The sequence below is a fragment of the Oncorhynchus gorbuscha genome, linkage group LG04 (assembly GCF_021184085.1).
Source record: "Oncorhynchus gorbuscha isolate QuinsamMale2020 ecotype Even-year linkage group LG04, OgorEven_v1.0, whole genome shotgun sequence".
NCBI classification, from domain to species: Eukaryota; Metazoa; Chordata; class Actinopteri; order Salmoniformes; family Salmonidae; genus Oncorhynchus; species Oncorhynchus gorbuscha.
In genome coordinates, this window is record NC_060176.1 from 55883947 (window position 1) to 56002440 (window position 118494).

The window sequence follows — 118494 nt, forward strand, 5'->3', positions numbered from 1 at the left end:
TATCATCCAGAAGGCGAGGTCAGTACAGGTGTATCAAAGCTGGGACTGAGAGACTGAAAAACAGCTTCTATCTCAAGGCCATCAGACTGCTAAATAGCCATCACTAGCACATTAGAGGCTGTTGCCTATATACATAGACTTGAAATCACCTGCCACTTTAATAATGGAACACTAGACACTTACATTTTTTTAAACATACATGTATTTTGCATTATTCATCTCATATGTATATACTGTTTTCTATTCTACTGTATTTTAGTCAAAGCCGCTACGACATTGCTCATCCAAATATTTATAAATTCTTAATTCCGTTCCTATACTTTAGATGTGCGTGTATTGTGTGCATACTCTTGGTATATAATAAAGTGAACAGTAAGACAGTAAAAAGGTATGCAATTACAATGAGTAATGACTCACAATGGTTGCTTTGGCACTGTTGGAATATTTTAATGGAAGAATTCAGAGAGAGCGAATTTTCAGAGACCAGCAAGATTTACTGGCAAATGATGAGGAGTGCTTATGAGCCGGTTCCAATTACCAAGAGCTGTTCTTTTGGATCTGTGCTGTACTGGGCCCAGCTTTACAGAGAAGCACCTGCAGAAACCAAGCAGTGCTTGTCCCACTTCAACTCCTTGGCAACCTCGTTAATAGCGTCAATGCGTTTGCAGGACTGCATCTGTGAGGACACGGCCGCTGGAAGGTTGTGACGCACGAGGTGCAGTGGAGATCCCGGGGCTGGGCGCACTCAGCTCCTGCTCAGCTGCAGCACCACCCCCCCGGTGGAACACTCAGCTCCTGCTCAGCTGCAGCACCACCCCCCCGGTGGAACACTCAGCTCCTGCTCAGCTGCAGCACCACCCCCCCGGTGGAACACTCAGCTCCTGCTCAGCTGCAGCACCACCCCCCGGTGGAACACTCAGCTCCTGCTCAGCTGCATCACCACCCCCCAGTGGAACACTCAGCTCCTGCTCAGCTGCAGCACCACCCCCCCCCCGGTGGAACACTCAGCTCCTGCTCAGCTGCATCACCACACCCCAGTGGAACACTCAGCTCCTGCTCAGCTGCAGCACCACCCCCGGTGGAACACTCAGCTCCTGCTCAGCTGCAGCACCACCCCCCGGTGGAACACTCAGCTCCTGCTCAGCTGCATCACCACCCCCCAGTGGAACACTCAGCTCCTGCTCAGCTGCAGCACCACCCCCCGGTGGAACACTCAGCTCCTGCTCAGCTGCATCACCACCCCCCAGGTGGAACACTCAGCTCCTGCTCAGCTGCAGCACCACCCCCTCGGTGGAACACTCAGCTCCTGCTGAAAAGAAAATCTTGTTTCAACCTCCCCTACAAGAAATTCCATTTCACACTGGGTGAAATTTCTTTTTTTAGCCTTTCTGTAGGGATTTGCCGTCACTGTCTTCGTGCAGTCAGTATGGATGAATATTAATTAGGGGCGTTTTACTGACTATTTAGATGAATGCTGTGGTAGCCATGCAGGTTAAGTGTGCCTTGCATTATAAACAAGTCACTGACAAAGCACACCCACACCTGCTCCTCCATGCTTCACGGTAGATCTACACATGCAGATATCATCCATTTACCTACTCTGCATCTCACAAAAATACGGCTGTTGGAACCAAAATTCTAACAATGGGACTCATCAGACCAAAGGACAGATCTCCACCGATCTAATGTCCATTGCTCGTGTTTCTTGGGCCAAGTAAGTCTCCTCTTTTTTTAGTAGTGGTTTCTTTGCAGCAGTTTGACCATGAAGGTCTGATTCACACAGTCTCTTCTCAACAAATCAAATCAAATTATATTTGTCACATACACATGGTTAGCAGATGTTAATGCGAGTGTAGCGAAATGCTTGTGCTTCTAGTTCCGACAATGCAGTAATAACCAACAAGTAATCTAGCTAAAAATTCCAAAACTACTATCTTATAGACACAAGTGTAAGGGAATAAAGAATATGTACATAAAGATATATGAATGAGTGACAGTTGATGTTGAGATGTATCTGTTACTAGAACTCAGTGAAGCATTTATTTGGGCTGCCATTTCTGAGGCTGATAACTTTAATTAACTTATCCTCTGCAGCAGAAGTAATTCTAGGTCTTCCTTTCCTGTGGCGGTCCTCATGAGAGCCAGTTACATCATAGCGCTTGTTGGATTTTTAAAAAATGTTCGGGATTGACTGACACAGAACCCAAACCGGCTGTGTGCGTGCGATACCATGCATACATGTATTTTGTCCCCCCACACCAAATGCGTGAGACAAAATATACACAGGAAAGTATAATTAAACCGAATTTTCAAAGAGTTGGTTTCAGCCATTGGAGTCAGACACGTGAATGGTAGGCTACGCCATGTCAAGTTTGGGCTGACTTAAATAGTAGCTAAATAAATCAGCTTAAGTGTGAAATGACACTAAGCCAAAGTATATTTTCTTATTTTTTTATTGGATCTTGATGGCATGAATGCAGTTGTGATTACTCTCTGCACCTTTAGGCTATTCGATAAATCCCACACCAATTGCAAATCATCTAGCCTCCCGTGACTATCAACTCCCTTAGTACTGAGACACAGTACCCTTTGACACAAAGCATGCTGCTTCCCATCTATTCACATAGCTAGATACCTGCTTTACCATCCTCACCCAGGCCTACAACAATCCTTCATTGTTTAATTAGTCTTCGAATTCATTCATAAACCTCTGACCCCAGCCCATCCTGTAGGCATGTAGGCCCATTGTCTGTCGTTGTGGTCCCTATCATTGATCAGTTACATTTTATAATGCCATTTTTTTGTCTGCAGATGGCGCACTAAGACACACTTGCAAGGCCCTACGGCCATTCTGTAATATCTCAATTATCGCCCACCCTCGCTGTATCCCGACACGCCCATGCAATTATTTTGATAACAGCACGTGTCACTGTGAGCTCATTCCTCAGAGCGGGTGTCCACAGGTGATTTCACATTGGTTCTTTATCCAATAGTCCCCAGCAATAGAAGTGCAGTTCAGGTGTCCAGAGCATTTGATCTAATAATATAGCAGCACGAATCGCTCTTAGAGGCGTATAAGATTCCTGTGGGCGTTTTGGGAACAGAAAGAAGGAAACATTAACTTCATTCTGCTGTATTTTTGGAAGCGATTCGCGCGCAAGGGGTGGAGTGTTTCTGGTCCTGCGCTCTTTTCGGGTATTTTGGTGGTGTCGCCTATGAGTTTTTCACTTGAGATATTCTTCAGGAGAGTACCGTTGTTGGATCTGCAGGTGTTACGGACACAATTCGACTATTACTGATTGCTGATCAACTGCCTTGATTTAGGTAAGGTTTAGGTAATTGCTATAGGCTACTTCTGTGAGTCTCTCATTTAGCTGTCAGTTTACGCTAATAATAGGCAACATTCATTTCATGCAATTATTTGGTAATTCACAATATATACTCAAACAATTTTTAAAAATGTATTTGAATTTCTGCAATTTTTAAAGGCCTATACCTATGAACATTGGATACAAGGGTTCTTGGTGATGTTGTCAAATTGTCTGTACACCCTGGTTGATGTAATTATTCGCTTGATTGCTACTTTTAGTTGCCCTAGCCATCTGAACATGAACATTTTTGTTTTGTGTATCTTGGATTTATACCCAAACTCATAACAGCCTTGCCTCTGTTTTAGACCCTCATCAGTTTGTTTGACAGTTGGTTTGCCAGGAGGAATAGTTGCCACCAACAACATTATATTTAATTATGGCATGGACACACATTAGGTGGGTGAAACTGTGGATGCAGTATGATCATGATGGATGCAGTATGATCATGATGGATGCAGTGATGCAGTATGATCATGATGGATGCAGTATGATCATGATTGATGCAGTATGATCATGATGGATGCAGTATGATCATGATGGATGCAGTGATGCAGTATGATCATGATGGATGCTTGGTACAGTGGGATCATGATGGATGCTTGGTACAGTAGGATCATGATGGATGCTTGGTACAGTAGGATCATGATGGATGCTTGGTACAGTAGGATCATGATGGATGCTTGGTACAGTAGGATCATGATGGATGCTTGGTACAGTAGGATCATGATGGATGCTTGGTACAGTGGGATCATGATGGATGCTTGGTGCAGTGGGATCATGATGGATGCTTGGTACAGTAGGATCATGATGGATGCTTGGTACAGTAGGATCATGATGGATGCTTGGTACAGTGGGATCATGATGGATGCTTGGTACAGTGGGATCATGATGGATGCTTGGTACAGTGGGATCATGATGGATGCTTGGTACAGTGGGATCATGATGGATGCTTGGTACAGTAGGATCATGATGGATGCTTGGTACAGTAGGATCATGATGGATGCTTGGTACAGTATGTGTTCAATGTAGCATAATGTACTTCCATGTTGACTGATGATTACGAAGGGAAATTAACTTAAGATCCCACGCTTCACACAGTACATCACTGAAAGCCCTGCCTTCCACAGGTGAAACCCGAGGCACGGATACATTCATTAAATTCTTCCACTCTTCACCTCGAGCTGGGCAGAACAATTCACACATTTCTTCAAAAACAAACATTGGAATGCAAGATGTGCCAGGCTTTACTCCAACTTAAATGGATGCTTTGTCCTCCTGGACATTTTGTGGTAAAGTTTGGTAACTATTTTTGTGAAGTTCCCTACAAATGTGTTAGTTATTCGTTTGCCTGTTTAGCCACTCTAACTGATTGTAAGTAAGATGACTAGCACGAACAAAGGCTGTTAAGCTGGGGTTTGAGTTCACAACCTTGCCCACAGTCATGCGGTTTCACCATATCTTTGAATAATATTCATTTTTATTTATTCATATTTTTTTTATTTCACCTTTTATTTAACTAGGTAAGCTAGTTGAGAACAAGTTCTCATTTACAACTGCGACCTGGCCAAGATAAAGCAAAACAGTCTGACACAAACAACAACACAGAGTTAAACATGGAATAAACAAGCATACAGTCAATAACACATTAGAAAAAAAGTCTATATACAGTGTGTGCAAATGGCATGAGGAGGTAAGGCAATAAATAGGCCATAGTAGCGAAGTAATTACAATTAAGCAAATTAACACTAGAGTGATAGATGAGCAGATTGTGATGTGCAAATAGAAAAACTGGTGTGCAAAGAGCAGAAAAGTAAATAAAAACAATATGGGGATGAGGTAGGTAGATTGGGTGGTCTATTTACAGATGGGCTATGTACAGCTGCAGTAATCGGTTAGCTGCTCAGATAGCTGATGTTTAAAGTTAGTGAGGGAAATATAAGTCTCCAGCTTCAGCGATTTTTGCAATTAGTTCCAGTCATTGGCAGCAGAGAACTAGAATGAAGGGTGGCCAAAAGAGGTGTTTGCTTTGGGGATGACCAGCGAGATATACCTGCTGGAGCGTGTGCTATGGGTGGGTGTTGTTATCGTGACCAGTGAGCTGAGATAGGTTGGAGCTTTACCTAGCATAGACTTATAGATGACCTGAAACCAGTGGGTCTGGCGACGAATATGTAGCGGGGGCCAGACGACAAGAGTATACAGGTTGCAGTGGTGGGTGGTTTTAAGGGACTTTGGTGACTGCATCCAGTTTGCCGTGTAGAGTATTGTAAGCTATTTTGTCAATGACATCGTCGAGGATCGGTAGGATAGTCAGTTTTACGAAGGTATGTTCGTTGGTGTGAGTGAAGGAGGCTTTTTTGCGAAATAGGAAGCCGATTCTAGATTTAACTTTGGATTGGAGATGTTTAATACGAGTCTGGAAGGAGAGTTTATAGTCTAGCCAGACACCTCGGTATCTGTAGTTGTCCACATATTCTAGGTCAGAACTGTTCAGAGTAGTGATGCTAGTCGGGTAGGCGGGTGCGGGCAGCGAACGGTTGAAAAGCATGCATTTGGTATTACTAGCGTTTTAAGAGCAGTTGGAGGCCAGTTGTATGGCATTGAAGCTTGTTTGGAGATTAGTTAACACAGTGTCCAAAGAGTGGCCAGATGTATACAGAATGGTGTCGTCTGTGTAGAGGTGGATCAGAGAATAAACCGCAGCAAGAGCGACATCTTTGATATATACAGAGAAAAGAGTCGGCCCGAGAATTGAACCCTCTGGTACCCCATAGAGACTGCCAGAGGTCCAGACAACAGGCCCTTCGATTTGACACACTGAACTCTGTCTGAGAAGTAGCTGGTGAACCAGGCGAGGCAGTCACTTGAGAAACCAAGGCTGTTGAGTCTGCCGATAAGAATACAGTGATTGACAGAGTCAAAAGCCTTGGCCAGGCCGATGAAGACGGCGGCACAGACATGTCTTTTATCAATGGAGGATATGATATCGTTTATTACTTTGAGCATGGCTGAGGTGTTCCTGTGACCAGCTCGAAAACCGGATTGCACAGCGGAGAAGGTACGGTGGGATTCGAAATTGTCAGTGATCTGTTTATTAACTTGGCTTTCGAAGACTTTAGAAAGGCAGGGCAGAATGAATATAGGTCTATAACAGTTTGGGTCTAGAGTGTCACCCCCTTTGAAGAGGGGGATGACCGTGGCAGCTTTGCAATCTTTAGGGATCCCAGACGATACGAAAGAGGTTGAACAGACTGGTAATAGGGGTTGCAACAATGGTGACGGATAATTTTAGGAAGAGAGGGTCCAGATTGTCTAGCCCAGCTGATTTGTACGGGTCGAGGTTTTGCAGCTCTTTCAGAACATCTGCTATCTGGTTTTGGGTGAAGGAGAAGCTGGGGAGGCTTGGGCAAGTAGCTGCGGGGGTGCGGAGCTGTTGGCCGGGGTTGGGGTAGCCAGGAGTAAAGCATGGCCAGCCGTAGAGAAATGCTTATTGAAATTCTCGATTATTGTGGATTTATAGGTGGTGACAGTGTTACCTAGCCTCAGTGCAGTGGGCAGCTGGGAGGAGGTGCTCTTATTCTCCATGGACTTTACAGTGCCCCAAAACTTTTTGGAGTTAGAGCTACAGGATGCAAATTTCTTTTTGAAAAAGCTAGCTTTTGCTTTCCTGACTAACTGCGTGTATTGGTTCCTGACTTCCCTGAAAAGTTGCATAACGCGGGGACTATTTGATGCTAGTGCAGTCCGCCACAGGATGTTTTTGTGCTGGTCATGGGCACTCAGTTCTGAAGTGAACCAAGGGCTATATCTGTTCTTAGTTCTGCATTTTTTGAAAGGGGCATGCTTATTTAAGATGGTGAGGAAACTACTTTTAAAGAACAACCAGACATCCTGACTGAAGGGATGAGGCGGCCCATATCCTTCCAGGATACCCGGGCCAGGTCGATTAGAAAGGCCTGCTCGCAGAAGTGTTTTAGGGGCCATTTGACAGTGATGAGGGGTGGTCGTTTGACCGCGGATCCATAGCGGATGCAGGCAATTCGGCAGTGATCGCTGAGATCCTGATTGAAAACAGCAGAGGTGTATTTGGAGGGCAAGTTGGTCAGGATAATATCTATGAGGGTGCCCATGTTTTAGGGTTGTACCTGTACCTTCATGAGTGTTGTCTTGTATGTTTTTGGCTGGGTGCATGCTCAGGCAGCCCTGGATCGAACCATCTTGTGCGACCACTATCGCACTATCGCTATGTACAAGCTCTCTCAAGGGCGTGTGGGACTGAGTTTGACATTCCTCTCCTGGGTGCCTGTACCTTGGCGGAGTCTGAGTTGCAGGATACGGGGTTGGATCTGGGCTCGTGGTTTGATCCCAATGAGCTATCCTCCCAGCATGGCGATATAGAGCCATCTGATATCGCGTCTCCTTCGGTGTACTGGGCGTGGTGGCCCGGTCCCTGAACACAGTCACAATGCTGCAGGTTTACCACACTGAGTTGTTAGCTGACCTGGCCACGATTCTGTGGATCCCCACGCAGAGCTCCTGGATGAGATTCGTGCTACGGCTGATTTCGTCTCTTGCATGTCCTGTTGCATCGTCTCAGAGCTCGGGAGAAGCATGGGGGCTGACTTTGGTTCACTCTTGTAGGTTCCGGAGAGAGACAGGCTGTTGTACATGGATTAGCCGATTTCTCCTACTGGGGTTGTTTGGCTCGGCCCTGGAGTCTGTGCAGTCAGAGGCCCAGTATGGTTGGTACAGACAGTATTTCCTGGTTCCCAAAAGGGGCAGGACTTTGTGTCCCATTTTAGAACTTGTGCCCTAAACAAGCAGATCAAGGTTTAGAAATTCAGAATGCTAATGTACAGCCGGTTGTTACAATCAGTGCGCCCGGGTGATTGGTTCCCCTCCATCAACCTGATGTATGTGTACTTTCATGTGGCCATATATCCCTCTCACAGAAAGTTGTGGAGGTGGTTTTGGCACCTATGAAGTGTCTGGGGCTCAGGATAATGGACTACGTGGCTGAGTCGAGGGAGCAGGTGGTGTTACACACATCCATGCTGATTTCCCATGTTAAGTCTCTGTTTGACTCCATCTCAGTGGAGTGCGTTCTTGCTTCGCCCAATGCAACCAGTATCCCTGGGTGCCCAAACACGGGTGCAGCTCTGCTATCCAGGGTGGGGCCTGCTCTCGGGAGTGGAGGTTGCACCCCTAAGTGGTCTCCTAGATATGGGAAATGTTTGGCAAGGCCAACGTAAATCTTTACACATCGCGAGAAATGCACAATGTCGGCTGTTTTTCTTGATAAGGGGCCTGAGCGTTGGGAATGGATGCTCTCGTGCACCAGTGGCCTCAGACCCTTCTTTACACATTTCCTTCTGTGGAGCTGATTCAGTCCACGCTGCGGAGGGTACTTCGAAAGGGCTTGTCCTTGTCCTTGTGGCTCTCTGTCTCTCATCTTATAGTTGGGGACCCGTGGCAACTCCCGTTGCACGTTCATTTCCCACCGGAAGGTGTATATGGCAGCTATTTCAGTGGGAATTGATGGTGCCACTTCAGGGGCTCATCCCCTGGAGGTTTGTTTTTTAAAAGTTGTGTGCTGTCTCAGGCCAGTTTCTTATCAACCTTTTGTGCCCATTTGGGATCTGTCTTAGGTATTGAATATGCTGTTTGAGGACCCCTTTGAAGTAATGGAGTCTGTGAATCTGAAGATCCCCTCCTACAAGACCGCTCTGCTTATGACTTATGACATTAGAGATCTCCACGCGTTATCTGTTCACTCCTCCTGTATAAAGGTCGCCCTTGGCGACTCTAAGGTGACATTACGCCCTAATACGGTCTTCACCCCTAAGGTCATGACTATATCCTACAGGTCTCTAGCTTTTGAGACTTTCCCCTTTTTGTCTCCTCCTCCTTCTGAGGATCAGCGGAGGTTACATTCACTGTGTCCGGTACAAGCGTTACGCATTTACATTGAGCAGACCAGGGGTGTCTGTTTGTGTGATCAACTTTTTGACTGTTTTGCTAAGTCTGCTTGTGGTAGAGCACTTTTTTCAGCAGCGTCTCTCCCACTGGCATATGGCAGGAATGACCTAACGGTGTACATGCCCACTTCAGCAGGGTTCAGGCAGCGTCTTGGGCGTTGTTGAAAGGGTTGCCTGTAGGATAGATTTGTGCTGCTGCGATTTGGGCATCACCACACACTTTTTTGATGTTTTATCAGCTTGGATGTCACTGGCCCCTGTGTAGCCCACATTGTGCTAACGCCTGGGGCAGGACAGGGTTGTTAGGCAGCATGTCGATTGCGCAATATCCTGGTACCACAGGTGTTCCTGTCAGGTTCGAACTCTGGGTGGTGTGTCATTTCATTCTGTGTCAGCTGGTGTGGGCATGGGGCGTGATTTCATATCCCCATTGCTGTGTCGTGCCGAATTTACAGACTGAAAGGGAACGTACAGTTATGATAATAAATATGGCTCGCTGAATGAGCAAAACAAGTTACAACACCTGTTCAGCCCTGTGCCGCCAGCTCGGTGAAGACTGGTACTTTATTGAAGGAATTAATACGTGCCTCGGGTTTATCATCTGTGGAAGGCGGGGCGTCCGGTGAGGCAGGGTATTCATTGGCCTTGTCTGGCGTGATTCGAAGGTTCTTCAGTAGAAGGTTATAGTGCGCAAACCCCCCTGTAGCTGTGTTGTACCTTGTTTCCCTCCTTCAGAGAACAGTAGTTATAGTCATAACTGCATTTTTTTAGGGGTACAGGTTTTTTTTAAACTATAAAAGAGAAGAGCACAAAGATAACTCCAACCGCCCCCTAATCCTCTCTCCTCACCCGAAGAAAGAATGCCTTCCACCCCTTCACATCCTCTCTCCTCACCCGAAGAAAGAATGCCTTCCAACCCTTCACATCCTCTCTCCTCACCTGAAGAAAGAATGCCTTCCACCCCTTCACATCCTCTCTCCTCACCCGAAGAAAGAATGCCTTCCACCCCTTCACATCCTCTCTCCTCACACGAAGAAAGAATGCCTTCCACCCCTTCACATCCTCTCTCCTCACCCGAAGAAAGAATGCCTTCCACCCCTTCACATCCTCTCTCCTCACCCGAAGAAAGAATGCCTTCCACCCCTTCACATCTACCCCTTCACATCCCAAGCAGCAACCGAGGTTGCCCATCAGTCCCCACCCCCCTTTAAACCTTAAAATGTATCACAAAATTATAATCTTGAGAAATTACTTTGTCAAACCAACAAAATAACTAGGGCTTTACAATGATGGTGAAAACTGGGATAAATGAGGATGCACAGAGGCACATGTCAAAAAGCAGAATTTTGGCCTACCTGGTTAAATAAAGGTGAAATCAAATAAATTAAACAAATTTGTGGAACGACCCTGTGGCTCAAGTTCAAGCCAGCATCTCAGGAATGTTTCACCTCTAATTTGTCCAAACCAAGCCATTCAGACAACTGGGATTGAACCTGTAATGTGCAGACTATTTGGTATTTTGAATGGGTGGGAAAAAGCTTTCCCAGGACTCACGTGCTGCCCAAGCACCATTCAAATCCCGGCCCCTATACCCCCCCCCACCCCCTGACTGCCGTTTGTGCTGCAATGTACCAGTACCTCTCCATTGTTTTTGTTCTCTGCAACCTTCCATGTGCCTCTTGTTTTCAATTGTGTCTGTTTCCTGATGACTCTGCTGTTCTGGGTGTGCAGGGCCGTGGCACCACAAACAATCCACAGACTGAAACAGACCACTGTAATTTTGGACAAGTAGTAGCGTTTTCGAGAATGCAGGACAATGGCCAACGAATTTAGCTGCTCGCGACTTTGTGGAAACATTTTATTTGTTTGGCCATTCCTCTTGTTTTTTCAATATGCTAATCATGCCTCTATATTATTTGTATGGTTTGATTAAGGACGTTTTCTCCTGAGCCCTTACTCAGTTTGTTATATGCTCTTTTGCATAGGGCTTTTTCTCTGAATCACAAGGAGAATCATGAACTGGTATGCTGTTGTTCTGCCGGAAGTTACACTCCGATACAATCTGGTGGAGTTTGTATGATGAAAGCTTCGCTGTTGCTTGTTTTCTTGTTTCTGATAGCTTTGTGGTTTTCTCAGTGTCTGTCTTTGACGAGACGGATGCGTGTCACTGGATGACTGCCTCATGTCGAGTCCTTTTCACATCTAGTTTCAGTTCAATATACATTCATAGATTTTCTATCTGCCTCCTTTAATAGCACAGTTCCTGTTCTCTGTAAGATGTCTCCCAGTAAGAAAAATAACATTGAAAATACGTCTTTCAGAGGTATTTTCCAGGTGTTGACATCATGTCCATTTCAAGCGCTGAATGAAAGGTTGGAAGATGTTTTTGCCGGACGTCGAAGAGATGTCTTGAGTCCGGACTGTACCCCCCCCCCCCCCCCCCTCCCAAAGTAAATTAAGACGCTGTTAGTAAATGCTTAGTGGGCAGTAATGATGTTTCACAGTCATGGCTGCCATCCCATTTCTGACACCAATGTAGCAGATGACAAATCCGGGTCGTGGCGTGAAAGGCAAACACCCTACTGGACCAATTATAGATGTCTATATTTGGGCCAAATCAAGGCCGGACCGGACCAAATCTGATCCAATCAAAAGGCATCTTTTTGGGGGCCAAATTAACGCTAGCACGGACTGGACCAAATCTGGACCAATGGACGTCTATGTTTCCCAAGTTTGAACGGCACACAGTATATGATTGGTTCAGATTTTGTCCGGACCTGATCAAATATGAACCAATCATAGATGTCTATGTTTGTTAGTTTGTGGATGTTGACATGAAGGCCAGCCCAGCCCAAGTCAAATCTAAACCAATTATAGACGGACCAAAAATCAACGTCCGGGGATAATGCTTGATGGAAAATGCTTAGTAGGCTGCTCTGCTCAGTGTTTTGGGGACCATTGCCTGAGATGGCTTTAGAGTTTGAATGGGCTGCGGAGATACATCATTGCAAGACAATTTTGAAGACGTGCATGTGATGAACATGATAAAGCAGTGGTAAACGTTCCTGTGTCTCCCTCAGTGGATCTGAAGGTTTAATGGCCCGTGTAGGGGATGTGGTAAGGTGACCTGATTGCTGTGCGAAGTGGGGAGTCTGTCTGAATCTGCTTAGTGCTAACACCAACATGATCCTCAGACGATGCTGTTGAGAGAGAAGTGGAGCCAGTTATTTCTGAAGCCACACCACTGACATAACCATGGCTAATGTACCTAGTAGTAACAACCGTAACAATAGCTTCTATTGTTTTGACACTATTGCCACAGTTTTGATGACAAGATATAAAGAACATATTTTATCCAATAATTAAGTCCCTTTCATAACCGGTTCAATTAATGATTACATTGAAATCAATGAAATGCCAGAGCTAATTTATTAGAGATATATATATTAGCGTATACATTTTAACCTGTCACTTTTTCCTTTTAAGTGTGAGGAACCTGCAGCTCATTCTTCGAAGATAATAGTAGTCTCACAACCTAGGAACGTCTCAGTCACTCATCTTCCTTCAACAACACCCCATTCTTTTAATATCGCATCTGTTATTGTCATCACCTTAGTGATGGCAGTTTTACTTGATCAAATCACTGTGTGGCTAGTGTGAGAATGTTATTCCACATAATTTAACATGGGGAGAGGCTTTCCATGGCATTCCTCTGTCTATTCAGTGGGTGTGTGACCGGGCAGGCAGCAGGACAGGTGTCCTATCAACCACATTCCTCCTCACGAAAAGGAGTGTGCTTGGAAACATTATAGGGCATAGCCATCAGCCAAACAAGAGCACTCACAAAAGCTATTTGAAGTTCACAGAGCTAAATGGCCAGAAGCAAGAGATTTGTAAAGTGTGAATCATACACAGAGCATTCCACTGCAACCACAACAGTGGATGGTGTGTGTTTCCTAAAGTTCAGGCCTGGGTATAACCTGGTTCTGCAATAACCAGGTGAAAGGTGAAGAGTGTGAGCTGAGTATGGTACATAAGCAGACATGTTCATATCCAGGCCTGGCATCTTCTCTGTGCCAGCCAGCAAGACTTGTCTTCAAAGTGTATAATCGGAGTAGAGCAACCCTGCCATAATTGTGGTTTAGCGACACGCATGAAACCCAAGACTCACCCAAGGGTGTGTTAGAGTAATATTACTATGCTTACCTATGCTAAACTGTAGATGATTTCACAGACCTGTTTTAGCAGGTCTCACACACACATTCACAATTACGTAGTTTGAAGTGACGGTTAACAAAGGAGAATGCACAGCGAGATGAGGCTAATTGACTGTAATCTGCTTGTCTGTTGAACACTGCTGGCACCATGTGTGTTTGAGCATTGAGCAACAGTCTGGAACCCAGCACCTGGATACGAGAGCTGTTCTCCACTCTCCTCTGTGTTTCTCCCACCTTTACCCGAAGGGGCTGCTCTCTCAAAGACATGACAAGTGCCTGGGGGCTTTTTCATGTAGAGTATGACAGTTTGAACTCTCCATAGAGATCATTCTCCACTTGGAAACTGAATGCAGCCTTCAAGTCTGTCTGTGCAATTGATTTCAACAACCTTAATCAAAGTCATTATTGCTTTATTCACCTTTGATACTCTAGATTTCACAACTGAAACTCTGGATGATAAAGTGTTGTAAAGTAGACCATGGCATTATACGGTATACCATGATCAAATATTTATGGTATTAGGTAGACCGGTGTAGCACAGCGGAAGTTAGAGTATTTGACTGGACCGACCAGTTTCTAGTTCTTCTGAACTGTGGTTACCTGATGTGTGGAGACGTGAGCCAGATGGAATACCTACTTGATATAATTTCTCCTCATTGTGTGGGTGTGTTTTATTGTGCTGCCATTGCTGCTTGGTAGCCAAAGCAACGAGTTCTCACCAGAATATAATCCACCACTAGGCTCAGTTTAAAAAATGTTTTTTTTCTATGCATTTGACATTTGTACCTATACTATTAAACATTAATTATATTGTGTTTCATCGCTTATTTTTGTAAGCTCCATTTAACACCTGGTGTAAATGTATTATCATAGTGATCTGTTTGTTAACAACTGGAGAGTTTCAGGTCAATAGCGCTCTTCCAAAGGTTAGCAGCTATCACCCTGCCTGACAATAAATAGCAAGCAGCTTTACAGTGATAACAGTTGTTCCATAGATTAGCTCTGTGCCTTGTTGATAATGATTCCAGTTAAGCAGGAGACATGCTGATCCTGGCCCGTTGGACTAATTAAACAGCCCAGAGACCGAGAACGTTAGGGTGTCTGTCTGTCCCCAGGGATTACAGCAGGAACAACAACTGGCGCCTCGGCTGTTTCTCATGTCCACAGCAATTAAGGGCGGTTAATGATGGTGAGCCTGGTAACCACGCTAATTGCCTGAATGTGCTAATGACTGGGTGGGTTTGTGCTGATTGTTCCAGACCCTTGTGGAATGTACAGACAGACGGCTGTAGATGGCTGAAATGGGCCAGTGTAGAGAGGGAGAGATGTCCCAGATCCTGACTGGGTTCACTGTTTGCTCTGTTTCTGTATGGATAGCTTTGGAACCAGCCTTGGCGCCTAATGGTAGATGATCTCTTCAATTCTAACACTATGGTGTATGGAACTAGACGGATCATATTTACAGGAAGATTTAAGACCAGTGAGAGCATGTCCAGTCACAGTGCATTCTCCACCAATGATCAGTTCTTATTCCAGATTTGTTGCCTATGACGATAAGATTAAGCCTGCGGCCATGTGGTGCACCAAGGTTCAGTTATTGATCTGACCAAGTATGTTTTGTCTCAACTCTGACCTACATATACACAGTAATGCTGGAAAGTTACATAACAGAGGCCTGTGAAGACAGAATTGGGAAACATCAGCTTTTTGTTGTAGGATCTGTCAGCATTTTCTTCTTGGTCAAACATGTTTTGTCAGAAGTTCACAGATTTCAACAGAGACTCAAACCAGATAACGTCTTCATTTCTCAATACATATTTGCGAGACTGAGCATGCTTTCAATTCTATATTTACCTTGATGTTCTGCAATAAGGCTGCTGTCAGATATGTGAAATTGAATTAATTGAGCCTACACTAAATATACTTAATAATGACACTATTTCCCTTTCTGTTTCTCTGTTTTCTGCAACTGTGCTTTCCCTTATTTTATGGTGTGTTGTGAATAGTTGTATGGTCGTGGTAGCACTTAACCAGGTATTAATAAGAGCATTGCTGTGTAGTTGCGGTGCCTCTCTACTAAAGCAGCAGCAGCAGTGTGTGTGTGTGAGAGCGAGAAAGAGAAACTATGCTGCCCTGTGGTGGGGTCTGTGTGTCTGCCGGTCAGGCCGGAGTTCCACCTCCTCCTCGTCTCCTCACCACAGCATGAATTACCAAAGAGCAGGAGAGCTGTCAGTGTCTCAACACAAGCACATGTGCAAATGAAAAACACTACAGCCAACACTATGCATGAGAAGGGCAGAATTATGGGGGCCAACTGTATACTGTACCTAGCTGACGCATAGACCTTACTGTAAAACAGACACATCCTAGCAGCATCCTGTGCTATGATCCCAATACAAGGGAAGTCCATAGTTAAAAATTAGTTACACCATATATACAAAAGTATGTGGACACCACTTCAAATTAGTATATTTGGCTATTTCAGCCACACCCGCTGACTGGTGTATAAAATTGAGCACACCGCCATGCAATCTCCATAGACAAACATTTGCAGTAGAATGGCTTTAGTGAAGAGCTCGTTGACTCGTTCAACGTGGCACCAACAAGTCAGTTCATCAAATTTCTGCCCTTCTGGAGATGCCCCGGTCAACTGTAAGTGCTGTTATTGTGAAGTGGAAACGTCAAGGAGCAACAACGGCTCAGCCACGATGTGGTAGGCCACACAAGTTCACAGAACAGGACCGCCAAGTGCTGTAGTGCGTAGCGCTTACAAATTGTCTGTCCTCGGTTGCAACACTCAGTACGGCGTTCCAAACTACCTCTGGAAGCCACGTCAGCACAATAACTGTTCGTTGGGAGCTTCATGAAATGGGTTTCCATAGTCTAAGATCACCATGCGCAATGCCAAGTGTCAGAGTGGCGTAAAGCTCGCCGTCATTGATGAATCACGCTTCACCAGTCCGACAATCTGGGTTTGGCGGATGCCAGGAGAACGCTACCTGCCACAATGCATAGTGCCACCTGTAAAGAGGAATAATGTTCTGGGGCTGTTTTTCATGGTTTGGGCTAGGCCCCTTAGTTCCAGTGAAGGGAAATCTTAACGCTACAGCATACAATGACATTTTAGATTGTTTTGTGCTTCCAACTTTGTGGCAACAGTTAGGGGAAGAAACTTTCCTGTTTCAGCATGACAATGCCCCGTGCACAAAGCGAGGTCCATACAGAAATGGTTTGTTGAGATTGGTGTGGAAGAACTTGACTGCCCTGCACAGAGCTCTGACCTCAACCCCATTGAACACCTTTGAGATGGATTGGAACGCCGACTACGAGACAGGCCTAATCGCCCAACATCAGTGCCCGACTTCACTAATGCTCTTGTGGCTGAATGGAAGCAAGTCCCCGCAGCAATGTTCCAACATCTAATGGAAAGCCTTCCCAGAAGAGTGGAGGATGATATAGCAGCTAAGGGGGACCAACTCTATATTAAAGCCCATGATTTTTGGAATGAGATGTTTGACTAGAAGGTGTCCACATACTTTTGGTCATGTAGTGTATGTGGATCTACTAAACATAAATGTTTGAATATTATTTTACTGTGGTATAATACAACTTTTTTGGGGGAGTGTTTTTTTTTCTCATTTGGACTTCATGAAATTGAGGGTGTGCAAGAACTTCAATGTCGTGGCAGGTAGCCTAGTGGTTAGAACATTGGGCTAATAACCAAAATGTTGCTAGATCAAATCCTTGAGCTGACAAGGTAAAAATCTGTCATTCTGCCTCTGAACAAGGCAGTTAACCCACTGTTTCTAGGCCATCATTGTAAATAGGAATTTGTTCTTAACTGACTTGCCTAGTTAACTAAAGGTTAAAAAAATATTTTTTAATCTAGTCATGTGTCATTGGTTTTCAGATTCCTCCCATTTCTTTTATATCAAGAGGATCTAATCAAGTAGGAGATAAAAGGCAGACGTTGCAGGTGACCTCAGTTCTAACGTATTTATCTTATATAGTCACTGCAGCAAAAAAAAGCATGACTGATGACGGAATCTCTCTCTCCCTCTCGCTCTCCTTTACAGGGTTTGAGCAGGCAGTGGGTGGCGACCTCTGGTCACGTGATGGCGCTGACAGTAAACCTGATTGGTCCGTCTCCATGGGGCTTTAGAATATACGGAGGAAGAGACTTCAAGAAGGTGATAACCGTTTCCAAGGTAATCGCTAATGACCTTAATGCTCAGTCACACCATATCCTCTGTAAAGGTAAACATGCAATGCCTACTCAACTTCCTCAGTCTCTGCTGTACTTCTCTGCTCCTCTCATTGTTTCTCAATTGGCTGCCTTCTACCGGTTTCCTTAACAACTGTATCCAGTCAGATTGGAGTAAACGCTGCATCAGGAGGAAACCAGTTATTACAGATAGGTGTGTGTGTGTGTCTGTGTGTGTGTGTGTGTGTGTGTGTGTGTGTGCGTGTGTGCGCGCGTGTGTCTTAGTGCACATGTTGTTTTACTATTCTTGATTTTCTAAGCTTGTGAGGAAACAACAGGAAGATCGAGCTGTAGAAGGCAAGATATTAGCAGAGTTCTACTCCGTAAACAGACTCAGGATATCCAGGGCAGACTGCTCCCCGCCACAGCCACTCTGAAACCCAGGGAGAATGCCCCCGCCACAGCCACTCTGAAACCCAGGGAGACTGCCCCCGCCACAGCCACTCTGAAACCCAGGGAGAATGCTCCCGCCACAGCCACTCTGAAACCCAGGGAGACTGCTCCCGCCACAGCCACTCTGAAACCCAGGGAGACTGCTCCCTGCCACAGCCACTCTGAAACCCAGGGAGACTGCTCCCTGCCACAGCCACTCTGAAACCCAGGGAGACTGCTCCCTGCCACAGCCACTCTGAAACCCAGGGAGACTGCTCCCTGCCACAGCCACTCTGAAACCCAGGGAGACTGCTCCCTGCCACAGCCACTCTGAAACCCAGGGAGACTGCCCCTGCCACAGCCACTCTGAAACCCAGGGAGACTGCCCCTGCCACAGCCACTCTGAAACCCAGGGAGACTGCCCCTGCCACAGCCACTCTGAAACCCAGGGAGACTGCCCCTGCCACAGCCACTCTGAAACCCAGGGAGACTGCCCCTGCCACAGCCACTCTGAAACCCAGGGAGACTGCCCCTGCCACAGCCACTCTGAAACCCAGGGAGACTGCCCCCGCCACAGCCACTCTGAAACCCAGGGAGACTGCCCCCGCCACAGCCACTCTGAAACCCAGGAGACTGCCCCTGCCACAGCCACTCTGAAACCCAGGGAGACTGCCCCGCCACAGCCACTCTGAAACCCAGGGAGACTGCCCCGCCACAGCCACTCTGAAACCCAGGGAGACTGCCCCCGCCACAGCCACTCTGAAACCCAGGGAGACTGCCCCCGCCACAGCCACTCTGAAACCCAGGGAGACTGCCCCCGCCACAGCCACTCTGAAACCCAGGGAGACTGCCCCCGCCACAGCCACTCTGAAACCCAGGAGACTGCCCCCGCCACAGCCACTCTGAAACCCAGGAGACTGCCCCCGCCACAGCCACTCTGAAACCCAGGGAGACTGCCCCCGCCACAGCCACTCTGAAACCCAGGGAGACTGCTCCCTGCCACAGCCACTCTGAAACCCAGGGAGACTGCTCCCTGCCACAGCCACTCTGAAACCCAGGGAGACTGCCCCTGCCACAGCCACTCTGAAACCCAGGGAGACTGCCCCTGCCACAGCCACTCTGAAACCCAGGGAGACTGCCCCTGCCACAGCCACTCTGAAACCCAGGAGACTGCCCCTGCCACAGCCACTCTGAAACCCAGGAGACTGCCCCTGCCACAGCCACTCTGAAACCCAGGAGACTGCCCCTGCCACAGCCACTCTGAAACCCAGGAGACTGCCCCTGCCACAGCCACTCTGAAACCCAGGGAGACTGCCCCCGCCACAGCCACTCTGAAACCCAGGGAGACTGCCCCTGCCACAGCCACTCTGAAACCCAGGGAGACTGCCCCCGCCACAGCCACTCTGAAACCCAGGGAGACTGCCCCCGCCACAGCCACTCTGAAACCCAGGGAGACTGCCCCCGCCACAGCCACTCTGAAACCCAGGGAGACTGCCCCCGCCACAGCCACTCTGAAACCCAGGGAGACTGCCCCCGCCACAGCCACTCTGAAACCCAGGGAGACTGCCCCCGCCACAGCCACTCTGAAACCCAGGGAGACTGCCCCCGCCACAGCCACTCTGAAACCCAGGGAGACTGCCCCCGCCACAGCCACTCTGAAACCCAGGGAGACTGCCCCCGCCACAGCCACTCTGAAACCCAGGGAGACTGCTCCCGCCACAGCCACTCTGAAACCCAGGGAGACTGCTCCCTGCCACAGCCACTCTGAAACCCAGGGAGACTGCCCCTGCCACAGCCACTCTGAAACCCAGGGAGACTGCCCCCGCCACAGCCACTCTGAAACCCAGGGAGACTGCTCCCTGCCACAGCCACTCTGAAACCCAGGGAGACTGCCCCTGCCACAGCCACTCTGAAACCCAGGGAGACTGCCCCTGCCACAGCCACTCTGAAACCCAGGGAGACTGCCCCCGCCACAGCCACTCTGAAACCCAGGGAGACTGCCCCGCCACAGCCACTCTGAAACCCAGGGAGACTGCCCCGCCACAGCCACTCTGAAACCCAGGGAGAGACTGCCCCGCCACAGCCACTCTGAAACCCAGGGAGACTGCCCCTGCCACAGCCACTCTGAAACCCAGGGAGACTGCCCCCGCCACAGCCACTCTGAAACCCAGGAGACTGCCCCCGCCACAGCCACTCTGAAACCCAGGGAGACTGCCCCCGCCACAGCCACTCTGAAACCCAGGGAGACTGCCCCCGCCACAGCCACTCTGAAACCCAGGGAGACTGCCCCCGCCACAGCCACTCTGAAACCCAGGGAGACTGCCCCCGCCACAGCCACTCTGAAACCCAGGAGACTGCCCCCGCCACAGCCACTCTGAAACCCAGGAGACTGCCCCCGCCACAGCCACTCTGAAACCCAGGAGACTGCCCCCGCCACAGCCACTCTGAAACCCAGGGAGACTGCCCCCGCCACAGCCACTCTGAAACCCAGGGAGACTGCCCCCGCCACAGCCACTCTGAAACCCAGGGAGACTGCCCCTGCCACAGCCACTCTGAAACCCAGGGAGACTGCCCCCGCCACAGCCACTCTGAAACCCAGGGAGACTGCCCCCGCCACAGCCACTCTGAAACCCAGGGAGACTGCTCCCTGCCACAGCCACTCTGAAACCCAGGGAGACTGCCCCCGCCACAGCCACAGACAAAAATAGCTGTTTTCTTGTGAAGATGGGCATTCCTTCTCATTCACTCCCTCTACCATGTAGCCAACAACACCAGCATGTAGGGAACACTGGGAACTGTGTCTCAAATATCAAACAGTCTCATAGAAGAAACAGAGGTCCATGCTGTGCGGGAGACCTCATCAGTGAAAGTGGTTGTAAAACCCACTTGGAGATGCAACATGTTTCCCTCCCTTCCTCCACCTCCCTCCTCCTCTTTGGTTAAGCAGCTATGGCTTTGGGCTGTCTGAAGTGGTTGCATCTTGGCACTGAAACAACATGGATGCCCCATCTTTTCCCATTCTGTTGGCCTGAGAAGAAAGCTTCCCATTGTTTTTGCAGGGCATAGCCCCCTGTAAAAATCTGCACCCTTAGTTTATGTGAAGTGAGGCGTGCCCTGATCAGAAAAGGCATGTATCATTGTGTGTTGCCAGAGCAACGCTTAATTGCCACTTTAGTAGACCCACAGACATGACACCTCTGCCATCTTGCTTCGCAAAAGGGACAAACGCCTTGTAGCCTGGCATTCTCTCTGCAATCTGCCATGTTTCTGTTGGAGATGTGTGAAGGAGACCTCTTCATCTTCACTGATTGTGTCTTTTTAATTTTCCTCTTTCTGTTTTTAATTTTGGGCCAGCCTTGTTGATGCTGCTCTTAAAGGGTAGGTAGCATAAACGTAACCACATGTAATATATGGTTTTTGCATTAGAATACATATTAAAAGTCCCAATGAAAAGTTATACCACACTATTCTATTTGAGTTAGTGCATAAAACTGATCAGTTTCAATAAAATCTTCAGCCCACTTACAAGCAAATACTTTGAATGTATTATTACAAGTCAGCTTGCAAGGTTGCTAGTCAACTAGTCTGCAAATGTTAGCCCTACTGGCCTGCTAATGCTATGTTAGCAACTGGCTGACTCACGCAGTGCCATCAACACCTAGCTTACAGCTACATTAAAGTAAGCCAAAGTTTTGGAAATACATAATGCCATCTATCCAAATAATATATATATGCAATTATCTTAGCCAGCCAGCTAAAGTTAGTTGGCTAGGCTAGCGAGCATGATAAAATAACTAACTAGCCAACAACCACGGTCTGCATAGCTAAGTAGTAAGCTAGAGATCAACTAGTCTAGCATAGGCAGAAAGCCACAGAACACGCACACAACAACAAAAAAGACAACGGCATAAAGTAGAGAGTGGAAACTTACCGATTGACTGCTGAGTTAGCTACCAAAGTCAAAGAAGAGACAAGGAGAGGCCTTCAGAGGGAGAGTCAGCTAGCTAATCCAATAGTGATATAGTGAGGTAAATCCACATTGAATTTACCCGGTTTATTTCCATCATTGCTGACACTTACGATCTGCCGGTAGGCCGGGAGAAAATTGAGGTTGCAGGTATCACATTCACGCTCTGCACAGCACCTGATTTTGAGTCTCATTTCGAATCCTGCCTTCCACTGGCCTAGTGGTTAGAGCGTTGGACCAGTAACCGAAAGGTTGCTGGATTGAATCCCTGAGCTGACAAGGTAGAAATCTGTTGTTGTGCCCCTGAGCAAGGCAGTTTAGCCACTGTTCCCCGGGCGCCAAAGACGTGGATGTTGATTAAGGCAGTCCCCTGCACCTCTCTGATTCAGAGGAAGACGTCATAAATGTGGAAGACACATTTCAGTTGAAGGCAATCAGTTGTACAACTGACTAGGTATCCCCTTCCCTTAAACTAAGCTATCGAAGTCCTCCAGGGTGAAATGAGCATCGCATACAGTAGACATGCGCATGATTCCCATTCTCCAATCTGCTTGCTTCAACCGGACAAACCATTCCAACTTCAAAGCTTGCTTCTTATTTTTTTTATTACTGCACTATCTACAAATGACGCTCATTCGACTATAACTACCAAAAACGCACAGGAGAAAAAGATTTGCAGTTTTTCACATTAATTTATAGGGTTTCTTTGTCGTGGATGTACATAGTAGTTCACCAGTGCAAACACTTGGTTTGAAATGCATTTACATGCTCGCATGGCTTGTACCTAACATTAGCCAGCTGGAACTAGCTAGGTAGCACCGGTTCTCCATATGATGTTGAGAAATAGTGCATTGTGGGTAGTTCCAATATATCTAGAAACAAGTTTATAAATATGCTAAAACATAACTATTTGTAGTTATAGGTAACCAGATTGTGACTACAACTAAGTTGCTAAGTCTTTGACCACACTGTCAAATAAAATGTTATTGGTCACATACACGTGTTTAGCAGATGTTATTGTTGGGTGTAGTGAAATGCTTGTGTTTTCAGCTCCGACAGTGCAGTAATATCTATCACTTTCACAACATATACCCAATACATACAAATATAAGTAAAGGAATGGATTAAGAATATATAAATATATGGATAAGCAATGTCAGAGCGGAATAGACTAAGATACAGTAGAATATAATAAAGTATATACATATGAGATGACAAATGCAAAATATGTCAACATTATTAAAGTGACTAGTGTTTAATTTATTAAAGTGGCCAGTGATTTGAAGTCTATGTATATAAGCAGCAGCCACTAATGTGCTAGTGATGGCTATTTAACAGTCTGATGGCCTTGAGATAGAAGTTGTTTTTCAGTCTCTTGTTCCCAGCTTTGATGCACCTGCACTGACCTCGCCTTCTGGATGATAGTGGGGTGAACAGGCAGTGGCTTGGGTGGTTGTTGTCCTTGATGATCTTTTTGGCCTTCCTGTGACATTGGGTGCTGCAGGTGTCCTGGAGGGCAGGTAGTTTGCCCCCAGTCATGTGTTGGGCAGACCGCACTACCCTCTAGAGAGCCCTGTGGTTGTGGGCAATGCAGTTGCAGTACCAGGTGGTGATACAGCCTGACAGGATGCTCTCAATTGTGCATCTGTAAAAGTTTGAGGGTTTTAGGTGCCAATCAAATTTCTTCAGCCTTCTGAGGTTGAAGAGGTGCTGTCGCGTCTTCATCACAGTCTCTGTGTGGGTGGACCATTTCAGTTTGTCAGTGATGTGTACGCCAAGGAACTTGAAGCTTTCCACCTTCTCCACTGCGGTACCGTTGATGTGGATAGCGGGTGCTCCCTCTGCTGTTTCCTGAAGTCCACGATCAGCCCCTTTGTTTTGTTGATGTTGAGTGTGAGGTTATTTTCCTGGCACCACCCTTCACTCCTCTCTGTAGGTTGTCTCGTCATTGTTGGTAATCAAGCCTACTACTGTTGTGTCGTCTGCAAACTTGATTGAGTTGGAGGCGTGCGTGGCCACGCAGCCATGGGTGAAGAGTATTGTGGAGAGGAGTGCAGGAGGGTGCTGAGCACTCACCCTTGTGGGGCCCCAGTGTTGCGGATCAGCAAAGTGGAGGTGTTGTTTCCTACCTTCACCACCTGGGGTGGCCCGTCAGGAAGTCCAGGACACAGTTGCACAGTGTGGGGTTCAGACCCAGGGCCTCAAGCTTAATGATTAGCTTGTAGGGTACTATGGTGTTGAAGGCTGAGCTATAGTCAATGAACAGCATTTGCACATAGGTATTCCTCTTGTCCAGATGGATGGGGCAGTGCGACGGCGATTGCATTGTCTGTGGATCTATTGGGGTGGTAGGCAAATTGAAGTGGGTCTAGGGTGACAGGTAAGTTAGAGGTGATATGATCCTTGACTAGTCTCTCAAAGCACTTCATTATGATAGAAGTGAGTGCTATGGGGCGAAAGTAATTCAGTGTAGTTAACCTTTGCTTTCTTGGGTACAGGAACAATGGTGGCCATCTTGAAGCATGTGGGAACAGCAGACTGGGATAGGGAGAGATTGAGTATGTCCATAAGCTGGCTGGCATGTTTGTCTGCGCATGCTCTGAGGACGCAGATAGGGAATGCCGTCTGGGCTGGCAGCCCTACGAGGGTTAACATGCTTAAATGTCTTACTCACGTTGGCCACGGAGAAGGAGAGCTCACAGTCCTTGGTAGTGGGCCGCGTTGGTGGCACTGTGTTATCATCAAAGTGGGCAAAGGTGTTTAGCTTGTCCAGAAGCATGACATCGGTGTCTGCGACGTGGCTGGTTTTCCTTTTGTAGTCTGTGATTGTAGACCCTGCCACATACAGTACATCTCGTGTCTGAGACGTTGAATTGTGTTGTTACATTGGTGAGTAGAAACTCATGCTTCCTACCCTTTAAGTGCTCACAAGTGCTCAATTATCCTGATTTAAACTCCTAATTTGTGTTTTTGTGTTTGTATGGTGTGGTATAGTGTTTGTGTGTGCCTGAGAGAGACTGAGTGAGTGTTGCTGGTGTGTGTTTGTTCCATTAGGCTGGAATTCCCCCTACTGCAGGCAGTAGACCATTGGCATGTGGTGAGGTTGGAGGCAAAGGTCAGGTCAGAGTGGTCAACCCCACAGTCTCACTGATGACTTTTCCCTCAAGGTGTCATGAATCCTCACACTGTCGAGGTGTGCCATGTGCGTGAAGAGCTGTGGTGTCTGTTAATGTTTATTGCAACCAAAATATAATGTAATCACCAGCTAGAGCCCTGTAACAACTGATTGACACCTGGCAGGCAAACTGAGGAAAACAACCCATCTCTTCATCATAGCCACAGTCTCATGTTATTACAATCATGTCTTCACTGTTTTGTCATAATGATTGTTCATCAGTGTATCTGTCAGCCCTTGACAAAAATTCCAACACTCGATATGCAGCATTTCGTTCAGGCTTGCTGGTTATTTACGTTGCTGATAGCATCATGTCCGCACCAAGTCCACAGGCCATAGAGCGAGTCTGACTGCATCTCTTACCTCTGGCCCACAGGTCAATGGGGGCAGCAAGGCCGAGTTGGCCGCCCTGCAGCCTGGTGATGTCATCCTGGAGATCAATGGAGAGAACACAGTGGACATGCTCAATGTGGAGGCCCAGAACAAGATCAAAAACTCCAAAACGCAGCTGCAGATGCTGGTGGAGAGGTAGGGTTCACTACAGTGCACAGTTCAAATCAAATTGTATTGGTCACATACACATGGTTAGCAGATGTTATTGCGAGTGTAGCGAAATGCTTGTGCTTCTAGTTCCAACCCTATTGTACTGTATCTAAACCCAGCAAAAAAATTCAACTGCGTTTATTTTCCGCAAATTTAAATATGTGTAAATATTTGTATGAACATAAGATTCAACAACTGAGACACAAACTGAACAAGTTCCACAGACATGTGACTAACAGAAATTGAATTATGTGTCCCTGAACAAAGGGGGGATCAAAATCAAAAGTAACAGTCCGTATCTGGTGTGGCCACCAGCTGCATTAAGTACTGCAGTGCATCACCTCATGGACTGCACCAGATTTGCCAGTTCTTGCTGTGAGATGTTACACCACTCTTCCACCAAGGCACCTGCAAGTTTCCTGATGTTTCTGGGGGGAATGGTCCTAGCCTTCACCCTCCGATCCATAGGTCCCAGACGTGCTCAATGGAATTGAGATCCAGGCTCTTCGCTGGCCATGGCAGAACACTGACATTCCTGTCTTGCAGGAACTCACGCACAGAATGAGCAGTATGGCTGGTGGCATTGTCACGCTGGAGGGTCTTGTCAGGATGAGCCTGCAGGAAGGGAGGAGGATGTCTTCCCTGTAAAGCACAGCGTTGAAATTGCCTGCCAGTACAAGCTCAGTCCGATGATGCTGTGACACACCGCCTTCTCATTTCTCATTGTTTGCAAACTGATATGTAACGAGAATTAATGTCAAAATATGTTTTTTAGCTAAACATTTGGGGCTCTGCCTCACCTGCCATGAATGACAGGTCGCCACTGAGATGGGGTCACCACACCATGGCATACAGACCACATCTGGTGCTCGCTGGTCAGCTTACATCTGCTGATTGCTTATATTTGTGCTAGTGCCACAGTTGCCACTTCCTCTATGCCACTTTCCACAATTATAGTGTTTGTTATTAATGTCTTAAGATGTCCCATCTCTCTCTCCCTACAAAGGACCTGTGGCTTCATTCTGGGGGAATACCAGAATGGGTCAGAATTCTTGCCAAGATTAACTGTTTGTTCCATTTCCCATGTTAATAAACATTGTTTAAAAGTTAGCTGAGAACTCTTTAGGGTGGCAGAGAATTGGCTCCACAATGGACCCTTTCCTGTGAAGTGAGGGTATTGGTTGGCGAGTCCTTGCTCTGTCTCTGTCTTTCTGTCTCTGCCTCTCTCAGTGAATTCTCACACTAAATTCTTCACACACACACACACACACACACACACACACACACACACACACACACACACACACACACACACACACACACACACACACACACACACACACACACACACACACACACACACACACACACGCACGCTTCCTCTTTGCATGCCCCAGGTCCATGTGAGTGGATTTTTCCCTGCTGACCTCATGTCTCATTCCGAGCCAGAAACAACTCTGTGACTCCCTGGCTTCCCAGGACAATGGCACTCTATCTCCACCAGCCACTCTGCTCCATCTGCCCCTAGACCCACTGTTCTACTGGCAGGGGCAAACAGGATAGGAAAGGTAGTGAAGGGTGGTTTGCACTATCAAGGCCCTACTGTCTTTAGATGGCAGGCAGAACCATGTCTCTCTTATCAATACTAGTCCAGCACCCCTCTAGCCACCTCCAATCAACGACAGTATTTCCCCCCTTGTTGGTCAATCTGCAGCATTATGCAATGTGTTGTTCTTAGCAGTAAATTAACTCCCATGAAGAATCATGAAAACTACACACGTAATGTCTGATGATCTGAAGTATAGTGTAAGAGAGGAACCTGGTAAATTGGTTTACAGCCCTGCAGATCACTGCAGCTGGATTACAGCTGGGTTTGCCCATGGGCAGAAGTTGGCATCAGCTCACCCTTAGAATAAGAGTGTTGGTTAAGGCGTGCCTGTCTTAAACTGAGGAACTGCACCAAATACCCATATGTACAATAACCTGACTTGTGCACTCTTTGAGGTACTTTTTGATTTCAGATTGATATCTGCAGCTGAGTGGAGATTTTACTGTAACACTAAAAAGAAAAACACCAGCAGTATCTTGTCATTCATACTGTCATTTATCCTCCATTGTCCTCAGCTTCCTCTTAATGAATCCATTGTTCACTGACCATGTGGGCATGATGTCATGTCCCTCTGATCTTATTGGTCCTTGTAATGTGATGTTACTGAGCAACTGCAGATGGGCATTGGAATATTGCCCAATGGCACTTACAGTGGGGCAGAAAAGTATTTAGTCAGCCACCAATTGTGCAAGTTCTCCCACTTAAAAAGACGAGGCCTGTAATTTTCATCATATGTACACTTCAACTATGACAGACAAAATGAGAAAACAAAATCCAGAAAATCACATTGTAGGATTTTTTAATGAATTTATTTGCAAATTATGGTGGAAAATAAATATTTGGTCACCTACAAACAAGCAAGATTTCTGGCTCTCACAGACCTGTAACTTCTTCTTTAAGAGGCTCCTCTGTCCTCCACTCGTTACCTGTATTAATGGCACCTGTTTGAACTTGTTATCAGTATAAAAGACACCTGTCCACAACCTCAAACAGTCACACTCCAAACTCCACTATGGCCAAGACCAAAGAGCAGTCAAAGGACACCAGAAACAAAATTGTAGACCTGCACCAGGCTGGGAAGACTGAATCTGCAATAGGTAAGCAGCTTGGTTTGAAGAAATCAACTGTGGGAGCAATTATTAGGAAATGGAAGACATACAAGACCACTGATAATCTCCCTCGATCTGGGGCTCCACGCAAGATCTCATCCCGTAGGGTCAAAATGATCACAAGAACGGTGAGCAAAAATCCCAGAACCCCACAGGGGGACCTAGTGAATGACCTGCAGAGAGTTGGGACCAAAGTAACAAAGCCTACCATCAGTAACACACTACGCCGCCAGGGACTCAAATCCTGCAGTGCCAGACGTGTCCCCCTGCTTAAACCAGTACATGTCCAGGCCCGTATAAAGTTTGCTAGAGAGCATTTGGATGATCCAGAAGAAGATTGGGAGAATGTCATATGGTCAGATGAAACCAAAATATGACTTTTTGGTAAAAACTCAACTCGCTGTGTTTGGAGGACAAAGAATTCTGAGTTGCATCTAAAGAACACCATACCTACTGTGATGCATGGGGGTGGAAACATCATGCTTTGCGGCTGTTTTTCTGCAAATGGACCAGAACGACTGATCCGTGTAAAGGAAAGAATGAATGGGGCCATGTATCGTGAGATTTTGAGTGAAAACCTCCTTCCATCAGCAAGGGCATTGAAGATGAAACGTGGCTGGGTCTTTCGGCATGACAATGATCCCAATCACACCGCCCGGGCAACGAAGGAGTGGCTTCGTAAGAAGCATTTCAAGGTCCTGGAGTGGCCTAGCTAGTCTCCAGATCTCAACCCCATAGAGAATCTTTGGAGGGAGTTGAAAGTCCGTGTTGCCCAGCAACAGCCCCAAAACATCACTGCTCTAGAGGAGATCTGCATGGAGGAATGGGCCAAAATACCAGCAACAGTGTGTGAAAACCTTGTGAAGACTTACAGAAAACGTTTGACCTCTGTCATTGCCAACAAAAAACTTTTGTTATTGACCAAATACTTACTTTCCACCATAATTTGCAAATAATTTCATTAAAAATCCTACAATGTGATTTTCTGGATTTTTTTCCTTCTCATTTTGTCTGTCATTGTTGAAAATTACAGGCCTCATCTTTTTAAGTGGGAGAACTTGAACAATTGGTGGCTGACTAAATACTTTTTTTTGCCCCACTGTATATAGGCTACTATATAGGCAACCCTATTCAGTCATGTTTTCTTTCTAATCTCTGGCACCACATTCAATGTCTCAGGTCTGTGCATACTGTACAAGTGAGAAGTGACGTGCCTTGGTCAATGTGAACAGTGTGTGAATGGAATTCAAGATAGCTATAAGACAAGACAGTGGTATGTTTATTCTAATAGTTCACTGTATTGTCACTGTTCTCTTCTATTAATCTGCTCTGTTTTGTTTTCATCATTAATCTGAAGGTCAGAGGGCAGACAGAATAGATTGCATAGATTCCTATCTGTCTGAAGAATGCTTGGCAGGCAAACTCCCAGTACCCAATTATGACAAAGATCAACATCCTGTTCCTTTGCTGATCGGTGATGTTACGTCCCTGTTCCATGCAGAGATCAGACAGCTCTCTAGAGGAGAGACGAGCATCTTCACCTCTCCATGGTTTATGACAACAGCCACTCCTCTCTGCCCATGCTCATCCATCTACTGCTGTACATGAGGCCTGTGACAGAAGGCCATGGTTAGATTACAGGTCACATTATATAAGGCCTAGTAGTTAACCTTGTATGCCTCTCATTGGCGGAAGGACATAAGTTAACTTTATCCTCATCTCTCTCAACCAGAGGAGCTGAACTGGATACACATAGCGGAAATGTTACTTTAATTTGTGAATTCCAAGTGAAAACACAGTCATTTCCTTACAGGGAAGTTATTTTGAAGCCCAATTAACCATCCATTATGTTCTGTTTTATCCATTAAGTTTCACATCTTCTCACTGCTGTAGCACAAGGAGCCTGTTTTCCTCTTCCAGCCGTTCTCCTGGTTGGATGTGCCCCTGCAGCACATGTGGAGTATTCAGATACTGTTCAGCAAGGCCAAGGTCTGGGCTGTTAGAGGTGTGTTTCTGGGCGATTTACCACAGGCATCCAGGACCTTCCTGTGCGCCTCATTACCCTGGACTGAGGCTTAGCTGAGAGGAGAGACAGGCAGTCCTACAGCCCTACAGTGAGGGGGGACACTACTGTAGTTGTTTACATTGGGTCATACAGTCCAAAATGTTCCACTCAGAACTGGATATAAGTTTCATTAAAGTGAGCACAGTGAAAGAGGTTTGAACGATGAGGCTCTGCAAGGAGAATCATGTTAAAGAGCTTGAATTGTTTTGAAAGTTCTCTTGAGATACCAGAGGTTGTACTGACAGTACTTTGGCGTAGGGGAACCAAAAGTAGGGGAACCGAAATAAGGTGTCTGATTCAAAGATTCTTTAGACTTTTGCCAGTGTGCACTTACATATCAGTGTTTTCTCACACTCAGGTTTTCAGTCTCACTCTTATCTCTTGTGACTTGATATATATATATACACACACACACACACGTCCTCCGGCACTCACATAATATCTGAATTGAAAAGTGTACGTGCATATTATGTCACGAGATCTAACAATGACGGAAAACCTGAGAGTGAGAAAGCACCGATGTGCAAGTGCACACTGGCAAAAGTCTAAAGAATCTTCGAATCAGACACCTTATTTTGGTTCCCCTATGCCAAAGTACTGTATGTCATTTTGATTTTAAAAAATAACCTTCAAAACAATTCTTAAGCTCTTTAAAACTTCTTGATGCACCCATCCCGTTAGCGGGATCATTTACGTCAACATCAGCTGGATTGCAGTGCGCCAAATTCAAATTAAATTACTACAAATATTTAATTTTTATGAAATCACAAGTGCAATATAGCAAAACACAGCTTAGCTTGTTGTTAATTCACCTGGCGTGTCAGATTTCAATAAAGCTTTTCGGTGAATATGTAAGAACATCTCTCTCCGTAGACTAAATATTACAAACAGCTGGTGGCTAATTCCAATATATCAACCGGGACTTTAGCTTCGTCAATAGGAGAGAGACACAATGGCTGCTCCAAACTGTTGCGCAAGCAAAACTCTGGGGACACCCAGCTATACACTGACGCGATGTGATCTTTCCTGCTCATTTTTCAAAATAAAAGCCTGAAACTATGTCTAAAGACTGTTCACAACATAGGGAAGCCATAGGAAAAGGAATCTGGTTGATATCCCTGTACATGGAGGGAAGGCATTCAATGGAACATGGAGCTTTCAAAATAGAGGCCACTTCCTGGTTGAATTTTCCTCAGGTTTTCGCCTGCAATATCAGTTCTGTTATACTCACAGACAATAGTTTGGCAGTTTTGGAAACTTTAGAGTGTTTTCTACCCTAATCTGACTATTATATGCATATTCTAGATTCTGGGCCTGAGAAATAGGCAGTTAAATGTGGGTATGTTTTTCATCCAAAAATCAAAATACTGCCCCCTACACTCAACAGGTTAAAATGATTCTCCTAGCAGAGCCTCATCTGTCCAACTCTTTCACTGTGTATAGTGATATAGCCAAATCAAATCAGACCCTTCTACTCAACATGTTAATGAATAATGTGAGACATGAGCTTCCAAGCTATCATTGTAGGGAATACTTTGACATGGTTCAAGTCATCTAAGAGACCTGATTAGAATCACTGGTGTAAGTTACTGTAGTTGACCTTGGTCCATGTCCTTTGAAGTACAGCTTGGTCTAATGTGGGGTTTTGGCTTGTATCCTTTTAATGCAGTAATGTCTGCAAGCTTTCTTACTCATGGTTTTAACAACTAAGGTTAAGCAATCATGATTTTGAGTATTTGTTTAGGGTGTGACATAGGTGAATTATGTGGTACTGAAGACAATGTTTCTCTACTGGGCCAGTCTTGCCCTCTCCTAGGATGTGGCGACCATTCTCCATTCACCATTCTGCTTGATTAAAGGTTAGGTATGTGTTTGTTCATGTGTGTCATCCATTAAACTCCAGGGTGTCTCTTTTTCTACAGGCCTGAGCCCCCCATCCCTGAACAGACCAATGGAACCACCACCCCAGAACAGCTCACTGGACGCTTCCAGGTCAGTCACCCATGCTCTCTATCTATCTCCTTATGCAGGAGCTTCCATCTTTGGTCTGTGAATTCCCTTTGGGACAGCTTTCATGCTGAAAAGTTTCACTATAATGTTATTTAAACACTTCATTTGTGAATCAGCACTTTGTTGATGGGCATATGATGGATGTAAGGCCTATTAAAAGTCCTTAGGCCTTCATTGAGTGACCTTTGGAGACATTATTTTATATAGTTTTTATCCCAGTATCCTCTGGTATTTTGTTACATCAGCATCATATCTCTACATGATTATTCATGTCTTAATGTTTTTGTTTCATGGCTGATGCCTGAGAGCCATGCAGACGCTGGGTCTGCTTCATATTCACAGATTGCATGGTATCTGCTTATCAATGATTTATTAGAGGTCCAGTTGAGCTGGAATGAGACATCCTAGAATGACTGTAGAGATATTTCATAACTCTAGGATAACTCTGTGGCCCTGTGACAGTGGAAACATGGGAGAGGAACCAGGGGATGCTGTAAATCAGCTGATGTTCCTGTGTTTTATAGGACGACAGAACTACTGCTGGATCTCCGTGGTAACACTGGCAGAATACAAGCCCATGCCAGGCCCAAGGCTTAGGAAAGAATACTGACTCATCATTCTAACATGGGGATATTACATATCTGATTTCCACAAACCTGTATTGACTTACCTCAGGATGTGCAGCTCTAACATGACTGTACATTATACCTGATGTGTATTGCCCTCTTTTTGAAGAGTTTTATGAAGCATATACAGTACCAATCAAAGGTTTGGACACACCTACTCATTCAAGGGTCTTTCTTTATTTTTTACTATTTTCTACATTGTAGAATATTAGTGAAGACATCAAAACTATGGATGACCCATATGGAATCATGTAGTAACCAAAATCTATTTTATATTTGAGATTCTTCAAAATAGCCACCCTTTGCCTTGATAGCTTTGAACACTCTTGGTATTGTCTCAACCAGCTTTACCTGGAATGCTTTTCCTGACTGAGTTCCCACACACCACCTCCTACCACCTCCTAGCTTCCCACCATCTCCTAGCTTCCCACTGCACTCTGTCACCACCGACAAATCTACTATAATTGAGAATTTCAATAAGCATTTTTCTACGGCTGGCCACGCTTTCCACCTGACTACCCCTACCCCGGTCAACAGCACTGTACCCCCCACAGCAACTCGCCCAAGCCTTCCCCATTTCTCCTTCTCACAAATCCAGTCAGCTGATGTTCTGAAAGAGCTGCAAAATCTAGACCCCTACAAATCAGCCGGGCTAGACAATCTGGAACCTCTCTTTCTAAAATGATCTGCTGAAATTGTTGCAACCCCTATTACTAGCCTGTTCAACCTCTCTTTCGCGTCATCTGACATTCCCAATGATTGGAAAGCAGCTGCGATCATCCCCCTCTTCAAAGGGGGGGGGGACACTCTTGACCCAAACTGTTACAGACCTATATCCATCCTACCCTGCCTTTCTAGGGTCTTCGAAAGCCAAGTCAATAAACAGATTACCGACCATTTCGAATACCACCGCACCTTCTCCGCTACGCAATCTGGTTTCAGAGCTGGTCGTGGGTGCACCTCAGCCACACTCAAGGTCCTAAACAATATCTTAACCGCCATCGATAAGAAACAATACTGTACAGCTGTATTCATTGACATATCAATCACCACATCCTCATTAGTAGACTCGATAGCCTTGGTTTCTCAAATGATTGCCTCGCCTGGTTTACCAACTACTTCTCTGAGAGTTCAGTGTGTCAAATCGGAGGGGCTGTTGTCCGGATCTCTGGCAGTCTCTATGGGGGTGCCACAGGGTTCAATTCTTGGGCCGACTCTCTTCTCTGTATACATCAATGATGTCGCTCTTGCTGCTGGTGAGTCTACGCAGACGACACCGTTCTGTATACTTCTGGCCCCTCTTTGGACACTGTGTTAACTAACCTCCAGATGAGCTTCAATGCCATACAACTCTCCTTCCGTGGCCTCCAACTGCTCTTAAATACAAGTAAAACCAAATGCATGCTCTTCAACCGATCGCTGCCTGCACCTGCCCGCCCGTCCAGCATCACTACTCTGGACGGTTCTGACTTAGAATATGTGGACAACTGCAAATACCTAGGTGTCTGGTTAGACTGTAAACTCTCCTTCCAGACTCGCATCAAACATCTCCAATCCAAAGTTACATTTAGAATTGGCTTCCTATTTCGCAACAAAGCATCCTTCACTCATGCTGCCAAACATACCCTCGTAAAACTGACCATCCTACCGATCCTCGACTTCGGCGATGTCATTTACAAAATAGCCTCCAATTCCCTACTCAATAAATTGGATGCAGTCTATCACAGTGCCATGCTTTTTGTCACCAAAGCCCCATATACTATCCACCACTGCGACCTGTATGCTCTCGTTGGCTGGCCCTCGCGTCATACTCGTCCCTCCAGGTCATCTACAAGACCCTGCTTGGCAAAGTACCCTCTTATCTCAGCTCGCTGTCACCATAGCAGCACCCACCTGTAGTGCGCACTCCAGCAGGTATATCTCTCTGGCAGGGTAGCCTAGTGGTTAGAGCATTGGACTAGTAACCGAAAGGTTGCAAGTTCAAATCCCCGAGCTGACAAGGTACAAAATCTGTCGTTCTGCCCCTGAACAGGCAGTTAACCCACTGTTCCTAGGACGCCATTTGAAAATAAGAATTTGTTCTTAACTGACTTGCCTAGTAAAATAAAGGTAATTTTTTTTTTTTTTTTTAAATAAACAATTCTTCCTTTGGCCGCCTCTGCTGCCAATGACTGGAACGAACTACAAAAATCTCTGAAACTGGAAACACTTATCTCCCTCACTCGCGTTAAGCACCAGCTGTCAGAGCAGCTCACAGATTACTGCATCTGTACATAGCCCGTCTATAATTTAGCCCAAACAACTACCTCTTCCCCTACTGTATTTATTTATTTTGCTCCTTTGCACCCCTTTATTTATATTTCTACTTCGCACATTCTTCCACTGCAAATCTGCCAATCCAGTGTTTAACTTGCTATATTGTATTTACTTCGCCACCGTGGCCTTTGTTTGGCCTATACCGCTCTTATCTCACCTCATTTGCTCACATTGTATATAGTATTTTCTACTGTATTATTGACTGTATGTGTGTTTTTACTCCATATGTAACTCTGTGTTGTTGTACGTGTCGAACTGCTTTGCTTTATCTTGGCCAGGTCGCAATTGCAAACGAGAACTTGTTCTCAACTTGCCTACCTGGTTAAATAAAGGTGAAATGAATATATATATATATATGCTGAGCACTTGTTGGCTGCTTTTCCTTCACTCTGCGGTCCAACTCCCAAACCATCTCAATTGGGTTGAGGTTGGGTGATCTGATGCAGCACTCATCACTCTCCTTCTTGGTCAAATAGCCCTTACACAGTCTGGAGGTATGTTGGGTCATTATCCTGTTGAAAAACAAATGATAGTCCCGCTAAGCGCAAACCAGATGAGATGGTGTTTACAAAGACAAGCTGGTTGGAACCAAAAATTGCAAATTTGGACTCATCAGACCAAAGGACAGATTTCCACTGGTCTAATGTCCATTGCTCGTGTTTCTTAGCCAAGCAAGTATTTTCTTCTCATTGGTGTCCTCTAGTAGTGGCTTATTTTCAGCAAATTGACATCGAAGGACTGATTCACGCAGTCTCCTCTGAACAATTGATGTTGAGATGTGTCTGTTACTTGAACTCTGAAGCATTTATTTGGGCTGCAATCTGAAGTGCAGTTAACTCTAATGAACTTATCCTCTGCAGCAGAGATAACTCTGGGTCTTCCTTTCTTGTTGCGGTACTCATGAGAGCCAGTTTCATTATAGCACTTGATGGTTTTTGTGACTGCACTTGAAGAAACTTTCAAAGTTCTTGAAATGTTCCGTATTGACTGACCTTCATGTCTTTAAGTAATGAGGGACTGTCGTTTCTCTTTGCTTATTTGATCTCTTTTCTTATTTGTTCTTGCCATATTTGCCATATTAGTCCTATTTGGTAAAAGACCATCTTCTGTATGCCACCCCTACCGACACAACACAACTGATTGGCTCAAATGCATTAAGAAGGAAATAAATTCCACAAATGAACTTTGAACAAGACACACCTGTTAATTGAATTTTTTTGGTTACTACGTATTCCATGTGTTATTTCAATGTAGAAAATAGTAAACATAAAGAAAAACCTTTTGAATGAGTATGTGTTCCCAAAATGTTGAATTCTCAAACACCTTATCAACGTCTGAACACCCACTAAAGTGCAACGAGACAAATGTTTTATTTACATCGTGAATCCATTTCATAAACATGGTTGCAAGACAAGTTATTTTAGGAATATGGATTAGCAGTTTGTCACAGTTTTGTGTGGATAAATACATTAAATTGATCATGCAGACTGTGTGTCATGCCCTGTTCTGTTGTAGGAGGCGGTGCTGGTGAGTCGAGATGAGAACCAGAACTACAGAGGGTACTCCATCTCCAGCCCAGCCTCTCTGTCACCTGGACTCTACTCCCCAGAGGCTCCGTCCAGTCCTGAGGGAAAGAGAGAGAGGCTCACACCCACCGGCACCAAGAGGTACTCTACAGCATCCACCAGCGCCACAATCTGACCTCCCTCTAAAGGACCAGGAGATGCATGTGTTGCTTGAGAATAGAAGAGTGAATACCTGAATGGATAGTCAGTGATAGTAGGTTTCCACAGTTATCCAGGTGCTTTTAAATAAGTTGGAGATGGGGGTAGGGTAGACTACTAGAGCATCCACTTATTGTAAGTGCTCCTTTGAGTCCCACACAGGACCAGAGTGAATAGGTACAAGAGTAACTGGCAGAAAATGGAGCCATGGGATTGTGTGGTAGTAACAAAGGATGTGCACAGCATATCACATTCCCCTCTGTTAATTTACAGCAACAAAGGGCCAGGCTGTGGAACATTCACCACTCTGCTCTGCTCTGTCTGTAGGCCTAGCTTCTATTCTCCTGAGTCACTTTGTAGGTCACAGTTCAAACCTTATTTTGCTCTGGGTCAATTGAATGCCTGACAAACTACCCAACGCCTTGACATCTTCCCCCTCTCTCCAAATGAAATCCTGCGACTAGTGAGGTCCAGCCCCCGACAACCTTCCCGCTCGACTCCATCCCGTCCTCCCTTCTCCAGACCATCTCTGGAGACCTTCTCCCATTCCTCCCTCTGACTTCATAATGGCCTGAGCTGCTCCCCCACTCAAGAAACCAACACTTGACTCCACTGATGTCAAAAACTACTGACCGGTATCCCTTCTTTCCAAAACACTTGAGCAGGCTGTCTCTGACCAACTCTCTCACTATGTCTCCGAGACTTATCTTTTTGACCCTAATCAGTCAGATGTGTCACTCAACACGGTGAACCATCAGATCCTCCTCTCTACCCTCTCAGGGCTGGGCGTCTCAGGCTCTATCAGATCCTCCTCTCCACCCTCTCAGGGCTGGGCGTCTCAGGCTCTATCAGATCCTCCTCTCCACCCTCTCAGGGCTGGGCGTCTCAGGTTCTATCAGATCCTCCTCTCCACCCTCTCAGGGCTGGGCGTCTCAGGCTCTGCCTCCTCTCCACCCTCTCAGGGCTGGGCGTCTCAGGCTCTGCACATTCTTGGATTGCATCCTACCTGGCAGGCCGTTCCTACCAGATGACATGGAGAGGATCTGTGTCTGCACCAAGTACTCTCACTACTGGTGTCCCCCAGTGCTCGGTTCTAGGCCCTCGACTTCTTTCTATACATAGTCACTCGGCACCGTCATATCCTCACATGGTCTCTCCTATCATTGCTATGCGGATGACAATCAACTACTTTTCTCCTTCCTCCCTTCTGACCCAGGTGGCAACACACATCTCTGCGTGCCTGGCAGATATCTGAACTTGTATGTTGGCCCACCACCTCAAGCTCAACCTCGACAAGACAGAGCTGCTCTTCCGCCCGGGGAAGGCCTGCCCGCTCCAAGACCTCTCCATCATGTTTGACACCTCCACGGTGTCCCCCTCCTAGAGTGCAAAGAACCTTGGCGTGACGCTGGACAACACCCTGTCGTTCTCATCAAAAATCAAAGCATTGACTTGCACCTGCAAGTTTATTCTCTACAACATCAGTAGAGTACGACCCTACCTCACACAGGAAGCGATGCAGGTCCTATTCTAGGCACTTGTCATCTCCTGTCTGGACTACTGCAACATGCTGTTCGCTGGGCTCCCCACTTGTGTCATCAAACCCCTGCAACTTATCCAGAACACTGCAGCCTGCCTGGTGTTCAACATTCCCAAGTTCCCCATGTCACCCCGATCTTCCGCACACTCCACTGGCTTCCAGTCGAAGCTTGCATTTACTACTAGACCATAGTACTTTCCCATGGAGTAGCAAGAGGGACTGCCCCTCCTCATCTTCAGACTGTGCTCACACCCTACACCCCAACCCGATCATTGTGTTCTGCCACCTCTGGTCTTTTGTCCCTCAGAGGGCCCGCTCAGCCCAGTCCAAGTTCTTCTCGGTCCTGGCACCCCAAAGTTGGAACCAGCTTCCCCCTGAAGTTAGGATATCAGAGTCCCTGCCCATTTTCTGAAAACCTGAAACCCTACCTCATCAAATACTTTCTCAAATAATCCCAAAATACACATAAAAAGCCTTTGTGAACACTCTCACTTGACTCTTTCCCCCCTTATTAGCACTTTTATTGGGGAAAAATGTACTTTCTATCACTGTGATATGTGAACACACCAACTGTAAGTCGCTCTGGGTAAGAGAGTCTGCTAAATGACTAGCATTTCAATGTAAAAAAATAATTAAGGGCTGTTCGACCATCCTTATCTATTCCTGTTCTAGTAATCTTGAGACTTAGTAAATATGATCCCATGACCCTAAACACGCACATTTTATAAATTCATATGAAAGGTAATGAGAAGTGTTATACCATGTTTATGTTATCCATTTTTAAGCACTTTTATTACATTTTGGTCAAGTATTTCGATTGAGACCATTATGGTTATTTTGGAAGAGATGGCAAAACACCATTATCAGTGTAATCTTTCTCTGTCATTTCATAGCATCCAGCTGCGTTCGTGGTCTCCAGAAGAGAAGACATCGAGTCACAGACTGTCCAGACCACTGGCACAGGTAGGTCTGTCTCATACCCGGGGACAAGGTCCCTTGGCAGATCCTTTCCTTCCTATGTTATTTCAACGTACGTAACCCATCAGTGTAAACGTAGACCAAAGAACTGCACAGCTTGATGATTGAAGTTTCCAAGGCCATTGTACGTTACAATGTAGCAAGAAAGACAGGATGCAGACATAATTTGATATTTTCATTGCCGGGGGAACTGAAAGGTCACTTTTTAAAGATCTGACATTAGGTTGGGATACAATCTGGAAATGGTTTGTTCAAATAGCAATGTAAGGAAGAGAATGATTAGCTCTCAGTGAAACAATATATTTGACCTTTTTAGTGGTTTGCTACAGTATATTAGACTCATTAGTGCAATATTCACTTGTCTCACTAGCAGTAAAATATGGGGTTGGGATATAAGCTGATTTCTTCATGAATTCACCCTGCTTATTTACTATTCCAGCAACTAAAAGAGGCGTCTGGAAAGTGAGCCAAAGGAGAGCGAATGTTGTGGGAAAGTTCATCATAAGATATTCCAGCTATGTATAACGGCCCCAGTCCCAAGTATTGGCCTTACAGAAGACACAACATGGGAGATGACAGAGCAGGAACAACAGACGAGACCTTTAATGGCTGGGAGACAGGGAATGGAATTCCATTCATTTTATAAGTTCTGTGAATATTTCTTGGAGCTAGATAAATATGGTCTCTTTGGCCTGGAAAATGAAGATTGAACTCAGCTCTTCATCTAAGGGGCAGATGACTTGAGCAGAGGCCACTCTGAAACTTCTGGTCTGATATGCGATATTCTCTTGAGTTATTTTAATGATGAGTCTGGTCCCATCGCTGCCAGCCAAGTAACTTGTACTGTTCAGTATACTCTAATGATCTCTCTGAGAGCACATAGCTGACAGATGTTACAATTATCATCACTATCAAGCGGTCTGTCAACACTCCTTTGGGGTGTCTGGTCAATCCTCTTCCCTTTTTGTGGTTTGTCTGTCCTATTTCTAGAACAGGAGTTTTTGACTGGGAAATAAATCAGCTTATGTTGCAAGCTGCATTCCTTCAATTTCAGTCAAATTCAGTCACTCTATCTTACATGATTTAAGAGTATTAGCTGTGCATGTTGGTGTACTCCAAAAGGTTGTGCTGAGCAGGGGAGGGGTGCAGAGATGCCTGTCTGTGCAGACATGAATCAGTTTCCTGATTGGATCACCGTGCAGAGCAGACCGTTCCTAAGGACACTGTTTTGTTATGAGATGTTCTTTGTGAACATCAGACGCCCCAGGCAGACTGGGGTGTCGACTATTAAGAACTATTTAGTTGTCTGAGATCTTTATCTGCAGCCTTTAATGAATGCACTGACTTACATGCTCCTCTGTCATTCGTGGCTCTCTGAGATGACCTTACATGTATGTGGTATTTATGAAGGCAGGTGGGCCAAACGGTCTAGAATCTTTACTCAACTTTTTCGGACAATTTCAGGATAAGCTCACCCTTTTCCCTCATTCTTCATCTCAAGTTTGGAATCCATTTCCCCCTCTCTCACCCCCTCTGGGAGCCATCACATTCCTTCTGTCTCACTCCAGTATCAACTTGTCCCCCCCCCCCCCCCCCTGTTTAACCAAATGTTTGGAGTCACACACTGCCGTGTTTTTGAACTGAAGAGACATGACATGCTAGATACATGTTTTTGGTTGTTTGTCAGACCTGTAAATGTAACACAAGTTAACAGTATTAGTGTCCTCTCCTTGCCGTGGTTTGACAGGGCTGACTTACTGTTTACAGACAGTACCCTGGGAGCCCTCATTCACCACTTCACCCACTCCACCTCCACTGTGGCTTGGCTGGAGCCTGTCTTGTAGAGCTCTCTCTGTCCTCTCCTCAAAGCCTGACAGCTTGCTGTTAACTAGGATCCACACCGGTGGATGAGAGGGGATTTTGGTGGGGCTCTTCCTCCAGTGGAGGCCTCTCTGGTCTGAAAGAGGAGACGAGCCTCCCACCCAGGATGTGGGATTAGTGAGTGGAGCCCTTTCAGTATGCTCGGCGGGTATACGGCTGGGAAGAGGACTGCCCTGCCTGCATGGACACACTGTGTTTTAGTGTTGTGCTGCTCTCGACTTGCTGGCAGGAACACTGCAGCCCTGTGAGCAGCGGGGCCTCCGCTCCCCTGACAAGGCCCTCTGTCCCGCCTGAGAGGTACAGAGTACTGCTGTATCAGGTGATCAGCCACTCTGAAAAGCGTCTAAAAGGCTTTTCCACCCATGTTTTGGCTTTCCAAGTGAGGAAACTGGGATGTGCTGGATCGCCCATTTACCGGAGTGTTGGATATCCTGAGAAAATGCCCTGTACAATAGTGGCTCTAATGGCAGGGCCTCTGGGAGGCTGGTGTTGGCTTTCCCCAGCCTTACAAGGCCTGCCGTTGTGTGATGGGGCACTTGGGGAGCTCTAGGAGATGGGCAAGGAAGGTAGAGGCAGAGGGACACTTGGGACATGGGAGGGCCTCTGCCATTCCCAAACAATTCCCCAGAACCATCACTCCCCTCCCTTATACGATACAACCAGCTCCAGCACAGAGATACCCATTGTACCCGACCCAGAAACCCACACTGGAACGATGAGGAGACTGAGCAGAGTTGACAGCATCATACGTCACTCATGCACAATGGATTCAGAACATAGAGCACAGTAGCTGTGTATAGGCCCATATTCAGCCACCATTACTGATGACAATAGCCTTCCATTGAGCTAGATAATGCGCTTGATAAAGATCTCAAATGTACAGTTATGTTAATGCACAAAAAAAGCTTCATTTTGTTTTGGGTTGGATGATTCATTAGCCTGGCTCCCAAATTGATGGGTGGAGATAATTTCCATGAATTGAAATACAGAACATGGAAAGTTGTTCCTGCAATCGAAGTATCTTATTTTGACACATTTTGTCATGGTGCATGACTGCTTTTGCCCTGTGCTAGCTACTAGCTAGCCAATCTGCTGGACCAGCACACCATGACAAAAGGAAGAGACCAGCCTACTAAAGACGACAGTTGGATCAGGTCCCGGATTCCTCCCAGGATACCCTGAGCCAAGCCTGGAGCTGTTGAGTTGGCCCCGCTGCTGGCCACCTCCAGGAATCAGTAGGAAGCAGCATGTCTGTTCATAACATCAAGTGACCACAACAGCATCCCTGTTGGGACGAGCGAGGCCAAAACCAAGCTTCTTTTTCAGAAGACATGGCTCGTCATTGGGCCATTAGGGGCAGGATCACCGGTCTGGGTTTCCAGTTCTACACTCTGCGGTTCCTGAGGGTAGCCTTGGTGGGCTGCCTCATCCTGTGTCAGGGACGGGATGGTTACTGTATAAACCATCATACTGGGGGATGGCCAACTGCACTGTGACACTCACCATGTTCCCCACTAAACTCTTTATCCAACCCCTGCATCCTCCCATCCCTCCATCTATCTGTCTATCCCTCCTTCAACCCATACTGTATGTCCCGATGGGCAGACAAGCTCACAGCAGCCCAGCCTTCACACAAGCCACTGGTTTCACCCCAGTCTATTTTGGGGGGTGTGGCAGGTTGGAGTGCAAAGTTGTGGTTGTTGCTGTGGAGCAGAGAGATGGCGGCTTAGCATACAGCAGTAGGAATGTCACTAGATGTTGTTAAAGTCCAAGGTTTTTACTTGAAATGACTCCCTCTGCTTTCTTTATCCTGAGATAATAAAAAATAAAATAAATCAGAAAGTGCTCTTCCAGATCAACGTCTAAAATATACCTTTGCCTTCAATCAGTCTCCCCTCTCCTCCTTGCTGTTTCCCTGCTCTTCCTCCCCACCACCATATCCAAACAGATTGAGAAGACATCGCTGGGACTGATGTGCTATTTCAGGTCTGACATGAGCAGAGCTGCTGTCTGGCTTGGCAGGCCTGGGGTGTGCTGTCTGACGGGCAGGCTAAAGCTAGTGTGGGGGTGGTGGAGGCAGGAGAGTGGTGTACGAGGGAGGGGGATGTTTTCTCTTCTCCACAGAGTGAGGGCTGTGAGCTGACAGAGCCAGGCCTTTTCACTTGGGCTCTGGCCGCTCTGCCCATTAAGATAGGGTTCATTGTGGCCCCTCTGCGGGCAGCATGCCTCTCCACATCCCCACTGATTGATCAGCACCATTGTTTTTCTTTCCCCTGAAGTGGAAAAGTTAACTGGGACACTTCAGATTCCCCCTGTCTACCTCCCAGGCCCCTAGGCTGGGCTCACTCTCCACCGAGCCGGGGACGATGCAGGCCCCACTCGCTTTATGGGGGGATTTTGGCCAGGAGAGATGGACCTTTTTATTAGTTGGTGCGGTTTGCTCGGGCGTTCAAATGGTATGTGAACATTCCGTAAGTTGTTGTCAAGGTAACCGTGTGGATAACTGCCCCTTGCTCCAGCAGAAACTGACACGTCAGCATATATTCTCTAGTTTACGCAGGATATCAATTTGAATTTGGGATAAGGGTTGTCATGGATCCATTTGTTTGTCATAAATCATAATTGTTAGTCTGGTAAAAGTGTTCCTCCAGGTACAAATGTAAAGCACAACGTTGCTGTAGTCATACTGTAAATGTCCGTCCAGTTGAATACTAGCCATGGGATTAACGAGGAAACAGCAGAAATATTGATTTATGAAGATCGCTCCAAATTCTCCACTCATTAAAATAGGTTATTTTAGAAGTAATGGGATATAGAACAATATGAACATTTCTTCAACTAAAACATTCAGTGGAATCTCCCAATACATGAGCACAATTCCGTTTTTCCAAGTCTTAAATTGGTATGTGCATCTTGTTTTTTTTCTTCAGTGGTGCCTCTCATTGTTGCAGTGTACAATTTTTTTTTTTGCCCTCATCAATCTACACACAATACTCCATAATGACAAAGCAAAAAAATTGAAATATAACATTTACATAAGTATTCAGACCCTTCACTCAGGACTTTGTCGAAGCACCTTTTGCAGCGATTATACAGCCTCATGTCTTCTTGGGCATGACGCTACAAGCTTGGCACACCTGTATTTGGGAGGTTTTTCCCATTCTTCTCTACTCTCAATCTCTGTCAGGTTGGATGGGGAGTGTCACTGCCCAGCTATTTTCAGGTCTCTCCAGAGATGTTCGATCAGGTTCAAGTCCGGGCTCTGTCTGGGCCATTCAATGACGTTCAGAGACTAGTCCGAAGCCACTCCTGTGTTGTCTTGGCTGTGTGCATAGGGTTGTTGTCCTGTTGGAAGGTGAACCTTTGCCCCAGTCTGAGGTCCTGAGCACTTGGAGCAGGTTTTCATCAAGGATCTCTGTACTTTGCTCCATTCATCTTTCCCTCAATCCTGACTAGTCTCCCAGTCATCCCCACAACATCATCCTGTCACTACCATGCTTCACTATAGGGATGGAGCCAGGTTTCCTCCAGATTTGATGCTTGGCATTCAGGCCAAATCTTGGTTTCATCAGACCAGAGAATCTTGTTTCTCATGGTCTGAGAGTCCTTTAGGTGCATTTTGGAAACTCCAAGCGGACCATCATGTGCCATTTACTAAGGAGGGGCTTCCATCTGGCCACTACCAGATGGAATGCTGCAGAGATGGGAGAATCTTCCAGAAGGACAATCATCTTCACAGAGGAACTCTGGAGCTCTGTCAGGGTGACCATCGGGTTCTTAATCACCTTCCTGACCAACGGCCTTTTCGCCCGATTACTCAGTTTGGCCGGGCGGCCAGCTCTAGGAAGAGTCTTGGTGATTCCAGACTTCTTCCATTTAAGAATGATGGAGGCCACTGTGTTCTTGGGGACCTTCAATGCTGCATAAACTTTTCTGTACCCTTCCCCAGATCTGTGCCTCGACACAATCCTGTCTCAGAGCTCTACGGACAATTCCTTTTGACTTCATGGCTTGGTTTATGCTCCGACATGCACGGTCAACTGTGGGACCTTCTATAGATAGGTGTGTGCCTTTCCAAATCATGTCCAATTGAATATACCACAGGTGGACTCCAATCAAGTTGTAGAAACATCTCAAGTATGACCAAAGGAAACAGGATGCACCTGAGCTCAAGTTTGAGGCTCGCAGCAAAGGGTCTGAATACTTCTATAAATAAGAATACTGAATATTTATATATTTCAGTATTTTGGGGGCAAAAAATAATAATAATAATAATTGTAACTTTGCATTTATGGGGTAGTGTGTAGATTGATGAGGATGTTTTTTTTATTTACTCATTTTTAGAAAAAGGCTGTAACATAAAATTAGGAAATAAGGGGTCTGAATACAAATGCACTGTATATGAAAGGGTGGATTCTGACGATCATTGATTGCCTATCATAAATTAAATGTCCAACGATTTAACAAAACCATAATGAGCTCCAGATGAGTTTGATATGCAGCTTCAGTTGGAGCCTTGTGGGGAATTTAATAGGGTTGAAAAATGTGTTGCTCATAGCTCCCTCCAAGAATAAATAAACTCTCTCTCGGCCTGCCTGGCATCGGTTTTCTCACTGTATCTGGGCCTGTTGGTGGCAGCTCGGCTGATGGCTGGGTGGACTGCTCCCCTTATGAGACCAGTTACAGTATATGAGACCACCTATGATCTCACCATAACATGAGTGGGCTTTGCCTAGAGACAAGAGTTTTAGGGGAGCTCAAGTTCTGTGTGTATGAGAAGCTAGCCACAAAGTTGGGGGCGAAGTTCCTATTTAAAGTAATCATCCCCATAAGGACTGTGACTATGATCTGAAATGCCCTTTCTTCCTCAGTCTAATGATGCTACTTTGCTGGTGGTAATGGAAAAACATACACTCCTACAGCTCACACAGTCTCTGCTAGAAAGTTTGTTGGCCCAGAGAGATTGCAGTGCATCACTCAGGTGGGTGTTAAGCTTTTGAGTCCATCAGCCTCTTAGACATGTTCTCATTGTGACTAAGCAGGGTCCTGTCAGAACCAATTATGTATATTTACCCTGAATTGCTGATGCTATGTATTGACCACTGAGAGACTTTGAAGCCACCATGGTGACTGTGATATTGGGATTGACACCCCACAGTGTCCGAACACATCCAGAGTCAACCTCCTACTGAGACTCAATCAGTCCATCAGCAGTCAGCCCCCGCCATTATCACTAGGGAATGTCTGACTCTTAATGTATGTTATTATATGTAAACATTGAGAAAAACTGACATTTTATTTCACCTTTATTTAACCAGGTAGGCTAGTTGAGAACAAGTTCTCATTTGCAACTGCGACCTGGCCAAGATGAAGCATAGCAATTCGACACATACAACAACACAGAGTTACACATGGAATAAACAAAACATACAGTAGAACATTTTTTTAAAAGTCTATATACAGTGAGTGCAAATGAGGTAGGTTAAGGCAGGAAATAGGCCATGGTGGCGAAGTAATTACAATATAGCAATTAAACACTGGAATGGTAGATAGAGATCGAGATACTGTGGTGCAAAGGAGCAAGATAAATACAGTATGGGGATGAGGTAGGTAGATAGATGGGCTGTTTAGAGATGGGCAATGTGCAGTGATCTGTGAGCTGCTCTGACAGCTGGTGCTTCAAGCTAGTGAGGGAGATATGAGTCTCCAGCTTAAGAGATTTTTGCATTTTGTTGCAGTCATTGGCAGCAGAGAACTGGAAGGAAAGATGAACAGAGGAATTGGCTTTGGGGGTGACCAGTGAGATATACCTGCTGGAGTGCATGCTACGAGTGGGTGCTTCTATGTTTACCAGTGAGCTGAGATAAGGCGGGGGTTTACCTAGCAGAGACTTGTAGATAACCTGTAGCCAGTGGGTTTGGCGACGAGTATGAAGCGAGGGCCAACCAATGAGAGCGTACAGGTCGCAATGGTGGGTAGTGTATGTGGCTTTGGTGACAAGACGATTGAATAGCATGCATTTAGTTTTACTTGCGTTTAAGAGCAGTTGGAGGCCAGGGAAGGAGAGTTGTATGGCATTGAAGCTTGTCTGGAGGTTAGTTAATAGTGTCCAAAGAGGGGCCAGAACTATACAGAATGGTGTCGTCTGCGTAGAGGTGGATCAGAGAATCACCAGCAGCAAGAGCAACATCATTGATGTATACAGAGATGAGAGTCGGCCCGAGAATTGAACCCTGTGACACACCCATAGAGACTGCCAGAGGTCCGGAGAACAGGCCCTCTGATTTGACACACTGAACTCTATCAGAGAAGTAGTTGGTAAACCAGGCGACGCAATCATTTGAGAAACCAAGGCTGTCGAGTCTGCCAATAAGAATGTGGTGATTGACAGAGTCGAAAGCCTTGGCCAGGTCGATGAATATTGCTGCACAGTAATGTCTCTTATCGATGGTGGTTATGATGTCATTTAGGACCTTGAGTGTGGCTGTGGTGCACCCACGACCAGCTCTGAAACCAGATTGCATAGCGGAGAAGGTACGGTGAAATTCGAAATGGTCGGTAATCTGTTTGTTAACTTGGCTTTCGAAGACCTTAGAAAGACAGGGTAGAATAGATATAGGTCTGTAGCAGTTTGGGTCTAGAGTGTCACCCCCTTTGAAGTGGGGGATGACCGTGGAAGCCTTCCAATCTTTGGGAATCTCAGGCAATACGAAAGAGGTTGAACAGGCTAGTAATAGGGGTTGCAACAATTTTGGCAGATCATTTTAGAAAGAGAGGGTCCAGATTGTCTAGCCCGGCTGATTTGTAGGGGTCCAGATTTTGCAGGTCTTTCAGAACATCCGCTATCTGGATTGGAGGTAAACCTAGACATTGAGTAATGATGAGAGAAATATAGTCTCTAGAGACGTTTAAACCAGGTGATGTCATCGCATTTGTTGGAGGTGGAACAACATGGTTGGTTAAGGCATATTGAGCAGGGCTAGAGGCTCTACAGTGAAATAAGACAGCAATCACTAACCAGGACAGTAATGGACGAAGCATATTGATATTAGAGAGAGGCATGAGTAGCCAAGTGAACATATGGGTCCAGTGAGTGGTTGGGCTGACTGGGGACACGGCGATTCAGACAGTTAGCAGGCCGGGGCTAAACAAGCTAGCAGTTAGCAGACCGGGGCTGGCAAGCTAGCAGTTAGCAGACCGGGTTAGCAAGCAAGCATTTGGCAGACCAGGGCTAGCAGTTAGCAGAGCGGAGCAGGCAAGCTAGCAGTTAGCAGACCAGGGCAAGCAAGCTAGCAGTTAACAGACCGGTGCTAGCAAGTTCGCCTTTGGGGGACGTCGCGATGGTGATAAATCTGTTTTTGCCTCTTCGTGTGGTGACGTCGATAGACCAGTCGTGGAATTAGTAGGGTTCCAGGTAGCTCTAGGTAGCTAGTAGGCCGCGGTAAGCAGAATGGGCCATCAGCGGACGTCGTACCTGAGGGGCCTGTTGGAATCCTCAGGCAGATTATGTCGGTATTCCAGTCGTAGAGGATCGGCGGGGTTCCGCCCCGTTTCTGCCCCCGTACCGGCAGTAGAAGGGGTCTGGATATTGTAGCCCAGGAGTTGGCTTCGGTGGTATCACAGGAGCCCTGGCCAGGCTAGCTTCAGGCTAATTGGTGCTTGCTCCGGGATGGAAATGCTAGTCAGGAGTAGTCACCCGGGATTGCGGTTAGCTGGTTGCGAAGATCCAACTGAAAATGTTCAGAGTTTGAGGTAGGAATCCGGGGATATGGGGGGGGGGGGGGGATAAAAATAATAACCGGTATGTTGTGCCCTGGTTTGAGTCACGTTGTTCGAACTGGCGAGAGCTTTCTGAGCTAAAGGTTAGCTGATGACCGCTAGCAATGGTTTGCTGACTGATAACTGGTAGGTAGTTAGTTGGCTAGCTTCAGTTGAGGGATTCCCGAAGTAAATAGAAATACTTTAGAAGAAAAAAACAGCTCCACACCACATTGGGTGAGGCGGGTTGCAGGAGAGTATTTAGAAGTTGAGGTTTAGGAAAATATTTTTAAAAGATATGCGGATGTAAAAAGATATATACAAGGGACACGACAGGACAAAGACGTCTGACTGCTACGCCATCTTGGATTGATGGATTGCCATCTATTTCTTTCAAATACTTAGGAGTATCATATCTTATTTAGCTCAGTATGGTGTTTTGGTACAGTAGTTCACCTCTGAATACTGTAACCGTAATAACAGAGTTGAGGCAGTGGTGACGGAGGATAAAAAGCAGGTTAGTCTGCCTCAGGTGTTTACAGGAGACCTCCATGCATAGACGGTACACATACTGCAGGATATATACAGTACGCATATATCTCCCTTCAAACCCGAGGACTCCTGCCACCCCTTGGATAATTGTCCCATATTTATGTTCATGTAAAGTGTTTTCATACAGCAGTCCCCAAAATATAGTTGTATCGTCTTCTGTGTGTCATCTACCCCTGTCTGCTGGCCCATGCCCTGTATTTGAAGCTGCAAGGTGGTATTAATGATGATGATGCTCAGTGGCCCCGATTGGAGCCAGACAGAGAGCTTCTCCTCTCCCAAAATGTAAAAGAGATGCCAATGTCCCGTCCCGTGTCTCCCATGGGCCCTGATCTGAAACAGCTGCCCCCGCTTCCAATTCTCCATTTCCTGTTTGTTTGTGTCTCCAATTCCAGACTGAGGCATGTTTGTGTCTCCAATCCCAGACTGAGGCATGTGTTTGTGTGTCAGATTCAGAACTCTCTCTTTTGTGCTCTCTCACTCATGCTTTTTCTTCCTCTCTCGGTCACTCTCTCTCTTTCTGTCTCTTTCTCTCTTTCATTTATTAATTAATTCACTCACTAACTCCATCCTCCTTCCATGTCCTGGGATTGAGATATGGCTTGGACCTGGATTGTCTTTCTTCCTTAGGTTTTTCCTAGAGCATTTGGAATAAGCACATAACTGTATTCGCTGTAGTTGATTTCTTTAATAAAATATGACAGCAGATTTCAGTGTCAAAATTGAAAATAGCAGCAAGACGAGAGTGGCATCGTCTGAGTAGCATGTAGATTCAAAAGTTAACTTCAAGTTCAAAGTTTGGCTTTGAAGTGTAATTTGTCCTGTGCACAACTCGCTTTGTGCAACAGGCAGGCAGGCTCTTTGATGACCCAGAGCTAGTTAAGCGCTTATGATCACAGTTCAGAGCAGGTCTAATCAGGGAGGGCTTCCTCCCCAAATGTTATGTTCCCCTGGCTTTTGACATTCCCAAAACCATTCACCTTCTCCAAGACAAATGACCATTGTGCCTGGCCGGCGGTACCCCTCTGCCAGTGAATGGCATCCCCTGGGTATTCGCTGCAATCTGAGGTGACATGGCTGCTTCTATAAAAGGTCAGGAGAATGGAGGAAAAGGGAGCGGTGTTGTTGATGCCCAAACTCCACTACTTCTCCATACCAAGCTGCCGAGCCCATCTATGGTCAAACTCAATCACGGCTGCTTAGTCCCTGTCGTCGTCCAACCTTTGTTTTTCCTTGCCTGTTTGTTGCTTTTGTTGAACTTTTTTCTTTATTCCTTCTTTCTTCTCATGCCTCATGGATCACAGCTGTAATTAAAGTGCTCACTCACTTGACTAGCTAAAAAAACGTGTTTCTGAAAACATGGCTTCAGTTGGTATCTGATACTGACAGGAGACTTCATCAAATCTCAGAGGAAATAACGATGTTCTCTATGATGTAACGCTCCCTGATTTGGACTCTTACTACTTCATTAGCAAGATGTTTATAAAAGTACAACTACAGGTTAGCCCAAGATGACATGTAGCCGTTACAAAGGATTTCAATAGGAAAAGACTGACATTTTGACTACTGTAGCCAATAGTAGGAGGAGAATGGAGAAGTTTTCTGCACTTTTTCAAAGATGACATGGAGAAGGTGACAACTAACAATATCTGGCCCTTGTTTCTGGGGAAATAATGACCATGAGAGGAATTACAGTGAGGAATGCCACTGATCGTTCCGGGTAAAAGCTTCCTGGCATAGAGCAGTGAGCAGTGATCTGCACAAGCACTGGAAAAATAAATGGAAAACTGGACCGATTGAGAGCAGAGCCATTGTTCAAAGAGCTGCTGAATTGGAAGCGGCTGCTGGTGGTTATGGAGACAGAGAGTCCCTGGCTCCACCAGTGCCCATGCCTCAGTCAGCTTCAGGCCCCAGGCCTGTTCTGTTGCTGAAGTGGAGAGGGGTGGGGTGGAGACGCAGCTTTTCCTGGGATGGGTTTGTGGGGGCATGGATGCCAACTGATGACGAGGATGGAAAGGGAGTCACATACATAATAATAATTAGGTGGGTGCTTATATTTGTCCTATTTCACATTATACAGTGCTTTCAGAAAGTATTCAGACCCCTTGACTTTTCCCACATTTTGTTATGTTAGCCTTATTCTAAAATGTTACGTATTTATTTAAATCCTCATTAATCTACACACAATACCCCATAAGGACAAAGTGAAAACAGGTTTTTAGAAAAAAGTATTCAGACCTTTTGCTGTGAGCTCAGATGCATCCTGTTTCCATTGATCACCCTTTGGATGTTTCTACAACTTGATTAGAGTCCACCTGTGGTAAATTAAATTGATTGAACATGGTTTTGAAAGGCACACACCTGTCCATATAAGTTCCCACAGCTGACCGTGCAAGTCAGAGCAAAAACCACGCCATGAGGTCGAAGGAATTCTCTGTAGAGCTCAGAAACAGGATTGTGTCGAGGCACAGATCTGGGGAAAGGTACCAAAACATTTATGCAGCATTGAAGGTCCCCAAGAACACAGTGGCCTCCATAATTCTTAAATGGAAGACGTTTGGAACCACCAAGATTCTTCCTAGAGCTGACCGCCTTGCCAAACTGAGCAATCGGGGGAGAAGGGCCTTGGTCAGGGAGGTGACCAAGAACGCTATGGTCATTCTGACAGAGCTCCAGAGTTCCTCTGTGGTGTTGGGATAACCTTGCAGAAGGACAACCATCTCTGCAGCACTCCACCAATTGCGCCTTTATGGTAGAGTGGCTAGACGGAAGCCACTCCTCAGTAAAAGGCACATGACAGTCTGCTTGGAGTTTGCAGCCACCTAAAGGACTCTCAGACTATGAGAAACAAGATTCTCTGGTCTGATAAAACCAAGATTGAACTCTTTGGCCTGAATGCCAAGTGTCACGTTTGGAGGAAACCTGGCTCCATCCCTACGGTGAAGCATGGTGGTGGCAGCATCATGCTGTGAGGATGATTTTCAGCGGCAGGCATTGGGAGACTAGTCAGGATCGAGGGAAAGATGACCGGAGCAAAGTACAGAGAGACCCTTTATGAAAATCTCCTCCAGAGCGCTCAGGACCTCAGAATGGGTCGAGGGTTCACCTTCCAACAGGACAACGACCCTAAGCACACAGCCAAGACAACGCAGGAGTGGCTTCAGGACAAGTCTCTGAATGTCCTTGAGTGGACCAGCCAGAGCCCGGATTTGAACCCCATCTCTGGAGAGACCCGACAATAGTTGTGCAGCGAAGCTCCCTATCCAACCTGACAGAGCTTGAAAGGATATACAGAGAAGAATGGGAGAAACTTCTCAAATACGGGTGTGCCAAGTTTGTAGCGTCATACCCAAGAAGACTCCAGGCTGTAATCATTGCCGAAGTACTTTGTTGAAACGACTAAGTGAAGGGTTGTATACTTATTTAAGTGTAATATTTCAGTTTTTGACTTTTAATATATTTGCAAAAATAATCACTGTTTTTGCTCTGTCATTATGGGGTATTATGTTTAAATTGAGGGGTAAAAAACAATTTAATACATTTTATAATAAGGCTGTAACGTAACAAAATGGGGAAAAATCAAGGGGTCTGAATGCACAGTTTATTTATTTTGCTCTGACAAATTGAGGGGCCAAATAAAATCAGCCATGGGACAAATTCACCCCGTGGGCCGCCTTTTTGGTGAACCCTGATCCTTATTCTAACCCTAACCCTAACCATAACCCTTACCCTAACCCATACCCTAACCATAACCATTACCCTAACCCTAACCCTAACCTTATCAAGCAATTGCTTATCAGCATATAGTTTGATGGTATGACCATCTGTAGAGCATAAATAAAGTGACTGATCTTTTTTGTAGTGTTCACTTTTCAAGCTTCATTTCACTTTTGATTTAACTGAATACCCCATAGAAAATAAATATTTTGTTGAGTCTGAGAGACTTAGAATTGGATCTCAGGTGGTCACAGTTAGATGCAGTGCATAGCACTGAAGTAAAATCTAACTGTTTTCTGGGATTCCTGACAGTAAAAGTGTCTGGGCTGAGTTATGAGTTGCTCAGAAGTGGACCAGGTGTGTGTTCTGGGTGCCCCATGTCCCCGGGGTGAAATTCTCTTCGAATCGACACCACATAGGAAACTCATAATACCATTAAACTTGCACACGTGTGCATACCAAACGCACGCTCAAACTCATGCATACACACACAGCCATTCAGTCCCATGTTTTCAGGATCTCTAAGGATCTACTGCTTGGCTGTAACCAATGATGTCACTCTAGCTCCCTCTTGTGGCTTAATAAAAGCAGTAGCTAGAGACCGAAGAGAAGGCGAGACATCTCACAGGCTCATTTTTGGGCAGGTGTTATTGGGCAGTTTCACATTGAAAAAAATCATGTCTGTGTCAGTGGGTGTTCCCTTTCTCTAGTGAGCTTGCCAGAGATTATGAAGGAACTGTATGTTCACCCGAAGGAAGGATAGACCGCTTACACAGACGGGAACCTTGACCATTTCCTTTCAATGGTAAACGGCCATAATGAGACACATTCATAATCCACCATCATTGGCAGTAGCTTCCTGCCAAGATGGTACTCTAGCAGTGAGCAGTTAGGTAATGGAAGTAGGAAGCATTGTCAGTAAACCATATCATGCCGAGGTGAATAAGTTGCTAAAGTTTGCCATTTGCTCTTTCCCAATGCGGTATAATGGTTTATAACTGCCATGCATAATTGTAGGACATCTGGCGTCCACGATGGAAGTACACGTTGGCTCTCCCCTTCTATTCAAACAAACAAGAGAGCCAATGCCAAACATCTGTTACCATGCGAACAGCATCTCCGTCATCAGGCCTGGGGGCTGAGTCCCAGGTTAGATATAAATAGCAATCAAAAGCTAACAAGGTTGACAAAAGCGGGCAGGCAGGCAGCCTGCACGTGGAGTTAGGGCTGGGAGATAAATGAGAGCTGGATAAGGAGGGACGAGTTAGGTAAAGGACAGGAATGCTGGGAGTGTCTCATGATCACTCCATTGAAACCCGCAGTATGGGAAGGGCAGGAGGAAAACCATGACAAATCAGAGACTTTATTAGCACCAGTCATGGTGACTGTAGCCCTGGAGATCTCTTAAATTTCCACCAAGTTAGGTAAATCTGCTTTGTGGATTGATCTTCAAAAGTCCTTAAAGTCGGTGTCACTAGGGCAGGGCTCTTTTCTTGAGCGGATGGTCGGGGGGCCAGAACATAATTATAAATCATTTGTACCCTGCAAATTAACCCAAGACGCCCACAAATATATTGCATTTGACAAAAACGTAATCATTTCAAACCTTTACACTGGTACATGATCATTGCACCCAACTGAACTGGCCCCGGGAGGTCATTTCTGTCACCTGTTCACATAGAGCCCTCCCTTTCTGACCTGGACTGTTCCTATTCATGTGGACCTGTCCAGTTCTTTGTCTGTCTATTCGCTTAAAGAACGTTTTCCCCATCCAGGCTCATCTCTTTCTTTAGTTGTTGTGATTTTTCAGAACATTCTCTTCAATGCCAATCCACCCTTGATGAAGCAACGTTTTTGAAACAACATTAAATCAAATCCAGTAAGTGAAAGGAATATAGCCCTTTCTTTATCCGACTTCTTTATTGAGATATTGCATCACATGGTGCTTTCTTTCTCATGGTCTCATCAGGTTTCTCAACTCTATAAACTCGTTCCACTCTATAAAGTGCATGTCTGGGTTTCAGCATCTGCAGGTGGTTTGACCGAGCAGAAGAAGATGATCCATGCAGGTCAGACCAGTCTGACCTGTACATCGCTTTGTCTCCACAGGAGTTCTCTTCTCCGGACTTCAGGACTAACTCTGTGACCAGCCGAACCCCCACCCCTCCAGGACATTACTCGCCCCACAGCCCTATTGACCGCGAGCTGTCTGTCTCCCCCAGACGCAGGTATGAACATTCTCAATCCTCGGCTCCTCTACAGATCTACCACGATGTACACTACAAATTTACCCACTCTAACGTATGTTGATGTTGTGTATTTTGAATATGTGATTATGACTTACTACAAACAGGCTTAGGGTAAAACAAACTCCTGTAGCAATTCAGTAACGTGTAAAAATGCATAACGCAGCACTTAGTTAACCAAAACAGATGTGGTTGATCTTGGAGCTACAAGTCAGACTATTTTAGTGTGCATTGAAGGATTCAGCTGTCTTCATCAAACATTGACTTAATTGATTAGACCTTTTGACTGTACCTTACTCTGAGAGTCAGTGCTCTCATACTGTAGTGCTATTTACTCAACAGCCAAAAAGAAGAAAGTAGAGATTTTTCAAACCTGTCCCTTACAAAGCCTCTCAGGTAGTCTGTTTTTATCCGTACTCAGTGTTCCTCCCTTCTGGAAAGGCTGGGGTGTGTCTGTGTACACTTCTTGAAGAACCTCACTTTTCTGCTGGTCATGTGACATGTCAGAATATGGCATCAGACCCATCCACCTCAGGCTCTTACTCTTATCCCCCAAAATGTCTTGTTTCACTTCTTCCCTTAATTGGCCCCCCCTCTCTGTAGTCCCCAGGCTTCACATCAAGTCCCCCCCCCCCCCTTCTGACTCAGCCAATCACAGGCTAAGAGACACCCCCCTGAGACGCTTCTTTTCTCTCCAGGCCAATGAGTGGCAGCCGAAAGGCACACTTTTCAGTCCGAAACTCAATCTTCTCCTGCTCCTGTTTGGTGTATATAAATATATATAGGTGTGTGCCTCTGCGTGTGTGCTTGTTTTTGTGTGTTTGCTGGGTTACCACAGCTGAGGATAGACGTGCAGCCAAGAACAACTGTTACATCTGAAAGCAAAGATTATCTAGTTGTAAAGGAATCCTCCTTTGTTCCCTCTTTATTTCAGAGGTGAGTTATTTCTGACTTTTTATTGTATTTGGTCATGAGTTTAGGGGCAACTGGCTTTAATTAGTATGGCTGTGTTTTTGAATGAAGCAATGCAAACAACACCAACACAACACCAACAGCCCTATTGTTCTCACACTGGAGAATGCTGTTGGAGCTGGCAGCAGTGATGGCATCTGTTTTGACTGAGGCTTGTTTAAAGACGTGCATTTTCACTCGAGGAAGGTCAGGTGTTCTCTGTGGCTGTGGAAACATGAAAAGGATGCTTTTTCCATGTGCACATTTCTCGAGTGGTTTCTTAAAAACATTCTGACTGTTGTGGAGTCCACAAAGTACTTACTGGAAAGCCAACTAACAATATTATTTCCAGATACTGTGTGTTATGTGTAGCCTATTCCAGTTGTACTCTTCTTTTGAGTATGCATACATGCAGTATATTATGATATAGCTTCGGCAAGTTATGACTGTTTTTGTAACAGATTTCCCTCCATCTGTAAGTTTCTGCAGTTCACTGTTCTGCCGTTATGTTTGCTTTGCTCCCATGCTTTTGTGCTCTTAGTACATTTGACCCAGTATGCCCATTGGTTTGAAGATGTAATGTGAATGAGGGGGAAATGGATTTAGCAGGGTGGAGTGGAGCATGATGAAGACTTTGAGGGTGTGTTGGAGAGTCTGTTTTCAATTTAAACCATGTTCTATAATGCAAAGGAAAGAGTTTAAGCATTGAGGTTTGTCTCATCGTTTTGCCATCTCCTGTTTCAGCTGATGAAAGGCAGGCACGAACTCCAGTCCACATGAATGCATGCACACACATCTCTCCATTTCCATAGTGCCTTCAACAGGATTAGCCATGTGAATGATTATTCTTTTCCGTGGTATTGTCTTAGATTAGATCAGCACAGGGGGAATTTATGCAGTCAGTGTTTTTGACAGATGTGCTGTAACCTGGCATATGATAACACAGAGAGGGATCCAGCTGATGAGAATTGGCAGACTTTTACTGACAGTTTAGCAGGGATGTTCTGCTCAATTCTCTGAAGGTGAATGGCAATACACCACACCTGTGGACTGAGGGTCTGTCTGACCGGTTACACACACAACCTGACTGACTGAAATGCTCCCTCCAGGCAAACAATGTTGACTACAGTATTCTGTGCATAGGTCCGTGTGTACTTTCTGTCCATTTTTTTTTCTCTCAGTTGTTGCTAGGCTAGGAAAATATAACAATGGCAACCACACACAGTTAGGGTTAGGTAGCACTGTTGAATGAACAATAAAGTGAACCACTTTTTCATTCCACCACCCCAATGGCTAGGTATGTGGTGCTCATAAACCTGTAAGTGCAGTGCTACTGTGCTGCCTGCTAGTCCGCTAATTAGCTAGGCAGCAGAGAAACTACCCTGATGGGTTCACTCTTAAGACTATGTCCCATCACAAGCACTCCCATTGGTCCAAAAGGGCCACAAAACATGCATTGGCTTGAGTTGCCTCATAAGTTATCTTGCCTCAAAGCTAAAAGGTGTCCATTGGCTCCAGTGGGTCATAAATGTAATGATGGCATGAGAGAGGGGTAGTGGTACATGATAGAAATGACACGTCTCTGTGATTTTCCATCCAGGAATGCCTGGAGTCAAACAGCAGGATTGCCCACTTTATTTGGCCAATCATGGCTGCTGTGGTGGTGGGTAATCTGGAAAGCTTTAGCCACAGTTCTACTTTCCTAGCCATAAGCTAGAATGTCTTCACCTTAATACCCAAACACTACACCAATAATGTCTGCTACTTAGTTGATAGCATGGCACCGTCTACTCTACACAGGCGTTTTCAATATGTGTTCTTTACCTTGCCTGCAGGACATTTTCAGACTAGAGCAGTTGCTGCTGTAAGTGGATAGCAAGGTGATCCAGTTCAGTTGTGAATGTTTGGACTGCGATTGGAGGCTGGCTTTGCAATGTAGACTTTGGGCTGGAAGGTCAGTCACAAAGCTGACTGCTGCCCCCATCTTATTTTCCTCTGGATTCTCTCAAACTAACCCCACATAAGTTCTCCACAATGTACACATCTCCGTGAACATATGTGGACATTATTACACCGTCTACCGTACACGGAATGTACAAATGTACAGTACGAAGATAGAACATAGATTGTACATGGAATGGATATGGATATGGGTTGACTGATCAGTCTATTTATCAGAGTGGTTACGTAATAGGTAATAGCTACATCCCTTCTCTCTCCCACTGCAGTTCTGGCTCGGACTTTGCCATGCAGCGGTTTGACCGGGATTCAGAGGTCTACAAGATGATCCAGGAGAACAAGGAGTCTCGCACGGCCCCTCGACAGTCCAACACCTTCCGCATGCTGCAGGAGGTTCTGGAGTCTGATGAGAAGGGTGAGCAGATCCTCCCATAAACACACTCGTCTTCACTCGCGCTCTCTCTCTGTGACACGCCGGTCTAATAAACAGGTGTGTAGGATGTACTGTCCCGTTTGAAACCTATTTGAAGGGTCAACTGGATGTCAACTCTGAGGTCGATAGAGGTTATTTGTAGATAACGGTTATTGTCAAATTCAACACAATTTACCACAATTTTACTCAATTGTTTCATCAACCTTGTATTCTTTTCTGGCTACTCAGACAGTTATTTGATATGAATAGAAACATCAGGCCATCCCCTGGTTCAGAGCAGTTATAAAGTCCGATAAGGAAACTCTTGCATAGAAACTGTGACTTCGAGCATTGTTTTCAATGGACAGCAGAGTGTGAGTGTTGTTGTTTTGACTTTTACAAGCAGAGATGGTAATAAGAGTTTTATGAAGTGATAACAACCAGCATATGTCACTGGTGTCATGAAGTGTGTGACCCGGATCATAAACTGGTGGTGTTCAGACAAACGGTGTCGGCTCTGTCTGACTCTGCTCTCTGGTTTGTTCTATGCAGAGGCAACTGTGCGGTTCCCAGGACTCTCGCCCAAACCCACCCCTCCCATACCCACATCACCCGGGGGCGGAGTCCCCAAGTACCACACCTGTGAGAAGTGTGGCACCAGCATTGTGTAAGAGTCACCTCATGTCACATGCTGTCTCCATGTCCACAGGGGTAATTGTGACATGTTCTCTCTGTCCACAGGGGTAATTGTGACATGTTCTCTCTGTCCACAGGGGTAATTGTGACATGTTCTCTCTGTCCACAGGGGTAATTGTGACATGTTCTCTCTGTCCACAGGGGTAATTGTGACATGTTCTCTCTGTCCACAGGGGTAATTGTGACATGTTCTCTCTGTCCACAGGGGTAATTGTGACATGTTCTCTCTGTCCACAGGGGTAATTGTGACATGTTCTCTCTGTCCACAGGGGTAATTGTGACATGTTCTCTCTGTCCACAGGGGTAATTGTGACATGTTCTCTCTGTCCACAGGGGTAATTGTGACATGTTCTCTCTGTCCACAGGGGTAATTGTGACATGTTCTCTCTGTCCACAGGGGTAATTGTGACATGTTCTCTCTGTCCACAGGGGTAATTGTGACATGTTCTCTCTGTCCACAGGGGTAATTGTGACATGTTCTCTCTGTCCACAGGGGTAATTGTGACATGTTCTCTCTGTCCACAGGGGTAATTGTGACATGTTCTCTCTGTCCACAGGGGTAATTGTGACATGTTCTCTCTGTCCACAGGGGTAATTGTGACATGTTCTCTCTGTCCACAGGGGTAATTGTGACATGTTCTCTCTGTCCACAGGGGTAATTGTGACATGTTCTCTCTGTCCACAGGGGTAATTGTGACATGTTCTCTCTGTCCACAGGGGTAATTGTGACATGTTCTCTCTGTCCACAGGGGTAATTGTGTAACTGATGACAAATAATAAGTAATAATAAGCTGCTGACAAATACAAGCCCTGACATTGATACCTTTCCCTAAGGTGCAGGTTATTCCTCATAAACACAGAGGAGCTGAATTAATAAGCCTTCCTACAGTGTGTGTGTGTGTAATGTACAAAGATTAAAATCTGCAGAAACAATGTTTGTGTTGAGTACGACTGTGTCCCTCTGTCTGCAGTACACAGGCGGTGCGCATCATGGACGACCGCTTCCGCCACCCAGAGTGCTACACCTGTTCTACACCAGAGTGCGGACTCAACCTGAAGATGCGAGGTCACTTCTGGGTGGGAGAGGAGATGTTCTGTGAGAAGCATGCCCGCGAGAATTACCAGGGCCTTGGCACTGCCCCCTGTGCCACCGTCTCACCCCACCACTGAGGCTCAGAGCAATAGACCATGGGCTGGGGAACGGGAGTGGGAGTGCCAACACATCAGAGGTTGTGCCTTTTCTATAGCATTTAACTATTCTCTCCAGTTTTCTAATTCAGTTACTATGAGGTTTGGATGGAGCTTTTCTTTTCCCAGGCCCTCCCGGTTTAGCCCTTATAGATGTATTGTTATCGCTAATGTACAGCTGTATCGGGCGGCAGGTAGCCTAGTGGTTAGAGCGTTGGATTAGTAACCGAAAGGTTGCATGATCGAATCCCAGAGCTGACAAGGTAAAATCTGTTGTTCTGCCCCTGAACAAGGCAGTTAACCCACTCTTCATAGGCCGTCATTGAAAATAAGAATTTGTTCTTAACTGACTTGCCTAGTTAAATAAAGGTAAAAAAATATAGATCTAATAATACAACATCTCATTCAGACAACTTAGTGGGCTACTACACCTGCCACAGTTAAACCAACTTATTACAAAACAGGACTGGTATATGAATCAGATCAATGACAGAGCGTAACATTTTAATCCTTTGAACAGCATTGAGTCTCCTGCTGACCCGTTCGGAGGAAGGGAAATAAACTCTTCATTTGAATTCCAAGGCATTTGAAAGACTGAAGACATAAATATGCAAAGGGAGAACTTTCATCTGTGTCAAAACGTGTACTATATTTGTGGTTGTGTGCATTTGTGTGTGTGTGTGTGCTTGCGTGCGTGCGTGTGTTTGTGGAATTCAATTTGAGCAAGAGTTTTGATCATTCCTTTTGAAGTGATGGTTTAAGTGCCTGCGTTGCTGCCATTTCTCCCTGCTATTGGGATCACTATTGAAAGGTTTCAGTGGATTCAGCTTTAGAATGTCAGGCCGAGCCTGTGGGGTTTGTTTTTGCCTCGTGGTAGCACATCAGTTCAGTTGGAATTATGAAATGCGTATTTGCTTTATTGCTTTTTAAAATTTGAAATAAGGGAATATAAAGATGTGATGTATAAATAAAACATTTTTGTGAATGTTTCTTTTATAGAACAATATATATTATCGTATCATATGACATCTGATGGCATGTGTATGCACAGGGCTGCATGACTTGTAGTACTGTTTTTGTGTGAAGAAGTTTGCTGATGCTATTGCTGTATATTCTGTTTCTTCACAGCAGCACCCACAGAAAGACAGTGTCACACTTCATAAAAACACATCAATGCTTTTGAGAAATATGTAAGAATAAAACTACATGTATCTTGCTTGGCCTTTTGTATAGTTAGCTATGCATTTGTACCATCAACAGCTTGTGTTGTTGACAATTATGTCATGTAGGCTAAACCTTCCACCTCCTGGACAATAAACACCATGTGGACCCCTTCTCATCCTGTAGATCATCCTATAGATCATCTTATAGATGGGTACGTTTGGCCTACTGGTCCCACCTCTCTCTATCTACCTGGGAAATCATTGTGGACACACAGTCAGATTCATTTGTACTATAACCTGGCTGTACTGGGAACAACATTCAGAATTTATAAAATGAGCTTGGAAGTAGGTCTTCTATTCTCTGTAAATTTGTGATGAGCAGATTTTTTTTCTGCATTATGTTTTGTAAGAATAAATAGTATCTTTGATGCTCTTGAAATTAGGTTTTGAGTTGAATTGGTAATTTTGTGTTACCTACAGATCCTAAAATGGATCATGCTCATGCTTGTAAGATTTCGTAAATATGTAATGCATGTAGACTCAAATATCCTTAGACCTTTTGCATGAACCATGTGGCCAAGTAATTGTGATTAAATATGAAAAGTGATGCAAATCTAATAGAAACAGACATATTACCTTTCCTCAAATAAAAAGGTACATCAGTGAATGAAAATATAATATTGGCTTTTATCCCACACATAAAATGGCTATGACTTGAAGGCAGTAAGCTTTAAAGCATTCCTTTGGGCACTGTGCTCCGTCTGTCATTTACAGAGATACAGGAAGTAGTTCATTATCTGTACAACATAGTTCATCTGATAATACTTGTTGAATATATTTTCCAGATTTCTTGTTATTTATACTTTGCAAATGGACTCATTTCTATGTGAAAACAGAAATGGTCTATTCATTCCTTTTCAGTAGACACTCTTATCCAGAGCAATTTACAGTAGTGAGTGCATACATTTTCATACTGGTCCCCTGTGGGAATCAAACCGTAGCACCATGCTCTACCAACTGAGCCACATCATCACAAAGCACTTGATGTCTCACTGTACTCAATTACTGTCTTGTGCATTGTTCTTCTTCATGGTGATGGAAATTCTACAGGTACAAACCTAGACGACCAACCTATGTACAATACAGTAATGTACATTGAGTGGTTTGTAAGGATGGTAAATGAATACTGTGTAAAAAGTGGATGTTTTCCATGTTATTTGACCCTCAGCCTCTCTACTTCCTGCGACTATGGTCATTTATACTTAACTGTTTTTCACAGGTACTGCTGTTTTATCTTCCTCCCAGAAGGGGGCCACGTTGTCACAGTTAAAGTTTTTCATTATACTGAGGCTGTCCGACATATCATCTTTGGTATGTATTGTACTGGGGTTTACAACACAGTATGGTGATTCTGTGTAGTAGGACTTGTAAAAATTTTAAAAATAAACTCTTAAGTAAATAACTTTAAAAGACCAACAGATTTACAAAAATGTATACAATCCAATACCTTCAAGTACTGTACGCTACTGTACTACACTATTTAACTCATTATTTGATGTGCAATAACTTCAAGGCAGCCAATGATATGTCCACAATGAAGTTATTTAATAGATAGTGGTTATAAAGACATTTTAAGTATTAATATGTATTGTTTTTAGCAACTGGAATAATCACACAGATTCAGTGGTCTAGGTTGAGGATATATGGGTGTGGTTCCTGTGGGTTTTGCATGGAAGTCAGCCATTAGCAGCTTCAATGTTGTCATTGAATCCAACATTAGATGTCATCGCTTCCTCAAGAAAGGAAAAACATCAGGCCTCATGATGATACAGTACAGCAGTAGTTTGTATTTAGTTTTACACTGTAATGGTTACCACTGTTAGTAATGCTAAGATCATTTCTACCTTATTTTCTTGAAGATACTGTATCTAGTAAACTTGTTTTGTTTTACGGCTATAGAAACCTGTGATTGTGTTAGCCACTTTGAATACGACAGTGCTCATTGTACTGGTGTGTAATGTGAGGTTGGGAAGAGCCAGTGGAAATGCCCAAGAGGGATCATCAAATTCCTACTCCATCCTGACGTCACTTCCACCCGACCTCTTTCAACACTGAATCTCACTCTTCTCTCCTCAGATCTTCAGCTTCTCAGCTGGTCCCTCCACCTTTCCTTCCTTCCGTTCCCCCTCTTACCATATTCCACCTGGAATGGAGTCCAGATGTGGAATGGAGAGAGGGAGAGATTGCAATGAGGGGGGGTATGCAGAGAGAATCTTGGAACGACATTAAAGTTTGTCTGGATGCCATTAAGTACAATTTGATGTTATGTGCCGTTTGGGATGTGAAACTGTGCTCTCCAGATGAGAGAGATTTTTGGGCTGGTGAGCGGGAGTTGTTCTTGAAGCCTTATTTAACGGCTTGGATAAATAGCCCTGTGTTTCATCGCTGAGCCGGCACCCATCCACTCTTTCTGGTTTCCTTAAGAAATCATGCTGTCTCTCTGAGCCTGCTCCAGTGTACAGTATCACATACAGGAATAACAAACCCGGGGGTCTGCAGGGTGGGTCAGAGCACACTGCTCCATTGTACGACCGGGCATGCTAGCATGACTTGAGGTGCCTGCCTTTTGGATATGTCTGTGAATACATGTTACCGGCCAATTGCACCAAGATCCCTTTCAAATACTCTCCTGGTTCACCTTTTCATATTTCAAAATGCACTCCAGATTTGAAACTCTGAAGATTCATTCCTCCCCTGCCTCTCATACTGTATATCAGCAAGTCTTTTTAAACAGAGTTGCAGCACTGTTGGGATTTTTCAAAGACAAAGACAGACTTGTTGAAATGGACACCTGCAGAAAGTTTCATGTTTTTTTTTTTAGTTCAAAATTTCTTTAGGATACAAAAAGTCTTACCAGGCTGTATAACATTTGATTCTTTGCTCTCAGCAACACATCCTTTTAGAGTTGGAGGAATTGTAATGGCATTGCCATGGAATCTCGATTTCAACCCATCAGGATCAATAACCATCACAACCTGATATAGTCTACCTTGAAAGCAACTGCAAAACGTACATGTATCTGTAACTTTTAAGCTATGCTTCTTTCTCCCACATAAAAATGATGCATCTTTCTTTAGATCGGTGATCACTGTGGTTGCCCTTACAATAATGTGGATAACGAACTAAAGCAAACACTTTCATTGGTGATGGGAATAAGCATTAGTTGGGGTCATAATGCTATGAAAACAGTGCCATGAACTAAATCACAACTGCTCACTGGAAGTAAAAGGGACCATCTATTTTAATGGCCAGTAGTGTAGTAAGTACTACTGCGTGCTCACTGGAATGACCAGTAGTGTAGTAAATACTACTGCTTGCTCACTGGAATGACCAGTAGTGTAGTAAGTACTACTGCTTGCTCACTGGAATGACCAGTAGTGTAGTAAGTACTACTGCTTGCTCACTGGAATGACCAGTAGTGTAGTAAGTACTACTGCTTGCTCACTGGAATGACCAGTAGTGTAGTAAGTACTACTGCTTGCTCACTGGAATGACCAGTAGTGTAGTAAGTACTATTGCTTGCTCACTGGAATGAACAGTAGTGTAGTAAGTACTACTGCTTGCTCACTGGAATGACCAGTAGTGTAGTAAGTACTACTGCTTGCTCACTGGAATGACCAGTAGTGTAGTAAGTACTACTGCTTGCTCACTGGAATGAACAGTAGTGTAGTAAGTACTACTGCTTGCTCACTGGAATGACCAGTAGTGTAGTAAGTACTACTGCTTGCTCATTGGAATGACCAGTAGTGTAGTAAGTACTACTGCTTGCTCACTGGAATGACCAGTAGTGTAGTAAGTACTACTGCTTGCTCACTGGAATGAACAGTAGTGTAGTAAGTACTACTGCTTGCTCACTGGAATGACCAGTAGTGTAGTAAGTACTACTGCTTGCTCACTGGAATGACCAGTAGTGTAGTAAGTACTACTGCTTGCTCATTGGAATGACCAGTAGTGTAGTAAGTACTACTGCTTGCTCACTGGAATGACCAGTAGTGTAGTAAGTACTACTGCTTGCTCACTGGAATGACCAGTAATGTAGTAAGTACTACTGCTTGCTCGCTGCCTTTTCTTATTGTTGTTTTTGTTTAAAGCATACGGTGACTCATGGATAAGGCCCCATAATATTGCTTGCTATAGCAACAGGCAATTGGCAGTAGCAGTACAGTCATTAACCTGTAAAACTCTCTAAACACAATGGTATAGTATTCACTAGGAATATAATGTTTGCAATAAAAGCAATGTTCACTCAACATGTTATTTCAGTTGCAAATATCCAGTCATGTATAGACCTACAGTGGCAAGAAAACATATGTGAACCCTTTGAAATTACCTGGATTTATACATAAATTGGTCATACATTTGATCTGATCATCTAAATCCCAACAATAGACAAACACACTGTTCTTAAACTAATAACACATAATTTAATACATCATTTAAACATTCACAGTGTAGGTTGGGAAAAGTATGTGAACCCCTAGGTTAATGACTTCTCCAAAAGCTAATTGGAGTCAGGAGTCAGCTAACCTGGAGTCCAATCAATGAGATGAGATTAGAGATGTTGGTTAGAGCTGCCTTGCCCTGTAAAAAACACTCACACAATTTGAGTTTGCTATTCACAAGAAGCATTGCCTGATGTGAACCATGCCTCAAACAAAAGAGATCTCAGAAGACCTAAGATTAAGGATTGTTGACTTAAGTAAAGCTGGAAAGGGTTACAAAAGTATCTCTAAAAGCCTTGATGTTCATCAGTCTATGGTAAGACAAATTGTCTATAAATGGAGAAAGTGCAGCACTGTTGCTACTCTCCCTAGGAGTGGCCGTCCTGCAAAGATGACTGCAAGAGCACAGCACAGAATGTTCAATAAGGTTAAGAAGAATCCTAGTGTCAGCTAGACGTACAGAAATCTCTGGAACATGTTAACATCTCTGTTGACAAGTCTACGATACCTAAAACACTCAACAAGAATGGTGTTCATGGGAGGACACCACAGAAGAAGCCATTGCTGTCCAAGAAAAACATTGCTGCACGTCTGAAGTTTGTAAAAGTGCACCTGGATATTCCACAGTGCTACTGGCAAAATATTCTGTGGACAGATGAAACTACAGTTGAGTTGTTTGCAAGGAACCCACAACACTATGTGTGGAGAAAAAAGGCACACAAACATCCAAAACGTATCCCAACTGTAAAGTATGGTGGAAGGAGCATCATGGTTTGGGGCTGCTTTGCTGCCTCAGGACATGGACAGCTTGCGCTCATCGATGGAAAAATAAATTCCCAAGTTTATCAAGACATTTTGCAGAAGAGGCTGTCTGCAAATTGAAGCTCAACAGATGTTGAGTGATGCAACAGGACAACGGACCAAAACACAGAAGTAAATTAACAACAGAATGGCTTCAACAGAAGAAACTACTTCTTCTGCAGTGGCCCATTCAGAGTCCTGACCTCAACCCAATTGAGATGCTGTGGCATGACCTCAAGAGAGCGGTTCACACCAGACATCCCAAGAATATTGCTTTTACAATTTATTTATTACAATTTTATAAAGAGGAATGGTCCAAAATTATTCCTGACCGTTGTGCAGGTCTGATGCACAACTACAGAAAACATTTGGTTGAGGTTATTGCTGCCAAAGGAGGGTCAAGAGTTCACATCCAAGAGTTCACAAACTTTTTCCACCCTGCACTGTGAATGTTTACACGGTGTGTTCAATAAAGACATGAAAACGTATAATTGTTTGTGTGTTATTAGTTTAAGCAGACTGTGTTTGTCTATTGTTGTGACTTAGATGAAGATCAGATTAAATTGTATGACCAATTTATGCAGAAATCCAGGGAATTTCAAAGGGTTCACATACTTTGTCTTGCCACTGTACCAGGCCAATTTATCTGACCCATCGAGAAAGGCTGATTTAAGCTCCTCAAGCTGTGACCTTAGCTTCTAACATGATAGCCCTCATAACATTATGGCCTCACTACATTCTTCCTAAAGCTGGGAAGAGTTGATTTGTGTGAATATGATCTCTCCTGATGGGAAAAGCAAAATTTCAGAAAACCCTTTTGTATTGTAAGAAACATGTCAGAATCATCTGTTAACAAGGAACTTTTAGAGGTTCACTCACTTTCTTTTGCTCTCATAACCCATGTGCTCATTGAAGCCAAGCCCTTTTCCAGTCTTCTATAACCCTGCTCACACACAAGATCTTGGGTGGATTGAAGTCCATGGGAAACGTGCAAATGAGCACTAGTGCCCAAAGATTGTTAAGGGGAAGAAACATATGAATGGCCAGCTTCTTCTTACCGCATGTGTTGAAATCCAGCAGCAAGGCAAATCCCTGGATGTTGGTTTGTATAAATACGACATCTACTGGCAAACGTATTCCAGCAACGGGATCATGCATAATCAAATGCATTGTTATTAAAACAGTGTAGTCAGTCAGAGAATCACTTGTACATCTGGGGTCGTTTGCAAGTTTTGGTTATCTATTCATCACCTGATAACCAATACTGTAGATCTACTTTTAAAGACAATTATTGCATTTCTGCTGTACTTCAGAGCAAGCTACACTGTGGGATATGGTAGTTCATGAAGTATTTGATGTGTGAGTACTGTATTGATGAAAATATAAATTGTCATTGTTAATTAACTAAAGGCTTGTCTATGACTATTGATGTCATATTGATATTACAGTTATCAATTGAACTCTTCTTTAAAAATGTAAATTTATGTCACATGAAAATTGATTATCCAGCCTCGTTTCATGTCGTCGGTAGGCCTTCATATGTTTATGAATGTCAGATGTGCACAGTGCACCACCTTCAATTGCAGATCTACTTTCAGACAGACTGTAGTCTGGCGACCATAGACATTAAGGCTGGCTACCGGTGACACAAAAGAATTGAGAGCAGACAAGTTAAACTTTCAAAGAGGTATCTGCGCTAGGACCCCGCGTATCAGCGCGAGCAGGCGACGGAATGCGCGCGCTGGGGTAGTAACTGAATTTCAGTGTGACAGAGTGGCAAGCAAAACCGCTAGATTTTGTGAATACAGAGTATCCGATCAGGACCAGTTCTAACGTCTTCAAAATTAACTCAGTTACTTTCAGACAAAGTTTAATTTAAGTTGACACCCGGAGATATCTTCAGAACATCGTGCCAAACGTATTTCTACATCTATGAATAAACTTAAACGGTGGAGGGCATCAGATCTTATTCAATTCAGTATGGAATTTGATTAAAACCACTGAAGTTTGGATATAGGTGGCTTGGACAGATAATGGTAACCAAATTATATTTGTGACAATCAAATCCAGTGTTGACGCGTCGAAGTGTGTATCAAGGAGATACAAAGTAACGGAAAATTGGACAAATACTTAATCTTCATCTCGAATCTTCACATTTCAAGTAGAGTTTTAGTTCAGGACAACTGAACGGGGTGAGCTTTACTGGTATTTTCTTATAGATGAAAGCCACATAGCACTATGCGCGCACGAACTTGACATGGCATAATGGAAAGCTAGAATATTGGGAGTGCCAAATACTGGGAATGCCTTATTACTAGTAAGTTTCTAGCATCTTTGAATTTGAATTGAAACGGAAATTGGCAATTTGTCACACATTTGTAAAAAAAAAAAAACATTTAAAAAAAAGCTGTTTTCTTCCTGTCATCGCCCCAGGCACCTTCGTGGTGGAGAAATGGGATGACAGGGGGCAGCTGAGGTGAGACTGATAAGGACAATGATTGTGCCCGGCGTTGGCATCCCGCTCCCGGAGCGTCTGTTGCTGATGTTGGTCCTGCTGTCTGTCTCTGAGTCGAGGCTCACTCAAGCTTGCCCTGGGCTCATCACTAGTGGCTGCAGCTGTACCGATGACCGCTCCAAAGCCCACTCCACTCAGACTGTTCGGAAAAGAGTCCGCTGCGGTAACGAAGAACTTTCTGAAACTCCAGAGTCCGGTCTGCTACCGAACCAGACCGTTACTTTGTAAGTCATACATGCTTATTTTTTCCCCGCTTAAACTGTGAATTTAAAATTAAAATAAATTTGATCCAAACGGAGGAGATGTGGTCTGGGCATCATGAGTGTCCAAACCAAATTTCCAAACACTGTAGACCGATGTATCACTAGCATGATGTAGATAATATATAAAATAATGTTGATAGGGCTACATCTTCATCATTAAGAAACTCAGTTGGGCTTTATTATAGCCCAGAACTGAGTAAGAGAAAAACATTTGAGAAAATAATTCTAGGGGATGATAGACGGGGCAAAGTGCCCATGTGTAAATGGATTATGGGAAATCTACACCTTAGAGGATAGTTGAAGTTGTGGCAAATGTTGGTATCCTATTCATCTTAACAGTGTTATACACTGACTATAACTGAATATACACATGAGAAAATACTTTATAACCAAGTGTTCACATGCTCTGATAGTATCCACCTTTAGTAGTTGCTGGACCCTTGACATTATGAACATTTGAACACTTTTATGCGTGGCATATGCCGATAAACCCTCCAAACCTGACCTTGCAGTCTCAGTTATGATGGTATTTAATGACTGCCTGAGATCATGGACATGGTTTCGGCCCATAAAGACCATAAGTTTACAGCAGCATAGTAACAGACCACATGAGCTGAAAGCTCAAGTCCAATGTCAGTTGTGTCTCTGAAAAGCACAATGTAGGGAGTCTGGTCTGGACTGGTGTGGATCCAGACGGAAGACTTTGTGAAGTAAAGCCATAATCTGACCCTGCCCCTTTGTCACAACTCTGTCACTTTAAATCTGCTTCTGGCGCAAGGAAACACACTGGGGTTCAGTTCCCTCCTCCCTCCTCGCTCCCCATACCCACCCCACAATCCAGCTGACTTGGCTTTGCTAAACTAGAATAAACAGAAACACATTTCTTCTCTTTTTATCCTCCCTCTCTGTGCTTTAATGGCGGCTTGGCTCCTTCCTTTAATATCATAACTTCCCAGCAATCTCAGACAGCCGCCTCACAATCGCCTTCTGTTCAGGAAGGAAGGCTGACTGACAGACCGTTGTCCAGCCGACCGGCCCATGATGAGACCTCACACTGCTGTCTGACACTTCAATCATCCTGTATTACTGTTAGTCTGATAGGCTATTCATGTATGGCAGACAATCTCAATTGCTATGATTGATGTGTCTATTCACCAACAAGGGTGGATTTACATTAGTAAAATATGTCTTGTGAGATCTATCTCGCTTCAACATCAGATTTGCAACTTTTCATTTTACACAAGCCTTGGATGTGGTGTGGCCATAGCCATATTCCTGCTTAAGACGTCCACATACAGCGCCTTCGGAAAGAATTCAGACACCTTGCCTTTATCCAAAAGTTGTTATGTTACAGCCTTATTCTAAAATGGATGAAGTTTTTAAAAATTCTCACACAATACCCTATAATGACAAAGCAGAAACAGGCTTTTAGACATTTTTGCAAATGGATTAAAAAAACTTTAAAACTATTTTTTTTTAAACATATTTACATAAGTATTCAGACCCTTTGCTATGACACTCGAAATTGAGCTCACGTGCATCCTGTTTCCATTGATCATCCTTGAAATGTTTCTACAACTTGATTGGAATCCACCTGTGGTCAATTCTACATGTCCATGTAAGGTCCCACAGTTGACAGTGCAAGTCAGAGCAAAAAATAAAAAATAAATACATATACAAATAAAATATACAAATAAAATAAAACCCAGAGCGTCCGGCGACAGTACCCAGACCGGAACCTCCAGCGACGGGCCACAGTCCGGAACCTCCAGCGACGGGCCACAGTCCGGAACCTCCAACGGCGGGCCACAGCCCGGAGACTCCAGCGACGGGCCACAGTCCGGAACCTCCAACGGCGGGCCACAGCCCGGAGACTCCAGCGACGGGCCACAGTCCGGAACCTCCAACGGCGGGCCACAGCCCGGAGACTCCAGCGACGGGCCACAGTCCGGAACCTCCAACGGCGGGCCAAAGTCCGGAGACTCCAGCGACGGGCCACAGTCCGGAACCTCCAACGACGGGCCACAGTCCGGAGACTCCAGCGATGATTCCCAGTCCAGAGCATCCAGCGAAGGTCCCCAGCCAGGGGTCTCCAGCGACGGTCCCCAGCCCGTTTAGTGTTCTTTCTTTATTAAAAGAAGAATGTATTCATATCATGCTGCGCCTTGGTCTCCACTATACGTCGAACGTGACATGGGAGAACCTTCCAGAAGGACAACCATCTCTGCAGCACTCGACCAATCAGGCCTTTATGGTAGAGTGGCTCGACGGAAGCCACTCCTCAGGAAAAGGCACATGACAGCTTGCTTGGAATTTGCCAAAAGACACCTAAATACTCCTAGACCACGAGAAACAAGATTCTCTAGTCTGATGAAACCAAGATTGAGCTCTTTGGCCTGAATGCCAATCATCATGTTTGGAGGAAACCTAGCACCATCCCTACGGTGAAGCATGGTGGTGGCAGCATCATGCTGTGGGGATGGTTTTCAGCAGCATTGACTGGGAAACTAGTCAGGATCAAGGCAAAGATGAACGGAGCGAAGTACAGAGACATACTTGATGAAAACCTGCTCCAGAGCGCTCAGGACCTCAGACTGGGGCAATGTTTCACCCTCCAACAGGACAACGACCCTAAGCACAGAGCCAAGACAACGCAGGAGTGGCTTCAGGACAAGTCTCTGAGTGTCCTTGAGTGGACCAGCCAAAGCCCTCACTTGAACCTGATCGAACATCTCTGGAGAGACCTGCAAATAGCTATGCAGCAATGCTCCCCATTCAACCTGACAAAGCTTGAGATAATCTACAGAGAAGAATGGGAGAAACTCCCCAAATACAGGTGTTCCCAGCTGGGTACAACTGTATTTCAGGAGTTTTTCCCATTCTTCAACAAAGTACTGAGTAAAGGGTCTGAATACTTATGTAAATGTGTCATTTCTGTAAAAATGTTTTTTTTTCTAAATTAGCTAACATTTCTAAAAAACTGTTTTTTTAAAATTATGGGATATTGTGTATAGGAAACGATTTAATACATTTTAGAATAAGGCTGTACATTTTGAAAAAGTCAAGGGGTCTAAATACTTTACAAAGGCACTGTACATATATTTGGGTTGCTCCTAGCAGAACTAGGCAAAGGGACCATCTGTGCTCTCATACTCCCTCAGGGATGGTTAGAAATGTACAGAATGGGGCCCAGGAGGAAAATGGGGTCATGCTTTTTCAATTTCAGTCAGGGGGAGGGTTTAGTCTTTTTTTACATCTAGTCCAGTGGAGGGTCATGTAATGTAATTTGTAATTCATGAAATTCCTATATTTCTCAGTGTTTTAGAATTAGTTGCTTATTAGTCTATATATACAAAATATCGATGTGTGCTAGGCGCGCAATATCAAGTGTGTGTATTGGCTAATTAGTGTGGTCTCAATCAAATGATTAATATCAATTTCTATCTATCTGCGTGCGATTATGATTTTCATATGCACATTTTCGTGGAACAGATTTGTTACAATAATAATGTTTTAATTTCGCAAAATCATTGTCATGTGTTTAATCATAAAAATATGAATTAAAATTATGAAAATCTACAAATCTACAAATTAGGCTAATGTGACCATCAGCCTCTGCCATGTGGATACATTGATACACCAAGAGCCATTGGTAGCTAAAGAAATGAGCGCATGGAACTCAGAGATAGTCTATAGGCCAAGGCAGCAGTAGTCCTATAACTTCCATTGTCAACTAAATATCCTAATGAAAATCCAGGTTCATTCAATCGCATTCATCTCTCTACTCCGCCTGTCTGCCTCCCTTTCTTTCTGTTTTGACTAGCTATTGCTTGTGAAGTGCAATTTTTTTAATCAAATCAATCAACTGAGTCCAGCCCGAAGCTGTTGCTAGCAAACTTGCAACAATGTATCAACTAGCCTGTTCCGGGCCCTCAAGAGTTTCCCGTGCACACTGCTGTGAGAAGTGTTTAACTATTTTATCACGTTTCCACTAGATATATGGGATCATCAGAGCATTTCATTCGGCTCTTTCACACCAAGAATTGTGATTATCAAGGGTGAGAGTGTTGGAAAGATTTTTCAAATAGGCTACTGTAAGGAACTATTATCATGAGCAATGGATGTAAAAAAAAAATATATATATATAGTGTTGAAGTCGGAAGTTTACATACACCTTAGCCAAATACATTTAAACTCAGTTTTCCACAATTCATAACATTTAATCCAAGTAAAATGGACCAGTCCACCTGGCCGTGCTGCTGCTCCAGTTTCAACTGTTCTGCCTTATTATTATTTGACCTTGCTGGTCATTTATGAACATTTGAACATCTTGGCCATGTTCTGTTATAATCTCCACCCAGCACAGCCAGAAGTGGACTGGCCACCCCACATAGCCTGGTTCCTCTCTAGGTTTCTTCCTAGGTTTTGGCCTTTCTAGGGAGTTTTTCCTAGTCACGGTGCTTCTATACCTGCATTGCTTGCTGTTTGGGGTTTTAGGCTGGGTTCCTGTACAGCACTTTGAGATATCAGCTCATGTACGAAGGGCTATATAAATACATTTGATTTGATTTGATTTAAAAATTCCCTTTCTTAGGTCAGTTAGGATCACCACTTTATTTTAAGAATGTGAAATAATAGTAGAGAGAATTATTCATTTCATATTTTATTTCTTTCATCACATTCCCAGTGGGTCAGAAGTTTACATACACTCAATAAGTATATGGTAGTGTTTAAATAGTTTAACTTGGGTGAAACATTTCAGGTACCCTTCCACAAGCTTCCCACAATACATTGGGTGAATTTTGGCACCTTCCTCCTGACAGAGCTGGTGTAACTGAGTCAGATTTGTAGGCCTTCTTGCACGCAAATGCTTTTTCAGTTCTGCCCACAAATTTTCTATAGGATTGAGGTCAGGGCTTTGTAATGGCCACTCCAATACATTGACTTTGTTGTCCTTAATTAAGCCATTTTGCCACAACTTTGGAAGTATGCTTGGGGTCATTGTCCATTTGGAAGACCCATTTGGGACCATGCTTTAACTTCCTGACTGATGTCTTGAGATGTTGCTTCAATATATCCACATCATTTTCCATCCTCATGAAGCCATCTATTTTGTGAAGTGCACCAGTCCCTCCTGCAAAAAGCACCCCCACAACATGATGCTGTCACCCCCGTGCTTCACGGTTGGGATGGTGTTCTTCGGCTTGCAAGCCTCCCCCTTTTTCCTCCAAACATAACGATGATCATTATGGCCAAACCGTTCTATTTTTGTTTCATCAGACCCGAGGACATTTCTCCAAAAAGTACAATCTTTGTCCCCATGTGCAGTTGTAAACTGTAGTTTGACTTTTTTTTATGGCGGTTTTGGAGCAGTGGCTTCTTCCTTGCTGAGCGGCCTTTCAGGTTATGTCAGTATAGGACTCGTTATACTGTGGATATAGATACTTTTGTACCGGTTTCCTACAACATCTTCACAAGGTCCTTTGCCGTTGTTCTGGGATTTATTTGCACTTTTTGCACCAAAGTACGTTCATCTCTAGGAGACAAAACGTGTCTTTTTCCTGAGCAGTATGATGGCTGCGTGGTCCCATGGTGTCTATACTTGCGTACTATTGTTTGTACAGATGAATGTGGTTCCATCAGGTGTTTGGAAATTGCTGGATGAACCAGACTTGTGGAGGTCTACAATTTGTTTCTGAAGTATTGGCTGATTTCTTTTGATTTTCCCATAATGTCAAGCAAAGAGGCACTGAGTTTGAAGGTAGGCCTAGAAATACATCCACAGGTACACCTCCAATTGACTCAAATTATGTCAATTAGCCTATCAGAAGCTTCTAAAGCCATGACACTTTTCTGTAATTTTCCAAGCTGTTTAAAGGCACAGTCAATTTAGTGTATGTTAACTTCTGACCCATTGGAATTGTGTGACATAATCTGTCTGTAAACAATTGTTGGAAAAATGACTTGTGTCATGCACATAGTAGATGTCCTAACCGACTTGCCAAAACTATAGTTTGTTAACAAGAAATTTGTGGAGTGGTTGAAAAACGAGTTTTAATGATTCCAACCTAAGTGTATGTAAACTTCCTACTTCAACTGAATGACTTTGATGAGTTACTGTGTGAGGTGAAGAAGAAATGACTGAGAAGCTCAGCTTATTAGTGGTGGATGTGGTGAGTTAAGACAATTAGAAATCTGACCTCCCCAAAAGGGCACGTTCCTACATTTGCATGCAGCAGGCCAGGTACATCTATGCATGCTCAAGCACTCATTCCGTCAACATTAACAGGACAGAGAAACCAGATACATGCTCATTGCTCACATAGAGCACTCCAAACAAAATAATAATAATTACGTATGAAATAAACCTAAACTTGTTTCTCACAGGTGTAGCAGGTTGTGAACTTTGCAAACAACTTTTCCACTCTGAGAATGAGAACTGTAAATTACTGTAGGCCTAATTAATACATGCTTTAACTGAAATGAATGCACAAAATTACAGGGAGTAATGGCACATGTACTACTGGTGGCATATATAATGGGGAATTTATCAAATATGAACGAACAAAGGCCAAAGAGTTCACACAATGAAACAATGAATGCGCACGGACTGGCAAAAGACAGCTAAGCACATTCTGAAGAGCTGAGATCATTCTGGATTGAAACATGACTGTATCTTACCTACACATATCTTCTTGTCTCAACTTTTTAAATTATACCCAAGACACATTATCTTCACATATGTTTTAGATTATTTTCTCTGACAGCCACAACTCAATAATCACCTAGGCTGTTTGTCATGCACGCTGCCCAAATTGTGGGCTCCCCAACGAGGCAAAGGCCTACGTGCTTGTGATTTGAAACAATCCACAGCATTTTTTTTAAAGGACCTAATGATCCTCTGTGGCTAAGTCATGCTCTCTGGAGAAGTATTTTGAATTATTTTATTTAAATTTACTCGGGGAAACTAAGTTTGGAGTTGTGTTTATAAGAATATGTACTTCCATCCTGAGTCTTTTGTGCTCCTGGAATGGTGTAAATAAAACTGGGCTGCATTACACACTGTTATGGGTATTCCAAGGAGATCAACTTTGATGTCTTGCTATAATTGATTTGAATAAAAACAATATGTTTCTTGCCCATGATGTATTTATCAGAGTTATTGACCTCACAAAATGCCAGATTCGAGTAACCTGTGACTCCTGTGTCTACACAGGCAGCCCAATTCGGATCTTTCTCCACTAATTGGTCTTTTGACCAATCAGATTGGATTATTTACCAATAATTCGGCAAAATATCAGAAATTGGGATGCCTGTGTAAACGCAGCTATTGTGGTGCTGAAACTTGAAGCGGCAGCAATCATTAGGAATTGGACAGCTCATGGTGCTGAAAGTAGGCAAGTTCGAGTAGGCATAATTCATTTAAACCGACTTTACAAACACCAAGAGGGCTTTGTGTTGGAAGTGACTTCTTCCTATTTACGTAGGTAGGCCTACGTGTTTGACAGATGAATTTAGGCTATAGGTTGGTATCCATAGATTTGTTGGTCAATTCCTTTACCCACCATGCACTCTTTAAATAGCCTACTGTACCTCTGTGTCAGTGAAGGGCTGTTAAAACCACAACTCAAATTGAGGGGGTATGAGAGGGTATGCCATAGGCCTACCTTTTATTAAAGAACATTGCATTGCATTGCATACCCATTGTTAAATAAAGATTTGGAAGAAAATTTAACAGATGAAATTATATAAAGCCATTTATAGAAGCTCTTTGGGTCTGCGAAGCTTTATGCTAGAAACAAGCTGTAAAATACGTTGGAAAGATGTGACACCGATGCATATGGGGATATCTTTGTTTAGTTTCTTTGACATTCAGAAGCTGAGCTACAGCTTCTATAGCCAAGGAGCCAAAAATGTACTTTGCTTGGGAAGTAATCTCATTCTGTCACTGTCAATTGATTAAGCTGTTCGCTCTCTGTACAATAGATGATGATCAAACCCAGAAAGCTTTTAGGGACTTGTGACCTTCTCACAAGGTGACCTTCTCTTGTTGGGTTAAGCCACGGAACAAGAGTAGCTAGCAGTTAAAGCTTGGTTGGTAGACCTACTCTGTCTGGGATGGAAATTACATCTCAGATTTAATTATTTGCTAACAGGGAGAGTTTTGTTGCAAACAAGACACAGTGTTTTGGTACTGGAGAAATATGATAAGATGAACGCATATGCCAAGATATATACATTTTTTGCCTATAATTTCAGTAATTTCTGTGGTATTCTGCTAAGGTCTCCAGACATAAAATGACGTAGAATTGCATGAAATGTATATAAAAGGAAAATATGATGATAGATTCAGTGCTTTTACTATAAAGGAGATTTTTCCATCATTACTCTTGTCCATGGTGGTCTACGAACCCACATGGTGGCCCGCAGCACTGTGCGCTATCAAAATGCCTGTGTTGTCATGCAATGCTTACAGTAGGAAGAACAGTTTCTAAAACTGTGCAAGTGATATAAAACACAAAATATTCATTGATATGCTGTAATGTGTAAATACTTTACCAAGTAGCCAACCTGCTTGAACCAAACCCTTGTAATTACAGTAAAATACTGTGAAATGCAATAGGTAGGTAGCCTAGCAGTAGGTAGCCTAGTGGTTAAGAGCGTTGGGAGAGTAATTGAAAGGTCGATGGTTAGAATCCACTAGCCAACTAGGTGTAAAATCTGTCAATGTGCCCCTGATTCCAAGATGGCTTAGCAGTCGGACATTTGTTTTGTCTTGTCTTGTCCTGTCCCATGTTTCCCATGTTTTCTTCGTATCTATTTCGTATCTATTTTATTATATTTTTGAATCTCAATCTCAATTTCCATCTACGGACTGAACATACTCTCCTGCAACCCACCTCACCCAATGTGGTACGGATCTGCTATTTTTTTATACTTTAGAACCCAAACCCCCATCAGAAACTAGCCAACTAACTAGCTACTAGCTAGTAGTCAGTTAGCCACTGCTAGCGGTCATCACCGTTAAATCAGGCATCAGCCTCAGCCGGGTCAATTCCTGCCAGTCTGTACAGCGCGATATCAACCCAGAGCATATCGGACTGCTTGTTCTCTACCACATCTCCAGATTCCTACCGCAAGCTCTGAAACTTACACCGGATCATCTAGTTGCTATCTGAGTGGCTACTCCTGCTTAACGTCTCTCTCCCAAAGCAGGGCACCAGTTAGCCTCGAGCTAGGCCCATCTCCCGGCTAGCGAAAGAGATCTATCAGACAATTCCTGGGCGTCAATACCTCTTTTGCCAATTGGCCTGGACCCATTGCTGCTGACACGGAGCCCCGCAGATCCATCATGACTGGTCTGCCGACGTAACCGTCCGAGGGGTTTTTAACAGGCTCTTCAGTTCCGACGTCCCCCTGAGGCCCATCTGCTAGCCTGCTGCTATCCCCGGCCTGCTAGCTGTCTAAATCGCAGTGTCTTCAGCTCGCCTAGCTACTCACTGGACCCTATGATCACTCGGCTAGACATACCTCTCCTTAATGTCAATATGCCCTGTCTATTCCTGTTTTGGTTAGTGATTGTTGTCTTATTGGCTTAAATGGTGCCTCTAGAGATAAAACCTCTCTCATTGTTACTCACCTAGGTTTACCTCTACTGTACTCACATCCTACCATACCCTTGTCTGTACATTATGCCTTGAAATCTGCTCCTTTAACTCTCTGTTCCGAACGCACTAGACGACCAGTTCTTCTAGCCTTTAGCCATACCCTTATCCTACTTCTCAAATCAAATCAAATCAAATTTTATTTGTCACATACACATGGTTAGCAGATGTTAATGCGAGTGTAGCGAAATGCTTGTGCTTCTAGTTCCGACAATGCAGTGATAACCAACAAGTAATCTAACTAACAATTCCAAAACTACTGTCTTATACACAGTGTAAGGGGATAAGGAACATGTACATAAGGATATATGAATGAGTGATGGTACAGAGCAGCATACAGTAGATGATATCGAGTACAGTATATACATATGAGATGAGTGTGTAGACAAAGTAAACAAAGTGGCATAGTTAAAGTGGCTAGTGATACATGTGTTACATAAGGATGCAGTCGATGTTGTAGAGTACAGTATATACATATGCATATGAGATGAATAATGTAGGGTAAGTAACATTATATAAGGTAGCATTGTTTAAAGTGGCTAGTGATATATTTACATCATTTCCCATCAATTTCCATTATTAAAATGGCTGGAGTTGGGTCAGTGTCAATGACAGTGTGTTGGCAGCAGCCACTCAATGTTAGTGGTGGCTATTTAACAGTCTGATGGCCTTGAGATAGAAGCTGTTTTTCAGTCTCTCGGTCCCAGCTTTGATGCACCTGTACTGACCTCGCCTTCTGGATGATAGCGGGGTGAACAGCCAGTGGTTCGGGTGGTTGATGTCCTTGATGATCTTTATGGCCTTCCTGTAACAACGGGTGGTGTAGGTGTCCTGGAGGGCAGGTAGTTTGCCCCGGTGATGCGTTGTGCAGTCCTCACTACCCTCTGGAGAGCCTTACGGTTGAGGGCGGAGCAGTTGCCGTACCAGGCGGTGATACAGCCCGCCAGGATGCTCTCGATTGTGCATCTGTAGAAGTTTGTGAGTGCTTTTGGTGACAAGCCGAATTTCTTCAGCCTCCTGAGGTTGAATAGGCGCTGCTGCGCCTTCTTCACGACGCTGTCAGTGTGAGTGGACCAATTCAGTTTGTCTGTGATGTGTATGCCGAGGAACTTAAAACTAGCTACCCTCTCCACTACTGTTCCATCGATGTGGATAGGGGGTGTTCCCTCTGCTGTTTCCTGAAGTCCACAATCATCTCCTTAGTTTTGTTGACGTTGAGTGTGAGGTTATTTTCCTGACACCACACTCCAAGGGCCCTCACCTCCTCCCTGTAGGCCGTCTCGTCGTTGTTGGTAATCAAGCCTACCACTGTTGTGTCGTCCGCAAACTTGATGATTGAGTTGGAGGCGTGCGTGGCCACGCAGTCGTGGGTGAACAGGGAGTACAGGAGAGGGCTCAGAACGCACCCTTGTGGGGCCCCCGTGTTGAGGATCAGCGGGGAGGAGATGTTGTTGCCTACCCTCACCACCTGGGGGCGGCCCGTCAGGAAGTCCAGTACCCAGTTGCACAGGGCGGGGTCGAGACCCAGGGTCTCGAGCTTGATGACGAGCTTGGAGGGTACTATGGTGTTGAATGCCGAGCTGTAGTCGATGAACAGCATTCTCACATAGGTATTCCTCTTGTCCAGGTGGGTTAGGGCAGTGTGCAGTGTGGTTGAGATTGCATCGTCTGTGGACCTATTTGGGCGGTAAGCAAATTGGAGTGGGTCTAGGGTGTCAGGTAGGGTGGAGGTGATATGGTCCTTGACTAGTCTCTCAAAGCACTTCATGATGACGGAAGTGAGTGCTACGGGCGGTAGTCGTTTAGCTCAGTTACCTTAGCTTTCTTGGGAACAGGAACAATGGTGGCCCTCTTGAAGCATGTGGGAACAGCAGACTGGTATAGGGATTGATTGAATATGTCCGTAAACACACCGGCCAGCTGGTCTGCGCATGCTCGGAGGGCGCGGCTGGGGATGCCGTCTGGGCCTGCAGCCTTGCGAGGGTTAACACGTTTAAATGTCTTACTCACCTCGGCTGCAGTGAAGGAGAGACTGCATGTTTCCGTTGCAGGCCGTGTCAGTGGCACTGTATTGTCCTCAAAGCGGGCAAAAAAGTTATTTAGTCTGCCTGGGAGCAAGACATCCTGGTCCGTGACTGGGCTGGATTTCATCTTGTAGTCCGTGATTGACTGTAGACCCTGCCACATGCCTCTTGTGTCTGAGCCATTGAATTGAGATTCCACTTTGTCTCTGTACTGACGCTTAGCTTGTTTGATAGCCTTACGGAGGGAATAGCTGCACTGTTTGTATTCAGTCATGTTGCCAGACACCTTGCCCTGATTAAAAGCAGTGGTTCGCGCTTTCAGTTTCACGCGAATGCTGCCATCAATCCACGGTTTCTGGTTAGGGAATGTTTTTATCGTTGCTATGGGAACGACATCTTCGACGCACGTTCTAATGAACTCGCACACCGAATCAGCGTATTCGTCAATATTCCCATCTGACGCAATACGAAACATGTCCCAGTCCACGTGATGGAAGCAGTCTTGGAGTGTAGAGTCAGCTTGGTCTGACCAGCGTTGGACAGACCTCAGCGTGGGAGCCTCTTGTTTTAATTTCTGTCTGTAGGCAGGGATCAGCAAAATGGAGTCGTGGTCAGCTTTTCCGAAAGGGGGCGGGGCAGGGCCTTATATGCGTCGCGGAAGTTAGAGTAACAATGATCCAAGGTTTTACCACCCCTGGTTGCGCAATCGATATGCTGATAAAATTTAGGGAGTCTTGTTTTCAGATTGGCTTTGTTAAAATCCCCAGCTACAATGAATGCAGCCTCCGGATAAATGTTTTTCAGTTTGCAAAGAGTTAAATAAAGTTCGTTCAGAGCCATCGATGTGTCTGCTTGGGGGGGGATATATACGGCTGTGATTATAATCGAAGAGAATTCTCTTGGAAGATAATGCGGTCTACATTTGATTGTGAGGAATTCTAAATCAGGTGAACAGAAGGATTTGAGTTCCTGTATGTTTCCTTCATCACACCATGTCCCGTTAGTCATGAGGCATACGCCCCCTCCACTCTTCTTACCAGATAGATGTTTGTTTCTGTCGGCGCGATGCGTGGAGAAACCCGTTGGCTGTACTGCCCTGGATAGCGTTTTCCCAGTAAGCCATGTCTCCGTAAAGCAGAGAACGTTGCAGTCTCTGATGTCCCTCTGGAATGCCACCCTTGCTCGGATTTCATCAACCTTGTTGTCGAGAGACTGGACATTGGCAAGAAGAATACTGGGAAGTGGTGCGCGATGTGCCCTTTTTCGGAGTCTGACCAGAACACCGCCGCGTTTCCCTCTTTTTCGGAGTCGTTTCCTTGGGTCGCTGCATGCGATCCATTCCGTTGTCCTGTTTGTAAGGCAGAACACAGGATCCGCGTCGCGGAAAACATATTCTTGGTCGTACTGATGGTGAGTTGACGCTGATCTTATATTCAGTAGTTCTTCTCGACTGTATGTAATGAAACCTAAGATGACCTGGGGTACTAATGTAAGAAATAACACGTAAAAAAACAAAAAACTGCATAGTTTCCTAGGAACGCGAAGCGAGGCGGCCATCTCAGTCGGCGCCGGACATCTCCTCTGTTCCTCTGGTGATAGAGGTTAACCCTGGCCCTGCATCCCCCAGCATCACTCCCATTCCCCAGGCACTCTCATTTTTAGACTTCTGTAACCATAAAAGCCTTAGTTTCATGTATGTTAACATTAGAAGCCTCCTCCCTAAGTTTGTTTCATTCACTGCTTTAGTACACTCTGCCAACCTGGATGTCCTAACCGTGTCTGAATCCTGGTTTAGGAAGGCTACCAAACATCCTGAAATTTCCATCCCTAACTATAACATTTTCCGACAAGATTGCAATCTAATCTAATTTTCCGACAAGTTGCAATCTACTGCAGAGATAGCCTGCAGAGTTCTGTCATACTATCCAGGTCTGTGCCCAAACAATTCAAGCTTCTACTTTTAAAAATCCACCTTTCCAGAAACAAGTCTCTCACCGTTGTCGGTCGTTGTAGAACCCCGCCAGCCCCTAGCTGTGCCCTGGACACCATATGTGAATTGATCGCTGTTAGGTGGCCTAAACAGGGACATGCTTAACACCCTGGCTGTCCTACAATCTAAAATAGATACCCTCAATCTCACACAAATTATCAATGAACCTACCAGGTACAACCCTAAATCCATAACCATGGACACCCTCTTAGATATCATACTGACCAACTTGCCCTCTAAATACTATCTTCTGCTATCTTCAACCAGGATCTCAGCGACCACTGCCTCATTGCCTGCATGCGTAATGGGCCCCCGCTTAAACAACCCCCTCATCACTGTCAAACGCTCCCTAAAACACTTCAGCGAGCAGACCTTTCTAATCGACCTGGCCCGGGTATCCTGGAAGGATCTTGACCTCATCCCGTCAATAGAGGATGCCTGGTTGCTCTTCAAAAGTGCTTTCCTCACCATCTTAAATAAGCATGCCCCCGTTCAAAAAATGTAGAACTAAGAACAGATATGGCCCTTGGTTCAACACAGACTTGACTGACCTTGACCAGCACAAAAACATCCTAAGGCTAGATTTTTCAAACATAAATTTGCTTCCTGGAGCACTGATTCCAAAAAGTTTTGGGACACTGTAAAGTCCATGGAGAATAATAGCACCTCCTCCCAGCTGCCCACTGGACAGAGGATAGGAAACACGTGTCACCACCGATAAATCTACGATAATCGATCATTTCAATAAGCATTTTTCGACGGCTGGTCATGCTTTCCAGCTGGCTACCCTTACCCCGGCCAACATCTCAGCACCACCTGCAGCAACTTGCCCAAGCCCCTCCCCCATGCTTCTCCTTTGCCCAAATCCAGACAGATGATGTTCTAAAAGAACTGCAGAATCTGGATCCCCGCAAATCAGCTGGGCTAGACAATCTGGACCCTTTTTAAAAATTTCCTTCCCCCAAAATTTCACCACTATTACTCGCCTGTTCAATCTCTCTTTCCTATCGTCTGAGATCCCCAAAGATTGGAAAGTTGCCGTGATTATCCCCCTCTTATCCCCCTCGATTATCCCCCTACCTCTGGCAGTCTCTATGGGGGTGCCACAGGGTTAAATTCTCGGGCCGACATTTTTCTCTGAGTACATCAATGATGTCGCTCTTGCTGTTGGTGATTCTCTGATCCACCTCTACGCAGACGACACCATTCTGTATACATCTGGCTCTTCGTTGGACACTGTGCTAACAAACCTCGAAATGAGCTTCAACGCCATACAACACTCCTTCCTCCAACTGCTTTTAAATGCTAGTAAAACTATGTGCATGCTCTTCAACCGATTGCTGCCTGCACCCTCCCACCAGACTAGCATCACTACTCTGGACGGTTCTGACCTAGAATATGTGGACAACTACAATACCTAGGTGTCTGGTTAGACTGTAAACTCTCCTTCCAGACTCACATTAAGCATCTCCAATCCAAAATTAAATCTAGAATCGGCTTCCTTTTTTGCAACAAAGCCTCCTTCACTCACACTACCAAACACACCCTCGTAAAACTGACTATCTTACCGTTCCTACCGATCTACAAAATGGCCTCCAACACTCTACTCAGCAAACTGGATGTAGTCTATCACAGTGCCATCCGTTTTGTCACCAAAGCCCCATACACCACCCACCACTGCAACCTGTATGCTCTCGTTGGCTGGCCCTCACTACATATTCGTCGCCAGACCCACTGGCTTCAGGTCATCTATAAGTCTTTGCTAGGTAAAGCACCGCCTTATCTCAGCTCACTGGTCACCATAGCAACACCCATGCGTAGCACGCGCTCCAGCAGGTATATTTCACTAGTCATCCCCAAAGCCAACACTTCCTTTAGCTGCCTTTCCTTCCAGTTCTCTGCTGTCAATGACTGGAACGAATTGCCAAAATCACTGAAGCTGGAGTCATATCTCCCTCTCTAACTTTAAGCATCAGCTGTCAGAGCAGCTTATTGATCACTGTACCTGTACACAGTCAATCTGTAAATTGTATCTCTACTTGCACATCATCATCTGCACATCTACCACTCCAGTGTTAATGCTAAATTGTAATTATTTTGCCTCTATGGCCTATTTATTGCCTACCTCCCTACTCTTCTACATTTGCACACACTATACATAGATTTTTTCTATTGTGTTATTGACTGTACGTTTGTTTACGTGTAACTCTGTGTTGTTGTTTTTGTCGCACTGCTTTGCTTTATCTTGGCCAGGTCGCAGCTGTAAATGAGAACTTGTTCTCAACTGGCCTACCTGGTTAAATGAAGGCAATATAAAAACTAAAATAAATTGACCAAGGCACTTAAACCTATTAGCTCCTGTAAGTTGCTTTGGATAGGAGTGTCTGCTAAAATGTCAAACGTGAAATGTGAATTTAATACAAATCCCTCCCCTCAATTCATTTAATTAATTCATCCATCCATTCATTCATTCATTAATGATTATAGTAGCATTTACTTTTTTACCGTATAATACTGTCAATACACAGTCATTGTTTTTATACCGTATTTATATTACAGTAGGTGCACTGTAATATTAGATACCGAATTTTGCTTTCCACTGAGCTGCCTCCAAAGAACACAATGTTTTTACTAATTTAAGTGTTTCCCAAGGTACTCCGCTCCTCCACAATCCCACAATACTCCTTTTCTCTGACCCAGTGGGAGCATCACTCGCCTTCATATGGCGCAGTAAAACCTCATACAGGGCCATTGGTGCATGCAAAGGAGGTACATCCAGAGGATTTATGCCAGAGGGAGACCAAGGCGGTTAGCGGTCCATTTATAGGGCCTTGTGTTTTTGCTTAATAAAGGCAGCATAAACATCTGCGAAACACATTTCTCAGAACTAGAGGAGAGGAAAGAATTTTTAAAATTGCCTAGGTGGCAGCAGTGGAGGTGATTGAAGATAATATCGCATCCCTGCACCTACTAATTTCACTTTATTTGTTTTCCTACACATGTTTAGCATACCGTGACACTTTTACGTTGTTGTGTATTAGGAGCAAACAATTCCAAAACTGTCCAAGGCCATCCTTACCATTTCTTTACTGAAATACGAGGTGACTGGTAAGGTAATTTGCCAGAAAGCTTTCAATGAATTGCTCCAAACACTGATGCTCTCATCCTCGCCCATGACATTAGCTCCAGATGTGGAATGTGAAAAGTCGTGTTGATATTCCTGTTATTCCTGACATTCCTTACTCTGTGCAGACTGTATCCTAGGTGCAGTAGGGGGGCTCAGCCTTTGCCTGCTCTGCATCATTCCCTCCCCAGATTTGGTTACCTGTCGCCCAGGCCCTCTCCTGGGGCAGGTTAGAGGAATATCCTGCTCCATGTTTCCATGCAGCCAGCAGTGGACAGGGCTATGGTGCTAGGGGACACCAGGCCTGACCCAGGTCTTCTGGGGCTGACTGCTACGTTTAATGCAAAACAGCTGGCCCTCATGAACATTCCAGCTGAGGCCGCTCAGCCCATGGGAAATCCCAACGGGGGTTTGTTTATTAAAAGTATTAGTTGGATGTTTGTTGTTCCTGTGGAGCATAAAGGAACAAACTGTGAGCCTAACACTGTCACCTCCTCCTGCGACTCACTCACCACACCTTGTGGGCTTTGGATTGGTTGAACATTGTGTGGGAAATTTAAATCAGTTAGGTTGAAGTATATCATATATCATTGGATATCCTCCATTGGTGTACGTTAAAATATTTTAAATGGCTGCCCTTTGGTACATTTTTCATTGACTTACAACTTATCAGTGGTTTAGGGTTACAATTCTATTCCCAGCCTATTCCCAGCCAATTCTCCATGAGTTAGTCATCTTTTCCCTCATTCTCTCTATCTCTCCCTCTTTCTCTCCCTCCCTCCCCACCCCTCTATCATGAGTTCATCCACACACAGTAACTCTCAACATAAATATTTAGCCGTCTTGGTAGGATACTGCCATGTCTAAACTCCTTCCAGATGTGAGCCTGCTCAGGGCTGGGCTGTGTTTAGGGCTAATTGCACACGGCTGTGAAGGCGGGGGATAGCAGGGAGAGGGAGAGAAGAGGTATAGCAGAGGGAAGAGGGGAGAGAGGGAGAAGGGGAGAGAGGGAGACGAGGAAAGAGGAGAGAGGGAGAAGAGGTAGAGAAGGGCGAGAATGAAGGAGAAGAGAGAGAAGAGGTACAGCAGAGGAGAGAGAAAAATGGTAGAACAGAGGGAGAGAGAGAAAAGAGAGAGGGAAAGGCTGAGTCTACAGGCTTGGCAGCATTGTCGGTCGGTGCCGTTTAAGATTAGGGAGGACAATTTGTTTTTAATGAGCATGGCCTTATTTCTATTACTGGATGATTGTCATTCATATTCCATTCACCTAGCTCAATGTAACTACGTGATACTCAAACTTGCCCTATACCCATCATGAAGTTTACAACGTAGGTGCACAGATCGAGAGAAAAATTGGAGTAATCAAGGTGACAGACAGTGACACATTCAATAACGCCTTGCATGCTCTTGCCTGCATCCAGCTGAACTGGGGTGTCAACATAGTTCAAATTCAGGTAGGTCCATCCCCGTTTTGTTCCGTATGTATGCGTGCGTTTAAGAAACGTTTTGCAACAGAATCGACGGAATGAATACAACCCTGATCACCCGCACACATAGTTCACTTTCAAAGCAGCCACATACAGCATCATCACTTTGCTAGTAGTATAATTCCTTCTGGCATCTACGCACTGTCCTCGTCTCACCTTTTCCCTTCTCTTGTGGACTTCAGTGCACAACTCAACAGCTGTCTGTGACCAGACAAAAAAAATCTCTCCAAGCCAAACTTTCCTACGATAACTGTTAACCGCTACACGTCCTACATCGTTGTTACCATATTAGCCAACGTCATAGTCAACACAATCCAATCCATGTGTACAATCACACAGTGCAGTGTACAGCAAGCAGTTTAGCAGTTCAAAGGTGGGCCCCGGTGGCAATAAATTAATACAACCAAAAGATGACCTTGACTTGCTGTGTTGGATAGCCTTAGACAGCTAGCTAACATAAAGACCTTTGTGGAAGTTGTCATAATTACTATGTAAGTCTAAGGAAGGGCCTGTGAACCATGATGCGCTTAGGTTTGGTTTTGAAGTCAATGTACCCAGAGGAGGATGGAAAATATATGTCCTCCAGCTACACCATGGTGCTACTCTACAAAGTGCTGTTGAAGTTACTATAGACCTTAATTGCAAAACAGTGTGTTTTAATAGTTACTTGGTGATGTGGATATATTTAGTTTAGTTTTATCTAAAAAATGATCACTTTTTGTACTTTTCTTCAATTCACTGAGTAGAATGGTCCTCCCCTTCCTCCTCTGAGAAACCTCCACTTGTTCATAGGGATGTGGCCCAGGAGGCTGACTGCTCCCCAGTCTCTGCCTCTCTCTTTGCCCACCGGACCTAATTATTATTTATTTCTTTATTTTGTCAAATATTATGACTAGTTTTGGGAACGTGTGTGTGTTTGGTTGTGTGTATGGGTGTCTGGTTGTGTGTATGGGTGTCTGGTTGTGTGTGTGTGTATGGGTGTCAGTGTGTGTGTGTGTGTGTGTGTGTGTGTGTGTGTGTGTGTGTGTGTGTGTGTGTGTGTGTGTGTGTGTGTGTGTGTGTGTGTGTGTGTGTGTGTGTGTGTGTGTGTGTGTGTGTGTGATGTAGTTTAGCACTTTGTGAAGATACGTAGCACTGAGTTGGTGAAAACACATCTTCAGTGGGAGGGAGTATACTGTCTATAAGTCTGGGTGGTTATAATTTATGCTTTTATAAAATCCCCTCCTTTGCCATTTGTTTTCACTGTTGCCTGTTACTGGTGACCTTGGTCCAGCAAGTGCCAACCCAAAGGAGTGGCCGCAGATGTGAGGGGTGGCAGGCTGGGCGGCACCAATGCCTGTCCTTGGCCGTCAGCAGGCACTGAAAGGAATGTGTAGCAGCAGGACACCCCCTCAGACAGCTGCAGTGAGGCTGCTCTCTGCCTGCGCGGGCACAGTAGGGCCTAGGTTCTGTCCCTACTGTACACCACTGTCTATATGGATTCTAATGGGAGTGTTATAGTGTCTCCCATCCATCCAACACTGTGATCTTCAAGTTTAAAGTTTTATTTGTCGTATGTACGGGATACACATGGTATACACCATCCAATGAAATGCATCTTGGGAGTGGGGTGGGCCGTGTGGGGTTATCAAAAGGGTTAGCAGATGTGCCATTGGTTTGTGTTGGGTCTGTGAGTCAGTATGTGTTGAAACAGGAGTATGTCGATGAAATTTCCCAACAGCCACCTTATCAACAGAGAAAATTCCAAAAGCTTGGTGTTGTGGAGCACTCAGAACACACAGGCATTCCTGCTGGGAGAGGGTTTATTTGTGTGGGGAAAGGTGTTGAGAGGAGGGGGAGTGGGCTCTCCTACGTCCACACATGTTAGGTGGGGCTAGGGTTGTTGCGGTGACCGGTGACCGTATTACCACCACATCGTCGGTCACGAGTCATGAAGGTAGTCAAATTCCACATGACCTTTAAGTCATGGTAATTATGCTTCTCCAAGCTCTGATGCTCCTGATGGTCAATAGTAGCCTACCAAACTTTCTAACTGCCTGGTAATCAGCACTCTATTGTTCCTCTAATCACTCTGACATCAATTCAAATGTCATCGAAAATATAATCAAACACTTCATGAGAGCCCATGAGCTCATGTTGCGCAACATTTCAATAGGCTATGCAATTGCACGAGAAAACAGAGTGATGGTATCACATTTCAGGTAAGACCCAAATGCAGACTTTGTTGAAGTAACAATGTTTATTACAGCAACAGGGGCAGGCAAACGACAGGTCAAGGCAGACAGGGGTCGATAATCCAGAGTAGTGGGTCAAAGGTACAGGATGGCAGGCAGGCTCAGGGTCAGGTCAGGCATAGGTCATTAATCCAGAGTAGGGGCAATGGTACTGGACAGCAGGCAGGCTCAGGGGCAGGCAGAGTGGTCAGGCAGGCGGGCACAGAGTCAGGACAGGTGAAGCAGATCAGGGCATGACAGATGGCCTCTACTAAAAATTGGAGGATCAGCTTTTTATAGGCTAGGCCTACTATATTTATTTCTCAACTTTCCTAATATTAAGCTCATTTCTTATATGTACAACAGGAGTATAGCCTACCTGGCTGGCATGAAAATATACCACTGGGAAAAGTGTCCTCCACTTGTTATTTAAGTGCATATATTCCTTTTGTTTTTATTCCCACTGACCCTGTTTTGATACAGGTGCTTGATAAAGGTCCATTCTAAATCAAAACAAATTTCAAACATATATTACTTAATATATGTAAAGACAAGATTAAATCAAGAATAGTCTGATGGGTGAAAATATTAGCCTAATCACATGTGAATGAAATATTATCACTTGTGAATGATTCCCAGCCTAGCTCATAGGCCTATATATTTTATAAAGGTTTGTATCACAACTAAAGTGGCCAAATAACTTTTTTAAATTAAGCACATTCGCTTTACAAGGGGTGTAGAGCGTAACTGGCATGCATGTGAGTTTCAAGTTTTGGAAGATCATTTTCACCATAAAAATGTATGGGGAAAAACTTGATAATGGTGTTTTCCACTAATGGAACATTCGTGCTTATAGCCTACTACCATGTGCGCATTTCTGTGCTTGTAATGTGATGAAATAGCCTAATAGTCTATCAACATTTTAAGCTAAATGTTCTGATCTGTTGCGTCAGCCACATTGCGTAAAAAAGTTTTTGTTGATGCTAGTGGTTGTATTAATTTTGGATCTATTGCATCCCACAACTGTCCCAGACTGTTTGGAACATTTATTTATCGCATAGAATAGCTGAACCTTTGTACTATGAGGGATAGTAGATTGACATAGGCTAATATTTTTGCTGTTCTTTAGGCCCACTCATCTTGTTGGCTGACGAATAGTAAATGTGGACAGTTCTTCTAATATCTTCAATATGCACCTCGGAATTGGACAAGGACGCGCGCAGTTACATCCCCAATGTGTCTGTCTTCACTTATAGCCTGTGAGAAAGACCCAATCATGTGATGGAGTGTGCAGAACTCAGGGAGAAATGCACAATGGCCACTGGCCGCAAAAGGCATGGATTTCTTTTGAATGTATTACGGCCCCACAAAGTGGTTGGCACCGGGAAATTCTAGGCATTATCAAGTGCTTGTCAAATTGGGAATGAGTGACTGTTGCAGTGTGTACAGCCAGCGCAAAAAAACAAACAATGCAGAGCTCATGTCTTCCAAGCAACTTTTTTCAAATCATCATTAGGAGTCACATCAGGCTATGTACAGCCTCAGCACCTGTCAATGCAACACATACCCTGGACCCCTGCCTGACTGGGGGCTCAAGGGAAAAGGCACAGCTCTAGAAATAACACTTCTTTGATATCTACTGTATATTTCCGTTTATCCATCTCTGATGAATTCATACATTTACATTTTAGTCATTTAGCAGGCTCTCTTATCCAGAGAGACTTACTGATAGTGCATTCATCTTAAGATACTGTAGCTAGGGGGAAGCTAGTTCCACCATTGGGGTGCCAGGACAGAGAAGGTCTTTGACTGGGCTGAGCGGGATTTAACCTCCCCGTAAGGGTGGGATGGCCAAGAGACCAGAGGTGGCAGAGCGGAGTGCTCTGGTTGGGGTGTAGGATTTAAGTAATAGTCAGGAGGGAAGAAGTTCCCCTTGCAGCTCCGTAGGCAAGCACCATGGTTTTGTAGGGGATGCGAGCTTTGACTGGACGCCAGTAGGAGGACTTGGGAAGGTTGAACACCAGACGGGCTGCGACATTCTGGATAAGTTACAAGGTTGTACATAGTTCATTCATCACTTGAGATTGTTGCTCAAAATGCCACGATCTTCAGACTTGACAAAAACAGAGAAATATGTTGTCGTGGCAACATTACACCCTTGATTGACTTTTGTTATTATAGTGTTTCCTTTCATACAGCTCCTTCTTATCTTACTCCAAAAAGTAAATGACTCTCTGGTTATTCTTCTCCAGATATAGCCCCCACCCATCTGTCTGTCTTCCCCTTCCCCTCTCTTCCCCATGCTGAACCACAGAAATGGCCTCCAGAGTTTCTGTTTTGGGGGCAGTAGACTGCAGACCCACAGAATAAGGCGGTGGGTGTTCGTGCTGAGAATGCATGCAGTCACAAGTTTGTGTGTGTGACCACTTCTGTGTAAGTGTTGTGTGATACTGAGTATTGATATCTGAAGATAGTAAGAATATCCACCCGTATGTTTAGTGTTGGACATATTTCAGATAGTTCTACTTAATTTGCCAAATGTTTATAATATCTGAAAATGTACCCTCATCAGTTCTGATTTACTGGTTGAAATTAATCATTTAATTAGTGAAAAAGAAAACGGATGCATTTGCTCTCTTTTGAACTAAAACATGATTATGTTCGATAAATGGGTTAAATGTGTCATAAAAACAAATGGTTCTTCGACTATAATTATACAAACTGAGATATCGTCGTTGTAAAAGCTTACACTAAGAACATATTTCTGGTGAATTATATGAGAACCATTTGCATGGTGTAAAAATTAGTCCAATTTAACAAATTCTAAGGGAACAATGGCTTTACAGACGCCCGTTACTCAGTAATTGGAGTGGAGTTCTGAAACCTGTTGATTGTATTCCACTTTACGTTACAGAGCCACTCAATAAGACAACACCCATTTCTACTGTAGATATTTATTGCATGAAACAAACAGTGTCTAACTCACCATCTAGCCAAACAGCATTGTTAAGTTATTTGGGTCAGAATGATTTTGGCCCTATCCTTTGTAAAAGCAAACCCATTTCCCAGCAGTCTTTGCATTGGAGCAGAAAACAGAGCTTGGTTATGAGACAGAACAATGAGACAATGTTAGTCAGGCATGGACCACATTCCACTTGTTTGAAAAGCCTAGATTCACTAAATTGCCTCATTAAAAGAACAAACTTTACACAGTGATGGAGTTGCTGACTTGGTTGGACTTTGCAGTTTGTTACATTCTCTTGTGTAAATCTTAGTTATACTTTCATCATTTACTTGCTGTGTTTGACCCTTGATTGTTAGGATTCTAGACAGCTACTGGCTTTACATCTTTCATCTTTCAGTCTTTGTTGGATGCCCAGGTTTAAAATATGTTGCGCAACTAAAAGGAAATACTGAATAAAAACTATGTAGAATTAAAAACCCACATGTCATGGAAGTTGCTTTCTCATTAATTGATAGTGTTGCTGCATGAATTGTCCTGAGACTGTTTCCATGTGGGAGACCATCTCTGAACACAGGAGCTGTGTGTGTGTGTGTGTGTGTGTGTGTGTGTGTGTGTGTGTGTGTGTGTGTGTGTGTGTGTGTGTGTGTGTGTGTGTGTGTGTGTGTGTGTGTGTGTGTGTGTGTGTGTGTGTGTGTGTGTGTGTGTGTGTGTGTGTGTGCGCGCACATGCGGGAAGGGCGTGCACGGCCACAGCATCCAAAATAGTATTCCATCCTCCCCTCTCTAATTAGAGACTGTTTATAAATCCCCAATTATAATTTTAGACTGAGGAATTGCTGAAGGACTGCTTGCCATTTTACACACATACACTCAAACATATGTATATGCTGTTGCATACATCTGCTGTCTCTCTCTCACACACACACACACACACACACACACACACACACACACACACACACACACACACACACACACACACACACACACACACACACACACACACACACACACACACACACACACACACACACACACACACACACACACACACACACACACACACACACACACACACACACACACACACACATGCAACCACACACACATGTAACCACAAACCATAAAGACTCCCTCGCCCTGCCTGGTTACCCAAGCACAATGCAGTATACTCTATAATAAGCACTTCTACAATACAAATAATATGAAAAAGCTCACTACACTATCCAGCTTCAAGATGAGACACATTGCAATCAACTGTCACAATATAGTTTCAATTTTATATTAATCTTTAATTTATTTGTCTTCCTGAGTCTTGGAAAACAAATATTGTACATAGCATCTTAGATATACACTATTTGGATGTACACTATATAACTCTTTCTGGTTTTCACAGCCTTTGACTGCACACCAAGAATGACCCTGCACAACTCTGAGAACAAACAAACTCGTCAGGGAGATTCTGTTCACTTTTCCATAATGCTTGAATAACTCAATCAGTGCCTGTGACATGATTTTACAAAAACATTTGACGTGCAATTACATGGATGTTCATGTACATGACAGGAGATCAATAGGACTTGTAGTCTGGCAAAGCTCCCTGTTCCCTGCTGGAAGCACACTGATGGCTTAGGGACAATGGACACATTCACGGCTCAAGATGCATTTACTGCTAAAGTGCTTGTTGTGCTCAAGGGCCTTCAGTGGCCTGCTGCATTCAGTGTGGTGACCCAGGCCTCTGAGGGCAGAGCCAGTGCCCCTGGGCCACACAGAACTGCTTCCTGTCAGAGGTAGCTTAGTTTTCTACCACTGAGTGGTTGTGGAGTCTCCCTTGTCCACCTGATTCTCCCTGTGATGGGTCTGGAACATTGGCAGACCAGGGCACTGAATGGTGATTCAAGGGCACTCAACTAGCCACCAGGATAGAGCTACCAGTCCAGTGCAGAGGCACTGGAAGACCTGCCAATGAAAAGAGGCCCTTTAATATTGGGAAGGTCTATCATACACACACGTTCTCTCTCTCTCTCTCTCTCTCTCTCTCTCTCTCTCTCTCTCTCTCTCTCACTCACTCACCACTCACCACTCACTCTCTCACTCACTCACTCACTCACTCACTCTCTCACTCACTCACTCACTCACTCACTCACTCACTCACTCACTCACTCACTCACTCACTCACTCACTCACACACACACACACACACACACACACACACACACACACACACACACACACACACACACACACACACACACACACACACACACACACACACACACACACACACACACACACACACACACACACACACACACACACACACACACACACATGCTCCTGCTGAGATGGGGCTCCTGTGGCTTAAAGCTTACAGCAGTAATTGGTCTGGGCCTTCATTAGTAGCAGGACTGAGGACTGTGACATGTCACAATGAAAGTGTGTGTGTGCAGGTGACCAGACTCCCTCCCTCATTAGCCAGCTAACAAGTGAACACACCCCTTAACCTTATAACCAGCTTCGTGTGTCTCTGAAACAGACCTGCTCCTGGTCCATAACTTGTTGGCCAATGCAGAAAAAGTGGATTGTCATTGCAAACCAGACGCTAAGCTGTTCAAATGGTCCCCAACAATTCAGAAAGTCACACCCATCCAAAGATGCTGCTTCACTGATTCATTCTTCTACCAACCAATGATAAAACATCATGTTTTACAGTGTGTATACATACTCACACACACCTTACAGTAGTTTTTGTTGAAGACAATTGCCCCTTCTCCCAGTAGAGAGAGGGGCAGGCAGCCTTTGGCTAACTCTTTGGCTGGGGCTTGCCTGTTAGAGTCCATTCCATGTGTATGAGGTGAGGTTGGAAGGTGCTACGTAATGTGCTGGAGTTTGGTCATTGCTTTTGATGTGTTAAACGTGGCACTTGGAAAGACTAAGACATCTTGAGAAACTTGTTAACAGCCAAGTTAAGTAATGGAGTTTTTAATAAAATTGTGGGTTCACCCGCGATATTCACAGACCCGATCTGTCTGTCACCATCAGTCCAAGTTCCAACCTTGTGCTGTCTTTATTGAAACATAGACTGCCATGTCTCTACTTTACAGTAACTGTTCTCCTATGCATTGCCAGGACGCTAAGATCTAAATCATGCATGAGTATGAAATTACTAATGCTTAAATAAAGATTACTCAAATATTGTTTTAATTACATTGAAGCTACAGTATTCTAGATAGTGTCCAGACTGAGAATGTACCCATGCTGCTTTAGCGTTGAGAGACATGAAGTCACTTCTTCCCTTCTTTAAAAGCCTCATTCGCTCTCCTCTATAAAATGACTTTCAATGGGTTATTGGATTTAAATGGCTACATTTTGCTGTGACACAATCTGATGCTTTCAGTATAAAATCACCATGCAGATTAAACTGGTTTGAATTGGATGCTCAGAAACTCTCAGTGAATCATTTTCTTATTGCCGCTGATATTGGTCTTTTAATCTCTGAGCTATAGAGCCTTGTGTCGTGTGCCGAGTTTGTGGCGCTTTACCAAACTCTTTCAGGGGTTCTTGTCTTTCACCTCGCGTGTGGTCCTTTAGCGAAGAGGTCCATCCAAAGTTAAATGATGTTTAAACAGTGGCGTGTTTAGTTGTTTTGACACTCTTTATTACATTGAACCTGCACCTCTCTCTGTTTGCCTTGGTCTGGGTGGGGTTGGGCGTGTCGTGTCTAATCTGTACTCATATCCTCATGTTGTTCCATTGGACTGTGTCTCCACAGTGTGTGGTAGGACAGCCCACAGCCATGGCTGATCTTTGAACCTCCCTCCCCTCTCCCCTGTCTCCTGCACCCTTGTTTCAGAACGACTCTGGAGATGATCAGTGTTATGATAGAGAGGGAGACTGTTGATGTTATTGTTGTAATGAGATGCTGGGTTGGCAGGTTAGAGACGGTTAATGAGAGTGTAGAGTTTAGCCTGCGGAGGGATTCTTATTAAATAGAACCCCCTCCTTAAGACTGTTATCCTACTTTTGGTCGGCCGTAGGATAATGCAACTAAAATCAGTTGTTCCCTCTGGAGTGGAGACAGGGAGAGAGAGGCTCCAAGACGACTGGGTATTTGGGAAAGCGGTGGATATCAGGGAAATGGGAACATGGGACTCTTCATTCATACATTACACATCTCAAACGTCTGCAGTAAAGCCATGGAAGACAAACTATCATCTAGTTAGTCTTTTGTTTGTTTTTGTTTGTTTCTTTGTAACAGCCCTTCTTTTCTTTATGTTTGATTTGATTGCAATAATGATAATGATGATAACATGATGAATGTAATGTATTGGGTAGCACAGTTATTGAAGAGAGAGAAGGTCTCCAAACGAGGACATGATTAGAAAGAGAGCGAGACAGTGGAGCAGAATCAAAACTTGTTTTTTACACCAATGTTTATTGGGAACAGATATGTGCGATTTGAAAGAGAGGATATCCTGTCTTGTTTGAGAAGGATTTTATAAAGTGGAGCCTGGAGACTCATCCTGAACCAGTTTTTCTGCCCTCAGCTGTCATTTGAATAGCTGAAAGGTTTCTCTTCCGCTGTGTACAGTGTACGTACTAAACATTCTTTAGCATGCCTTCAGATTACCACCAGAGGAACAATTGTTCACTAAAAAAAGATTACTGGCAGAGGAAGACCTGAAACCCAGTGCAGCTGCAGGCAAGCAGGTACAAATACACAGAGAGACACAGAGACACACAGAGGCAAGCATGCACAAATACACAGAGGCACAGAGACACACAGAGGCAAGCATGCACAAATACACAGAGAGACACACAGAGACACACAGAGGCACAAATACACAGAGAGACACACAGAGACACACAGAGGCACAAATACACAGAGAGACACACAGAGACACACAGAGGCAAGCATGCACAAACACACAGAGAGGCACAGAGACACACAGAGGCAAGCATGCACAAATACACAGAGAGGCACAGAGACACACAGAGGCAAGCATGCACAAATACACAGAGAGGCACAGAGACACACAGAGGCAAGCATGCACAAATACACAGAGGCACAGAGACACACAGAGGCAAGCATGCACAAATACACAGAGAGACACACAGAGGCACAAATACACAGAGAGACACACAGAGACACACAGAGGCGCAAATACACAGAGAGACACACAGAGACACACAGAGGCACAAATACACAGAGAGACACACAGAGACACACAGAGACACACAGAGGCACAAATACACAGAGAGACACACAGAGACACACAGAGACACAGAGACACACAGAGACACACAGAGGCACAAATACACAGAGAGACACACAGAGACACACAGAGGCAAGCATGCACAAATACACAGAGAGACACACAGAGACACACAGAGGCACAAATACACAGAGAGACACACAGAGGCACAAATACACAGAGAGACACACAGAGACACACAGAGGCAAGCATGCACAAATACACAGAGAGACACCCAGAGACACACAGAGGCACAAATACACAGAGAGACACACAGAGGCACAAATACACAGAGAGACACACAGAGACACACAGAGGCACAAATACACAGAGAGACACACAGAGACACACAGAGACACACAGAGACACAGAGACACACAGAGGCAAGCAGGTACAAATACACAGAGAGACACACAGAGGCACAAATACACAGAGAGACACACAGAGACACACAGAGACACACAGAGACACACAGAGGCACAAATACACAGAGAGACACACAGAGACACACAGAGACACACAGAGACACACAGAGACACACAGAGACACACAGAGACACACAGAGAGACACACAGAGACACAGAGACACACAGAGGCAAGCAGGTACAAATACACAGAGAGACACACAGAGACACACAGAGGCACAAATACACAGAGAGACACACAGAGACACACAGAGACACACAGAGGCACAAATACACAGAAAGACACACAGAGACACACAGAGACACACAGAGGCACAAATACACAGAGAGACACACAGAGACACACAGAGACACACAGAGACACACAGAGGCACAAATACACAGAGAGACACACAGAGACACACAGAGGCACAAATACACAGAGAGACACACAGAGACACACGGAAACACACAGAGACACACAGAGGCACAAATACACAGAGAGACACACAGAGACACACAGAGACACACAGAGACACACAGAGGCACAAATACACAGAGAGACACACAGAGACACACAGAGACACACAGAGGCACAAATACACAGAGAGACACACAGAGACACACAGAGGCACAAATACACAGAGAGACACACAGAGACACACGGAAACACACAGAGACACACAGAGGCACAAATACACAGAGAGACACACAGAGACACACAGAGACACACAGAGACACACAGAGGCACAAATACACAGAGAGACACACAGAGACACACAGAGACACAAATACACAGAGAGACACACAGAGACACACAGAGGCACAAATACACAGAGAGACACACAGAGACACACAGAGGCAAGCATGCACAAATACACAGAGAGGCACACAGAGACACACAGAGGCAAGCAGGTACAAATACACAGAGAGACACACAGAGACACACAGAGGCACAAATACACAGAGAGACACACAGAGACACACAGAGGCAAGCATGCACAAATACACAGAGAGGCACACAGAGACACACAGAGGCAAGCATGCACAAATACACAGAGAGGCACAGAGACACAGAGAGGCACAAATACACAGAGAGGCACAGAGACACACAGAGGCACAAATACACAGAGAGGCACAGAGACACACAGAGGCACAGAGACACACAGAGGCAAGCATGCACAAATACACAGAGAGGCACACAGAGACACACAGAGGCAAGCATGCACAAATACACAGAGAGGCACAGAGACACACAGAGGCACAAATACACAGAGAGGCACAGAGACACACAGAGGCACAAATACACAGAGAGGCACAGAGACACACAGAGGCACAGAGACACACAGAGGCAAGCATGCACAAATACACAGAGAGGCACAGAGACACACAGAGGCAAGCATGCACAAATACACAGAGAGGCACAGAGACACACAGAGGCAAGCAGGCACAAATACACAGAGAGGCACAGAGACACACAGAGGCAAGCATGCACAAATACACAGAGAGGCACAGAGACACACAGAGGCAAGCAGGCACAAATACACAGAGAGGCACAGAGACACACAGAGGCAAGCATGCACAAATACACAGAGAGGCACAGAGACACACAGAGGCAAGCAGGCACAAATACACAGAGAGGCACAGAGACACACAGAGGCAAGCATGCACAAATACACAGAGAGGCACAGAGACACACAGAGGCAAGCATGCACAAATACACAGAGAGGCACAGAGACACACAGAGGCAAGCATGCACAAATACACAGAGAGGCACAGAGACACACAGAGGCAAGCATGCACAAATACACAGAGAGGCACAGAGACACACAGAGGCAAGCATGCACAAATACACAGAGAGGCACAGAGACACACAGAGGCAAGCATGCACAAATACACAGAGAGGCACAGAGACACACAGAGGCAAGCATGCACAAATACACAGAGAGGCACAGAGACACACAGAGGCAAGCATGCACAAATACACAGAGAGGCACAGAGACACACAGAGGCAAGCATGCACAAATACACAGAGAGGCACAGAGACACACAGAGGCAAGCATGCACAAATACACAGAGAGGCACAGAGACACACTGAGGCAAGCAGGCACAAATACACAGAGAGGCACAGAGACACACAGAGGCAAGCAGGCACAAATACACAGAGAGGCACAAATACACACAGAGGCACAGAGACACACAGAGGCACACATACACAGAGAGGCACAGAGACACACAAAGGCACAAATACACAGAGAGACACACAGAGACACAGAGACACACAGAGGCAAGCATGCACAAATACACAGAGGCACAGAGACACACAGAGGCAAGCATGCACAAATACACAAAGGCACAGAGACACACAGAGGCAAGCATGCACAAATACACAGAGAGGCACAGAGACACACAGAGGCAAGCATGCACAAATACACAGAGGCACAGAGACACACAGAGGCAAGCATGCACAAATACACAGAGAGGCACAGAGACACACAGAGGCACAGAGACACACAGAGGCAAGCATGCACAAATACACAGAGAGGCACAGAGACACACAGAGGCAAGCATGCACAAATACACAGAGAGGCACAGAGACACACAGAGGCAAGCAGGCACAAATACACAGAGAGGCACAGAGACACACAGAGGCAAGCATGCACAAATACACAGAGAGGCACAGAGACACACAGAGGCAAGCAGGCACAAATACACAGAGAGGCACAGAGACACACAGAGGCAAGCATGCACAAATACACAGAGAGGCACAGAGACACACAGAGGCAAGCATGCACAAATACACAGAGGGGCACAGAGACACACAGAGGCATGCACAAATACACAGAGGCACAGAGACACACAGAGGCAAGCATACACAATTACACAGAGAGGCACAGAGACACACAGAGGCAAGCATGCACAAATACACAGAGAGACACACAGAGACACAGAGACACACAGAGGCAAGCATGCACAAATACACAGAGAGGCACAGAGACACACAGAGGCAAGCATGCACAAATACACAGAGGGGCACAGAGACACACAGAGGCAAGCATGCACAAATACACAGAGGCACAGAGACACACAGAGGCAAGCATGCACAAATACACAGAGAGGCACAGAGACACACAGAGGCAAGCATGCACAAATACACAGAGGGGCACAGAGACACACAGAGGCAAGCATGCACAAATACACAGAGGCACAGAGACACACAGAGGCAAGCATACACAATTACACAGAGAGGCACAGAGACACACAGAGGCAAGCATGCACAAATACACAGAGAGACACACAGAGACACAGAGACACACAGAGGCAAGCATGCACAAATACACAGAGAGGCACAGAGACACACAGAGGCAAGCATGCACAAATACACAGAGAGACACACAGAGACACAGAGACACACAGAGGCAAGCATGCACAAATACACAGAGAGGCACAGAGACACACAGAGGCAAGCATGCACAAATACACAGAGGGGCACAGAGACACACAGGCAAGCATGCACAAATACACAGAGGCACAGAGACACACAGAGGCAAGCATGCACAAATACACAGAGGGGCACAGAGACACACAGAGGCAAGCATGCACAAATACACAGAGGCACAGAGACACACAGAGGCAAGCATACACAATTACACAGAGAGGCACAGAGACACACAGAGGCAAGCATGCACAAATACACAGAGAGACACACAGAGACACAGAGACACACAGAGGCAAGCATGCACAAATACACAGAGAGGCACAGAGACACACAGAGGCAAGCATGCACAAATACACAGAGAGACACACAGAGACACAGAGAAACACAGAGGCAAGCATGCACAAATACACAGAGAGACACACAGAGACACAGAGACACACAGAGGCAAGCATGCACAAATACACAGAGAGACACACAGAGACTCCGAGACACACAGAGGCAAGCATGCACAAATACACAGAGAGACACACAGAGACACAGAGACACACACAGAGGCAAACACACAGAGACACTCACAGACATAGAGACAGAAATAGACACAGACTCCCACACATACTCTCTCTTTCCCACACACACTCCATCTGCCCACTCTTTCACACCTGTGTGAGTGTGTGCTAATGTTGGAGTTGATCGGATCCCTGATCCACCCAGCTGAAGAGGTTCAGTCTGAAGCAGACAGTGGCCTGGAGTCACCATTCATCCTCTCCTCTCACCAGAGAGGAAGGAGCAGAAATGAATCAGTGAATGAATACAATTTGAGACATGCTGACATGCCCCCATCTCTCTCTCAAAGGCTTTGTGGGTTGAGGAAGCAAATTGAGCAAACCAACAAAGTGAGTGGCACAGCCCAGGGAGGGGTTGCTGTGGTTTGTATTGCTGGGACATGGCTCTTTGTCTGGCAGTCAGTGTGCATCTCCCTGACTTACTGTCTCAGACGTGCACCAAGAGGGAGGACTAAGGTATAGGCTACCAGCAGTTTCTATTGTCTTTCTGCTTTTACAGTATACTTTCCATCTCTCAGAGGTGAATGTATCCAGTTGAGTAATCCCAGCATGATACTGTATCCCTATTAGGAGAGAAACGAGAGGAGATGAGAGGAGTATGTGCACCTGACCAGAGCTGTGATCGGGGTTAAGGCAATTAACCTGTAGACACTCAGCCTCTATTAACAACATGCCTACTGCTCCAACAGCTGAATCCTCTTGGATGACCTGGCTCTTATCATTGGCCCTGCTAGTATTTGATCTTCACTGAATGGCCTTAGATGAAGTGTCTTTGTGTGTCCCCCCATGCTGACCTGCAGCCCTGGTTTTACACACAGCTGATATAGATTCTATTACTGGCTCTGATCTCTGATAAGCCACTGGTCTGAAAGGGCTAAATTAATGAGGAGGCTAATGCAGCGCTGCTGTACCTTAGAGGGCGTCTGGATTGAGTTAGTGCACTTTTCATATTGTGCACCATAGAGCTGCAATTGTATTTGGAGGCAGACTAACTCAATGTGCCGTCTGTCATTGGGGCAGTCAGTGTGGAGACGCAGCAGGCCATTCAAACAACACAGGCCACTCTATCAATTTGAGGGTGAGCAGTAGTGTTCCCCTCCTTCTCTTCACTTCAGTGATGAATGCTGTATGTGATCCATGCTTTTTCAATTAAGCTCAGACTTCGCTCATCTCCAGTGCTTCTGAAAATACACCAATGTTCTATACTGCCTTTGTGTACTCTGATGTAGGAGTTTAGGTTTCTCATATCCCTTGCTTGTTCTCTCTTCCGGTCGCTCCTGTCTTCCACCTGCTCATGGACAGTGCTCTGCTCTGTGCTCTCCTCCTGACCCCTGACCTCTGTCAGCCGCATCCTGAATAAACAGCTAATTGGCTGGTTTCCTGTTTAGCCTGTTGGGAGGGAGCATCCAGCCTATTTCAGGCTGTTTACAGAGCTCTGTCTCACCTTCACTCTTTCTCAGAGTCCTACTCTGTATTGTTTGTGTTGCTCAGGTGAAAGAGCAATGTATTCTCTGCTACAGACATCAGAGATACATGGGTGTACTAGAATAGGAAAATTACATGCTTAATGTCCTGAATCGCCAGACCTTTTGTTTTCCTGGAAATGAACATCTTGTGTTTCCAGACACTGGGTTCACTGAACTTTACTTTATCATGTTTGTGTATTTACTGAAGTGAGCTTTCCAGTTCTTCTGTGCAACGTAGAAAATAGGTTTCATTATCTTCTGTTCAAATGGATGCGCTTGAGACTAATAGTTTTAGATTCTGAGCTGATTGTCTAACTTTTCTCTCTCACACAACACACTTACTGTACACAATCACGCAAAAAGAGCAGGTTGATGTTTATCATGAGTCTTGTCATGGAGGGAGAACTGAGTGATTTCCCCTTAAATAGGCCAGCTGCAAAGTCAAAATTGGCTATATTGTACAAATCAAAACAAATCAAAGTGTTTTTGTCACGTACGCCGAATACAACAGGTGTAGACCTTACAGTGAAATGTTTACTCACAGGCCCTAAGCAACAGTGCAATTGTTAAGTAAAAAATAGGTATTAGGTGAACAATAGATCAGTAAAGAAATAAAAACAACAGTAAAAAGACTGAATAAAAACAGTAGCGAGGCTGTATACAATATGTACATGTAGGTATGGTTAAAGTAACTATGCATATATGATGAACAGAGAGTAGCATTAGCGTTAAAGAGGGGTTGGCGGGCGGTGGGTGGCGGGACACAATGCAGGTAGTCCGGGTAGGCAATGTGTGGGGGCACCAGTTAGTTGGGCTAATTGAGGTAGTATGTACATGAATGTATAGTTAAAGTGTCTATGCATATGTCATAAACAGAGAGTAGCAGCAGTGTAAAACAGGGGTTGGGGGCGACGACACAATGCAAATAGTCCGGGTTAGCCATTTGATTACCTGTTCAGGAGTCTTATGGCTTGGGGGTAAAAGCTGTTGAGAAGCCTTTTGGTCCTAGACTTGGCGCTCCGGTACCACTTGCCATGCAGTAGTAGAAATATTGATTGCAAAAATGTAATTTAAGGTTAGGGTTAGGCCTTATGGTTAGCACTGTGGTTAGGGTTAGGCCTTATGGTTAGCACTGTGGTTAGGGTTAGGCCTTATGGTTAGCACTGTGGTTAGGGTTAGGTGTACAATCTGATTTTATGACTTTGTGGCTGTGCCCACAAGTGACCGCTCTGCAGAGCAGCTTTCAGAACAAGATTCATTATGAAAAAAGCTAACCTGCGCAAAAAGATGAACATGAACACACACACTGTCTGTGTTGAATTAAATGGCTTGTTGTTTTGCCAGACCTTACTTTCTCCTCTGCTATCTGTATTGAATTATTCAGGCAGTTCCGGATCTTCTGTAGCTTTCATCTCAGGCCTGCATCAAGTTATATGAGAGATACTGTGTCTAACTGACGCATGAGACCTTAGGACTGGGAGTCACAGGTTCAAGTTCAGTTTACGCCCTAGGACGACCACAATACACAAGAGTCTGCATTTTCTGCTCATTGTTATTTGCATATGGATTTGAATATAATTTGGTTCAGCAAAAAAAGGAAGGGAAAACAGTATATAGTTTAAGTAGACGGATAGATAGCTCTAGACACTTTGCAGGTATATGTCTACCAAATATATACTTCATTTCTTACAGTGCTGATTTAGTGACTAATGACCAATGTATTCATTATCAACCCCTTAGCTGGAAATGTGACCAGTTGCTGCTGCTCATTACATCTGCTCATTAAGTGAACTAAAAGGTGAGGAGGTGAAGGCTGAGGGTTGTATTTGTATTAATGTGGCAAGAAAGGCTGTTCACAGTCAGCTCCCTCTTTTAAAGACACACGCACACCCGTGCACCGCTCGGTTCTGTTCCTCAGCTTCGATTAAAAACACACTTCATCTCACAAACAGCCCATTAAGTGCCCCGGGGAACGGGGAGAAGGCGGCGTGAGGCTGGGGGGCGTGTTAATGATGGGGGCTGTCGCCTGAGCCGGGCCCCTGCTGTACCCTGCTACCCCACTGAGGGGCCAGGATCACAAAGACATGGTGTTGCAGACACACAGCCAACCTGACAGGACCCACGACACAGGGGTTTGTAGGGTAGTAGGGGTACAGGCTTCAGGACCAGGGACTGTGTCTCCTGAGCAGGTTATACCGATAGGGAATGTCACAGTGGACCCTGTGAAGGCCTGGCTGTGTCTGGGGCTAGGCTGGCAGGCTCTGTTGTGGTGTAGCCTCTCTGTCCTTCTGAGCAGGTCCGTATGGGCTGGCTGATCACTGTACATTCAGTTTCCTATGATGCCCCTTGAGACAAAGCAGATCTGCTCTGCTCAGTGCAGGATGGTTCTAGAAAGCCCCTCACACTCTTGCCTGATAAGGGCCCTATAAGCCTAATGATTTGCCAATAGGGAAAAGGGTAATTGTCATGACGAGCACAGACTTCCCTTTGATGTGAACGCCGTTGGCTTTTGATGTAAAAATGTATCCAGGATGATTATCACAAGCTTCCTTCCCCCCCCAAACCCCAATCCCAATCTCTGTCTCCTATTTAGTCCTTAGGATGAATTGGAAACAGCTTTGTGTAATGCCTCTGGCCAGGGTGGTCACGTGTGACTGCTGCTCATGCAGTGTATTTATCCTCTCATGGAGATTCTGACCCTCTTGGAGGAGTCATACTTTTCTCTGAAAGCCATTTTCTGGGCAACTGAGTTGTTGGTCGTCTCTTTCTCTGACATTGCCCTTTCTCCTTTCATATTCTATATGGGTCTGACTAATACAACTCAGGTAGGCTAAGTATGAGATGAACGTGTGTCTTTGTGATTTTTAATGTTTTGTTGAAGCACAATACTAATGATATCTTGGTTTGCTCCTTTTTTTAACAGAATTTTGAGCAACAATCGCATCAGGGTTCTGAGAAATGGATCCTTTGTTGGACTCTATGCCCTGGAGAAACTGTGAGTAACGCTTGTGATTTTCACTCCATCTGAATGAGTCTGTCCTGGGTTCTCACTCGTTAGGTTTAACATGGGCAGGTTTAACACCAACAGGTTGGGTGCTTGTGGCCCATATGGCCTTGTGCTGCGGAGCCCACAGTCCCACAGAGACAGGGTATCAGGGAGATCTGTGCTTCTCGCAGCTCTGCTATCCAGTGGGCTGGCTTCCAGCAGGGAGGATGAAACACTCAGTGTGGTTATCACAGAGTTATGTGGAAGAGATCACATAATTACCCCACCATTCGTCATTATCAGAGAAGCCCTGCTCTACAGGACAAGATAAGAGGTTTCCATGGGAGGAGGGAGGCTGTTGGCGCTGCCTGCACTGCCTGTAGCTCAGATTGAGGCAGGCAGCTGGCTGGCTGGAAGGCTCTACCCTGTGGATGTAGGGTCCCACTGCCTAGCTGGTCCACTGGCTGTTTCTTATTGTTTCTTATAGTTTAGATGACATTTGAGTCCTCTGAGGATTTCATCAGTGGCACAAACTGTCCCTGCTGTTGTAAACATAAGAACACAAATATAAATGCTGAGTGATACTGAGGAAGGGAGTTTTACGTTGCGTCAACAAAAGGATAGTCTACAGTGGTCTTCTAGTGTTGTACTGTCCAATATGGAATGGGGCCAACTCTTGCCTGTGTATGTCTAGGAGGCAGCAGTTTTTATTTGAGTGGGGGGGGGGTGCTTAAGCAATATTAGTTCCACATGCGTCTCTGAGCTGCCACCAATGAAGTTAACAAGCTTTACCGAAATGTTGGAAGATGGACAACTATGGTAATTTGCTGAAGTTGTTATCTTGTTAGTACCTACCTATTGGAGCTCAACACAGACATGACAGGTCTGAAAAAAGAGCAAAATCTGTTGAAACTGCTTGACCCTCTTTTATGTGAGCTAAACCGGACAAGACCACTCTTGTGGGACAGTGTTCTTACCTTCTTCTTACTCTCTCTACTAAGCAAAGTTAGAGCCTCATCTATTCAGTCTTAGTTTGATCATCATTATGACCAGTATTGTTAGATAGGGTGTAGCTGAGATTTGATTAGTGGTATGGGGCTTTGGCAAACTAGGGGCTTGGGCAGAATTGTTTGTTTGATGTAAAATGAGATGGTATTACTTGTTTTTGCAAGTGCAGATAAGGCCCCCCAGAATGCCATGGGGTTTGTGGGTGGGTAACCTGAGCTTGGCCACTAGCAGGCTCTTGTACCTGGGACAGTGGTAAAACTAGTAGGGGGTAGGGGTGGAGCAGGCTTGCAGTGCTAAAACCATGACCTAGTGAGAGGGACACAGAACAAGAACCTCCCGCACACAATCACGCACACACACACACACACACACACACACACACACACACACACACACACACACACACACACACACACACACACACACACACACACACACACACACACACACACACACACACACACACACACACACACACACACACACACACACACACACACACACACACACACACACATAGAGGACATGTTGTAAATCACACAGGACTCGTTTCACTCCTCTGCTCAGACCTCAGACCTCCACCAGCCCTCTGACACACTGCACTGGAGGTCTGCTCACTCATCTTGTGCTCCACACTCTGTAATTGAGCATTTCACGACTTACAATAAAAAATGAGCTCATGGGAAAACAACTATTTTCATATTAAAATATACCAACTTGATATAATAAAAATCAAACTGGGCAAAGATGGATAGATGTGAAGTAAAAAAACACAACTGCAAGATTAATTTAGCTTTTTTGTCCACCTACTGTGTTGCTCCCCCTGCGAGTTGCTATGTTGTGTTGTTTTGTCTCTAGCTTGGTCACCGTTCAGGTCTGAGCACAGAAGGCCGGTTCTGAGAACATTCTCATTATTTCCAGTGCAGTTACTAGGAGTTTTTGCAGGCCGGTTCTGAGAACATTTTACAATGAAATATTCATGTTCTGAGAATGGAAATGATAGGTTATTTGAAAGTAATGTTCTGAGAATGGAAATGATAGGTTATTTGAAAGTAATGTTCTGAGAATGGAAATGATAGGTTATTTGAAAGTAATGTTCTGAGAATGGAAATGATAGGTTATTTCTGAGAATGGAAATGATAGGTTATTTGAAAGTAACGAAATAACGTTCACAGAACATGTTTCAATAAGACTCTTCAATGCTGTTAAGCTCAACTGTTCTGAACTCCAAGCACAGACAGGACACATGGAGATTCCTTTGCTTAGGCATTAACCATGCAAACACATTTCTTATTTATTGTGTCACTGAGATTCAAACCTATGATCTTATGTTCTCTATCCATGTAATGAGTCCACTGCGCCACCAGGATACAGCTAAGCATGCAGTTTTTTTGGAACTCATACAAAGCTGTTCATTTTAGTCTATTCAACCGGACCCCATCTAAATGGAAACAAGCACTCATTAAAATCAGGTGTAGCCAATTAGTGGGTGTGGTTAACACACCTTAACATACTTAACAGATAGAGGATAGTTTCGTTGTTAATTCTAAGAATGGAATGGATCTGTTTAAAAAAAAAAACTTTCTTAAAATGTTCTTTGAACGGTACTAATGTTTTCTTGTGTTTCTATTGAAAGTTCTCTTAATGTTCTGAGAAAATGACTTTAAATTGAACCATGACTAAACCTGCAAAAAACGTTATGTTGAAGTACTGAAATTCCAACAGAAGAACGTTGTTTCTTAACATTCTCTGAACAATTTGAGAACATGACTTTATATAGAACCATGAAGAAACCTGTAGAAAATGTTATGCTGAAGTACTGAAGTTCCCACCGTAGAAACATAACAGCTAAGATTTGTATGTATGCTGGGTATCCTACACCATTCCCAGAACATTGTGGGAAGGTTGTATGAAAAATAACCATAGGATAACCACGCTCTCACCAATCTCTAAGAAACATATGGTTCTCAGAATTGTATGTGCTAGCTAGGAGCCCACAAGGGCCCGGCTGAACACACACCAGGGAATAACACCACAGCAACCCCTCCCCAAAGTCAGGAGGGCAACCAGACAGTCAACTGCACCCACACTTTCAGTGGATCTCAGTCTCAACTTCAATGTCTGTCTGTGTGTGTGTCCTATCCCAAACCCCTCCATGCATAATTGTAAGAAGTAGATGTCTAAACAGAAATTATGTCCCTCTCAGCCTACTCAGCCATGTTTGAAACAGTAGTCCAAGCAGAGGCAGAGCTGAGTATAATCAGAGCTTTGCTGTTATAAGTATAAAAGCACAGCTACAGGACAGGAACCCCTTCCTCCAACCAGAGCAGAGCAGGCCACACTGTGGATTCCTCCACACAGTTAGCCCTTTCATTGGGCTAAACCTCCTCAAAGCCGCTGTTGACTTCGTAAACTGTCATGCCACCCAAGAACAGAGAGCAATTTAGCTATGTTTGTTTTGCCCTCATATAAGGACATCTTCAGCGTTCCAATGTACGACACTTAGCGTTCTAGTATACCCTCACACACACATTCTCACACACCTTTCCTGTTACCTCCACCTCCTCGCAGCACACCCTCTCTGATGGGAGCTGACGCAGGCCCTAACGAGGCTGGTCCACTAAGGTCCCCACACTAACGAGCAGGGACCTTTATGAGTTGTGGACAGATCCCAGTGGCCTGTCCTGCACTGATTTGAGGCGAGGTAATGAGAATAATGAGCAGAGAGGGGGTCTGGCTCCTGTCCAACCGGGCCCCACTGCACCATGGGACACAGGACAGCCAGGGCATAAGGGTCCCTCATTACCAGGCTGCTCACCCTACAGGGAGAGATGGAGCACAGAAGTGGAGAGTGAGAACAGAGGGGAGAGATAGAGTGGATAGGTGAAGGAGCAGGAGCACTGTGGTGGACAGGTAAGGAAGAGCTAAGTTAGCTGCATGGGATTGGGAACGCCAAGCAGGATGGGGCCAGCTCACACACTTGAAAGTTGTCCAAAAATACTCACTTTTGGATGTGATTCTTCCGGAACCTATACATTTCCTTCATAGCTATTTATAGCTATTCTAACCATGGTTCAAATCAAATCCGATTTTATTGGTCACATACACATGGTTAGCAGATGTTAATGCGAGTGTAGCGAAATGCTTGTGCTTCTAGTTCCGACCGTGTAGTAATATCTAACATGTAATCTAACAATTTCACAACAACTACCTTATACACACAAGTGTAAAGGAATGAATATGAATATGTACATATAAATATATGGATGGTTTGTGTGTAAGACATGTTTGGTTTGCAGTTGGCCTTTTTTTACCTCCTTTTCCCTTCACTTCCTGCCTAGTTAAAGCCACTTCAGCTAAGAACAGGAAATACACACTGTTTGTGATGTATATAGAAGGCTAAAAATGAGGGAACGTTTGCCTTGAAACTCCTGGTCATCATAAGTCAGGAAAGGCATGGGAATTTGCAGATGTGGAGAGGGAGAGTTTAGCAGAGGGTTAAAGTCCTTGATAACATTGAAATAAGTCTACCGCGTCTCTGAAATACTGTGTCCTATTCATTCATATTTACCCTGATAAAATCAGTTATGTAAAGTAGAGACGGGAGCTTCTCAAGTTGTTCTTGAGCTCTGCTAAAACAGACCTTGAAATCGTCTCTGCCATTCTGAGAAGTTAGGGTTAGGAACTAGGCCAACTTAAACAATTTTACCACACGATGCAGGGGAGGAGACGAGATGGCTAAAGATGGTATGAAGACTGTTGGGGAAAGAGAATGAGTGCACCAGCAGTTTCCCTTATATACTGAACAAAAATATAAACCCAACATGTTAAGTGTTTGTCCCATGTTTCATAAGCTGAAATAAAAGATCCCAGAAATGTTCCTGATGCACAAAAAGGTTATTTTCCTCAAATGTTGTGCACAAATGTGTTTACATCCCTGTTAGTAAGCATTTCTCATTGGCCAAGACAATCCATCCACCTGACAGGTGTGGCATATCAAGAAGCTGATTAAACAGCATGATCATTACTCAGGTGCACCTTGTCCCGGGGACAATAAAAGGCCACTCTAAAATGTGCAGTTATGTTACACAACACATTGCCACCGACTTCTCAAGTTTTGATGGAGCATGTAATTGGCAAGAATGTCCACCAGAGCTGTTGCCAGATACTGAATGTTAATGTCTCTACCATAAGCCACCTCCAATATTGTTTTTAGAGAGTTTGGGCAGTAATCCCAACCAGCCTCACAACCACAGACCATGTGTATGGTGTTGTGTGGGCGAGTGGTTTGCTAATGTCAATGTTGTGAACAGAGTGCCCCATGGTGGCAGTGGGGTTATGGTATGGGCAGGCATAAGCTACGGACAACAAACACAACTGCATTTTATCGATGGCAATTTGAATGCACAGAGATACCATGACGAGGTCCTGAGGCCCATTGTTGTGCCATTCATCCTCGCCATAACATCATGCATGATAATGCACAACCCCATGTCGCAAGGATCTCTACACAATTCGTGGAAGCTGAAAATGGCCCAGTTCTTCCGTGGCCTGCATACTCACCAGACATGTTACCCATTGACTATGTTTAGGATGCCCTGGATCAACGTGTACGACAGCGTGTTCCAATTCCCGGTTTTGTCCAGAAACTCCGCACAGCTATTGAAGAGGAGTGGGACAGCACAATCAGGGACAGGTCACAATCAACAGCCTGATCAACTCTATTCTTAGGAGATGTGTTGCGCTGCATGAGGCAAATGGTGGACACACCAGATACTGACTGGTTTTCTGATCCACATCCCTACCTTTTGTTTAAGGAAGCTCTGAACAACAGATGCATATCTGTATTCCAAGTCATGTGAAATCCATAGATTAGGGCCTAATGAATTTATTTCAATTGACTAATTTCCTTATATGAACTGTAACTCAGTAAAATCTTAGAAATGGTTTCATGTGGCATTTATATTTTTGTTCAGTATATAATGTTGTTTTCTTTGGTGGGGGAGGTGAACATTATTTCCACAGGGGCTAAGCAAATGACCTTGATGAGGGGGAGCAGTACAGAGGTGGGCTCTGCTTTGCTATGTAAATCTGTCTAAACCCTGTCTAAACCCCTCTGGACACAACAGAGCAGAGTCCATATCCAGGTTGCAGGAACGCTCTAATTTAATCTGTCCTCCCAAAAACAACCGGAACTCCTGGCTGGAGCAGCTAGGGATGGCTGGACATGGGACTCTCATTTCGCACAATCCAAACAAATGAGCGTTTGTCTTGTACTTTCTCCTGCATACGGTTTTGAATGGCCCCTGTGAGGCAACGGTCACTTAATGAGTGTGTGTGACATGAGGGGTCGAGTGAGGAAGGGGTTAAGCGTGCTAGAGAGTGGAAACAGAAGGGGGGGGGGGCTGTTGGAGTTGATAGACTCCAGATGTGTCTGGGAGATAAACTGAAGGAACGGGGGAGTGTTTGTATTGCAAGCTTAACCTAATCGTGGCTCTAGGCGTTTATTGAAACGGCGAGCAAGCCCTCTCATAAGCTCATTACTAAACAGAATTCCTTATATACCAGTGGTTCTTGAATGCACATGCAGCAAACCTGACACGATTTCAATGGCTTTTTCCTTCACAAGTTCTTGAGGTTTCTCCCTGTTCCCTTCCCCCCACTTCCATTCTCACTCCTTTTCTGCTTTCCTCTTTGCATCTACCGGACGGTCCCACCCCCCCGTTCTCTCACTACTCCTCTCTTCGCTGTAGTCCGCCCACTGGATGCATATTCACACATCGCCCATGATTCCCCTCCTTTTCATTGATATTTTGTATGAACAGCATTGTTTGCCAGTTCGCTGGTAGAGTTGGCCCACTCCCAACCCTGAATGGAGTATTTCCAAACTACTGTATGCAAGCTCGTTGGAAGAGAGATAGAGGAGGTGGCCTTTTGCTGGCTCTGTTTTTGTCTGCTTTTTAAATAAGTTTATGGATTTACTACACTTTCATTATCTTTTTATGGGGGGGGGCTTCTGTTCATTTACTGCTGAAAACTATTGAATATGAGCTGTCTGGTTTTTAGGATGAATATCTCCATACTGTTATGATAGTTCTACATAGAGGGACAGCTGTTCACGAACAAACAGCTAAATAAACATGAATGGGCTCTACATTGGTGACGTAAAGTGAATTGTGGTCAATTCCTGAGTCTTTTCTGGTTGAAGTTGGGTATAACAGTGTTGCTACCAGGACCTCATGCATACTAATTGCAATCAAAAGAACAGCCAAGGTGGACATCACCTCCTTTTTGTCATCTAGCCCTGTTCCTGCCAGAACTCAGAGTTGGAGACAGTAAGTCCATGGTTCCGGAGTTGTCCTTGGCAGAATGATCTCCAGTACCCCTAACAGCAGACTGTGGAAACATATAATCAACCTAGGAAATGTTACACTTCAAATAAAAGTATAACATGGCTATTTCAGTCCTTTCATCCTTTCCCCAACTAGCGTGCAGTTGGTACCACAGTTTAAATTAGTGCCAGTCTTGGCCAGAGCTGTGGCCATTTTCCTTCAAGACAGTTCACTCTAGAGCTCTGTGGCATGACATGGTTGAAATTACCCAGTGTTGGAAGAGGATCCTTCTTAGTTGCACCCAACATCAGATGTGCCCATATGTTCCTTCAGGTGAAGCGCTATTTACCATGAGGATTTTAAATCACCTGGATGTTTTTTAATGGTATTTCTAACTGAGGGTTGTGTGTGTGGCCTATTTTAACTGAATTTTCCAGAGTAATGATTGGCTTGTTTCTAATTGATCATTATTATTAGGTGATTATTGCTATGAAAGAATAGGCTGCATGCAGTGGTTAACAACTGTAGCTCTGTAATGGAGAATCAACCGACAGGGCTAAAGCAAGTGGTTTCCAGATGCACACCGACTAACGTAGATTAGAGATACAATCTGAGGGGAACCAAGAAAAAAATGTAAGAAAATAATCTGTGGAAGGGGCAGGAAAGCAGGAAATTAGTAGAAAAACAAGACCTCAGCAGATCCTGGTTTCCTGTTTTGGGGGGAAGGCAGGAGTAGGTTTTGGGGGCTGTGTTACAGAGCCCCCATTGTGAGCAAGTGTGTTGAGGAGTGGGGGGGGGGGGTATCGGGGGCTGTTTCACAGGGCCGATTCTACTCAATGCCGAATCCCTCAACCCCCCCATCCCCACCTGCCCCTCCCTACAGGGGAAAAGCAGCTCGTAAAAAAAGAGAAACTGTAAAAATAAACGAGCAAGGGCCTCTATTCTGGAGACACCAACGAGACAGGAAATGACACGCAGCACAAAAATGGTCTCCACTGACCTCTGGTGCCAGTTAACCATTCAGTCCATTTCTCTTTTTTCTCGGTCTCACTCTGCACACCCAAACAAACGCTTGTTTCATACCGTGGTTTTTGATTGTGTGAACTGTGTTGTGCATCGCAGCTAGGTACAGTATAGAACATGGGAAATGGAATGTCCTTTCTCTCTACTTATCAAAAACCCTATCCCTAATCGAGTGAAACAGGAAATTCTTGATTCCAGTCTGGCGGTAATAAGAGGCCGTTCCCTGGCTTCAGTCCTTCTCCCAGCATTCCCCAGGGCTATGGTCTGAACAATGTCAATGGACCACTCCATCCCCTGCCACTGTGGGCCTGATAATGGAGCACTCCATCCCCTGCCACTGTGGGTCTGATAATGGAGCACTCCATCCCCTGCCACTGTGGGTCTGATAATGGAGCACTCCATCCCCTGCCACTGTGGGCCTGATAATGGAGCACTCCATCCCCTGCCACTGTGGGCCTGATAATGGAGCACTCCATCCCCTGCCACTGTGGGTCTGATAATGGAGCACTCCATCCCCTGCCACTGTGGGCCTGATAATGGAGCACTCCATCCCCTGCCACTGTGGGTCTGATAATGGAGCACTCCATCCCCTGCCACTGTGGGCCTGATAATGGAGCACTCCATCCCCTGCCACTGTGGGCCTGATAATGGAGCACTCCATCCCCTGCGTGCCTGATAATGGAGCACTCCATCCCCTGCCACTGTGGGCCTGATAATGGAGCACTCCCTCCCCTGCCACTGTGGGCCTGATAATGGAGCACTCCACAGTCCGGAGCGCTGTACAGCAGTCGACTTAATTATAACCCTCTTGCTGCCCTGCGAGCATGTCGCTCCTCTCTCCCCCTCTCATCTCCCCTCCTCTCCTTTCCTGCCTGGGCCCCAGGTGCTTGTGCCCCGTCCCGTCCCAGACAGGAATGACTCTTCAGAGCAGCAATAGATGTTCCCCATTGATCGGGAGTAGGCTTGGAGAAAAAAATATAGTCTTTCATGGCAGATCCTGGTGTCAGGCCCAGCTGAAGAACACAATGGCTCTTTTTAGACTGGCAGTGGGTTGGATGCTGTCAGGGCCCAATCATATGGGCCGCATGTGGTACAGGGGATAAAGCACTGGGCTCAGAGGGATGTTGGTTACAAATCAATTCGTAGGAGCAGTTATTTATTTTGAACAGTAAAAAAAACGTGTTGATGCTGTCTGGCCAAGGTACTGCTGCCATACGTCATTTAGAAGTGAGGCTTGTGAATATCACATCAGAAGTTAGATTTTCCATTCATTTCAAATATGTTTGTGCTGTAACTATAAGGGATGGTAAGTGGGAGTGGGTGATAGTGGATAAGAGTCTATATAAGGGAGGGAATTTACTACAGAATGTATTGTTTTTGTGGTTGAGATGCCAATGATGAGAACATACCCACCATAACATGTCAGATTCATAGAGGACATAAGGCTGCAATTCCATGCCATTATGTTTCAAGGTGAAATAAAGTACCTTGAGGATATGCATTTGAAATTCCTTCAGGCGTTGTGTATGCTGCTCCTCTTCTCTGTTGACAGCTGCTGTCATCAGTGTGAGGGCCAGTGAGTTGTGAAGTCGTAGCCTGGGAGAGTGCTGCCTCAGAGGGCAGAGGGGAGTCATTGCCTGGGTGCGTGGCCTGCATGGGGCTGCATGGAGCTGGGGCTGCTGCCTCTGTTGACTGGTGCTCTCCTCCACATTCCCCAGCTCAGTGATAAGAGAGTGTATCGGAGTGCCCAACTGTTGATATTCATAGGCCTAAGCACACATTGCTCTGCCCCTTTCCGGAGATGTGAATGAAAGGGCAGATTGTGGAGAGTACAGATATGTGGGTGCATATGGAACTTGATTTTATCTCAAGACTTTTGTTGACATATTGGGCATCAGATTCATCTTCAGGGAGGGGACCTGTGCTGAGGCTTAAAGGAAAACTCCACCCAAAAACTGTCTGTTGGTATTTGTTTCATTAGTCCATTCTTAACATAGTCCCAAAATGTTTTGCATGTCAGTAATCAAGTATTCAAAATATATAACTTTCAAAATACATAAATACGCGATGAGGCATTTTGCATCAT

General features: G+C 44.9%; 2 protein-coding genes across 6 annotated transcripts in view; both read left to right on the forward strand.

Moving 5' to 3' along the window:
- Nucleotides 1–2954: 2954 nt before the first annotated feature.
- On the forward strand, nt 2955–62826 carry LOC124034321 (PDZ and LIM domain protein 2-like). 5 transcript variants are annotated; one of them, XM_046347350.1, is made up of 11 exons: nt 2955–3324; nt 17477–17542; nt 17643–17774; nt 25721–25872; nt 32593–32662; nt 37138–37289; nt 39780–39849; nt 55879–55997; nt 59195–59340; nt 59890–60004; nt 61005–62826. In XM_046347350.1, exons 3-11 carry the CDS (start codon nt 17682–17684, stop codon nt 61201–61203), a joined length of 1116 nt encoding a protein of 371 aa, XP_046203306.1. In that variant the 5' UTR covers nt 2955–3324; nt 17477–17542; nt 17643–17681; the 3' UTR covers nt 61204–62826. The 5 variants fall into 5 exon arrangements, with proteins under 5 accessions (XP_046203306.1, XP_046203305.1, XP_046203307.1 ...); XM_046347347.1 differs by lacking the exon at nt 2955–3324 and adding an exon at nt 14580–14755; XM_046347349.1 differs by lacking the exon at nt 17477–17542.
- A 6554-nt stretch (nt 62827–69380) lies between these two features.
- The window catches only part of LOC124034322 (adhesion G protein-coupled receptor A2-like), an 81796-nt gene continuing 32682 nt past the window's right edge, over nt 69381–118494 (forward strand). The window contains 3 exon segments of the mRNA XM_046347352.1: nt 69381–70004; nt 70121–70426; nt 107983–108054. Coding sequence (XP_046203308.1) covers nt 70182–70426; nt 107983–108054 — 317 coding nt within the window. The 5' untranslated portion in view covers nt 69381–70004; nt 70121–70181.

Bases quoted from the DNA above. Each gene is read 5' to 3' on its own strand.
- LOC124034321 (XM_046347347.1), top strand. The intron at 55,998-59,194 runs GTATGAACATTC...CTCCCACTGCAG, and splicing joins TCTGTCTCCCCCAGACGCAG to TTCTGGCTCGGACTTTGCCA. The intron at 60,005-61,004 runs GTAAGAGTCACC...CTCTGTCTGCAG, and splicing joins AAGTGTGGCACCAGCATTGT to TACACAGGCGGTGCGCATCA.